Source organism: Thamnophis sirtalis, unplaced genomic scaffold, assembly GCF_051295495.1.
Source record: "Thamnophis sirtalis isolate CommonGarterSnake01/CBP01778 unplaced genomic scaffold, rThaSir2_p1.2 scaffold_3, whole genome shotgun sequence".
Taxonomy (NCBI): Eukaryota; Metazoa; Chordata; class Lepidosauria; order Squamata; family Natricidae; genus Thamnophis; species Thamnophis sirtalis.
This window is the reverse complement of record NW_028261383.1, coordinates 126912752-127047052: the sequence shown is the minus strand read 5'-3', so window position 1 is coordinate 127047052 and position 134301 is coordinate 126912752. Positions and strand designations below refer to the sequence as shown.

Genomic DNA, 134301 nt, shown 5'->3' with positions numbered 1-134301 from the left:
ACACTGTTACCTTCCCACTAAAGGTAGTCCTTATTTTTCTACTTGCATTTTTACGTGTTTTCAAACTGCTAGGTTGGCAGAAGCTGTGACAAGTAACGGGAGCTCACTCTGTTATGCAACACTAGGGATTCGAACCATTGAACTGCCAACCATTCTGATCGACAAGCTCAGTATCTTAACCACTTAGCCACCGCATCCCTGTTAAAAAGGATAGAACTATACAAAACATATATATCAGAGGTGGGTTCCTACCGGTTCAGACCAGTTCGGCCGAGTAGGTAGTAACTCGGCCGGCCATGCCCCCAAACTGGTTCTATCGGCAGCGCCATAGGCACTGCCATCTTGCTTTTTTTTACTACTGTGCATTAAGCATGAGTGTGCCCAAAGTGGGGGGGGCGGCGCCCAAAGCGCGTCCCTGAACGAACTGGCAGTGGAAGAAGCCGGAACCCACCTCTGATGTATATAGTACAAATAAAATACTATAAAAGTATAAATTATCAACTGTAACTAAAAGGGGAGGGAGAGAATAGGATGAGTGGGGGGTGAGTGGGATCTGTTATTAATATATCAACCACTTCAAGCATGAAGTTCCGGACTTCCGGGGGAGGAGGCTGTCGCCGTCGGGGGCTCAACGGAGCTCCCCTCAGAGTTCTGGTCTGTATATCTAAAAGATCTATAGATATCTCCCCTTTTAGGCAGAAAGGGGCAGGGAGGAGCTCAGTCGTTAGAATCTCTTTGAAATTCACAGCCTTTTGTTTTTCGCTGTGAACGGAGAAGAGGTTCAACACAAAGCTGAGCTTTTTTTTTTTACTCCAGCCAGATCTTCTCAGCTGGTTTTTTTTCAGCCCAAGGCAGGTCGCCCTCCCCCCCAAGAACAAATTTAAGCTATTTAAAATCTGTCCGGGCAGTGACCATTCCTGAAAATCTTTTTTGTTTATTACTATTTAAAATACCAGCTTCAATCTTACAAAAAACTCCTTTATTTTACTGTTTTTCAAAATGGCGATTTTATAGCCTTCGCAGTTGATATATTTCAGCCCTGTTTTTCTGAAGACTTCTCTTTACTAATTGCCAAAGTTTACTCAAAGTATTTTATTGCAAATCAAGGTGTGCAGAGACTTTGTTTGTTCGCTTTTGTTCTTTTATAATGGCTCCCAAGTCAAAAAATTCTAAGCGTTTTCTTAACAATACATCCCAAGTAATCGCTATAAAGCCACAGTCTTTGCCTTCTACGCCCCCTACTGGAGATCTGTTAACGAAAGAATTTCTTTTTGAAACTCTCAGAGAATTTAGAGAGGAAATAATGCAATTTATTTCAGAACTATGTGATAAACTTGATGCTAAGATTGCCCAAACAAGGAAGGATACCATCGGAGTTATAACCGTGATGACAGATTACATTGCAGGAATGGAGGATAAATTGGAACTTTTGGAACAAGACAATTTTAATCTGACATCTAAAATTGAAAAGTTGCAACAGGAAATTGAAAAGGCAGAGAGACAACTTGTTATGACAAATTATAAAAAGACTGCATTTGCAATAAGAGTTAGGGGATTGCGTGAAAACGAACAGGAGAATTTGAAGCAGACCTTTTTTGAGGCTTTCAGTCGTGTGGTGGGAGGTCCGGGACTCAACTTTGATTGGCAGATCCAAAAAATTTATCGCCATAATTCGTGGACAGCAAAACAGAGACAGCTTCCGAGAGATGTGGTTATATATTTTGCTACAAAAGAATCCAGAAACGCGATACTACAAGAGCTTTACAACAACAGGCTGCGAATTGATGGACAGGATTTGATTGCTTTTAAAGAGGTGCCTCCCCAGATGTTAAAAGCCAGGAGAGACTATGCCTTTTTAACTAAAGAACTTAGAGATAATCAGATACAGTACAGATGGGAAGCGCCATTTGGTATTACAGTCACACTTGACGATCAGAAACATCACCTCAACTCAGCTTGTGAAGCCCGAGATTTTTATCACAAGATTTTAAAGGTGGGACTTCCTGAACTACCCGGACTTGGACAAATACAAGGAGAAGTACAAGAGAAATAACCAATCACACAACTACAGGGCGGGAGCTGTCGTTTTTCCCCTTCGGAGGGGCAGCGGAGCGGAGAACGGGGATTTGGTTATGCTTTCAAAACATTTGCTTAATCTTAACTTGAATAACACTCTGTGACTATGTCTTGTAGAAAATGGCATAGCGCTATACCGATCAAGAGACATTGGGGCTGTAAGAAATGATGCTGATCACCTTGGAAATTATATTGTATGGGACTTAAAAAAAAAAAAGGACTTGATGGACAACTTGGAACTTTTACATAAACTGCTTATGTTTTGTTCTCTGGGGTGAGGAAGGCGGAGATTGTGACGCTTTTGGATTGTGGTTTAGGTTGAATTGAGTTGGGAAGGGTGGCGCAGATGGGAGGGTAGTGAAGGTTTAATTAGAGATTATTTTGAGCCAGAAAGTAAGCTGACTTTTATAGTAATTTTTATTTGAACATAAGTTTGGAAGAATATATTCAGGGAGCTTGAAGGAAGGCGGAATAAATAGGGGAGGTGTACGGATGATAATAAAATATATATATGGACACGGGTAGAGGCAGGATGAGTGGAGTTGGAACAGAAACCGAGAGAAATATTTGAGGTGTTTAAGTTGCTCTATAGAGAAAGAGGTAAAAGGGATATATTAAAGGTTTGGAAATGGATACATATTTAGATAAAGAGATAAGGTCCCTAGCTAGAGTAGAATTTTATTTGATCAACTCACTTGGTTTCAACATAGTTTGAAATCCTGCAAGTAATAAATTGATTGAGATTAGGAATGATGTATATTGTTTAAGTGTTAATATTGATGGGAAGCTGAGTTTAAGGTAGAGAGTTTATTGATTTTTCTTTTTTGGGGGGGGTTCCCCCTTTTATTTTTTAATTATTCTTTTCTTTTTTTCCTTTATTTTTTCCTTTTTATTTTTTATTATTTTTTAACTTTTAATCTATCTGGTTTCAATATACTCCAGACTTTGCTTGATAAGGAACGATGTCGGGAATGGGATCTGGGAAGTCGGAAGGGGGTCTGGGAGGGGGGTTCATGGGGGGGAGGGGGGGAGGGTGGAAATATAGATTCAATTTTTAAAACAATGAATGCACTTGGATACTGTTGCTTTTTTTTTCTTTCCTTTTTTTTCTTTCCCCAAAATTTTTTTTTCTTATAATTTTAGTGTAAATTACAAAACGAATAGACCAATGAATAGTAAAAATACACCGAAGTGAGGAGTAGAGGGAAAGAAGAGGGAGGAATTAAGAGGGAGTGAGAAGGGAATGTAAGGAGGGTGAGATGGTGGGAAGGGGAGAAAGGAATGGTTGAGGGGGAGGGGAAGTAGAAGAGGGGATTGTCGGAGGGGAGAAATGAAAGTTGGAGGGGTAGAAGAAAGGGTGTATGAAGGATAGAAGTGTTATGAGTTGTGTTTATTGCTTTTTTTTTTAACTGCACAGTATTTCAGTGATTGTATAAAGGAAAATGAAAATGAAATAAAATGTTTGAACACAAGCATGAAGTTCCCTCATTCGAGCTACAGGGCAACTGACAGAACCAGATATTCAAGCTCTTACGTAAGAGGGTAGGATGCCACACTTGTGTTGGCAAAAATGTATACATACAGGGGGCAATGACGGATTATGGTTTATGGTGTAAGTTACAAATGTAGCTAGATACAGTTAGACTGTGGCCTTAATATTAACCCTCATTCCCAAACCTATTTTACATATTAGGCATGCAATTGTGGATCACACTACTACTATTCCATTTATTTGTTTGTTTGTATCCCACCTTTACTATTTTTACAAATAGTTTAAGGTGATAAATATATCCCCCTGGTATCCCACTTCCTATTTTCTGCACAACAGCCCTGGGAGGCAAGCTGGCCTGAGAGAGAGTGATTGGCCCCAAATCACCCAGCTGGCTTTCATAGCTAAGACAGGACTAGAACCCATGGTCTCCCACTTACTAGCTTGATGCCTAAACCACTGGACAATTACTCTACCACTTTGTACCCTTGCTTGTACTTTTTATATGTTCAAACAAGCCCGCATCCTCCTCGCAAAGTGTTTACCATCCTTGATGTTTTGAAAAATAAAGGCCTACTATGTGTAGATGCTGTTTGCAGTTTGAAATAAGGAGAACTTCAAACAAAGAGAAATGTAACTTCACTCACTCAATGGGTTTTCCTCTGTCACTCTTCTTCCTACACAAGAGTGGCTCTTAAACTGATAGATCCACTTAAAGCCTTTTCTGATTAGGAATGGTGTCATTACTCCTACAAAAAACAGATTTTGTTGTCTTTTGGCAGTGGTTGTCCCAAACTGGATCCTCAACTCACAAAGAAACAATTAAAAATGACTGCATTGCTCCAGGATATGCCTAAATTATCCCCAGTTTAAGAACTATTGATTGGGAAAAACCCCTGGAGTTTATTTTGAATCTTATTCCTCAGATCTGCTCAGAAAAGCCACTTGACTAGATCAATCAAACAATGTTGGTCTTCCATAAACTACCAGAATATAATAGGAATTTCTAATGCTGCTTTCTTTCAAATATATTTATTTCTGAATGTATGTAGTTGTTGCATTGCACAATTCTCCCCACAAAGAGTCTTTCTGATCTTTTGGAATCTCTAGGGAAGACTAAAGAACCTCCTTTCATTGCTTTTTCAGAATAAAAGTAAATTTATCCGCACATATGTGCTAGTCATTCCCAACTCTAAGGGGCGGTGCTCATCTCCGTTTCAAAGCTGAAGAGCCAGCAGAGACTTCTCTATGGTCATGTGGCCGGCATGACTAAACACTAAAGACTCATGGAGCGCTGTTACCTTCCCATCAAAGGTGGTTCCTATTTTTCTACTAATCTACTTGCATTTTTACATGCTTTCAAACTGCTAAGTTGGCAGAAGCTGGGACAAATAATGGGAGCTCACTCCATTACGCGGCGCTAGGGATTCAAACCACCGAACTGCCGACCTTTCTGTTCGACAAGCTCAGCGTCTTAGCCACTGAGCCACCGCATCTTCAATTTTTCAGAATAGGAAGGGTAAACAACCAGGGAGGGAGAAGGGAGATACAAAATGAGACAGAAGGTATAAGAAAAAGCAGTGAATCCCCCACTAAGTGGCACCAATTAAGCTCAAAAACAACAACAACATTAAAGTCAAATTTATCCTAAAATGAAGATTGAAAAATGCCCTCTTTTCAAGAAATTGGAAGACATGGTTTTGCACACTAGGAATAAACAGAAAAGTGGCTGACCTTAATGATAAAATATTTGAAAATATAAAGAGGAAAAAAGATGCTATACCTTGCTAGTTCTTATGACCCCATCATTTGCTATTCCTTTAGTTGCTCCCCACCTAATGTTGTTGAATAAATGTTTGCCACGTGGCCCCTCCCTGTTTGTATCACTGTGTGCCCAATGACATTCTATAAATTTCTTTCTGCTTTTAGAGGGACAAACAATGCATTTTCCTTTGCATTGTACAGAGGAATTTGCAGCCCTTATGCACCCACTCCCCCATCAGATTATGTACTATAGTTATTAAAACCTGGGTGTGTGTTATTGCTTCAAACACAGTATGGTCAGCTGATGAGTTAGGCATACTCTACATGTACTCCAACAGACCAGGGCCTCCCTCCAGGCTTGTCTCTTATAGGTCTGTGGGAGGGAAAAAAGCCACAAAGATATCTTTCAAGTTATTTCTGTCATTTCACCCCAACTGTGAAAGGAAATGGGCAAACCTACATTATTTTCACTTTTGTTACTTGAATTATATTGATGATGAGTACTAGCTCCCAGTTTCTTATTTGTGTGAAACTTTGAAAGAGCGCACAGTCAATGAACATGCAGCCTAAACTAAATATAATGCTGCTGGCAGAATTTAGAATGAAGCCATGTATCACATACAGTATATTGGTAGGTATACTCTGCTCTTCAAGATAACAGTAATTTTTTCAGATAACATTAGCTGCTTTTGACCCCTTCAACAAGAATGGGCAATTCTAGGCAACAAAAAAATTAGAAATGAATATTCACTCTAAATTAGAACTTCTCAATCTGGCAAATTGAAGATGTGTATACTTCAACTCCTAGAACCCCCCAGCCAAGACATATTCAAATTGCCAAATTTGAACAACATTGTTTTAGGGTTGGCTGGGGAATTCTGGAAGTTGAAGTCCACACATTTCAAGTTGTCAAGTTTGAGAAACAGTGCTCTAATTCATGTGGTTAGAGTTGGTTTCAGGGGACAGTTCTTGGTGTGGTAGATTTGTCTAGCCTAACCCTAAACCTTCGCTATATGCTTTGCTTTGAGGCACTTTGGTGTAGGATTAAAGAAGACCAGAAAACCAGGAGACAGTGAGCTCTAGCCTCACACTAGGCACAAAGGCTAGCTGGGTGACCTTGGGCCGATCACTTTCAGGGTAGAAAGGAGGCAAGGGCAAAACATAAGAGCAAGCAACAAATATGATTAGGGGATTGGACACTAATACTGTAGATATGAAGAATGGTTGCAGGTACTGGGCATGGCTAGTCTAGTGAAAAGAAGGACCAGGGAAGACATGATAGCAGTGCCCCAATATTTGAGGGGATGCCAGAGAGAGGAGAGGTCCAACCTACCTTCCAAAGCACCTGAAGGCCAGAGAAGGAATAATGGATGGAAACTGAACAAGGAGAGATTCAACCTGGAAATAAGGAGAAATTTTCTGACAGAGCAATCAACCAATGGAACAGAAGTTGCCTTCAGAAGTTGTGGGAGCTTCATCACTGGAAGCTTTCAAGAAGAGACTGAACTGCCATCTGTCAGAAATGGTAGAGGGTCTCCTGCTTGAGCAGGGGGTTAGACTAGATGACCTACAAGGCCCCTTCCAACTTTGTTATTCTATTCTATTTACTTCCTAAAGCCCACGCCAAGAAAACTGCAGGAAATCATCCAGGCAGATGCCAGGGGTTAAAACTGACTCAAAGGCATGCGCACACAAAAGATATAGGCTTGGAATATATAAGCTTTATGTACTTCCTTATGTGGGAAGGCCCCCTTCCTAGAAGAATGAAATTCTATTAAAAAAGCAGAATATTATATTTCCCTAAAGGAGAAATGGGGAAACATACTCTTAAAGACAGAAATTAGTGCCCAAGTATTTCTTAATAGCCCACAGCAGATGCCAGCACTTAAGAGATAAAATGTTTATTGAAAGAGAAATACAAGCATCTAGATAGATACATTCATAAGCAAAGCATATACTGCAGGCAGAAATCCATTCAAGATCGGATATTTTGAAACTCCTTGCAGCAAAGTTTGACAGCTAACAATGGCAGAATGCTAGGGTTAGAAAGCAGCCCCTCACCCAAGATCTAACACAGGATGAAAGCCATTAGCCACAAAAGGAATTGCCTAACAACCTTTCAGAACACAAGGTCCTTCATTGCACCACCTCTAGAACAGTCCAAACTTCAAAATCATAGAAACCTGGGAGCTCAAATAAACAATAAACCAGAGGTGGACCAGATTAGCTCAGACAAGTGCCTAGAATTTGTATTTCCTCTTTTGCCTATAGACCCCGCTATGAACCCTACATGACCCCATAGGAACAGAGAATAGAATACATATTCTTGCACAGGAACAGGAAGCTCAAATACAAAGCCCAAAGAAGGTATAAAATCCAGCCACTCTCAACTCCATTTTGTCAGCTGCCCAGAATCACGTCTGATTGGTGGTTCTGCTTCATCAATAAACTATCTTTCCAATCAGCCTCCATGTTTCCAGTTTGGAACTGAACCAGATGGATATTTTCTTCCAACACTTACAAATAAAAATGAACAATTAGAGCTGTACCTACCAGGCATGAAATCCTCTTACCTTCGCTACTAGTTTGGAACTGGGAGCGTGTGCAGAGCATGTGTGATGACGTCTGGGCAGGTGGGCATAGCCTCCTGCCGCTACTTCCAGTTTGCCCGAACCGGTGCGAACCAGCAAAATACCATGCCTCACAAGGATAAAACTAAGCAATGGGAGTGGTTACTATCTTGAGGAAAGGAATGGCAAAGTAGTATTTTGGTAAAGCAGGACTTTTGAATTAATTACACCCCTAGTCCAGCCACTCTGTGAGTAGGGATCTAACTCTCTCTCCCAAGAGATTCTTTGAGAGCAATTACTGCATATTCTAAACATTACAGTTGCACTGACCCACTTAAGAAGGTTGGGAATTGCTGATTAGAAAAAAATATGGGAAATAATGGGAACAAATTTATTGTGCTAATAATCATTTACAATAGCTGACAGCAGTTATCCAGGATTTGATCCAATAGTATTTGCAATTCTATCCAAAGAAATTGACACTTTTCTTCCAGATGTCCCAATACTGAGTTAACATATTTATTTCAGAATTATTGCCAGACCTCAGACTATGTTCTGATGTATGCTTGTTAATTTTTTTAAAAAAAATCTTTTTAATCTTTTTTTGTGCATGTTATTCAGTAATAATACAAGTTCTTTGAAAATGAAGTTGCTTATTTAAAATGCATACAGGCATACATATGCATATAAAAGAACCTGTATCTGAATAATTTCTTTCAAATATTAAAAAATGAAAAGCTAAGATTAAAGTGTAAATCAAGACAATAATGCAGACAATTAAATGCTAGCATGATAAATCACACAAAGGAAATAAGGAGCTTTTTAAAATGATAACTAAAAATAACAATATCAAATTAATCTTTGGATGGTACAAAAATATTAATCAAATGTTCTACAATGTAATAGTATTAACACCATATATAACACAACAGTGAACAAAATGCTTTTAACTTGTTATAGAGAAAACAAGAAATATTTGCTTAGAAGTCCTCTGTTTCATCCTTCTAGTGAAAAACAATTATGGGCCAGAAAACAGCAAAATGCAACTGCTATAAATCAGACATATATCTATCCATCCAATGTTACATATTATTGTAGTTATACTGTTTCTTGCATAACAGATCAATAATTCTTGATGCCTTAATAGATTCCAAATAATGTCAAGCAACTAGTAGGCAGCCTTGACAAGCATCAACAGTTCTAAAAAGATTTGCATGATTTTCAGTGTAAAAGTATAACAAGTCCCAAAACAAAAAAAGAGGTGTTTATCTGCAAATCTGTTTTTCCCATCACTAACAGGATAACTGCAACCAATCTTGCTGAACATTCTATTGTGTACAACATGCAAAAGGAAGTGGCTGCAGTACAGCACTCTAACCACTGCACCACCTTGGCTCTTACATACCCCTACATATAGGCGTGTTGCATGCACACACACACACAGACAAACACACTTTAAAAGAAGATACAGCATGCAAGATAAGGCAGATTAGCATTTGAGAACAGCTAAATAAGGCATAAATAATGAAAAGTCTGGGCAAGCCTTTCTAAGTTATTTTACTCAAACTGAGATGGAAAGGCATCTAGGATCAGGGTAATCTCAGCATGTAAGAATGTAGTGACTATTGCAAAGGAGAGGAAAGGGATTCCATGGAATCCAGATGTTTTCAAGAGAAAAAGCTCTTATCTGCATCAACTTGGAGAGTCTATTCTTTAGAGCTAAGACAGCAGGCCCAACAAGTGCTGGAGCCAAACAAATGAAGCATTAAGGCAAGATGATTGAAGATAAGCAACAAAATTTTCCCTATTGATGTGTAATTTTCCAGCCTGTCGGTCTTTTGAGGTAATCCAGACAAGAAGCACTTGATTTAAAAGAGCCATCTGGAAATCAGATTAGTCCAGCCTAATGGGTAGGGAGCTTACCTTCAAGCAGGGCAAGGCAGGGCAAAGAATGTAGATTCATTATGAGTCAAGACTGCTGAATTACCAACTGGAATGGATAGCAGTAGAAAGTACCTGAAAGCACCTTCAGATCAGATGAGTGGATACCACTGACTGATGAAAGGAGACAATAACACAACAAAAGCCCATTTAAATCATTAGGGAGGATCCAAATCAAATAGCTACAAAGGAATTTCATTTCTTTCATTACAGGAAATTTCTGTGTATGGGTACAGGAGAATTACTGACCACCAAGGAGGCAGATTGTTTCGGAAAAAGGGACAACTATAGCCAGAGATTTTTCTTGCGAACTCAACCAAATGGAGATGTGCTCCCTCAGTCAACATGTCTGTTAAGGCAGACAATGCAGCGGTTTAACAACTTTCCCCACTCACAAAGTAACTAAGAGAATGAAGGTGAAACAAATTTCAAAACAAGTATGTGAAGAAAAAAAGAATGGGTTAAGAGGAAAATCAACATGTAATGAGTGGATGAGGTCCTGAAAAAAAGAAAAGTGAAGAAACGTTTAAGAAGCAAAACACAATATATGCAGCAACATGTGGACATAATGGAAGCCAGCACAATTTGCAAACATGAAAGACATGAGGAGACTTAGTGAATACTGTTAGTATACATTAAATTTCTTATTTATTTATTTATTGCTTGCTTGTTTTTGTTAAATTTAAAGCTGCCTAATCCCATTATGACTTTTAGGCATGTTTCCCATTTTTTAACTCATGTCTTTAATTTCTTTAGTTTATTATTTCCCTCTCCTCTCTCTTTCGGCATGGCTGTTCAGCTGAAAGGGAACAGTGTGGTGTTATTAATTTTCACTGTTGCACGGTTTAGTTTAATTATTTATTTATTTGTTTATTTGTTTATTTATTTATTCATTTATTCATTTATTTTGTCACCCATGTAACAGGAATAAGAATAAACATGAATAAGAACACAGGAAATGGGGACAAATAAATGGGGACAGTAGGAGAGGGATAGTAGGTACTGGTTTTTAATCTTTTTTTTCTCGTGTAAACTACTCAGGGTGGGGGAAGAGCTTTACAGAAGTAACTTTACAGAAGTAAAGTAACAGCATTCGTATCAACTTAGCTGCTTTCCAATAGAAAGATTTGCAGACTGATGTGCTAATGAGATGGAATGGATTTAAGAGGAAACACCAGGGAACCCGGCATACACTGACCTCATTTACTGCAGCATCACCTGCCAGACAGAATTGGGTAAAGAACAAAGCTCATAAACCAAGACAAGTTCACAAGTAAAACTGAAACCGTTCAGATATTTTCAAGCTCTCAGGAGTAGAACAGAATAGCAGACTTTCAAACACTTTGAGCAAGGAAGTTGAAAAACAGTGTAAGTCTGGAGCAAAAAATATGCTGTCACTCCATTGAAGTATTCCAAGGGCAAACTAAGTAGCTAAGGGAACAGACCACTACACCAGATGGAACCAAGAGAAGGGGCTGAAGTAGAAAAGCTGTGAGGAAGATGGCCAGTTTGTCTGTGTGTGTGTGTGTGTGTGAGAGAGAGAGAGAGAGAGAGAGAGGGAGGGAGGGAGGGAGGGAGGGAGGGAGGGAGAGAGAGAGACTGACTGACTGACTGACTGACTGACTGACTGACTGACTATTGTTACTTCTTCCCATGCTCCAAAACCCACAGGCCAAGAGATGGAAAGTTCTCAACTAGGGTTAGATAAATTCCCATGAATTTCTGGGCTGCAACAATTCAGAGTTCCACTAGAAGGAAACAAAGAGATAAAAAGCATCACACTCTTGACACTCAGGGATCACATTAATTATTGTGGTCCCAGTGTTCATAGCCATTACCAACTCAGCTTTCCTTTGCAGTACTGTTCAATTCTGGGTGAACAGGGAATGTCAAGTCTATGAAGGGGCCAGAGGACAGAATAGTTTCCCGGAGAGGTAAGGATTGATTTAACTGGTTCAATTTCTTTTAAACTGACTCCTGCTAGTATAGAAGGAATAACTGGTGCATGGGCTTTAGTTCAGATCTGTCAAGAATACACTGAAAGCATGGATACAGCCCAGGCTTTTTATTTCTATGATATACCAAAAAAGGGAAGGAGGTCAGAAATGAAAAGAGAGACAATCTACTGTAAACTATTGCATTATTCAGTCAATAAACACTTAATTTAGTTCCTGTCCAAGCTATTGCTATAAACCTAGTTTGGAATGCTACATGGAAAGGATTGTTCTACAATTTGTATCTTCCTATGTAATTTTACTGTTTCTTGGGAAATTAGATGATTGAGATCAACTCCTACTAATATTGCTCCTATATAATATCCTGTGACTTGAAGCAGTGAGGGTCATTGGATGACATAGCTGGCACTGAACTGTCCTCAGAGTAGGATTCAGCTGTAAGAAAAAGCCCTGCTGCAGGAAATCCTTAGACTGAGATTAAGAAGTCACAAGGTCAATCTCTGAGAAATTCCCATGAATATATGTAGGTGTTTGTCAGATTTGTGCTCTCTTTTTCTACTCTGAAGAGTGTCATGCCAAATAACAAAACTTAAAACAACCTAATAAAGTCAAAACAGGTGGATTAAAGGAGAGATGTAGCTTTACCAATTTCCTAAAGAGTGGGGATCAAACACAACTTTCAAAGGAGTGTATTTTGCAACCTGGGAAGATGACAAGGGAAAACATCTCTTAGCTTGTAAAAAAAAAAAAAAAAAGAATTAGCTCCTTTTCTACCCTAATTTCCTAATAGGAGATGCAGGCTCTTCAGAAGGCCTTACATCATTTAGCATTCAGCCAGCAAGAGGAAACTAGAAACCAAGTTCTGGGTTCCTATTGGAACTATCCATTCTTGGTCTCCAAATTATTGCCATGGAATAATAGGATTGGATAGTAAAATAAAGGGAGGTTACATGCCCAAGAGCTATTAGTTGGGGATCAGAGAGGAGAAGCTGAAGTGGACAAGCCAAACAGAAGGCAGGTAAGCTTTCTCTAATGATTTGCTCAAGAATGTAGATGAGAATATTCATTATTGATTATAGTCCATCTTCCATTCAGGATTTCTAGTGGTATACATGGGAATCCCTCTTCCAATTTTAACAAAAGCTTTTTTTTCAGCACTGCCGTAACTTTAAACAGTCACTGAACAAATGGATTGGAACACAAGGACTATCCGTATTTATTATTATACACTAAAATGTGAAGCAAGGGTCATGGTGGTTCACTGCCTTCGCTCGGTGAACACTCTGATGGGGCGCACGAGTTCATGGCTTCCATGACAGCCATGGACTTGACCCAAGTAATCCGGGGTCCGACTCACTCAGCAGGTCACACGCTTGACCTCGTATTCCTCTCGGAGCAGTGGAGATGTGATCTAGATTTGAGGGGCATCAAGACCTTGCCCTTGTCATGGTCTGATCACTTCCTACTGAGGCTTGACTTTCGGAAACCAATCCCCCACTGTAGGGAGGAGGAACCGATTAGGTGGTTCCGCCCCAGATGCCTGATGGACCCTATGGGATTTCAGACGGCGCTTGGAGAAATACCTGATGCTCTCGTCCACAGTCCGGTAGAGTCCTTAGTCGCTGCTTGGAATTCAGCGGTGGCGGGGGCTCTAAACCGGATTGCGCCTTTATGGCCTCTCCGAGGTAGTGGATCCAGGAGGGCTCCTTGGTTTACCGAGGAACTCCGGGAGATGAAGCGCCAAAAGAGACGCCTAGAGCGCTGCTGGAGGGCCAGGAACTCTGAATCTGACCAAGCACTGATGAGAGCCTATATCAGGACCTATCTTGTGGCAATGCGGGCGGCGAAATGTGCACATTTTCCCGCTCTTATTGCATCCGCTGAATCGCGCCCAGCCGCCTTGTTTAGAATACCCGCTCCCTCTTGAAAAGGAGGGATGCGGACGACCCTTTACAGGGTAGAGCTGAGGAATTTGTTCAGTTTCTAATGGATAAAGTCGCTCGGATTCGGATGGATCTGGATTCCAATTGCACGGTACCAGCCGAGGTACCAGGGGAAGGTCTTCAGCGGATTTTATGGAGTGAGTTTCAACTTGTCATTCCTGAGGAAGTGGACAAGGCCATGGGAGCGGTGAGTGCCTCCACTTGTATACTGGACCTGTGCCCCTCCTGGCTGGTCTCGACCAGCAGGGAGGTGACACGTGGCTGGCTCCAGACAATAGTTAACACCTCTCTCCGGGAGGGATCCTTCCCGCACCTCCTAAAGGATGCAGTGGTGAGACCCCTCCTGAAGAAACCTTCTCTGGACCCAGCCATTTTGAGTAACTATCGTCCAGTCTCCAACCTCCCCTTTGTAGGGAAGGTTGTTGAGAAAGTGGTGGCCTTTCAACTCCGATGGACCTTGGATGAAACCGATTATCTGGATTCCTTTCAGTCGGGTTTCAGGCCTGGTTACAGCACGGAAACTGCTTTGGTTGCGCTGATCGATGATCTCGGGCGAGCCAAGGATAGGGGTCACTCCTCTATCCTAGTGCTTCTTGACCTCTCAGTGGCCTTCGATACCATCGACCATGGTATCCTTCTGCGACGGTTGCGAGAGGTGGGAGTGGGAGGCACCATTCATCGGTGGTTCTCCTTTTACCTCTCGGACAGGTCAGTGTTGGTTGGAGGGCAGAAATCGACCCCTAGGCCCCTCAATTACGGGGTGCCGCAGGGTTTGGTCCTGTCCCCCCTCCTATTTAACATCTACATGAAGCCGCTGGGTGAGATCATACGCTGGCACGGGATTAAATACCACCAATACGCGGCCGATACACAATTGTATCTGTCCGCCCCGTGCCAACTCAGCGAAGCGGTAGAAGTGATGTGCCAGTGCCTGGAGGCTGTTAGGGTCTGGATGGGAACAAACAAGCTTGCACTCAATCCCAACAAGACTGAGTGGCTATTGATGCTCCCTCCCAAGGACGGTCCAGCTATTCCATCTCTTAGCCTGGGGGGTGAAATTATACCCCCGCAATTTGGGGGTCCTCCTGGATCCGCAGCTGATGCTAGAACATCACTTGTCGGATGTGACCAGGGGGGGCTTTGCCCAGGTTCGCCTGGTGCACCAATTGCGACCCTATCTGGACTGAGAGGCCCTTTGGATGCTCACTCACGCTCTCGTCATCTCAAGACTGGATTACTGTACCACGCTCTACATGGGGCTGCCCCTGAAGAGTGTTCAAAGACTTCAGTTAGTCCAGAATGCAGCCGCGCGAGCGATAGTGGGTGTACCTAGATACACCCACGTCACACCTATCCTCCGCGAGCTGCACTGGCTTCCCATTGGTCTCCAGATACGCTTCAAGGTGCTAGTTGTTACTTTTAAAGCCCTACATGATATCGGACCTGGCTACCTGAGAGACCGCCTCCTGCCAATCACCTCCCAAAGACCTATTAGGTCGCACAGACTAGGCCTCCTCCGGATTCCATCTGCTGGTCAATGTCGGCTGGCGACTCCCCGGGGGAGGGCCTTCTCTGTAGCTGCTCCGGCCCTATGGAACGATCTTCCCATTGAGATCCGGACCCTCACTACCCTTCCGGCCTTCCGCAAAGCGACCAAGACCTGGCTGTTCCGGCAGGCCTGGGGCTGTTGATTTTGTCCAGCCCCATCCTAAGTTATGAATGTTGTTGAACTTTTAATGTTGTTTTTTATTTTTTTTGTATTTCCCTCCCTTTTTTACCTGTAAGCCGCCCTGAGTCTCTTTGAGAGTGGGCGGCATACAAACTAATTAAATAAATAAATAAATAAATAAATAGTGGCTAAGATGCTAAGCTTGTTGATCAGAAAAACAGCAGTTCGGTGGTTTGAATCCCTAGCGCCACATATGGAGTGAGCTCCTGTTACTTGTCCCAGCTTCTGCCAACCCAGCAGTTCGAAAGCATGTAAAAATGCAAGTAGAAAAATAGGAGCCACCTTTGGTGGGAAGGTAACAATGTTCTGGCTGCCTTCAGCGTTTAGTCATGCCGGCCACATGACCACGGAGACGTCTTCAGTCAGTGCTGGCTCGTCGGCTTTGAAACGGAGATGAGCACCATCCCCTAGAGTTGGGAACAACTAGCACATATGCTCCAGGGGAACCTTTACCTTTAAAATATGAAGTAGAGACAGTTTGCTGCAGCGGTGGAGGTATTGACTAGAAACTGGGAGACTGAGTGTTAGTTCTGCCTTAGGCACAAAGCCAGCTAGGTGACCTTAGGCCAGTCACCTTCCCTTAGCTCTAGGAAGAAGGCAATGACAAACCATATCTGAAAAACTTTGCCAAGAAAACTGCAGAGATTTGCCCAGGCAATTGCAAAAATAAAAATAAAATACGGATTCTGAGGCACCCACAAAATACACATAGCACACCAATAAAATATATGAAAAGAACACTGAAGTTCCAAGCAAAACAAGAGAGAGCAAGAGTTGCTCAGGAAAGACTTGCGAGAGATCCCATAGAGATACCTTACATTTGTGACTATCTTTCAGTTTAGCTAAAATCGGCTTGTCAGTTTTGGACTGAATAAGATCCATTTTGTCTCGCAAGGCGCTATCTCCTGCACATATGGGAGTGTAATTTGAGGTATTGGAAGGTGTTTGTGGTATACAGACGTCTATTTAAGATCCATTTAGGACAAAAACAAGCTTGATTCCCCATGACGGGGCTTCAAAAATAGGTTGCAACAGACTTTTTCAGAGATGGGTGTTCGATTTGGGGTGGCCGAAAGATATTTCCGTATCCAGTTCCTTGCTCTTTTCTTTCCCAGATAAGTAGATGTACATTACGAGACCGCCCAGAGCTTAATTTGGAAAGATATTCCTGTGTCCTCAATTGACTGGAAGTTTATTTTATTTAATTAAACTTAATTAGGTTTCAATGTCATCGAAGGAGATTGTGCAATTCTGTTTTCCATGCAAAAAGAGCTGTTTTTCCATAAAAGAAAATTTATAATTACCTTGTAAGATAGTACCGACACTCTAAAACAGGGGTTCTTCAAACTTGGCAACTTTAAGACTTGTGGACTTCAACTCCCAGCTGGAGAATTCTGGGAGTTGAAGTCCAAATGTCTTAAAGTTGCCAAGTTTGAAGAACCCCTGCTCTAAAACTGCAACCCGGCTTCGTGGAAGAAAGTGAAAAAAATTGTACCACCTGAACGGCCAATAAAGAAATATAATGAAGAAAGGGGGCGGGGCTTTTATTTGCATGTTTCCGCCTCCGTTCCCGTTTCCAATTGGTCTTCGCCTTTGAGAGGCGTGCTTAGCGCGTTGCAACGCCTTTCTCCCGGATTTCATTGGTCCGACGACGTCAGTCGCAATGGTGCCCGCCCCTCTGATAAAATGTCAATGATATTCTGGAACGCTCGGACGCGTTCCATTAAAGTTGTGATTGGCGGAGTCGAGGCTTCTTAATACAATCGTAATCGGGATCCTGTTGGTCTTAAATCGTTCCGCACCCGCCCTGGAAACACCTGCTGCTGCTCCGAAACAGGACCGGCCAGATTGCTTCGGGCTAGTAGTAGTCCCTCCGAAGTTACTTGCTTCCCAAGACTTCGCATCCTTCGAGTAACTCGGAACGCTCTTGATCCCGGTAGAGATTCTTGGGACGTTTCACCCATCGAAGAAGAAACATGGACAACGGGGGAGGGAGCGAACCGCGGCTCTTGCCACGATTGTGCTGCCCAGAAAAGGGACCGAACGGTTACGGCTTCCATCTGCACGGGGAGAAGAGCAAAACAGGCCAGTTCATCCGGTTGGTGGAGCCCGATTCCCCGGCCGAGAAATCCGGTCTGAAGGCTGGAGACCGCTTGGTAGAAGTGAACGGAGACAACGTGGAGAAGGAAAGCCACCAACAAGTAGTGAACCGCATACGAAATTCGCCCGGCTCGGTCCGCTTGCTGGTCGTGGACTCGGAGACCGACCAGCATCTGCAGAAGCTGGGCCTCCAATGCCGCGAAGAATTCATCCGTGGGCTGCCTGAGACGCCCGAGGCGAGCAGCGGCGAACAGGAGGAGGAGGAGGCTGTCCAGCAGGACCTGGAGGACGAAACGAAAGCGGATGGGGAGGAAAACCATCACGCTGCCCAGCGGGTAAAAATCTAGGTCTCGTTCGTGCGGGGGGAGGGAGAGGTTAAGCAATGCAGGTCGAAAGGCTGATCTCCAAACGCGACAGGCAGAAATACAACAGGCCAGGACTTCCCATCACCGAATCGGTCGGGGCTCACCACTTCGGGGTCCCCACCCCCACCTTTGCGCCAGGTTTTCCGAACGTGGCACTGCGGTGGCCGGCGGAACTACCGGACACCCCACTGAATTTCTTGCCAATCGCTGGGCAAAAAAAAAAGCAGGACAAAATCTCTGTTGGGGGTGTGATGAAGGAAACCTAGGCTATATACAATTAAGTGGGTTGGGCGAGGATTACACACGGGAAGAACCAGGAAAGCACGTTAACAATGTTTAGTGTGTGTGTTTCCAAGCAGATCTGGTATGACAAGTAGTAGAAGGCGCCTGGAAGTAAGAGCTAATGAAAAGTTTTGGCTGTTGGTTGATAAATGGCAAAAAAACAAGCCCCAACTCCTTCTTCACCCGTTAATTCCCTTGCTGCGTTAGAGATAAGGTGGTTTCTGTTGTTATCGATGAACTGCGTTACTCTTTAGAAAGCAAAGAGTAGCCATGTTGACTAGAGAGGGTGGAGGACGCGGAGGGAGAGAGATCCAAGGGAAAGCAGCAGTTCTGTGGCGCCCCTTCTTCCCAACCGGTCCGGGTTGTTGTTGTTGTTGTTATTAAAAAACAGCAACAAACTGGTGGGAACATCAGCCTGAAAAAGTCACCTATTATTATTATTGTAGTTGTTGTTGTTATTATTATTATTATCATCATCATCATCATCATCATCATCATCATCTGTGGGTGGTTTCCGACGGGTGAGAGCCGGGCAGGAGTCCTGCTAGCAGCCACACGGTTGCGGGGCGCTGCCTTTGCCTCGAGGCTTGCGGTGAAGCTGAGGGCAGACTTCGGATGAAAAATTGAGGAGAGGCTCTGCAATGTGAGCTCTGCCAATCTCGGATGTCTGCTGCGTTCTCAGACTTACAGAGATACCCCCGTGGGAAGAGAACCGGGCATTCCTGGGATCCCGCGGCCCAAATCCAGTTCGGAGTGTTCCTTTAAAGCTCGGGGAGGGGGTGTTGTCCGTGCCTCCCTGTGTTAGATCGGCGGAGCGGAAAGAACGTTCGAAGAATTTGATCCTTGATCGCGTCGTTTTTCCTCCTGTACCTGAATTAAGAGATTATCTGGTGCCTGGTACTCTTTGTAACAACTCCGCCTCCCCTATAAAACTTCTTTTTTAAAAAAATGGTACACATCAAAGCTGAAATCCTCTTGGGCCAACTGCCTTCAATCTGCTTCATTCCAGATGTGCTAAAGTTACATTTGGGAATTGTGTTCCAAATCCAGAGTGTGCATTATTAAAGAAAAGACTATCTTTTCCAGTAGATACTAGAAAAAGTGGGGTATTGCCTTCCACTTAAATCATCCAGTGGTGTGCTTTACTGCACAAATGTAGTTAGGTCACCTTATTTTACTTCATTATGTCATCACATTCTATCAAAAGTAAAGGTGTTTTTGTGTGATAGGACTGCCACCTTATTTTCATGTGTGCTAATTTCTTTCCTCCTTTGCTACTTTGCTAAATCAAGAGATGAATTTATTAAGTTTTTTTTTAAAAGCTTTAAAAATAATTATCACCTTCCTGCACACTTCCTAAACTCTGGAAGGCATAGAATAAATCAAACCAAGTACTTACTGCTTATTGAGCTACCATAACCTGGTATTAAGCATTTGGTGAATTTTTAATTGTCTCAGTGAAACTGGCCCCATCTTGAGCCCTGAAGGGCACAGAGAACTTTGAATTTTTAAAAGCAGAGGGGTAGGAAAAAAGAAACTCAGTTATCTGAACAAGAGGCTGGAACTGTTGTTTACTGAAACTGAATCTTGTTTTCCTACCCATTTTTTAAACATAAATCTATTTAAGTTTTTTTTTTAATTATTTCCCTAGATAATTTAGTGAGCTCAGGTCTTTTCTGCTACTTTTATACCTTTTGGATTGCTTTATAGAAAAATTAAATCTGCTCCACTGATCTGAGAGGTAGATTTAATTCCAAGATATGACCAAGTACTGCTGATCACAACTTGAGGAAGAAGATGGCTTGGTCAACTTGCTGAAACTTGAAGCTAAGCTGACTTTGGGGAGAAGATTCAACAAAAGGGTGCTGTAACAAAAAAGGCCCTGTTTGGTGTATTGGCTTAGCCTCTCCTAAGGATAGGCCATAGGTTAGATCGTACTTACATGCTCATTCAGCTATTAAGACCTCACACTTTTTTTAAATTGATACCTAACATGGATTAATATAAATAACAAGATTTTCTCTATAGTCTCCAAATATATAAAATGAGCTGATGAAAAAACAGCTCCTTTACTTTAGAATCCTATTAAAATAATTTTGATTGACAAGCCTTTCCCTCTCTTGGAAATCTAACCCTCGAGGTCTTGTGATGGATATGCCTGCTTATAGATTTGTACTGGAGCATTTTTGACTTCCCCTGTTAACAATGAACTTTTGAGGGAGAGACAATGGGCTTCAGTCTTTTGTTGTATGAACCTTCCTTGAGATAGCGCCCAAAACAAATGTAGAGGCCCACTGAAACCATTAAATTGAGTTTTAAAAACTGAAGCAATCAATGAAAGGTTGCCGATAAAACCAGCAAATAGATCATTGTTAAGTCAATAGTAACTCCCTTTATATTCCAAGACATTGCTCTGGTACTGCTTTCTATTTCTGATTTTGCTTGAGAGGAGTCTTAGGAACAAGGATATGAACACTTGCTGAAAAGCTTGTTGCAACGCAGGGGAGTATGCATATGATCCTAGATGTTTGAAATCAGGATTAGGGTATTTGGAGTCCTGATTGTGGTTAGGCTGACAAAAAGACAGGCTCTTTGGAGCTCTGGCCAACATGGAGAATGTGTTTACTATTAAGGATTGATCAAACTGGATTTAGAACAATATGGCGAGCAACAACTTTCTGGGAAATAGAGAAGTAATTTTCCTTAAAAAAAATAAGGGAACGCTGTACATATAGGGAATGTAGAAGAGAGTGAAGTACAGGCTTCCCATGAACAAATCAAGTGATTGTGATAAGTGCTGTAATACAAAGCTCGATTAGATTAGTTTTAAGTCATAAATGTCTGCTATGGGACTGGGGAATTCCTGACTTTGACTGGATTCATATTTGTGGAGAAATGGTTATAGATAAAGGCTAGCAGGGATGTTTGAAATGTACAGCTGGAGTATTAGAAAGGACACAGTTTGGACTTGACCAGCTTTGGAATGTTTAATACTGGTGGGCAGTCTGGTACCTTTTAAATATTTTGGACTACAGCTGCCACAAAATCCCTACTAGACATCATCTTGCCTATATCTCCTGTCCAAAAGGTTGGGGAAAGGAACAGGATTGACATTAACTGAAGGGATCCCAGTCATACAGAACAACAGTTCTCAAGTTGCAAATTTGGACTTATCACTGAACCTCAGCATTGGCTTATAAACATTCCTGCTTCTTCATTCTTGATTTCAGTCTAATATAAATCCTTAGCTACATTCCTACCCATTCTACATTCTTGGCTGCAGCATAGATTGATTGATTATGGGCCATCAAACCAAACTCTTAGCAACAACATACCAGTAGGTATGTCCCAAAGGTGCTTTTTTCAAAAGGCAACTGGAACTTTCTGGGGTTTTTTTTGAAGACGTTTCGCTTCTCATCCAAGAAGCTTCTTAAAAGAAAAACCAAAAACCATTTGCCTCTTGAAAATAGCACCTTTGGGACAACTGTGACCTGGATGACTGAGAGTCTCCATATACTTGTCCATAGGTAGATTTTATCCAGGAGTTAGTACCAATATCAGCTGCTGTTGCAAACATATAACTGCATATGTCTGTATGTGTTCAATGTGAAGACCATATCTAAGTTGAATTGATATTTTGATATTTAAAAAGTTTAGATGCCTTCAAATCAGTTTAGATGATATTTTACTGCATTTGAGAAACGTCCCCCCCCCTTTGGAAATTCAAATAAAACTGACTTGATTTGATATCTTGATTTGAATGTCCAGATCAAATCAAACTGGTTTTCCCAAATTAGACTGATATTCAAATAGCAGATTTCCTGATTTGAATAGACACAAGAGTCCACAGTGACATGAAGCTTCAATGACATGGAAAGTTGATGAAGAATTGCAGGAAGATACAGACGCAGAATTCAGTACTTTTATCCCTCTGAATATTGTGGTAGGAATAGCCAAAGTATAGGCTGTTTAATTGGGGCACCAAATCTTACAGACTCCACTATGATCTATTAAAAAAAATCTTGAAGAAATATCCTTAATATGCCACAACCTATAATATTTCGTGACAAAGAAAGAAAATTACGGTACCTTTATTGATTTGATTCCTGTTTCTTTAGGCTTGATAGGTTAGAAATCATATGCAAATCACTGGAAGCAGATAGTCAAATCTGCCTTAGTTAATGGTTACCTCTTGAGAGGGGGGAGGAAGGGGGAGGATTCTCGCCATTACCAACAAACAAGGGTCCTTGATTGTTTGGAGCTTCAAGGCATCTGGAATTTTGAAAGTGTATTATGAGCATTCTGACAAAATGGCTGCTAGGGAGGGGATGAGCTAGCTCACAAACACCCATTTATGAGAAGGTTGCAGGAAAGCAAGTGTGGTACATTTGTTCCCTGCAACATTCTTGACCACTCCCCACAGAATAAGTCTAAATTACTGCCTCATTTTCTCTGTCTTCTGAGCATGCCAGCTTGTTTTCAATAAAGCAATGTCCTGCAGCTACTCATCATATTTATTTTCTAAGAAGGCTTCTGCCCCCCCCAGAAAGCACAGCTGGGAGCTGTCAGCTTCCCATTTTTATTCCCATTTGAAAGAGAAGATCGATGAAGCAGGCAGAAATTTACTGCTCCTTCAATGCTATTATGGGACAAAGTAAAACTAATTGCTCACATTTCCCTGTAAACAGGTAGTTCTGCTTACATGCCACAGTCCTGAGAATTTTGGCTTTCTGTTGGATGTCTCTCAAGTGTCCAGGATTAACTTTGCAAAAGAGAGCTTCACCCAGATTCAGAATCCTACATTTCCTGGGAAAGTCTGCTTCCCAAAATAGGATCAATGATAAACTCCATATTCTTAAGCTGGGTCACATTTAATTGGCTAGGTCAGTGGCATGTAAAGAAAATCCATGGATATGAAGCTTTGTTAAGAAAATTGCCTGTGTACCATGTAGGACCGTCATGGCGAACCTGTGGCATGCGGAATCATATTTGCCAGCACAGCAGCCCTTGGCAGCCCACATGCGCACTAGCCAGCTGATTTTCAGCCTTCTGGAGGCCCGGAGGAGGCCGTTTTCACCATCCCCAGGCTTCAGGAAAGCCTCTGAAGCTTGGGAAGGGTGAAAATCCCCCCCCACACGGGGGTTGCGCACGCATGCATGGGGGGGGGTTGCTTGTGCACACGCAGGTGGGGGTCGCTCACGCATGTGCAGGTGGGTGGGATGCACATGCATGATAGCGTACATGCACACAGTTTTGGCACACCTTTAGAAAAAAGTTAGTCATCACTGATATAGGGTTTTGAAAGCTGACCTATGAGAGGTAGCTAAATAGTTTACTAAATTCTTTTGGGGACTGTCTGAAAAATAGAGATACAGCAGTATGTCAATCAAGCTTTTCCTGGGATGTAAATGATTTTAGAATTATTTTTTTGCTGCTGGCAAATATAGCTGCTTGTCACTAAGTTATAAGAAGTCAATTTTTTCCTGAATTTTCCTCTTCCTCTCATGGACGCGCAATTTATACAGTATCTCTCATCTGGCTGAGCATTAATTTGCACTGTTCCAATGTCAAGGTCTCTTATAACATTGATAAGGGAAGAAAGCCTTATAAGTTGATAAGGGAAGAAAGGCATGTGAGCATTTAGCCTGTTTGTGTAGTGTGAACATATTTCCAATGTGTGTGTTATTGAGACCCACCCTGAATTTCACTGAGTATAATTAATAAATTGTTGTTGTTAGTTGTGAAGTCATGCCCGACCCATCTCGAACCCATGGAGAACATTCCTCCAGGCCTTCCTATCCTCTACCATCCTCTGGAGTCCATTTAAGCTCATGCCTACTGCTTCCATGACTCCATCCAGGCACCTCATTCGCTGTCATCCCCTTCTTCTTTTGCCCCCAATCTTTTCCAGCATCAGGCTCTTCTCCAGTGAGTCCTTCCTTCTCATTAGGTGGCCGAAGTATTTGAGTTTCATCTTTAGGTGTTCAAAAGAGCAGTCAGGATTGATCTCTTCTAGGACTAACCGGTTTGATCATCTTGAAGTCCAAGGGACTCGGAGTCTTCTCCAGCACCTCAATTCTTTGGCGCTCAGCCTTCTTTATGGTCCAACCTTCTCAGTCATACATTGCAGCTGGGAAAACCATAGCCTTGCCTATACACACTTTTGTTGGCCGGGTGATGTCTCTACTTTTTAGTATGTTGTCTAGATTTTGCCATAGCTTTTCTCCCCAGAAGCAAGTGTCTTTTAATTTCTTGGCTGCAGTGCAGTCCCCATCTGCGGTGATTTTGGAGCCCAGGAAAATAAAATCTGTCAATATCTCCATTTCTTCCCCATCTATTTGCCAGGAACTGAGAGGGCCGGATGCCATGAATTAATAAATACATAGTTTAAATAAAAATGGCACACACTGAGTAGATACATTGATCGGTGTCAGCAACAGCCTTTCTTGTACTTTCTCTAGAAAGTACTCTAGATATGTAGACCTCAATTCTTAGAATTCTTACTGATGACTTTGCTAACTGGGAATAATTGTATAAACCATGATTTCTAAACCACAAAGCTTGACTTCATACAACATGCTGAACTCAGATCAAGGAATCTACATTAAAGCATACTACAATGTATAAAGCATGCCATTGTTTATTCAGAAATGTCAATGTGAAACTGAGCATCCCTGGTAATTGGTGTATGCTATCCAATAATAGATTTCTTCAAATGCCTCAGTCATCAGTGGTCAGCTTTTGAGATGGTGAAAGTCCCAGAAGTCATTTTAATCTAGCACAGTGATTCTCAACTTCAGCAACTTTAAAATGGGTGGAGTTCAATTCCCAGACTTTCATAACCATCCAGTCCACCTATTTTAAAGTTGCTGAGGTTGAAAAACACTGAACTAGCACACCTAATTCTTACTAAGTAAGCTGAATTGTATGCCTTTCCAGCTTTCCTATTTTTGCAACACTTTAGTAAGGTTTACATAAGAATAAGCATATTGTTTGTACTTGAAGGAGTTCCATTGCCATTTTTAATTATTCATAATAATTTTCTCTTTATGAATAATTCTTATTCAAAGATTTAAAAAGCAATGGAAATGTAGAAGAGAAAAGAGCGTAAAAGAAAATTGAATAACAAAAAACTCTAAAAATAAATATCTAAGTCAATTATTTCTAATTTTCTTTGGAGTAGTTACACATACAGCAGTTATCTATATTCTTCATTATTGCGCATTTTAATTTCCTTCCTCCCATCAACAAATTTTTAAATTAATAAATCCCAAAATCAGCAGTTTGCTTTTATCCATTTTCAACAACAACAACAACAACAACAAAAACCCAACAGTAAAGTGTTTTGGTTTCTTTTTCCAGCAGCTGTAGTCCACTCCTTAATCAAACAAATCAATATAGCCATTTCTACAAACTCAGCAATCTTCACAATCCATCTCTCCATTATTGGTGCTTTTTAATTTTGCATTTTTGTGCACATAATAACCTTGCTGAATTATCATACATAAAACCAAGTGTCCATGAACCTTTTCTAGCTAAATGTCTGTAAGTCTTAATAAAAAGTTTTCTGGTTTCATCTGAATGTTAATTTTTAAAACACTCTGCATCACCAAAATGTATTAGCATCCAGTATCTTTTCACTTTTTTTACAAGTACACCATGGATGATAAAATGTTCCCTCAGTTTCACATTTCTAACAGTGATTAGAATACCATAGTACTGTCAGACAATTTCTTTGGTGTCAGATACCAATGGTATATCATTTTTTAAAATGTTTTCTTTTAAGCAGCAACACAATGTGAATTTCAGATCTTTTAACCACATTTTCTCTAAATGATTCATTTGAATGTTCCATCAATCCAAATTTTTTGAAGTTACCATGATTTCAAATTCTGGTTTAAGTTAGCCAGAAATGGGGGCTGTTTGGGGTTTTTCCGTGGTACTTGGCTTAATGAAATTACAAAGTATGGTTAAAGGGCTACATTTAATAGTGACAAGATGGTGACATAGACTTCTGTTAATGTACTGGGATGGCTGTATGTCTCATGAAATACAATCATGGTCATTTAAGGTGTCCATTAAATACTTCTAAAGTTCATGAATATATCTAATTGCTAACTAACAGAAGAATTTTAATGTTTATTTGCTTAGGAATTTTAAATATGTGACCACAAGTGACCATCTAGCTAAATATTTAAATAGGGACTTTAGCAAGATTTGCAGATTCTTCTAACTAAAGAATTTTGGAGAAGGAGATAAGGGAAAATGGGGAGGACTCCTTTTCTTCCTGTTCATAGTTGTAATCAGAGGTGGGCTTCAAATCCCTGCGCTTCCGGTTCGCTCATGCTCACACGTGCGCTCGTGCACGTGATGCTTCTGCGCATGCACAGAAGTGTCCAGGTGGCTGGGCGGAGCCCCCTGACACTGCTACTATTGGTTTGTCCGATCTGGGCCAAACCGGGAGCAACATATATCTTGTTGTAATGGGCAGATGGAATTGCCTTGAGGAACATGAGGAAGAGCCTCACCAAGACAACAGTCAGACAAAAGAAATCTGAGCCCAGGGCAGAAATGTAACTTAAGAAAGTGAAGCTTTCTTTGAGCTTCCTTGTTTTCCTGAAGATATTTCATTACCCAAAGTAGTTAACCCCAATCAAGAAACTACCAAGCAAGCCAACAGTAAACAACCCAACCAAAGAACCCCTAAGACTGCCCCCTCCAACACTGACAGTGCAAGCTGAGAGCAAACCCCACTCCTTACTAGCACTGATGATGTTACCTAGTTTGAATAATGAAATGTCTGCAAGGAAAAAAAAATCAAGCTCAGAGAGCACCAAAGACGCCTCATTTCAAGTCTGAGGTACAAATATTCTTCTTTTTTGGTACTGTAGGAAGTTAGCACCCACCATTCTCCAAGAAAATGAGATATTTTAGGAAATATTAAAAGAACAGAGTATTTTCCCTAAAAGGGAAACTTACAACCTCCCCCCCCCCCACTTTGTCAATGGGTCATTAAGACCTGAGCCAGTCTATTCTTCATAACAAAGATCTACCTCCTTCAGGTAGAGCCATAGTAGGAATTGCCCAAAGCCCTTTCATTACATCATCACTCAGCAAGAGTCAACCAAGCCTGGGACTCAAAAGAGAACCTACAAATTACTCCTGCATGGCCCCATGGGAGTCTGACAACCAATCAGAACACAAGCTCAAATTCAAAGCCCAACAGAGGGCATAAAACCCAGGCTCTCTCAGGATCTCTCCGGCATACAAATAAAGCGAAAACTAAAACTAAACTAAACTTTTTTTTGCCCAGGATCTCAAACCATGTGATCCTGTTCATCAATAAACCTTCTTTCCAAGCAACTTCTATATATCTAGTGTCTTTTTCCTCACTTGGAACTAAATTCAGAAGGACATTTCTTCCAACAGTACTTAAGAAATTGTCCCACACTTAAAGAAATTGTCCCACACTTAATCCTCCCACGTTCTTGTGAAGACAAAGGGAGGAAGGGGGTGGGGCAAGTATATGCAGACTTGAAAGATTATGTTATTGTAACTATAATAATAAAAAACAGTTTTAGCATTCATATCTTTGGTTTCCTAGTCTGATGTACCTTGAGGGACTGACAATAATAATAATAATAATAATAATAATAATAATAATAATAATAATAATAATAATAATAATATTTAAATGAATACATTTAGTGAGTCAATATGATTAAAAAAAGAGACTGCTCTGTCTGCTGCAAAATTCTCTGCGTTGACTGACAGCAGCAATGCTGGGTTTTAGGCATAACTTTTCTATTCTTGGATAACTGTACATTATGTTATAACCAATGAATTGGAACAGTAAATGACATTGCTATTTATTTATTTTTATTCATTAAGAAACAATACAGCAAAATGAAACAAAACTAATCACACATTTGATTGATATTCTAGGACAGCGATGGTGAACCTTTTTGGGCTCCCATACTAACAGCAGGGGGAGCGCAAGGGGGCCGTACGCGGGCGTGCCATACCCATAATGCTATGCGTGCGACCCTCCTTGCCCATACATGTGCGCGCACACCCTGCGCATGCACACGCAACCCCCTCCCTTTTGGCCCACGATAGACCCGTTTTTCACCCTCCCCAGGCTCAAGAGGCTTTCAAGGACCTTGGAGAAGGCAAAAACCGACTCCCCCGCCCTCCCGAGGCTCTTTGCTGTCTCCCGGACTTCACTGGGGGTGACTGAACAGCCTGCTCTTGGAAATGGAGGCTGTGGCTGATGGGCTTAGCCCTGGGCTCTTGTTCTGCCAGCCCGGGAGACGGAACCCAGGGAGGAATATAACTGACCGTTTTGGAAGGAATGGACCCAGCACCTTCCACTTACATTCACAGCAGCTGCGCCTGCCACGCCCCGCCACCTTCGGAGACAACAGAGGAAAGCGCTTCTCTTGGTGGGGTAGCCGAGCTGGCCAGCACCAGGCCCCAAGCCTCGCAATCACCCCGCCCAGCGCACAGACTTTTTCTCTATTGCGGCCTGCGAAGGCCTGCACTTTGGCCAGCCGATGCCCTGGGAGACCCATTTCCTGGCTCCATGTTCCTGACCTGAGTTATGGAGAAACCCCTGGGCATTATCCTCTGCCCCCTACAATGCTGTTGCTGCTACTGCCTCTGCCAGGCATGTTGCCTACGTCCATGCCACCTCAGGTCCCAGTAGTCGTTCTACATGTTCCATCAGATGCACCAGAAGCATTTGCAATCGGTGTCTGCCCTGCCTACTTCCCCCACAGCAGCTTCTCCTTCTTCTGGCTGCTCCAGCATCCCAGCCAGAAGAAACACTGTGACAGCCGCCGAGGGTGAGGGGGCGGCAATGGCAAGGATGGGCAAGGACTTCCCTCCCTCCCCACCCGAGCGGGCTACTTGCATGGCTTCAGCCTGCGGCTCTGATGAAGATCTGCAGTCCAGAGCGCTGCTGCTTCCAGCCGGGATATATTCTGCCAGGCCCTCTTTGCCTTTGTAGATATTTGCCATGATGTACTATTATGATCATTTGAACTCTATGTTTTACCATTCCCCCCCCCCCCAATTTTTTTGCTTGATTCTGCTGCCTTGATAATTTCCACTTCTACAAAAATGGTTCTTTTCAAGTATTGCTCTTAAGGAGTGTGTTGTAGATAGTGATCAATTTGTATGTGCAAAACTCCCATAAAATGTTAGCATGATTCCCCCCCCTCCCCAAATTTTTCAGCTTGTCTCAGTTTTTTGATTGCATCACATTCAGGAAACTTGGAAATTATAGTTTTTCCATTGATGCCAATGGAAAAATTATAGTTGGTTAGATGTTTAAACTGGATTTCATATGTTTATTATTAATATTATACTGAACTTGATTGAACCTGGCATCATTTAACTGCACAGCATATGAGCTCTGTCCCTTCATGGGTTCATGCTCTACGTGAGCTAGCCCTATTATTAGATTGGATAAAACAGGTTCTATAGGGCGGGAGCAGAAGCAAAATTGTAGGTACCACAGGGCCTTTTCCCCTTTGGGACCACTGGAGAGTAGAGCTATATTAGGATTAATTTTCCTGCCAGTCTGAATGACGTGGAGATTCTCTTGACCCATTGCCTTGAATCAATAGGCCCAACTAATGATAACTTTTGGGACTGAGTGTCTATCATCATTCAGATTTCTTTAAATGGTGCTTTAGGCCCAAAATGAGCCACAGGTGTGTGTCTGTGCATGTGGGCAGGGGGCAGAGGGGGGTCTTGCGTGCATTGTATCATGGATGTGGACACGTGCGCTTTTGGCCCGCAACACTGGTGTAAGGGATAAAGGAAACAATGTGTTTCTTCTGAATACAAATTTGTAATAATTCTCATGCTTGACAATTCTTTGTAAAAAAAAAAAGCTTGAATGATGTAGAAGTTTTGTATCCTTCTTAAATTAATTTGATTGAAAATGACTCCAATCTGGCTAAAATTGTTTACCCACCTGAGAGTGCCACACAGCCAGCTTTCCAAGTAGATCAGGGATCTTGTGTTGAAATACCTAATACTTCAGAGTATTAGGTACACTGTAATACTTCAGCTAAGGTGTAAAGTGTAATACTTCAGCTAAGGCCTTGAAACCCTTTAATAAAATACTAATTTGACTTTGAAGCTAGAGAAATAGTTTTCTTTCTCCTCCTGTCTAGCATGTAGAAAACATGTTTGCAGCAGTGATGCCTTACCAATGGAATGCGGGAGGAATTTCGATTTACAAGAATAAGAATTGGTTTGAAATATCTCCACAAAAGTTTCCTGGAATTAAAAGGGAGGACATCTACCTTCAAGCCATGCCCTTTAATACCTTCACCTTGTTAATATGCTTCTGTTAAAGGTCTCTATGACAAATTGGTAAACTATTTATCTGAAACCTGATTCCTTTCCTGATTCTGCAGCTCAGCCATTGTCCTGTCCTGTACCTTTGAGGTGCTAATCTATTGTCCTTGGTGTCAAAGGTTTGTCTTTGAAACCACTGCAAATATCTAAAACAATTTGTTCAAACACCAATTAATGAGGAACAATAGCTAGTCTGTCTGTCTCTTGATCTCCTTAAATAGCTGAATACTAGTTTTTTAACACTAGATAGAACAGGTTGGCATAAGTAGACTGTGAAAAGATAGGATTAAAAATGGAATATAATTACCTAAGTGAGTCCGAAACTGTAAAATAAATATCATACAAATATAAAATGAGAGAGAGAGAGAAAATATTGAGAAAGAGAGGTCTGTGTGTCATTCTGACTTCCTAGGAATCTATCTGGTCTTCCCCCAAACAATACATAAAGTTTAGGCTTACATTAAAAGGCCAATTAAAATATAAATCAGCTTGATCTTATGCACTTAAATTGGCATGCAAGCACCTTTGGGTGTAGTTGATATGTTTCCAAACCAGTGTGTTATCAATCATAAACCAGATATGCAAAGCTAATAAATAACTCTGCAAACTGAACTTTCATTTCTGATCTTAATACTCCTAATTCCAAAGAGGCAGATAGATCTGTCTTGTCATTCTTTTTCTCCTCCCTCTGATCCTTATAACTTTCTTACTAGATAAGCAGAGAAATAGTGTCTGGATTCAGATATTGATCTGAACCATAAAGCATGGCTTACAGGTTAAAATGACCTGGATCACTTACAGACTAACATGGAACCAAATAAGCTGTATGTCTGATGACATAGCATGAAGTTCACAGCCAGTTGCTCTAATCCAGGAGTGTCCAAACTTGGCAACTTTAAGACTTGTGGATTTCAGTTCCTAGAATTCCCCAGCCAGCCATGCTGGGGATTTCTGGGAGTTGAAGTCCACAAGTCTCAAATTTGTCGAGTTTGGAAAGCCTTGCTCTAGTCCCATCAACAGGAAAATTCAGGGATGAGTGAGCTTTTGAACCCCTGTGCCCTGTACTTGTTTGATATTTAAATTAGCATCTTGGATTTTTTTTTTCTAGAAAACTCATTCAGGTCAATTGAGTCTATCATTGAGCCTGTCTAGTTATTTAACTGGCCTTTTCTTTTAATTGAGCTGAAATTTTACAATAGCCGGATTTCATTTTTTGCAAATGTTCCAAGTTTGTCCCCATTGCTACATTCCTGTAAGTTGGAAAGTAAATTGGAATAGTAGTTTATTCACATGCAGATATGTTTGATAGCTTACTGTGTGTTGATTTTAACAGAATTTACCAAATTAAATGGGCAGCAGGATAAAGAATTGTTATATTTTGTGTGATGGTTCCCAAAGGATGCACTCTTAATTATTTCGTGAGGGAACAGCTAGTGCAATTGTATAAAAACAATAATGCAGTTATATAAAGGAATTATTTCTCAACTTCTTGTGGCAGAGAGTATGGTTTCACTTCAAAACATTGTTCACGAGGGAGGGAATTTGTGCTACTGTCCCCCAAAGCTTTCCTGTAATGGCTGCAATTATTTTATAATTCTTACAAGGCACAGATGCAGTAGAATTCCCCTCTCTTGGAGGAAACTGCCCATAAACATTTCTGTTTCAGTTCCGGTTCTTGTCAAGTAGGCCATAACAGTATCTCAAAATAGCTCATTCATACATTAAACAATTAAAGTGTGCCGAAACGTTCCCGTGGCAAAAAAGGACATAAAGCATAGAGTAAAAAGTGAGGGGGAAGAAAAAAGTTGCAATACTATAAAAATAAAAATTGAAGGCTTAAATCCTAAGTGTGCCCCACTGCAGAGGTGAAGAAAATATGCATTGATGATCTGAAGCTTTATCTAGCATAAGAATCTGTAATCAGTTTAGTTCTTACTAGCTCCTGTAGAATATATGTGTTGCGTTGCATTCAGAGTGTTTATTGGATATTGATACCTACCCCTTTACAAAGAATCCAAATGATTCTTGATGCTGGGTTGGTTGTTTGCTTGCAGACATTTCATTACCCAACTAGGCAATATTATCAGTGCAAACTAATAAATTTAGGGTCTGTTCCCTGTTTTGGCTGGTAGTTAAGGCATCAGGCTAGAAAGTGGGAAACCGGGAGACTTATCAGTCCATGTACCATCTTAGCCATGAAAGCCGGCTGAAAAATTTGGGCCAGTCACTCACTCAGCTCAATACACCCAGAGGATTGTTGTTGTGGGAAAAATAGGAGAAGGAAGGTGTGTTGAATATGTTCACTGCCTTGATTTATTTGTAAAAACACACACAAAGACACAGAGAGTAGCTTGTTTTTTGGGGGAAGGTATAGTTTTCTCCTTGGTAGTTCCTTGTGTAAAGTGTTGTTTTTCTGGTTGATTGTTTGCCTGGTGTTAATCCCTGCTTAATGGGGTGTTGGCTGCTGGAGGGGATGCGTTCTAGTCATTGTATTTCCTTCTTAGCTTTTTTTTCTGTTTTGAATTGAGTATAAATATGGTTTGTATCTCTGTCTTTTGACGGCTGATTTGTCTAAATGCCAAGCTTTCAGAGTTCCTTAATGTTTTGGGATTTAAGCTTGGTCTAGAGTCAGGTTGGTGTAGTAAATTTTAGTTCCATTTTAGGTATAAAGCCAAGGGGGGTGACCTTTGGCCAGTCACTTTCTTTCAGCTCTAGGAAGGAGGCAGTAGCGAACCACTTCTGAAAAACCTTCCCAAGAAAACTGCAGGGACTTGTTCAGACTGAGAATTGGACATGATTGAAAGAAGGGGGGGGGGATGATGTTCAGTTTCCCAGTTAAAGCTAAGGGTACCCAACTTTTGTTTGTATCTACAAAGTGATATATCGAGCTTGCAGTGGTGGGTTCTGGATCCTGTTGCAATCAGTACGGTTGCAATGGGGCCCGTCGTCCTCCACATGAACGCGCGCAGCATGCACATGTGTCCTACCCTCCAGCGACGCCTGTGAGACGCTCTAGCTGCTCAGGGGAGCATCGCGCAGGTGCTGTACGCACCATGTGCGTAAGCGCCGAAGAGTTTAAAGACAGGTAAGGACGACAGGCAGGCGGGTGGGCCCTCCGGAGCACCGTACTGGAACAATACTCGGTGCTCTGGGCAGGCACCTGTATGCCCCTACTGGGGCGTACCGCCTGCAACCCAACACTGCAAGCTTGTGTGTTTTGTGGCATCTATAGAAGTATGGGAGGACAGTTTCCACTGCTTTTGATATGCCATTGTTCTTCTTTTGTGATTTAACCTTTCTTGGTTAGGTCATTGAAGATTCTCCTGATCAGATTGTCCAGTTTCTGTATTGGGTTGGTATTTATGGGGAGGTAGGTTTCTTTGTCCACGAGTAATTATTTGGCTCTTTGTATGTCTTGTTTCTTGTCCATTGTAAATATGGTTTGACCTTTATCTGCTGGGAAGATGGTGATGGTTTAGTCCTTCTTTATGTTTTGAGGGCTTCTCTTTCCTCCACTATGAGTTGGTTCTGCTTTTGTGCTCTTCTGGTCTGTGGGATGATTGCCTGCCTTTTGTTTTCTTGCGTCTTTGTGGTGCGTCCTTATGATTTCAAATGCAGCTTCTAAGACTGCAAAATATTCTAACCGATTCATATTGTCTATATTATAATTGAGGTCTTTCTGGAGGATATGTTTTGTGGTGGATAGTGGGTGGCTGGAGTGTCAACTCCTCCTTTGGGTTCAGGTATCTCTTTGCTTCTGGGGTTTAGCTTGTGCAGTTTGGTTTGGAGTTTCATTTTCCTTTTTTCATCTTATCTTAGAGAGATAAAGTCTTGATGGTAGCTGTTAGTGTTTTTGTGTGTTCTGATTTGTTCCAATTACTCCCTGAGATTATGTGCAGTGTATTTCTCTAGCCTGAGGTCAGCTTCCATAATTATTATTCATATCATTTTTATCTGTTTTTGGTGTTTATTTAATACTTTATTTAATTTTTGACTGCTTTGGTATTTAATAAATGATTAATAAACCATTTGTGTTTAAAAAACAAATTACTTAATAAAAACAAGCTATAGCTTGGTGGGTATGTAAATTCACTTTTCGTATAGATAGCAGCCACCTTAACCCAAAATATGTTGCCTAAGGATAAGGAGGTTTTTTTAGGGCACTAATAGGAAAGGAAACAGATTTTGCTTTCATAGCTGCTGAGTCATTACTTCCTCCTTCTCCCTGCTAGTGACTGTCTCTAGGTCTGTTAATAGTTCCGAAACATTTATGGCTCCTTCCCTTTGTCTACCCTGACCTCTTCATTAGGAGTGGCAGCCACAGTTCATGGTGGAAGACCTTGATGCTTAGCAGGGCATCGAAGCTGATAGCAGAGAGAAATCAGAGTAAAAAAAGAGAAGTTCCGCTCTATATAATGGAGAGATAACAACCAGTTTCCCTTATCTTTGGTTATGGGGAGAGAGACTTCTGGGAATTATGTTGTGATATATGTGATAACTGGTCCTTCACTGAGTAGGATGTTAGAATACGGCTAGGAAAATCCAGCTTAAAATCCACTCTTAGCCATAAAGTTTGGAGAGTAATCTTAAATTATCTGGCAGTTTTCAAGCACCCATTTTATCACATTGTTTTTAGGATAATTAGCCCTATTTAATGTCTTGGAGAATTCATCACACGGGGAATGATGAGCAACAAGCCATTTTTCACTTTCAGCAGAATTCATATTCTGAAAGGAATAAAGACTGGCTTTATATCCTCTCTATTATGGCCGAGTAACACTAAGGGATGTTATTAATGACTTGAGAATGATCTAATGTCATGTCTATGAAGAGTCTCAAGCATCCAGGTCATAGTTCTCCCAAAGGTGATTTCAAAAGGCAACTGGACTGCTTTAGGTTTTTTTTTCCCCTTGAAAATGTTTCGCTTCTCATCTAAACTGAAGAAGCTTGGATGAGAAGCAAAACGTTTTCAAGGTGGGGACAAAACCAATTGTGTTTCCCCGAAAATAAGACAGGGTCTTATTTTCTTTTGACCCCCGAAATAAGCATTTGGCCTTATTTTCAGGGAGGTCTCATTATTTTTGAAGTGCAGGAGGCGGTCACCTCATGGCTGCTGCTGTGTTGTAATATTATCAGGAACAATGTTCCCTCTAATTTTTTTTCAGTGTGTGTGGAAAAGTATAGTGTTTGAGCGGCACATTTTCCTGCCTGAGCACCTGATTTTTTTTTAGCCATAATTGCCATCAGAGCAGATGTTGGGGAGGGGGGCAAGGAGGAAAAGGGTCCCCTCCCTCTCCCTCAGACCCCCAGGAAGGAAGGGAGGGAGGGAGGGGGAGGGAAAGGAAATGGGAAAGAAGGAAAGGAAAGGAAAAAGGAAATGAAATGGGAAAGAAGAAGGGAAAGGAAAAGAGAAAGGAAAGGAGAAAGGAAAGGAGAAAGGAAAGGAGAAAGGAAAGGAAAGGAGAAAGGAAAGGAGAAAGGAAAGGAAATGGAAAAGAAGGAAAGGAAAAGAGAAAGGAAAGGAAATGGAAAAGAAGGAAAGGAAAGGAGAAAGGAAAGGAAAGGAAAAAGGAAAGGAAATAGAAAAGAAGGAAAGGAAAAAGGAAATGGAAAAGAAGGAAAGGAGAAAGGAAAGGAAATGGGAAAGAAGGGAAAGGAAAAGAGAAAGGAAAGAAAATGGAAAGGAAATGGAAAAGAAGGAAAGGAAAAGAGAAAGGAAAGGAAAAGAAGATAGAAGAAGGACAGAAAGGGAATTGAAAGAGTGGAATGGCTCAAAAATCAAGTCTCAAGATCCCGTGGACCCCTTTGGCTTAGGCAGTCCAACTCCATGCTGCTTCCCTCTCTCCCCAAAGCGAAGGGATCGCAGAAAAACTGCCAAGCCCAGAACGGGGCTTCAGATGACGCAATGCCTGAGAAACCCCCAACGTGCAGGGGAACTCAGGCTACAACCAGCAAATCCCGTTTTCCCAGGAACCGACGAAGTCCCAAAGGACCAATGGGAATTCTCCCTTCTGCAGCGTCATCGGTCTCTGGGCAGAGTCTCCCTTGATTTCACCAATCACCAGATGGAGGAGAGAGTTCGGTGCAAGAGAGAGAGGGGAGGGAGGGGGGATATTTTTAGTCACATTAAAAAACACTGTGCTGCAGTTTGAAACTAGTGCATGGTGTTTTCTTGTTACCTGTGCGGCCGCGCAGGCGCGCAGCTTAGAAGGAACATTGATCAGGGAGGGCTTTTTTGGGGGTGGGGAGCTTATTTTAGCGCATGCACTCAAAAACCCGATTGGACTTATTATCCAGGGAGGTCTTATTTTCAGGGAAACAGGGTAAGAAAGTGCAGCTGCCTTTTGATTGATCATCCTTTGGGATGATCTAATGTCATGTTAGTCATGCCACTCAAGAGTGAATCGTAACCAGTACAGCATAATTGCACGCAATGGGCAGTTTTGGTTCAGACATCTGCTGGAATGCAATAGATTTCTAACCCAGGTGGGAGCATATGTGAAGGTGCTTTGCTCAGATAATTGCACCACTTCCACAATCCACTGACTGTTTTTTTGACATCACGATGTGCAACCTAAAGAGCAGAGGGACTCCTCTCTCTTCCATGCATGTCGAAATGTAAGAAATAAATTGCCCATACAGGATCATTGTGGAGATTGGGCTAATAGGAGGTGTCTTTGTCCAACACATCTAAAAGTTGGGCTCGGTTGACAGTTCAGAACTTTTCAGGGGGAAAGGCAAGATAAAAATGGAATAAAGAACAAAATGGGAAAGCCTCAGATTCAAAGTGCATTGAGAATTATTTATTGACAAAACAGGACATAATTCTTCAGTTTGTGTAATGTTGCACACCTTGTTCTGCTTACATCAGCCAACTCTTTTTTTAAAAAAATATCAGGTTTATCCTGCGTTTCATTCAGGAGATCAAGACAACATAGAGCTCCCTTCTATTATTTCTCTCATTCATAACTCTATAGGTTAGGCTGAGCTGAGCAACTGCCGCAGAGTTACCCCATGAGTTTTTGTGGCTATGGGGAGACTGGTACCTGTGTTTCCCTGCTTCTCATTCAGTATCTTTACTGTGAGCGTTTCTTTTCCATAGAATATGTTTCCTAGGTTTCAATCATATATGACTTTGTCTAATAAAGGAGAATATTTGTAGCTCAGGGTTGAAATGAGGGGTCCTTGGTGCTCTCAGCTTGCTTGTTTTCTTGCAGAGGTTTCATTACCCTAACTGGGTAACATCATCAGTGCTAGTAAGGGGTGCTTTATGCTGTCAGTTTATATTCTGTTGACTTGCCTGTCTGTGTCTAAGAGAGCAGAACAATTACAGAACCAGAAAATGTTGTTTTTCCTTTCTTGGTGATTGTATCATCAAAATCACATTTCTTGTAATTGTTGGTTTTGGTGATGCTGGGGCACTAAGCACTGTTAAGTTGCATAACATTGAACACCCATGATATTCAAACTTCTGTCATGTGGGATTTTAACACGAAAAGTATTCCTTATCTTGCTGGTAACCAACTTTGAAAGCAGTGGTGAAATTCATTTTTTTTTATTACCGGTTCTGTGGGCGTGGCTTGGTGGGCATGGCAGGGGAAGGATATTGCAAAATCTCCATTCCCACGCCACTCCGGGGCCAGCCAGAGGTGGTATTTGCCGGTTCTCTGAACTACTCAAAATTTCCACTACCGGTTCTCCAGAACCTGTCAGAACCTGCTGAATTCCATCCCTGCTTGAAAGCATGTAGCCCCTTAATCAGGGTAATCTATGGACTATGCCAAATTCCCTCAAAATCTGCCATTAGAGCGAACTAAAGATGTCAGGAGAACAGAAAAGATCTCCAATGATCTTGCTGATAAATAAACTTCAGGATGTGGCTTCTGCTGCTGGCGAAGGCAATCCTCTTTCTCTCCAGCTAGCAGCACAGCTTCCTCTGAGGACTATTAAAGGAGATAATGCTAATTAGAAGTGGCTTAAGATACAAATCCTTATCAACAGGTGGTTAATGATGTCCTTGTCCTTTGCTACACCTTTTATTGCAGCGGAGGAAGGAAGGTCCCTCCTCCACCCAAGGGGTTTGGTGCCAAAGGGTCAAGAATGGTTAGGCAGAGGGTTAAAAAATAGCAGCGGCCGTAGACAGAGAACAGTTGAATCGGCACAATGTTCTCTCAGTAACCTGGTTAATCGTTTCACTGTTAAATCATTCCCAGGGCAATTGCTGAAGATGAACTTTTCCCTGTTCGTTCCATTCCCTGCTCTCACCGCAGAAATCTTAGGAAAGTAGATGGGTTTACCTTTCAAGAAGGATGAAGGAATGTGGTTCTGGTTCTCCAGATGTTACAGTGCTGGTGCAAACCAAAGCATTTTACTCCATGTAGAATTGGATTGGATTGGATTGAATTGGATTTCTTCCATCAGGATCCAGTCAAAGCCCAGAAGGAAAGAGGGAGGCTTGATTAATAGCAGTAGCACTTAGACTTATATACCACTTCACAGTGCTTTACAGCCCTCTCTAAGAGGTTTACAAAGTCAGCCTATTGCCCCCAACAACCTGGGTCTCCATTTTACCCACCTTGGAAGGGTGGAAGGCTGAGTCAACCTTGAGCCTGGTGAGATTCGATCTTCCAAACTGCTGGCAGTTGGTGATCAGCAGAAGTAGCCTGCAGTACTGCACTCTAACCACTGCGCCACTGCAGCTTATGAAGGGAGTGATGTGCCCTGCCCTCATTGTTTCACACATTACATTGGCATTGTCCAATCTTCTATACATGTAGCATGGAGGAGGAGGTGTCTCATGAATAACTGTGCCTGCAGAAACTCATTGGTGCATGTAGAGACAGTCTGATATTTCTTGAGATTTCTGCTCAGGTGGGAATCTCTATGGGCACAGCTGAAGGCGAAATCTATCCTCTCTTCCCTAGCATTATAGGTGAAGCAGCTATGGAAGTGTATCATAGGGGAAAAAGCCAACCTAGAACTAAGGAGAAATCTCCTGACAGTGAGAACAATTGTTCAGTGGAACAGCTTGCCTCCAGAAATTGTGGATGCTCCATTACTGGAGGTTTTTAAGAAGAGATTGGACAGCCATTTGTCCAGAATGGTATAAGGCCTCCTATTTGAGCAGGGGGTTGAACTAGAAGATCTCAACTCTGTTATTCTATAATTCTATAATATGACCTCAGGGCAGAATTATGTAGAACATTTTGCTTTCATGTGAACTAACTGTTTTCCAGGGCACTGCTCAGGAGAGTCCAAGGGTTAAATACAGCCAAACTGCCCAGAGCTGAATTGAAACTGTAAGCCACGCCTCTGGTGCTGATTATCCCCAGATTTTCAATTCAGCTAGCCCAGTTCTAGACGTGCTTTAAGTTTCTCTTTATTTAGTTTATTAGCTTGGTGTCAGATGCGACTTCATTTAATAATCAGGAAAGAAACCACTCAACTCCATTTGTTTGAAATCAAGTGTACTTTTACTAATTATAAACGAACAGTAGCAAAGCTAAGCTGAATCTGGTTAATTAGGCGTGAAAGCAAAGAATATCATGTATAATTCAATCCCCTCCCCTTGGCACCCCAGTCCATAGTCCAATTATAATAACTCATCCAGAACGCAGCCGCGCAAGCGATTGTGGGTGCACCTTGGTACACCCACGTTACACTTATCCTCCGCGAGCTGCACTGGTTACCGATCAGTCTCCGGATACGCTTCAAGGTGCTAGTCGTAACTTATAAAGCCCTTCATGGTATTGGATCTGGGTACTTGAGAGACCGCCTGCTGCCAATTACCTCCCACAGACCCATTAGATCTCACAGGGTTGGCCTCCTCCGGGTGCCATCTACCAGCCAATGCCACCTGGCTATTACCCGGGGGAGGGCCTTCTCTGTGGCAGCTCCGGCCCTCTGGAATGAACTCCCCGCAGGGATTCGGACCCTCACCTCTCTCCAGGCCTTCCAAAAAGCCGTCAAAACCTGGCTTTGCCGGCAGGCCTGGGGTTGATGAGTTCCCCTCCCCTCTCGACATGTATGGTTGTGCGACTGTTGTCTACTTTTATTATTTGTATTTTGTCTTTTATGTTCCCCCTTTTTTTCCCCCTTGAATTGTTCGCTGTCCTGAGTCCTCCCGGAGAAGGGCGGCATACAAATAATACAATACAATACAATACAATACAATAGTCCAATTATAATGCACCCAACTGTCAGGTGGGAGATAACGTCAAAAGACATGCCGGACAGTTAACCTTGGCAGGAAACTCCCTTCCTCCACATGTGCAGTAAGATGGTCAGGTCAGCGTCTAGAATCTTCCTCCAGCACATCATGATTCCCCTCCCAATTACCATGCCCCCCCTCCCTGTTACAATGGCAGCCGAAGCAGCAGCAAAGCAGAGGCTGACACTTGGACTCTCTTGAGCATTTACTGTGAGTATTTTCAGTTTAGGGGTGATCAGGCTGAGTGAGTGTAATTAGATTTATTTAATTCATTTCTAACTCGCTCTTCGGTTCTCCGGCGTCCTGCTTAACTCCCAGGCGCCGCGGGGAACGCAGGCAGCTGCTGGGGCAGTTAAGACCCTCGCTGGGGAGGGGAAAAGCCCCGCTGAGGCTCCTGCAGTTGGCGTCCGTGGCTTTGGTGGCCGGCGTGCAGGTGCGGTGCCTCAGAGCTCCGGATGGTTTGGTGGCTACTTTAGAGCTCCTTTAGAGTCATTAGAGCTCCCGGGTCGCCATTTTGGGAGCTATTTGCAGTTTTGGTTTCTGATTGCAACCTTGTGGCAGCTGCCTGCAGCTTGATTCACAGCAGGTGCAGGAGCCACTCTTTGTCGGGCCTGGCTGGCAATTAGGTGTATCCTTTTCACCTGAGCGGCAAGGATTGGGGCCGATGGTCACAAGCCTCATTCCTGCAGCACTGGGAGCTGTTAACGCTCGTGCTTTATTCCACCTGCTGGATATTTCTGCTGCAACCCCCCCCCCCCACGTCTCTCCAGAGCGTCTGTTGGTTTGCACGGCTTTGCAAGGTGGTGAGTGGAGGTAGCCCCTGATTATATTTGGCCACAGTTTAATAATGGCTGAGCAGGCTCCCAAGGATTCCACCCAGGCAGGGGGTTCCTCCAGGGTTTTCTCCAGGCAGGCTGGCGTGGCTGCCAGGGAGGCCATCAGGGACTCCAAACCAGCTCCTAAGCAGGGATCAGGGCCAGATAAGGATGCATTGCATCGCCAAAAGGCCCTTGAAAAGCAATTCTCTAAGGCCCAGCAACAAACGCAGTCCTCCCAATCGGTGTCTCCTGAGGAGCCCGCCATGGAGGTTTCTCCAGTCCAGCCAAGGCCTGTTTCAGACAGTGAGAATGAAGGCCAGGAGTTTTCCCCAACAGCTTCTATGTCTAGGGCAGTATCTCCAGGGGCCTCTATGGTGGATCAAGCTGATCTTTTCTCTTACCCTTCGGATCTTTTTGTATCCCCTCCCTTTTTATTGTGAGCCGCCCTGAGTCCCTCAGGAATAGGGCGGCATACAAACTCAATAAATTCAAATTCAAATCTTGAAGAAGGCCCTGCCCTGGGCTCCTTGGCCCCTCAGCTTCTGCCTTCAAGGCCTAAACCCAGGGCGAGGCCCATGGAGGATCTTGGGCCTGACTTTTCAGTGGAAATGCAGGAAGTTATCAACAGGGCCATTTCCCAGGGCATCGAAGCGGGCATGTTGCACAAGGGCAAACGCACTCGCAAAACTAAGCACCTAGAGCCCCAGCCGGTTCCCGAGGTGGCTTCTCCTGCATGTCCCTTGCATTCCCCCCACTCCTCTTCAGGTTCTGAGGCTTCGGACTGGGATGACATTCTGCCTGTTCAGGAGGCTGAATTCTCTGGGGAGGAAGGTGCAGCAGTTCAAAAGCCCTCTTCTTTGGGACTATTTAACATTGCAAATTTCAAAACCATTTTGGACAAGGCCAAGCTGGCCACCCGTATGAGGTCCACTCCACCTGTTCAAGCTCCTGCTGAACTGGATGGTTTGTCTGGGGATTTGTTTGAGGAGCCGGTCTCGGTTCAGGAGATCATTCCTATTCCCAAGATGTTTCTTAATTTGGTTCAGAAACAATGGGCTCAGCCTGCTACCATGGCTATCCCCTCTAGTAATGATAAGAGGCTGTATACTGTGGATGCCAGCCTGAAGGATTTACTTAAGCTACCACCTATCAATCCTCTGATTGCGGCCCTCACCTCAACATCTGTGCTTCCGCCTGATCTGTTGGAGGGCCTTAAAGCTGATGTTAAGAAATCGGAGAATGTTTGTCATAAAACGCACCTGGCGGCCGCATGGGCAATTAAAACGTCTGCCTCGGCTTCCTTTCTTTCCAGGGCAGCTCTCCTTTGGTTGAGGAAGCTGATGGCGAGGGTTCCAGTTAAGGATACCAAGTTGAGGCAGGAAATTAACAAAATCATGGCGGCCACCGAGTACACTGCCACCCTCAGTGCGGCTAAGTTCGCTTCTCGGGCCCTGGCTTCGAATGTTACCACCAGGCGTCTCTTGTGGCTGAGGCATTGGAACGTTGATATGCACTCCAAGTGGAAGTTGGTGTCTGCCCCTTTCAAAGGGGTCAAGCTTTTTGGGGAGGTCTTAGACCCTGTCCTAGTGGAAAATAAGGACAAAAAGAAGGTGATGCCGTCGGTTTCTAAGAAATCCAATAAGAAGGGCTTTTATTCCTATAGGAGGCAGTCCTTTCGGAACTTGGAACCTTCTTCGAGTTCTGCGCAGTCGCATCGCCAGTTCCACCAGCAGACAGACAGGTTCCAGGACTGCCAGTCCTTTCTGGACAGGGGTCGCCAGCCGTATTACTTCAGACGCCCCTTTTGGGGGGGATCTGGCTCCCGTCCCTTCAGGAAGTATAAGTGACTGTCGGGAGTCAACTCCCATAGGAGGGCGGCTCCAATTGTTTCACGCCCAGTGGGAGCAGGTCACGTCGGACCAGTGGGTGTTGCAAACGATCCAGCTGGGTCTCACCCTATAATTTCTCTCGCTTCCTCCCTGTCATTTCATCAGGTGCCCCGTCCCCTCGTGCCCAGTCAAAAGATCCCTCATGGAACAGGAAATAACACATCTCAGGGAGATCAGGGCCATAGAGCCGGTACCTCCAGGTCAGGAGGGAACAGGGTTCTATTCCATCCTGTTTCTGGTTCCCAAAAACTCCGGAGGGTGGAGGGGGATCCTAGATTTAAAGAGGCTAAATTATCATGTCACCTATTGGAGGTTCAAGATACAGTCTCTCCAGTCAATCCTGGGCTGCATCAGGCAGGGAGACATTTTAACCTCCATAGACCTGAAAGAGGCCTACCTCCACGTACCCATCCGCAAAGCTCACCACAGATACCTGAGGTTCACCTACGCCAGTCAACACTACCAGTACCGGGCCATGCCGTTCGGCCTGTCATCAGCCCCAAGGACGTTCACCAAGGTCCTCACAGCAGTGGTGGCGTTCCTCAGGTCGCGACCAGTAAGACTGCACTACTATTTAGACGATGTGCTCATCCAGTCGTCATCCCCCCAGCAGGCGGTTGAGGATCTGCAGTACACTATGCAGGTTCTCCGGGGTCACGGCTTTTCCATCAACTTGGAAAAGAGCCAACTTCATCCAACGACCAGGCTTCAGCATCTGGGGGCCGTCATCGACACTGTCACCTGCCAGGTCTTCCTGTCACCAGAGAGGATGGAGAGTCTCAGGGAGATGGCCATGCAGGTTCGGCGGTCTCCTCGTGCCAAGGTAGTTCTGCTGTCACAGCTCCTGGGCAAGATGATATCGTGCCTGTCCATCGTTCCATGGGCACGTCTTCACTCTCATCCCCTCCAGTGGCTCCTGCTGCCCTATCAAAGGGCCAATGAGAGCAGCTCATCGTGGCTCGTTCCCGTCTCCGCGAAGGTGCGTCGCTCCCTCAGTTGGTGGGTGTCTCCGGCCCTGAAGAAGGGGTCTCCGTTCAAGGAGCCGACCCGGCTCACCATCATGACGGATGCCAGTCTGTACGGTTGGGGGGCTCACTTCCGTAACCAGATTGCTCAGGGCAGGTGGTCCTCGGCCGAGGCAGCGCACAGCATCAACTGGTTGGAGCTGAGGACGGTCCGGTTGGCCCTGCTTCAGTTTCAGATGGGCATTCAGGGTCATCATGTGAGGATACTGACGGACAACGTCACAACGAAGGCGCACATCAACCGCCAGCGGGGCACGCGGTCCAGGTCCCTGATGTCGGAAGCTGACGACATAGGTCAGTGGACGCAGCTCCATCTGCTGTCCATTCAGGCAGAGCACATCTCCGGCACGGTGAACACCCAGGCGGACTGGCTGAGCAGGGTGACTGTCGATCACTCGGAGTGGTGCCTGCCCCCGCAGCTGTTCCAGCGCATAGTTCAGAGGTTCAGTTGCCCCCAGGTGGATCTGTTCGTGACAGCGGCCAACTCTCATCTTCCCAGGTTCTTCTCCAGGTTCCATGACCCAAGGGCCAAGGCAGTAAACGCTCTTCACTGCCCTTGGCCAAAAGGTCTGCTCTATGCCTTTCCCCGTTGCCTCTTCTTCCCAGAGTCATCAGGAAGAGCCTGGCGGAGGCAGCGCAGATCCTTCTGGTGGCCCCCTTTTGGCCCAGGAGGACCTGGTTTGCTGATCTGGTGAGTCTGTCCGTCCGAGACCCGTGGCAGATTTCTCCACATGAGATTTCTCTCTGCCAGGGGGCCCTTCTTCATCCAGAGCCCCAGTGGCTGCAACTAGCCGTTTGGCACTTGAGAGGGATCTCTTAAGCAAGAACAACCTTTCCACCAAGGTAATCCGCACCATTCAGTTGTCACGTCGTCTTTCCATGACTCGGATTTCTGACGCCACCTGGAGGTCCTTTGTTACCTGGTGTTCTTCCAGAGGTGCTTCAGCTTCTTCAACTTCGATTCCTGTCATTCTGGACTTTCTGCAAGACGGCCTTGATAAGGGGTTGGTGCCTAACACCCTTCATCGTCAGGTCGCCGCGCTCTCCACCATCCTGGCCCCTGAGGGGCAGCCTTCTCTTGGCCGTCACCCCACCATTCGCAGCTTTCTCAGGGGGGCGACTAACTTGAGTCCCCCGATGGTTCACAGATACCCGACTTCGGACCTTAATGTGGTTTTACAGGCTCTGCTCGAACCGTCGTTCGAACCGCTCTGTTCAGCCAGCTTGAAACATCTTATCTTTAAGACCTTGTTTCTCATTGCCATCACCTCAGCTAGACGTATCTCTGAGCTGGCTGCCTTGTCTGTCCGTGAGGACTTGTGCTTGTTTCACCAGGACAGGGTGGTCCTTCGGCTGGATCCTTCTTTCGTGCCTAAAATTAATTCCTGGTTCCACTGGGCCCAGGAGGTCATCCTCCCTGACTTCTGTCCGCACCCAAGGCATCCTCGCGAGGAGCGCTGGCACAAGCTGGATATTCGCAGGGCGCTACGCCGTTACATCAAGCGTACGGCCAGTTTTCGCTGTTCGGAGTCGTTATTTGCTTCCTTTCAGCCATTGTCTCAGGGCAGGAAGGTTTCCTCGTCTACGATTGGCGGATGGCTTAGGGCCTGCATCGCTCTCGCTTTACTTACTGTGGGAATGTGGCTGTGTTTGGTTTTTGAAAAGCGTGTGTGTGTGTGTGTGTGTGTGTGTGTGTGTGTGTGTGTTTGTTTGTCAAGTTTATGGGAAGCTTTTCTTTTCTTGAAACTGAACATAGGCAACACTTCACAAGGCTTCAGTGCCAAAGGGTAATAATCTCCAGTTGAGATTCCGACTTCCTGTATGTCCAAGAAGCCAGAAGCCGCCTCTCTCAGGGTGGGAGGTGAGGTCCATTACCATTTTGTGACAGTTTTCAGAGACAGCATTCCTAAGCAGTTTTCCCATCTTGGCATGAGAGTTCGAATAGTAAATACTGTCCTGTGAGTGACTTGCTTTGCACTTTTGCTGCATCAGCTCGGTACATGTCAGTTCAGTTTCACTTTTTCTATTTTGGAAAGCTTCTGCTATTCAGAATACTCCTAGGCCACTCAGTTTCCTGTGGGACCTCTGTTACATACTGTACTGAAAAATCCCAGTTTCAGAGGAAGCTTCCAGGAATAACCTATTGCATTTGTTCACACAATGAGGAAGTGCAGAACCTGGGTGTGGTAAGGGTGGGGATCAGATTATTGTAGGTGACGGAGTTCTGAATTTTTGATTAATGAGTGTTTGTAATATGCCTCAGCTTTTCCCAGGCTAAACTCTCTGTCGATTCCACAAGAAGCATTTTTGCTCTGTGTTTCTGGGAGCCACTGAGTTGGAGAAAGAAGTACTCAGTTGCTGGTTGCTATATCCCAGACCTTGCCTCTCTGTGTTCTGGGCTTTTTGAATCTTGAAATCCCTTCTGCTGGATTGTCATCAGTCCATGCACTGAAAAGGTGCATTTGCAGTTCCTTTCTTTGTCCTGTTTTAGAAGCTGTCCTTCTTGAGGCTAGTTGTAAAGCTAGGGTGCAGCACACGTGAAGTTGGGATGAACAGCTGTGTATATCCTCTGAGGAGCATGCCACATTCCTCTGGCTTGAAAGTCTAATATCCTTTTGAACTCCTGCTCACTAGCTGCAGTATTTGCATGCATTAGAGTCCTGTTTACTTTATAGGCATAGCCTTGGCTTTTGTTTGCTTAACAAGCTTGAAGCACTACCCCCACCCCTTCCTGCTAGAATGTAGTGTAGTGGGTGATTCACACTCTGTTGATGAAGGAACTCAAGCCATGGACAACTTTTGCATTCGGGGTTTGGAAGCTCTGCAGGCTTCTCTTTCCAGTTTTCCCAAGACTGATATGCTTGGGACTACTACTCCATGTTTGCCAAACATCTCGTTGCAAAGCATGTTTAGTGCTGAATTTGAAATGGGGGAGTAAGTAAATTTTGGAGGGATTTTCTTTCTTTGGAGGCATCCATCTCAGCTGTCTCTGTGGATCATGTTGTGCTTTGGGATGGGGTCTTAGGAGGGTAGGTAATAGCACTACTACATTTCTGCATCATTGCTCTATTTGAATTGCGTGAGATGGAAACTCTTGGAGAGGTCCATGAAATTATTAGCAGGGCTAATTGGAAGAAGGAGTGTGGATTCTATCAAGGCACAACAAGCAGCTGGCTCCGTAGGCACACTCATAATTTATGGAAATTTGAGCCCATCACCCTGTTTCATGAAGAATTGTCCTGACTTGCACACATTTGAAAAGATCAGGGGTTTTGGAGTGTTTTTTTGTGATAGCAAGAGAGATGGAATGAGGTGTCTAAAATTCAGCTTTAAATATCATCGGCATATTGAGATGGGAGATGAAGAAGGATATTGGTGGTCTTTATAAGTGCCACCGATTCCTGTGCTAAATTTGTTTTTCTACCAATGATGGATGAATATCTGCGCCCTCTTCAAAGCCAGATTTGACTTGCTATCCTGTCACTGTTTGGCAAATTGTCTGGCCACAGCCCTTGACGAGAACAGGATAAAAATGTAAAAGAAAATCACCAAGAGCTCTAAGGAGTTTTGGTAAATAACCGTGGTGGTTATGAGTCTGAAAAACTTGTATTATTACTTTGACAGTTGCTTCCAAAAGAAAATCAGAGAGCTGAGTTTGTATGCAGGAGGCAAGTGAAGACTGAAAGTTGTATTCAATTCCCAGGCTGATGGTGCCTGAATGAAATAGAAGGGGAGGGGCTGTGTTAACAAATATATATCTTAAAGTGAAGAGAGACAGCCTCAACATTTCTGAGTATTTAAATTTCTCAGCAGAATGTCAGGATACACTGACAATTAGAAAGCAATAAGAATACAACTTGATGAGCAGGTAAATGGGATACCATGACTTCCTGCCACACACCTCCTGTTAAAAGAACTAAAATAAAAATAAAGGGGAATTTATGAAGAGAGAAGGAGAGATTTGATATGAAAGCCTGTCTTGACATTTAGAGCATCAATTATCTCTTAAGCAGCTCTTCATTTTCCTCTTTGTGGAAGTAACAGTGTTTTTATGTGGTCACAATTTCCGTTGAATCTTTCCTGACTTTGAAAGTCACTGAAATATAGAGTTATATTTTGAATTTGGGTATATTTACTTTCTCAAGAAAGGGAAGGCAGTCATTATCCAAATATAGCAAATATGTGTACAGTACTTATATTTCAGTCAAGCTTCTGAACATTTGCTCAGCTGGCCAGCAATGGTCTTGTATACACAATTTGACATCCAAAACTAAACAAGGCTATTGTGTTCAGTTCACCTGCACATCTCAATGAGATGAGCCCTGGTGGTGCAGTGGTTAGAATGCAGTATTGCAGGCTAATTCTGCCACAGCCAGGAGTTCGATCCTGACCGGTTCAAGGTTGACTCAGCCTCCCATCCTTTTGAGGACGGTAAAATGAGGATACAGATTGTTGGGGGCAATATGCTGACATTTGTATATTGCCTGTCAGACAGTGTTGTAAAGCATTATGGAATGGCACACGAGTCTAAGCGCTATTGCTACTTCTAGCAGCCTTTCTTCTTGTACTGCACTTAACTGAAAAGAGGCAAAAATATAACTTTACTACAGTATTTCTGTGAGATATTTTGGAGCATCATATCAAATGTGGAGATTTCATTACTCTTCAGTAGGTCATATGTTTTTATTCCCCCCTCATGACCTATATCTGGTCTGGAGATGAAGAGATAGCTATTAGCTATTTGTCCCAAATGTCCCAAAACCAAAATGTAAGAATTAGTGCTACGGTGATTGAATGGTTTACCATCTGTCAAAACTGTAAATAAAATCTTGATTTGTCATGACTAAAAGAAAACCACAAATAGTCCCACTCTATCTTTGTGTAGGGTGGGTTAATCTTTAAAATCCCCAATGGAATTTTAATCTTTGGCACTCCAACAATGTATAAACAGTTCTTAAGTAGAAGCGGAAATACTTTTAGTTCTTATACTGCATTTTCTGCATTGGTTGATAGCATTTACAGAATCAGTTTAGATCAACTTGGTGGCTTTTAAGATGCAAATAGGGAAGAAACTGGAAAAAAAAACCAGCCCAATTTAAATCCATTCCCATTTAGTAGAATCCTTGATTAGCGTGCTTACTAATTGGTAAAATTGAATTTATTTGGCTGCAATTAAATAAAATCTTTATATCTAGGAGCAGAATCTGAAATATCAAGTCATACAGTCCACATACCTTTTTATAGTTTCAATTGATTTTAACTCTTATGTATTTTTCCTTCTAAATAGAATAACCAGGGGCGGGCTGCTACAGGTTCGCCCAGGTTTGGGACAACCTGTAGCTAACATTATGGCCGGTTTGGAGAACCTCCAAATCTCACCCCTGGCTGGCCCCACTCATCCCACCCACCCCTCCCCTCCCCTGGCCTGTTTTGGATGTGAGGTAAGCTTTCAAAGCTGACACAGGGCCCATCAGTTTTATTAAAATAAGCCAGTTTGGAATACTGTAGTGGTTTAAAGACTCTGGATTTGAAACTGGGAGGCTATTACTCCTAGTCCTGATTTAGGTATGAAAGCCATCTAGGAGATTTTGGGCCAGCCATTCTCTCTTAGTCCTGTTTGTCTCCCAGGGATGTTGTAGTGACGGAAATAGGAAGCAGGAGCATTATGCATACAGCCTTCAATTGTACGAAATAAAGGTAAGATATAAAGCTAATCATCATCATTAAAATCATATATCTTATCTATTGTACCTCTTTATGAATTATTGACATAGGAGCAGTGGTGGGATTCAGCTGGTTCGCACCCCTTCAGGAGAACCGCTTGTTAACTTTCTGAGCAGTTTGGTGACCTGGTTGTTGGAAGAAATCACTAGGGCAGAAACCCGTTGTTAAATTATCTGAATCCCACGGACTTCCTGGGAGGAGCCTGCTGGTGGTGGCAGCAAAAAATCAGCTGCCTCCAAATTCCTGGCTACGTACCTGTTTAGAGGATCTTCCATCTGACGTCTTATCAGGTTTTCTTATCCTTCAGGCAAGAAGGAAAGAAGAAACTGTTTTGCTGGCAAATGCTCTTCGATTTTTGCAGCTTTTGTGCTTGCAAGGAAAGGGGGGCTAGCCCAAGGCAGAACGGCTGTCCGTGCTGGGAACTTCAAACTGCCTTGTGCAGGACAAAGTAAGTCTCCCCCACTCTGTTCAAAGTTTTGTTTGATTTAATCTTATCACGAGCTGAATCCGTTTGCGTGGACAATAATTGTTTATCAACATTTTAGCTTCTTTTCTTTTTCTCCTCCGAAAAATTATTTACTTAGAGGCTTTTAAAATGGCGCCGAGCAGGCTGGTTTCTCCGGTAATAACGAACACTTTTTGTTAATCCTCACAAGAATTCAAAACAAAAGAGATTGCTTATCATATGTTTTGGTTTCACAATAGAAGAATTTTACTCCTTCATTAACCTTGCTTATCTGGAAGTTAAATGGTGATGAATCTGCTGAACGGTCTTGTTACAATGTTTACTCACTGAAAGTTTTGCCAAGCCTTAAACTTCAAAATAAAAGCCTCTTTACTTAAAGCTGCATATTCAGGCAATAGAGTTTTATTAACTGCAGGCAGATAAATTTTGAAATGGCCTCAAAACCAAATATTAACTTGAAGTCGTCACCCTCTACTTCCAGGGGCACATCCTCAGTGCCTGGCACAAAGCTGCAGCCTCCGCTTCCTACGCCCCCTGCTGGGGATGTGTTAACGAAAGAATTTTTCCTGAGTAATCTAAGCGAGGCTCTTAATGAACAGACAATTAAAATGGAAGATAAGTTTAGAGATAATAGAGAGGTGGTAAAGCAGGAGAGAAAAGAGGAAATAAAAGAAATGAAAGAAGAAATTAAAAGTGAAATAAAAGGACTTAAACAGGAGCTGTATGAGAAATTTGATGCTAAGGTTGATAAAATTAGAGACGACATGCTGAGTCTTGTAACTGTATTAACAGAACATATTTCTGGAATGGAAGATACTCTAGAGGTTCTTAATGATGCCAATGCTAACTTGACATTGAAAACAGAGGTGGTGGAACAAAAAGTGGAAAATGCTGAAAAAGAAATTATTATGATACAGTACCGACAAATGGAGTTCGCATTAAGAGTAAGGGGGCTGCGTGAGGAGAAACAGGAGAACCTGAAACAGATCCTATCGGAAGCTTTTGACCGCCTGATGGGAAGACCAGGGACCAACCAAGACTGGCAAATTGACAAAGCTTACCGCGTTAACTCCTGGCTGGCAAAGCAGAAGCAGCTTCCTCGAGACATAGTTATATATTTTACTACAAGAGAGCTTAGAAATATGGTACTGCAAGCGTCTTATAACACTAAGCTTCAAATTGGCGGTCAAGACCTGGCTGTTTTGAAAGAGATACCACCTCAAATGTTAAGAGCCAGGAGAGACTACGCTTTTTTGGTCGAAGAACTCAGAAATCGTCAGATACAGTATAGATGGGATGCACCATTTGGCATCATATTTACATTTGATAAGCAAAGGTACCGCCTCAACTCTGTATGGAAAGCCCGAGATTTTTATTATAATATATTGAAGGCCGGACACCCTGCACCATCTGGACCTAGAGAAAGACCACAAGAAGGACAGGATAGACAGCAAACTACACAACTACCAGACAAGATGGAGCATCTCTCTTCTCTAGAAGTGCAAGGTGCTATGGAACCAAGACCTAGCCGCATGACTACTAGACGTATGGAGAAACAAGCTAAAAAGCAACAGCATCAACAATCATCGGCCATCGATCAAGGAACTACAATAACAAATCTGGAAGCAGTGGGAGGAGCTAGACCTAAGGTTAAACAGGCCGTGCAGGAAGCTCTAAAAATGCTTCAACCAACCAAAGATGACAACTAAGATTTTAACATGGAATGTCAACGGACTGAATTCTCCACAGAAGAGGAAGAAAATATTTCATTATCTCAAACAGTTTAAGAACGATGTAATTTGTTTGCAAGAAACTCATATCAAGTCAACTGATCAAAAATATTTGATCAACTCAAAACTTGGTCAACATTTTGCAGCTTCTGCTATGGAAAAGAAGAATGGTATAGTTGTATACTTAAGAAAAGATATGAAAGCTGAATTAATAGAAGCAGATCCCTTCGGAAGATATATTGCTTTAGACTTAATCTTAGAAGGGAAAAAGACATTTTGGGAATTTATGCTCCCAATCAACAGCAAGATAGATTCTATAGAAATCTTCATGCTAAATTAGTACAGTGGGACTATAGTTCCTGTATACTATTGGGTGACTGGAATGGAGTGATAGACACTAAGAGAGATAAGAAGATTTCCCGCCTAAATACCAAGATGCGAGCAAAGTTACCCAAATCTTTCTTTGACATTATGGATGATTTTGAATTGAGAGATATTTGGCGAGAAAGAAATGCAGAGGAATATGACTTCACTTTCTTCTCGGACAGGCATCAATCCCTTTCAAGGATTGATTTTATTCTAACCACTAATTATTTGCTTTCTAGGGTCAAGAAAACAAAGATTGCACCTAGGGTCCTTTCGGACCATAACCCAGTTTGGATGGAGTTGGGAAGGGTAGTGCAGGCAAGAAGGTCTTGGAGATTAATGAAAACTTATTTAGATATGAAAAGTATATTAATGATTGTAAAAAATTACTATCTGAATATTTTGTTTTGAATATGAATAAGGGTACATCTATGGAATTTGTATGGGACGCAAGCAAAGCGTATATGAGAGGAGTTTTGATGAATATAAATAAAACACATAGAAATAAGCAAGGGTTAAAACGAACAGAACTGGAAGAGGAAATTAAGAGAAAAGAGCTGGAGTTAACAATGAACTCAGACGATACAAAGGTTAAGGAAGCTATTAACATATTAAAATCTCAATTTGACATGTTGATCTCTGACCAGGTAGCTACTAATTTATTATATGCAAAACACAATACTTTTTGTAATGCAAACAAACCTGGCAGATGGTTAGCTTATCAGATTAGGAAAAAAAGGAAAACTCGAAATATATCTAAACTGATTTACAGAGGGAAGGAGGTGTTTCAACAGGAAGAGATTCAAAAGGCTTTCTGGGAATTTTTTACAGAACTGTATAAAGGGGATAAAATTAATGGTTTAGACATAGACAAATATTTAGACAAAGAGAAAATACCTTCAGTTAGAGAAGAACACAGGCAAAAATTGAATCAACCAATAACCTCGGGGGAAATCCTGCAGGTAATTAAGCAATTCAAGTCAGGGAAAGCACCAGGTACAGATGGCTTGACAGCGGTTTACTATAAAAACTTACAGTTAGAAATGGTAGAACCTCTTAGAGAATTATTTAATATGATTCAAACAGAAGGTAAAGTCCCTCCATCTTGGAAGACAGCGTTTATATCTTTGATACCCAAAGAAGATCAAGATACTACTCAACCCAAAAAATATAGACCTATTTCATTACTGAATGTAGATTATAAAATTTTTACTAAAATATTAGCAAATAGGTTAATGTTGGTCATTCAACAATTGATACATACGGACCAAACAGGTTTTATACAAGGGAGACAGATGAAAAGTAATGTCAGATTAATTATTAATGCATTAGAATATTTGGGAAAGAACAACCAGATCCCTGCTGCGTTTATATTTTTGGATGCTGAGAAGGCCTTTGATCGAGTTAACTGGCAATTTCTGCTGAAGATACTGCAAAAAATGCAGATAGGAGATAATTTTTTACAGTCAATTAAAGCAATATACCAACAGCAAACAGCACAAATCATAGTCAATGGAAGTTTAACAGACTCTTTTCAAATTGGAAAAGGTACAAGACAGGGCTGTCCTTTGTCCCCATTATTGTTTATTATAACTTTGGAAGTATTGTTGAATAAAATACGGGGCTTGGATGGTTTAAAAGGGATCAAGATTAGGCAGCAAGAATATAGAGTCCGCGCTTTTGCGGATGATTTGGTCATAATATTGGAACAACCGCAGGAATCCAGTATGGTTTTAATGAATACGATTAATCAATATGGTCAAGTGTCTGGCTTTAAAATAAACTTAGGAAAAACCAAAATATTAGCTATAAATATGAATATTAAACAAAAGGAAGAATTAGGAGTGATGCTAGGATGTGAGGTAGTTAAAAAAGTCAAATATCTTGGAGTTAACATTTTAACTTCAAATGGGAAATTATATAAGCATAATTATGAACCACTTTGGCATAGCATACAGACAGAGATGAAAAAATGGGAGAAATTGCACCTATCTTTGCTGGGTAGGATAGCGGCAGTGAAAATGAACATTTTACCAAAATTTTTATTTCTTTTCCAAATGTTACCTATACTTAAAAAAGATGCGAACCTTTTAGAATGGCAGAAGGGTATCAACAAATTTGTGTGGGCAGGAAAGAAGCCGAGGGTAAAGATGAAAATAATGCAAGATGTACGTGAGAGAGGAGGATTGAAACTACCTAATTTAAAACTATATTATGATGCAGTGGCATTATCTGTAATTAGTGATTGGACTCATTTAACCAATGATAGAATATTGAATATCGAGGGACACGATCTGGTATTTGGTTGGCATGCTTACCTGTTATTCAACAAAAAATTGGATAAGAATTTTAAAAGTCATATTTTAAGAAATGCTTTATTGCGGGTTTGGAAGAAATACCAATATAAATTAAATGATAAGATACCCATGTGGGCAATTCCTAGACACGCAATTGAAAATATGAATACAGCACAAAAACAGGACAGAATTACTTACAGACAGCTTCTTACCTCGGAAAGGGGGGTATTACAATTAAAATCTTTAGAGGTATTAAAAGAGGAGAAGGTAGTTCAAACATGGTTCCAGTATGGGCAATTACAGGCTAGGTGGAAAATAGATCAAAAAATTGGTTTTATCCAAGTTGAGGATAATCTGTTTAAACAAATAAGAGATCAAAGCTTAATGCATATAAAGAGGATATATAATGTATTAATACAGATGGATTCGGAAACAGAATTAGTTAAAGATTGTATGATAAAATGGGCTCAAAATATTGAGGAACCAATAATGTTGGATACATGGGAAAGAATCTGGGTAAGAAATGTGAAATTTACACAAGCTCAAAATCTGAGAGAAAATTTTTACAAGATGTTCTATAGATGGCATTTAGATCCTAAAAAGTTGGCTTCTATGTATCCGAATGTACAGCCTAAATGTTGGAGGTGTGGTTCTCTCGATGCTACATATTATCATATATGGTGGACCTGCCAAAAGGTTAAGGCATTTTGGATAAAAATATGGTGGGTCATGCAAAATGTTTTTAAAAGAAGGATAAAGTTTATTCCTCAGTTATTTTTACTAGGTATATGTACTGACTTTACAGTGGTAGAGACTAATTTGATTCTGCACCTGATAACTGCAGCAAGACTGTTGGTGGCGCAATATTGGAAGAAGGAAGACTTGCCTACAATCCAAGAATGGACATTGAAAGTAACAAACTTAGCCGAGATGGCTAAAATATCGGCATATCTCAAAGATCATTCAAATGAGATATATAAACGAGACTGGAAAAAATGGATTGACTATATACAAAATAAATACGGGACTAAGAAATTCCAGTTAGCCTATACTTAAGATCAGAAATGATTTAAACTGTTAAAAGTTAGTTCAGTAAGAAGAAGCTAAGGTCAATCTAGAATGTCATTAATTTCTTTATTTCTTTTTTCTCAATAGATTTTAGACTGTGTTAGTTAAAAATCCATACCGTGTACGGGTTCTGGGAAGTCGGGGGGGGGGGGAAGGAGGAGGGGGGGTGGGGGGGTGGAGGGAGGGAGGGGCACACACACACAAAAAATTGTACTTCAATGTCTTAATGATTGACAAATGATGACATATTTGTGGGTTTTTTTTAAAGAAAAATAAAAAAGTTCTGTTAAAAAAAAAAATTATCTGAATCCCACCACTGCATAGGAGCCATGTTTTAAAAGCAGTTTAAAATCCCAAAGAGCCCCATTCAGATGGGGCCTTTGAAACGATGGGTCTTTCCCCTTTTTCATGCCTAATATCTTTGCTGCTTTTCTGGGAGATCTTCAATATAGGTAGTTCTCGACTTACAACAGTTCATTTAGTGACTGTTCAAAGTTAACAATAGCACTGAAAAATGTGAATTATGCTCTCTTTTCACAGTCACGGCCTTTGCAGCATCCCTACGATCCTGGGATTAAAATTCAGGTGCTTGGAAACTGTCTCAAATTGATGGCCATTCGCAGTGTCCCAGTGTCATTTGATCCCCTTTTGCAACCTCCTGACAAGCAAAGTCACTGGGGAAGCCAGATTCACTTAACAGCCAGGTTACTAATTTATCAACTCCAGTGATTCACTTAACAACCGTGGCAAGAAAGGTCATAAAATGGGGCAAAACTCACTTAGCAAAATGTCCCACTTAACAGCAGAAATTTTGGGCTCAATTGTGATCGTAAGCAGAAGACTACCTGTAAATTGAAAACAAAGGAAAACTGGAATGTATATTCTTCCTGCTAATGGCTGCGTGGCATTTGCACTGCTGGTCTAGGTTAGAATGTTCTGACTTCCTGGACAGGTTTCAGAGATCTTGAGGACTTCCAAGTGAGAATTGCATGCGCTTTTGGCAAACCCATCTTGGAAAAGACAAGCTAACAAAGCACTGTAAGCAATTAAAACAGCACAGTTTGTTCTTAGGTGGCAGCTCTCTCCCTCTCTCCCTGCTCCCCAATAATTGACTGACTTGCTTATAATTGTGGTGAAACAGCAAAGAGAGGAGGGCAGCTTTCTTTCAGTGTTGCTAGTTGCCCCTTTCCCATTTGGAATGGGCCTTTGAAAGGACGGATCATTTGGTACCTACCTGCCTCTTTTTTCATGCAAATTAACGGGGGACCAAAAGCTTTTTCTTGCTCTCTCTGCTTGAAGAGTTGGGGGGGGGGATTTATGGGGAGATTTTGGTGGCTACGGGTCAGGTTTACGGTGATCTCTGCTCTTGTGAATTTCTTTTTTTTTTAAAGTTTCATTTTTCCCTTTCCATATACATTCACAAATATACATTCTCATAGATACTATTAACATTTATCTGTTGACTTTTAGCATTTATCACAATCTGCTTAAAAATTAAAAAAACACCATTGGGATTGCTTTCCTGCCACCCCGCATCTCCATCTTATTTTGCAACAATCCTACTCCTTCCTTCTTCCCAACCTCCATTCTCTACCTTCTTCTTTCCTCCTCGCCTTCCTCTTTTCTTCTTCCCATCGCTCTTCCCTCCTCCTCCTCCTCCTCCTCCTCTCTTCTTCTCTTTCTTGCCCTCTCTCCTACTCATTTCCCTTCCCTTGCTTCATCTCCTTTACCCTTTCTTCTTTTCCCTCTTCCTTCTTCCTTCCGTTGTTGCCCTTGCTTATTTTCTTTCTCTGATGGATTTTCAGGGTGGCATTCCAGCAATCCCAGCTTTATATTTACATAAAAACAAATGTCCACTTTCACATTTTATTTCCCTATCATAAATCCACGTATCATTTTTAAAGTTCTGTATTTGTATCTTAATAAGTACTTAATACTTTTCTATTTTTCCTTTCCTTTTTGTTCCTTTTCTCTTGTGAATTTCTTAAGCACATCTTTTTCAGCTCTTATATTGCTTTCCGAGCTCAGGTGCCATGATGAGAACACAGCTTGATTGCCCTTGTCATCTCAGCCAACTTCCTGAGTACCTTGATCTCTGCTCCGAATACTTAAATTGTGTCTTTGTCTGGTTGGCAGTTGATGGGTTTCCATTGTGGAGGAATAGCTTGCAAGATGGATAGAAATAAGAATACATCTACTATCAATTTCCTCCAAGCCTTTGAAAACTAGATCAGAGAGAACTGAAGAAGCTGAAGTCTTTATTTAGAATGTCTGAACTTTGCCCTTTCCTTCTGGGATTAAAAGCAGAGGCCCAGAACTGGAGAGCACTTGCAAGCAGATGTAAATGAAGACTCTTCAGTCAGCTTAAGGAAATGTTGATCTGACCAAAAATCAACACAAAAGCTGGCCTGAGTGTTTCTCGCACATCCACCCACCTCACTTCTAACAATGTTTATAGAATGAGTAGATTTTCAAATGCTCTTTGCTGAAAAGCTACCTTGTGTGCATTAGCACCTGGGACTGTTATAACTCATCAGCATTGTTTTTACCTTGGTGTGCTTTACATGAATCATATAAACCATTATTTCAGGCTTAAAGGTAAAGGATTCCCCTGGCAGTCAAGTCTGACTCTAGGAGGCGGTGCTCATCTCTGTTTCTTGGCCAAGGGGAGCCAGCGTTGTCCAAAGACACTTCCATGAACATGTGGCCAGCATATTTCAAGGTGCATGGAATGCTCTGAAGGGGTACCTATTTTTCTACTCGCATTTGCATCAGGTTGTTGCCGGTTTTACTACTGGTTTGCAACCTCCACGTGTGCGCTGTTCAATGTAAATAGTTCTTTGCTCATGCACAGAACAATTTACAGTGCACTGCGCACGTGCAGTCACTAAAATAAAAAATGGTGGTGGCCCAGAGGCACCGAGGGAACCTGTTCGGGGGTGTAGCAGGCCTGGATTGCTGCCAGCTCTGCAACCTAGGCCTGAATTGTACTACCGGTTCGGCTGAACTGGGCCATACCAAGAGCCTAATTTGCATGCTTTCAAATTTCTAGGTGGGCAAAAGCTGAGGCAAGTAATGGGAGCTCATCCCATCACTGTCAGATTTCTGGCTGACAAATTCAACATCTTTAACCGCTAAGCCATAGTGCCATTTATTTCACACTTAGCATGATATTTCAGATATAGCATGATGTAAAAATTCAGCCAGTTGGTTGGATTATATAGCACAAAGCTAAATAAAATACCCATTGAATTTTATTGGAGCAAACTATAGTTAAATAAGCATGTGCATTCTGTCCGTGACTGTTTCCTACTACTGCTTGCCTTCAAGTTCTCAAGCAGAACTGTCAATGAGGAGCCATAGAGTACATCTTAACAATCCTTCCTTTACATTGATGAAGATTCTCTGTGATCCAGGTAGAGTTGACTGGTAGTTGAGTCATGGCAAGAAAAGAAGTCCAGTTGCATGACTCAACTTCCAGACAATTCTCCCTTACTTAACAAAAGTAGCATTCTCCCATTTGATGTTTGTAGAAATTGGCATGGATCCCTCTATTAACTGAATAAATTCAGTAGCCTGAAAGCTGAAAGCAGTTTAGTTTGATTTTTACTTTCTGACCAAGTACGCACAATGAAATGGATGTTTGATTTACATTCTCACTGTCAAAGTCCTCCATGAAAATAACCTCCTTGAAACTTTTTTTTACGAGATGCTTTTGCAGGTCCTGAGTTAACCGCACACACTTCCCCTTTATTAGCAATTAATCTGGTACTGTAGTTGATTTGCATTTAAAAGCCTTATGAGGGCATCGTGGAAGGATCTGTCCGAATGTATGAGAGTTCCATTCTGCCTTTTTCATCTGCAACCTGGAATGGAAGCATGATAAGACTGCAAATTTTAATATTTTTTTTTGCTAAAGGTGTAGAGCTAAACACTGGTCCTCAACTTTCTTCTGTGTGAATAGTTGCACAGGTCTAGAACAAATTAGAATCTTAGCAAACCATCTTATAGGTAGAATGCACCTCAGCCTGGAAGTAAAGACTGTGGTTTTACAGCTCTTGTGAGTGGACACCATAGGTGGGTTGCTCCCGGTTCAGCTCTGATCGGGCAAACTGGTAGTGACAGCAGCGGGAGGCTCTGCCTGCCCACCCAGACACTTCTACGCATGTGCAGAAGTGTCGTGCGGGTTTCCATTTTTTTACTCGCACGACACTTCTGCACATGTGCAGAAGCGTCCGGGTGGGTGGGCAGAGCCTCCCGCTGCTGCCACTACCGGTTTGCCCTGGTGGAGACAATATGCAGCAGTGGTGCCAGCCAGCCAACTCCTGGCATATTCTGGGAATCGGCCTGTTCACATGCTATCTTTTCCCATTTCTATTGCAGGCAGCGAGACTATTACCAAACTAACACATAACTAGCACAGAGAGCAAACAAAGATGGTACTTTTTGAACTCAAGTCTGTTACTGTAGACTAGATCGTATCTCATAATTAGTCAGGTTATAAAGTAATCTTCAGATCAGAGCTCAACGAGCCTAAATTGTGTAATGGGGAAATTATTATTCCCATTGTTACTCCCACTTTCAGTTTGGATAATGGGGTTGCGCTCCTTTGTTCCTATACTGCCATGAACCTCGGCAAGCTAAAATAATTGTTTCTGCCTTGACTGCCCAAAATCAGCAAGACCTTGGTTTTTGTGAACATTTTAAATTGCATGGAATAATCCAGCTAAGCCACCATCAGCCCTTATGCCCTAGCATTGGGCTTCAGTGGTTTAGCAACTGTAGGGTGTTCCCCCCCCGCCCAATGTGGACAGCAGTGGTGGGATTCTTTTTTTTTTTTACTACTGGTTCTGTGGGCGTGGCTTGGTGGGCGTGGCAGGGGAAGGATACTGCAAAATCTCCATTCCCTCCCAATTAGTTGGGAGGCAGAGAATAAATGGGGGTGGGGTCAGTCAGAGTGGTCTTTACTGGTTCTCCGAACAACTTAAAATTTTCACTACCGGTTCTCCAGAACTGATCAGAACCTTCTGAATACTACCTCTGGTGGACAGCCATATGGGAAGACATGGCTCAGAGGGTAACTGGCCACCATTTGTCGTTCCTTCATTGTTTCGAGGGAAAAGCTCTGATTGGATCATGCTCAGTTGTCAGGAAAGTGATATGGAAATGCCTGAAAATTGGTCTGAGGCTTCTGAGGATAAGAGGAGGGTTAAAATACAGGCAGGATGGATATGCCTCTTGTTTTTCACTGGAATCCAATCCTCAGATAGTATCTGAGGGGACAATTCATCTCTTTCATCGCCAACTTTCAACTTGAGGCTTCTCCGACCTGAATGCAGTCCAGACGTCTGGGTCCCAACTTCCAGATTTCCCAACAAGTGCATTCTACCTATAAGATGGTGAGGCTGGGAGGCACACTTGCTGGGGGCGGAACAGGCACTCGAGCAACCTCCCTTTCCAGCCGGGCAGAGCACCATGCACTGACCTAAGGGTATCCCGAATGCACCCAGCCACGGGAGCTGGGGGGGAGGGCAGAGCACCACACAGCTTAGCGCCTTTGGGATTTCACTGGGTCGGTGAGTGGCGCTCTGCCCTGCTGGAAAGGGGGGTTGCTGGGTGGCTGCTTGTGAGCGTGGTCACCTCATGGCTGGTGTAATGTGCTGCTGCGACAGCGCAACACAGCTGTTTGCCCCTGAGGCTGTGCCTGGTTCTTCGGGCACCCGCTCGCAAGAAAGCAGCCACCCGGTAACCCCAAAACAATAAGTCCCAATCAATATTTTGGGGGGGGGAGTGGAAACACAGTAGCCATAAAAAGAAAATACCTTCCCTCTTAAATTATACTATTAAAATTAAAATGTGGGATTTGTGGTAAGGGCTTGGGGCCTTTATTTACTCTGAACAAATTCCTCAGTTTGGGATTTATTTTCTTCTAGGTGTTGTGTGGCTTTTTGTGTTAACCTCCAATTGCTGGGTCTATTCTACCAGAATAGAACAAAACCATAACCACCAAGAAACAACAAAGTAGATCCTACGAGTCTGATATCTGCCCACTCCTATTCTACAAAATCTTTTTTTTTTTTTTAAATAAGCCAGTCTGAAAGAATAGCACCTCTTGAAATCCCTGGACAGACCTGATGAAGGACAGATTACAGAGGAAGCACTAGCATCTTGAAAGCAGGAACATCTGGCTTGGCAATGTGGTTGACTTTTCAAATGCTGAGCTTCCCTTTAAATTTGTGGCAGCAGTTAGAAATCAGAGTATAGGCAGAAGTGCAGATGTTGCTCATAGTGCATAGAAACTCACTCAGAAACAGATGTGTGTATATGGTTCAGAGAAAAACTACTCCTTGTGTTGGAAGGGAGATGGAGTTCTCCTACCTAGCTTGTTCTATGTCCTTGCGCAATTGTTGGCACTGCTCAGATATTCCAAAGGGTATATTAGGTTTGCTTGGTCCATAAGGTTGGCCACGGTGATATCCGATGGTTTGGATGTCTTCTGCTCCTGTATTTTCAAGTTAACATTCAAATAAAAAGAATTATCTAGAAGCAAAAATGCCTTAAATAGTGGGAGTAGAGTTGATCAATCCACGCTGTTAATTTAATTTGAGTTTAACTCTGTATGTAGTCCAGATGTATAGAGAAACTGAGGAGGGGGAGGGCTATGTCTACAAAGGAACATGGATGAAAAATGCATACATGCTTCATATGATCCACACTTTTCATGTCTATCAAAACTTCCATCAACTCAAAGTTTTCGTAAATTTTGCAGGGCACTTTGAGGATTTCACTTTAGAAGAGGTTAAAGCCAAAGTCTGAGCACATCCAGTTTTGAGAATGTTTAAGATACTTTCCCAACCAAAACAGTTATCTTAAACTCCAGCAAATTTTAAGGAAATCATTCTGTACTTCATAATTCTGGCAGATGCACTCCTTCCCCCTCAGCCCTCCCCTGCAGAGTAAAGGGAATATTTGAATAGGGCCAAGTGCTCTTTCTAAAATTGGAATTATTTAAGTTTCTGCCTCTAATTATTGGCTTTAAACCAAGTCTAACTGGTAATAGTGTTGTCTCTTTGAGTAGTATTGTATTAATTTATTAGTAACGATTATGTACTTTTTTAACTAAAAGGTTTGGCTAAATGAACTATTAACATTCAAAAATAAACTAAAGGATAAAAATGTTGTATGAATCAGAAAATGATCAGCTGACATTAAATGTCTGGACACAGGGAAGATATTCAATTAAAAAGTCTGAACAAAAGTGCATTACAGGAATCAATTCTTATCAGACGTCTTCAAATGGTTATCTTCTAGATGTTTTACAATACAGGTACTAAATCTATAGATATATCAAAACAAGTCAACATATTGCAGCGTAGGGGAGTTGCAGTCTAGCACTTAGTTGGGAAGTTTTGTCTCTAGGATTTGATTCAAGTCAAGTATGAATGCATGGAATGGCCAAGGAATTTTCCAAGGAATGGCACTTTTTGCAAAAATCTGCCTGGACCATTCTGTGTCAACAAAGCCTTTCTTTTAAAATTAACATTACTATCAAAAGTCAATACACATCAAGATTTAAGAAAGGAAGAAAAGAGGAGGAAGTGTGCTTGCAGCCACACAAGATTGACAGACAATGGAGGTTCCACTTTACATGTTGAAAACCTGTTAGCAGTGGAAGAAGTTACCAGTGCCAAATTGAAGGGTTGGCCAAATGAAGCAAAATCCAGATGAATGGGCCTTGTCTGTTATGAGATCACTGAAGAGATTTTTTTCCCATGCTCCTGAATGGGGTTGCATTGCCATTCAAGGAGCAGTAGCGTAGCTTGAGAGTACTCTCTCAACCCAATACTCCTCTGAAAGCTCCAGTGGTGGAGTTATCTATAGGCCTTTTATCTGCTTGCTTTTATTTACTAGCTGCAGGCAGCATCTCTTGCTATCATCTATGTGTTGGTTGCTGTTATGCTCCCTTGCAATGCTCTCATGCTTATGTGGCTGTCTTTTTAGAACTAGCCAGAATCTTCAGCTGGGCAGAAATATGAAAGGCGGTCTTTTATCTGGTGCCAACCATTCAAACATGTTTTTCTAGCTCTGTTTTAGCATCATTTGATTATCTTCTTCCAGATTTAAAGCCTGAACTGTCAGCACCAGGCTTCCCCCATCTGGCATCTGCTAAATTGTCAAACCGTGAAGATTATGCGATCTGAAGTCTCAGCAGTATATGAAGAACACCTGTTGGGGAGAAGGATTGCTCTTGAGACGACAACCACAAAGATCCTTATCTCCTTATCAGCTTTTTTGGGGGGGTTGGACCTGCGTTGGAGGTTTATACCTTATGTCATCACCTTTCAAAATCAAGCAAGAAAGTGAATATGAAATGTTAGACTTACTTGGTGGTGGCAGTAACAAAGTTTAGGGAAGCTGTAAAAATTCATTAGACTCGCTTCCTAAGTCCAAACTGCTACGTTTTATACAGGCTTTTTTTTTTAAGTTGAAATTATTTCAGTATTTCGTTCTACCAGTTTGATTTTTAAAATATTTTTTGAACCAAGAAGCTATCCCTTGACTTAATTGTAGTGTGAAAAGGGTATTTTCAAACAAGTAAATAAGAGTGTGTAATTCTTGGATATATGCAACAGAATTATAACACAATAACAAAGTTGGAAGGAACCTTGGAGGTCTTCTAATCCAACCCCCTACTCAGGCAGGAAATGCTATACCATTTTAAATAAGAGGTTGTCTAATCTTTTCTTAAAAACTTCCAGTGTTGGTGCATCCACAACTTCTGAAGGAAATCATTCCACTAATTGTTTTCACTGTCAAGAAATTTCTCCTTAGTTCTAGGCTGCTTTCATTATTTAGGTTTTTGTTTTTTTAACAAAAATGTCTGAACGTCAAAGGAAAATAGAAAGATCTTCATCTGGTGCCAAAATGATAAGCACTTTGAATGGGTCTGGAAACAGACTGCTAGTCAAAGTCGATGTTGAAGGACTGGAATAATACGTTTGTATCAGCCAAGCCTGACGAGCAGTTTAGCTGATCTATTTTGAAATAACTGGCGTTTCAAGACCATTTTGAAGGCAGTTCCTTGTACAAATACATTGTAATAATCTGATTGGGAAGTTACCAGAACATGAATAACTGTTGTGAAATTTTATCTGTCTAGGTAGAGGTGTGGCTGGTGACAAAAGGCACTCCATTCCACCTAGGCCATAGACTTGTAGTGTCAATGAAGGGTCTAGGAGCATCCCCAGAACTTGTGTATTTGTTCCCTTCAATGAATGTATATCCCCACCCCCCAGCACCCAACTGGACACCCTCCACAAAAAGTTTCTCCATCTTGGATGGATTAATTTCAGGTTTTGGCCCTCATCCAATACATGACTGGTTCAGAATGCCAACTGTGACCCCTTTGTTGATCAGAAGAAGCAGAGCTAATGTCATCTGCATATTGATGGCATTTTAGTTGACGTCTGTGGATTACCTCACCCTGTAGTTTCAGGGGTGGGGGGGTGCACAAAAACTGAGGCGAAGGGAGAAGGTAAAAGGCTAACAAGTTTATTCTAACAAGGCTAACAACAAACAGGCTCGGTGACAGGCAACTGCTGAGGATTCCATCTGACAGCTCCCTTTTATACTCAGCTGTCTGACGGCCAACCAATCAGCTGCAAGCTTGGCTCCCGCCGTAACGGCGGACCAGAGGGAAGACTTAGAACATGGCAGCTCCCATTCTGGTATTGCAGTATATAAAAACTATTCACTCTTTATATTCAGAATTATGCTGCTTGTGATCCCAAAGATAATATATACTGTTGTTGTTGTTAGTTGTGAGGTCATGTCCAACTCATCGCGGCCCCAAGGACAACTTTCCTCCAGGCCTTCCCGTCCTCTACCATCCTCTGGAGTCCATTTAAGCTCATGCCTACTGCTTCGGTGACTCCATCCAGCCACCTCATTCTCTGTCGTCCCCTTCTTTTGCCCTCAATCTTTCCCAGCATTAGGCTCTTCTCCAGTGAGTCTTTTCTTCTCATTACGTGGCCAAAGTACTTGAGTTTCATCTTCAGGATCTGTCCTTCTAAAGAGCAGTCAGGGTTGATCTCCTTTAGGACTGACTGGTTTGATCGCCTTGCAGTCCAAGGGACTCGCAAGAGTCTTCTCCAACACCATAGTTCAAAGGCCTCAATATATACTGTAGCCATCATATGGGTGAATACATCTTTAGCTGAAGGGCTTTATTCTCAGAAGATTTGTATAAACATCTCTTGTGAAAGCGATACGTTTGTGGATATTCATAACAAATTCCAGAATGATATATGATCTGAAGAAATATTTCCTGTCTTTAATGAATCTCCTATTCCCTGAAGGGGAAAGAAAACAAATTTATCCTCTACTTACATACGTACAACATCTATATAGTTCTACAGTGTAGCGTGTAATTTGTAGAGTACTATTGGATTACAAGATCAAGATAATACAGGTTTTTATTTTCAAAATCTTCCAATGAAAATTCGTGTTTGTGCAGCTAAATTAGTCAAGGAAGCAAATACATTGGTAGTGGTTTTCCATGCATATTTGTTGCCTTTCAGAAGAAAACCCATCCAGGAAGGCCTGTTGTGAGATGGGCAGCAATATAAATGTAATTAATACATATATACAAAAAATAAAAATATATAAATAATCATGGAACATCCTTGCAGTAAAATTATGTTGAATCCAGTTTGGATTGTTGGAGCCAAGGAGTTGTACATTGTATATGTACATGTTGTACATGTATTTTTTTGTACATTGCATGCTTTTGTCATTCTAACTAGTGTGACAGGGATGTTTACTGACTTCATTCAGTTTGGGACACTGTGACTCTTCTATATTAAGATTTTATTAAGCTTTGAAGCAGATGCTGGTATCCTTAGTTTTTCAAAAGAGATATATCCATTAATGCTGTTGACACTGGGTCACACAGTTTGAAAGTTCCTGAGTCTACATGTTCCTCGGCCCTAGCTAGCCTTTTTGAGGCCACCATGGGCATTTAAGACCACTGTGTACCACTTCAGGTCATTCTGAAAGCTGGAATTTGCAGTAGGAAGCATATCAAACATGTTGATATGCGCAGCAGTGGTTTCATGTCATTAGTTATGGAAAGAGTGCAGATGTGCACACTTATACCTGGCAAGTACAGGGAGCCCAGCCAGGTGTGACAAATTGATATTTTATTTTATTTTTGCGCTGAGTGGCAGGCATGAAAGTAAGTGGTTTGGTACAATCATTATGGTCTCCTGTCTTTCAAGACGACTAATAGTAAATTTGTCAACTGGCGGAAATGGTTTTAGAACCTTTATCATTAACATATGGCCACAACACAGGATGGTAGCTCTTCCTTCTTTATCATTAAACTTTTGTATGAATACATTTCTCCCTCAAATTGTATTGTGGGCATATTCTAAAGATATCATGTCTTGTGATGTCGAGGACCTTGACGCCAGAGGGGACTGAATCTAAGGCATTGTGGGAACTACAGAAAGTGGAAGATGACTTTATTTCTCCCATGGAAATGCCAGGGGTTAAAGTAGGATATATTGTAGAATAGATGCCTTCGGGTATCTGCAGGTACTTGACAGGGAATTTAGCAACTTCAGTTTCCGAAACCTAACGATACACATTATTTTGAAATTACATTTAATTGAGAATTTTTAGATGTAAAATGTTTTAGTTTAAATAGGCTAGAATTTAGGATGTCTTCTGAGATCAAAGGTTAAGGTAACAAGAATTTTGCTGAAATTACTGCTTCTGGCTATACTTCTTGATTCATGCTGGTTATTTATATAATCATAAGTAAATTGCATGAAAACAAATGTAAACAGTATTATGATCATTGCTCTACTTACAACTTTATGCAACCAAAAAGACTAAGGCACAAACCTGTAATGAAGATCTAAAAGCCATGCACAAAATGGCATGTTATTAAATTGGAATTATTTTAATAACCCCAGTTTAAAATCATTAAAGGTTTATTGGACTTGCTGCCTCTGGAAGGGTTTGGCTTGGATACTCAATTCCAGATGTAACACGCTTGCAAAATGCTGATGAAGCAACAATCTGATTTCATAATAAACAAGAGCTATAAGCCAGTTTCTCCCAACTTAGTATCTTGCACAGCTGTTGGACTATAGCTTGCATCCTCCATACGTTGATTGAGAGTGATGGCATTTGTGTTTTTTTTGTGTTTTTTTTTTAAATTTTATTAATTTCATATATACATTCACAATTATATGATCTCATAACTGTTATTAATAATATGTATTTATAACAATTTTTCCCCTACAGTTGACAATATACTTGAAATTGTTTTCTTACCATCCCATAACTCCATCTTATCTTACAACATTCCTACTTCTTCCTTCCTTCCCTCCTTCCTTCCCTCCTTTCTTCTCTCCTACTCTCCTTCCTTCCCTCCTTCCTTCCCTCCTTCCCTCCCCCTTTCTTCTTTCCTTCTCTCCTTCCCTCCTCCTTCCCTGCTTCCTTCCCTCCTTCCTTCCCTCCCTCCTTCCTTCCCTTCCTCTTTCCTTCCCTCCTTCCTTCCCCCCTTTCTTCTCTTTCTTCTCTCCTTCCTTCCTTCCTCCTCTCCTTTCCCTTCTCTCCTTCCCCAGAGTGATGGTACAACATTCCTACTTCTTCTTCCTTCCTTCCCTCCTTCCTTCCCTCCTTTCTTCTCTCCTACTCTCCTTCCTTCCCTCCTTCCTTCCCTCCCTCCTTCCCCCTTCCCTCCTTCCCTCCCCCTTTCTTCTTTCCTTCCCTCCTCCTTCCCTGCTTCCTTCCCTGCTTCCTTCCCTCCCTCCTTCCTTCCCTCCTTTCTGCTCTCCTCCTCTCCTTCCTTTCCCCCTTCCTTTCCTCCTACCTTCCCCCTTCCTTCTCTCCTACATTCCCTCCTTCCTTCCCTCCTTTCTTCTCTCCTTCTCTCCTTCCTTCCTTCCCTCCTTCCTTCCCTCCCTGCTTCCCTCCCTCCTTCCTTCCCTCCTTCCTTCCCCCCTTTCTTCTCTTTCTTCTCTCCTTCCTTCCTTCCTCCTCTCCTTTCCCTTCTCTCCTTCCCCAGAGTGATCGCATTTGTAATGCAAGTTACCCTAAAGGCACCATTGCTAGCTGCAAATGTTCTTGCTCACTCTCAATTTTGTAGATTTTCCTTCCTTGCTGGTCTGTTGTTGCAGTATTAAGATGGAGAGAGAGGGGAGGGAGGGGGAGAGAGAGAAAAAAACAGAGACTAATGTAAAGTTGATACCAACTAGACTCGTGATGGTGAACCTATGGCATGCATGCCAGAGGTGGCACTCAGAGCCCTCTCTGTGGGCACATGCACCATCGCCAGTTGCTCTTCTGGTTTCACATGCATGCTAGCCAATTGGCCTTCGTGGGCACCAGAGCACCCAGAAACGGCCTGAAAACGGCCCAGAAAACAGCCAAAAATGCACATGCACACCAGCCAGCTGGTCTTTGGGTTTCTTACATTCTGACATGCGCACATATGCGTACATTCCGATTTGGGCACTCGGTGCCGAAAAGATTCGCCATCACTGAATTAAACCATTCATGGCACTTGCATAGGAGCAGAGATTGGGGCGATTTCTGCCTCTGCCTTTTCCTCTCTCATCCCAAATACTATATATGTGGCCTCTTCTATGTGGGACTCTTGGGGCTCAACTAGGAAACTTACAGTAGAATGGCTGTACTGAATTATTCTTGAACTATTCATCGACCATTCTTTTGCAGAATGTCCCTTCCCTTTCTGACTTGTATTTCCAAAGCTATTTTTTTTTATTTCTTGAATACTTTGCGTTTTTTTTTTTCATTTAATGCCTGGAATTTGCTTAAGGAGCTCAAGGTTTATAACTTTTTGCCAGTGTAACATCCCTATGGGATAAACTAGGCCGAGGCTTTAAGAGTGTATCAGGGCCAGTGAGTACTGTAAACTTCATAGGGATCTGAAGACCGGGATCTGAACTTCAAACTGAGTATGCCCATTTACACTAGCATCTATTTATTTTTTTTGTCTAGGTGAGGGGTCTCCAAACTTGACAAATTTAAGACTTGTAGACTTTAATTCCCAGAATTCCTTAGTCAGAATGCACAGCTGGCTGAGGAATTCTGGGAGATGAAGTCCACAAGTCTTAAAGTTGCCAAGGTTGGAGACCCCTGGTCTAAGGCTGTGAAGCCAAACAAGATTAACCTTTAGTACTTGAAAGGGATATTGACCTATTCTGGAATACCCCCCCCCCACTTTTACACTGCAGAAAAAGATAACGCAAAACCTAGAAAACTGCATGAAATGTGTCTACAGGATCATCAGAAGTGATTCAAAAACATTTTTTCCCTTTCATTCCCATTTATTTTCCAAAATTCTGGGTCTGACATGTTGGCTACATTAAGCCTATTGCTATAGAACAGCCATAGACCTTATTTTTATGGTTTCCATGTAGTTCTTTTTAGAAATCTAGTTTAGAAATACCAGGCTGGACAGAAAGAGAACAATGAGCCAGTCACTCATATCAAGTAACCAGAACTCTGATTTAGCAGGAGCAAGTGAGCCTCAACTGGTATTTGCTGTATAATTATTCTGCTTGGTTCCTCTTGACAGCCAGAGCAGATAAATCATCTCTTGCTCCATCAGTGGTTGGCTTAGCATTGCATGCAAACTGGTCCCTCTGTCTCATTGCTTTCCTTACAGGCCAGTTATGTAAGTAGCCTTAGTCGGAACAGCCGAGCGTACCAGTATGTTTTTTTCAACCACAAGACATCAGACCTGATCAGGGCGTATGAGAATTGCGTGGTAGAGTTCGGGATTGTTCTGTTTCAAAAGGTTGTTGGAGGTCAGCACAATATTTTCCCTGCCTTCTAGCCAGTCACAGTTTCCAGACTTTCACTTTGGCATTAAAAGTTCATCAGACTCCATTCTAAGTAAATTTGGAATCAAAGAAGCCAAATTTCAAGTGCTGGAGCTTTTTTGTTTGTTTGTTTGTTTGTTTTTGGACTTTACTTGCCTCTGCCATTTGAAAGCCACTAAAAATGTACTTCAAAGAAATGATTTGCCACATTAAAAAAAATGGGTTTCAATATTAAAATCTGACTACATAACTGATCAACATAGAAGCAAGATAGAGCAAGATGTTTTCTTTAGAATACCAATAGTTTCTCCTCCTCCACCACTACCACTCATTTTTTTCCTTCAAAAAATTTGGGTGATAAAACAGAAATTGGATGCTTTTTTTTTCTGGAACAAAAAAGGGTTTTGCAATCTTTGGAATTATTTGAAACACAAAGGCGCCCAGAGAGTGGGTGAGCAGGTGAACTGTTGGAGCAGAGCTGAAGAAACCAGTCCAATCTCAACTATGGTTCTGCAGAAAGAGAGAGAAAAAAGCAAAGCCATTTATTTATTTGCTAAAGTTATGCTGGGATGCCAATGGTTGGGAACATGGTATACATTGCATGATGGATGGCTTGGCCATCCATATACATTCTACTGAAGATTATAAAACGAAAGTGTCTTTCAATTTGTGGATTAAAAGGATTTAAAAAGGCATCCTTAGTGAATTTGGCTATTGAAATGAAACTGGTATGTTTAAATGCAATTTAAAAATAATAATAATGTGGGGTGATAAATGCTCAAATTGTTTTTAATCTGATCCAAGCAAAATTGTTATTGCTTGACAAAATGAGTAACGGGCATGTTGTGTGTTTGTGGTAGTTGCCGCTTTTCTTTGGTGTACAGGTAGTCCTCGACTTACAACAGTTCATTTAATGACCGTTCAAAGTTACAACAGTACTGATCACATGATCAGAACCGAGATACTTGGCAAGGGGTTCATATTTATAACGGTTTCAGCATCCTGGGGGTCATGTGATCACCTTTTGCGACTTTCTGATAAGCAAAGTCAATAGGGAAACCAGATTCGCTTAACAAGAAAAGTCGTAAAACAGAGCAAAGTTCGCTTAACAAATGTCTCGCTTAGCAACAGAAACGTTGGGCTGAATTGTGGTCATAAGTCAAGGATTACCTGTACAAGTGGTGGGTGCATTTTAGAAGGAATGGCTGTCAGCTGCTACCGTAACTATTATCAGAACAGAGGCCTATTCTCTTACCATTAGTGTCAACAAAAAACCTAAACAGCATTTTTTAAAACTTTAATGCTGTTTTGAAAAAAAAAAAAGACTTTTCTTGTATGTGCCTAACAAGGAAACAAACAAAAAATAATATTCACCCACGTACATTGACCTTTGACAACATAAAGCTTTTTTGTTTCTGAGAGTCAAAGCGTGCCTGCTCTGAGAAGTTTGGGTGGTGAAGACCAATTGTCTTATGTCGATGTCTTCGTTCCCAGCAATCATTCTAGAGAGATGGAAGCAATCCAAATATATCCCCCAAGACAGTTTTCTTGGTGGATATTTCTTCCCTTTTCATCTTGTGGAGTTAAAACAAAAAGTAATGCCTGATACATGGAAAATTAAGCAGAAACCCTATATTGCTAGTCCTTCGATTCCTACATTTAAAAAGCTGTGGGAAGAGCTGGAATCTCAGAGAAAGCCCTTTCTGTCGTTGAGTTTTCTTTGGTTGGTGTAAAAATGTGGCTATTATGTGCGTTGTTTTCTTGTATCTACCAGCATATTTTAGAAGGTGCATCTGATTTTTGTTTTTAAAAAAGGATTCCAGATTACTGGGTAATTAAAACAGATGTCTGTTGAAAGGGCAAAGAAGGCATAGTGTGCCCCTTAATATTGTTGTTGTTTAGTCGCTATGTCTGTCTCTTTGTGACACCATGGAGTGCAGCACGCCAGGCTTCCCTATCCTCCACCGTCTCCCTGAGTCTGTCCAGGGCCTGGAAACCATCTTTGTCATTCAGCTTACATACATCTTTGAGGACACTCAAGCCTCGGAGTGTTCCTTCGTTGGGGGTGTTACTTGGAACCCTGACATCCAAACTTATGCCACTGTGTGGATGACACAATCTAACCATCATCATCCTCTGCTGTCCCCTTCTCTGTTTGCCTTCAATCTTTCCCAGCATCAGGGTCTTTTCCAATGAGTCCTCTCTTCTCATTTGAGTTTCTCAGTATTTGAGTTTCGGCCCGTATTATAATGTGGGACAAAAGCCTCTATAAAGATTTTACTTCTCCCCTATGTATCGGAGTTCCCAGTATAACTTTTCCTTTTCTTATGGGATGTTCGGGATTCTTAATATTCAGCTCACATCCTGTGATTATGTATGCTTTCAGCAGTGGTCTTCCTGTTGCATATTTTTCCATCGGGCTCTTCTGAACATTTGTCTGTATCCCTTAGTAATAACTAAGGTGATGACTATCACGTTGCTGCTTTTCTTAAATATTTGGTTTTGCTTGAAGTCATAATTAACTACCGAATGTTAAATAGGTCGTTCCTCATGGTGGGAAGGACGTGCTTAGCAAATCAGAACAAAGTTTCTAATAAAAGAACATACAGATTGCCTTGTGTAATAACTGCGTAAGAAGAGCATTTAGGGCAAGCAGGAGGTTACACTGAAGAGATGTGTCATAACTGTAGACTTCTTGAATGCAGAAGAGGCTGTTATGGAAAAGAGCACAGTCCATGCATAAGAATAAGAGTTAGAGAGCAAGAATCAAACCAGGCAGTGGTGGGCTGCTGCAGGTTCGGACCAGTTCAGGTGAACAGGTAGTTGCAATCTGTGGATGGCCGCCCCCGCCCTTGGTGCTATGCTGTCCTATTTAGCCTTGTTTGTCATGTGAAGGCCAGGCACATGCATGGATGGCATGCACGCTCACATTTTCGGTGCTGAACGAATCGGTTCTTAATTCATGTGCCGCCCTCCTCTGAATCCAGGTCTCTGACATGGCAGGCTGATTCCCACCCGGCAGACAGAGAAGACAACATGGGTAATCCCAGAACCTTTCGACAGTGGCTTAGACTGAGGCTACATTCGTCTGTCTCTTCTACTGGCATACAACTCTTAAAACAGATTGATTCCAAATGTATTCAGCCCTCAACAGAGGGAATTAAATATTTCCCAAATATCTGTGGGCATGTAACTGTGATCTGTCGTCCATGAGAAGATATCATGAATGGTCTGTCCCAGCCTGCCTTAGATGAAGTTGTCTGATTTGCTGAGAGTTTTTCGAGGTATGGCACTTGAGGATTCCATAGGCTGGAAAACATGGCTATATGAGCCATGGTGGTGCAGTGGTTAGAATGCAGTGCTGCAGCCTACCTATACAATACAATACAATAGCAGAGTTGGAAGGGACCTTGGAGGTCTTCTAGTCCAACCCCCTGCCTAGGCAGGAAACCCTATACCGTTTCAGACAAATGGCTATCCAACATCTTCTTAAAGACTTCCAGTGTTGGGGCATTCACAACTTCTGGAAGCAAGCTATTCCACTGGTTAATTGTTCCAACTGTCAGGAAATGTCTCCTCAGTTCTAAGTTGCTTCTCTCCTTGATTAGTTTCTACCCATTGCTTCTTGTTCTACCCTCAGGTGCCTTGGAGAATAGTTTGACTCTCTCTTCTTTGTGGCAACCCCTGAGATATTGGAACACTGCTATCATGTCTCCCCTAGTCCTTCTTTTCATTAAACTAGACATACCCAGTTCCTGCAACCGTCCTTCATATGTTTTAGTCTCTGGTCCCCTAATCATCTTTGTTGCTCTTCTCTGCACTCTTTCTAGAGTCTCAACATCTTTTCTACATCGTGACAATCAAAATCTTACTCTTTTCACTATTGAATTTCATTTTTTTAGATAGTGCCCAATGTTCAAGTTTATCAAGATCCTTCTGTATCTTAAGCCTATCTTCTGGAGTGTTGGCTATTCCTGCCAGCTTGGTGTCATCTGCAAATTTGAAGAGTTCCCCATTTATTCCCTCATCCAAATCATTGATGAAGATGTTGAAGAGTACTGGGCCCAAAACAGAGCCTTGGGGTACTCCACTGCATACTTCCCTCCATGTAGATGCAGTTCCATTGAGGACTACACGTTGAATGTGATTGGTCAGCCAGTTACGAATCCATCTGGTGGTGATGCTGTCTAACCCACATTCTTCTACTTTTATCTAGTAGTAGGTTATGGTCTACCTTATCAAATGCCTTACTGAAGTCCAAGTAAACTATATCGACGGCATTCCTCTGGTCCACTAATTTGTCACTTTGTCAAAGAATGCAATAAGATTAGTCTGGCATCATCTGTTTTTGACAAACCCATGATGGCTTTTGGCTATTACTGTATTACCTCTCCTGGCTGCCGGCTGACTGCAATTTGGCAGTTCAAATCTCACCAGGCTCAAGGCTGTCTCAGCCTTCCATCCTTCCAAGGTGGGTAAAATGGGGACCTAGATTGTTTGGAGGCAATATGCTGACTCTGTAAACTGCTTAGCGAGGGCTGTAAAGCACTGTGAAGCGATATGTAAGTCTAAGTGGTATTGTTATATGAACTGGAGATAACAGAAGTTGTAGCTAACACAATTTTATTTGTTTGTTTCTAGACTTCTATGCCGCCTATCTCACAAGGCAGCTCTGGAAGGAACCAAATTCCTCAGACTTTCATACCTTGTTTTATATGTGTAATTCATGTCCTCCTTTCTCCAGTATAAAACACCAAATCTACCCGTGGGAAAAATCCCAGACCTGGCATTTTCCTGGAAACTTCTTTCCTTCCTCCCCAACAATGAGGTTGTGCAGCCTTTGCTTTCTCTTCCCTTTTTAGGAAGATCCATTAACAGTTAAGATTGCTAGGCAATATGCTTATATCATCGAGCTCAAATAACCGCTGGTGGTTTATGCTATTTTTGAGAGAAAGTGCTTCATTTTTTTTCCTTAACAGTTCTATAATTAAGATAAGGTAAGCTGATTGGAAGCTAAGCAGGGTCAGACCTGGTTAGTGAATCTCCAGAGAATAATTGGGTTGTAGGCTAAATTGGGCATTTTAATGCATAAAAACATTTGCATTGCTGCTAAGAAATCCATGTGGCTGTTTCCATGAAATCACTAGAAGTTGAACACCTGAAAGAGATTATTTTATCTTTGCAAACCACAGAGTAACAGAACTAGGTAAATAAATCTGATCACATAAGCATGGGGGGGATTCATTGTTACATGACATCTGATACACATTGGCTTTATTCTTCTCTGGGAGACACTTTGTGGGATGCAAAATTTGATGTAAATAAGCCACACGATGTTGATGCATGAGATAGCCCTGGCAGGATCTGGGCACAATCTTGTTGCTGGTGGAGTTTTCTGAGTGTTTGCTTCTCCAGAAACCTCACCTATTCCATCATATGGGCTTGGCTTCAGTATCTGATGAGGTTGAAATTGCTGTGTGGGAGATTGGGTGTGCCAGCTTCTTTTTCCTTCTGGATACCTTTAGTGTGTGGTAAGAGCTCCTACTGCCATGTTCTATCTTCCACTCTCCTGCTTGTGATCAGGAAAGAAAGCTGGAATAGAGTAACATCTGGAAGTGGCCCAGTCAAATAGAGGAATGCTATAAGGGGAAGGCTGCCTATAATATGTGTTCCTGCAAATGTCATTGGAACTGTTAGTAAATATTCAACTGGGGCTGACCTTGAGAAGTCTAATTAGTCCCAAAGACCAAATTGTGTCCCCTTCTAAACATTCCAAGGCACAGTCACTTTTCAATGACCTTCTACTGACTTCTGATGCTCACCTGCCTGAATTGTTCTTCTTTGTTCCTGTTGGCATGTTTGCTGTACTTTTTCAGAAAGGCCTTGCTGAAAAATGAATGCTTTCTCTGGTTTGTGTTATGTGCCTATGTTATGTAAACGGACATAAGCATTTTATGTAATGCAATTCTGTACAAATGCAGCTTTTGTTAGATAGAACTCTTAGGTACTTCCATGAAATAAATAAATACATACATACATACATACATACATACATACATACATACATACATACATACATGCTGGTCTTGTTGTATTCGGGTCTTTTCCCGTGTAAGAATCTTACATGGGAAAAGATCCGAATACAACAAGACCAGCATACCTACACCCATGAAAATCTACATACATACATACATACATACATACATACATACATACATACATACATACATACATACATACATACATGCTGGTCTTGTTGTATTCGGGTCTTTTCCCGTGTAAGAATCTTACATGGGAAAAGATCCGAATACAACAAGACCAGCATACCTACACCCGTGAAAATCTACATACATACATACATACATACATACATACATACATACATACATACATACATACATATCTCAGAACTTTCAGTTCCAGGAGCACCCATGGAATAGGTACAGAGAAGGTTAAGAGACAAAAATGCCCTCAGCCTTGAGGAAAGAATTTGAGAAGTAATTGAACAGCCCTGGTCTTTGGCTGGTTTTTTCCCCTTCCTTCATAAATATCACTTGCAGGCAATGAGAATGGTATAATAAACTAGAAGGACATATCAATCCATAGTACCCTGTTTCCCCGAAAATAAGATCTCCCCCCAATAATAAGCCCAATTGGGCTTTTGAGTGCATGTGCTAAAATAATCCCTCCTCTCAAAATAAGCCCTCCCCGAAAATATTGCAACTCAGCAGCAGCCATGAGGTGACCATGCTAGTCTCCTTCTGCACCTCGAAAATAATAAGACCTCCCCAAAAATAAGGCCAAGTGCTTATTTTGGGGGTCAAAAGAAAATAAGACCCTGTCTTATTTTCGGGAAAACACGGTAGCAGATAATTCTTTCCTCCTTCTCTACTGTTTTTGATGTTGGCTTATTAAGCAGACTTCATAAGTGGTTGTATTGTTAATATTTCTGGGAGCGTCCACCAAGCTGTGAAAGCCAGCCTACCAAGAACATAGCCCACTCCTCTAGAGAGCCTACATTTGCATTATTGGATATTAGGACTGCTGATGGCAAGACTCAGATCTCAACAGATGCTGATCAAAAAGAAATTGATCCGTGGCAATAACTGAAAACTGATGTCCCAAATACCTCTTATTGTTTCTCTGCTTTAGAAAGAGTTGAGACCTCGTGTGTGCCAGATGAAGAAGGGCCCCAATGGATACGGGTTCAACCTCCACAGTGATAAGACAAAACCAGGCCAATACGTTCGGGCTGTGGATCCAGATTCTCCTGCGGAAGCTTCAGGGCTGCGGCCTCAAGACCGTATCATTGAGGTATGTATTGGGTGGTGGTGGTGGGTGCACTGTTAGTTGCACATTAATTAACGTTTGGTTAACCTAGACGCTGTCTTCTCAAAGAGAATTGATTAAAGGGGAGTTGTGATCCAAGAGTTGTGCCAGCTTAGCCATTTCTTGGCTTTTCGAAATCACCTCGTACAACTCGCTTGTTTTTAAGCCAAATAAAATTTGCCAGTGAACTTGGGGAATCAAAATACCCATTGTCTGATTTGAGAGTAGTTATTATTATACAGTATTTCTATACCCTGCCATAAAGGTAAAGGCATTTGTCTTTCCCAAATGCCTTTACCTTGCAAATAAGTAGAATTCTCTTTCTTGTCTGAGACCATTTCCTCAAAGATCTTTGTAGACTATTTTAACATATTTTAACATAAATTAAAACCTTTCTTCTTGGGCCCCTCTCATGATTGCAATCTCACCTGGCAGCAAGGTTCACCTGGATACTTTTGGCATAGGAGCTCAGTGGATCCACCTATGTGATGCTTGTTTAGAATCTTCAAATTGTCATCACTAATTACAGCTCTATCCAGCAAGGCATGTCCCTGCCCTGAGGAATTTGCCAATTAAATTGGAGTATGGAAAAGCAATAAAAAGAAAATGTTGGGGGCAAAGGTAGCAAGGGAAGAATAGGCTTATGATTTAAAAGAATATCCTTGATTCTTAACATTGGTTTCAGCATGAGCTTAAGCCTGAAAGTCCTGATGGACAGTGTCATAAGCACAATAGGATAGATTGGATGTTGATGACCCAAGCTCAGTTTCATGCCAAATAGTCTCTTTTAAAGATCAGAGGGGAAATGCCAATGGTAGGGAAGATATGACCAAGTCTGGGAGCCAAAGACAAATAGATCTTCGCACTGGATCATTTCACAGAAGGGCTTTGGAAGGGCTAAGTTAAACAAAGATAATTTCCCCGCACTGTCCAGGGATTCATAAAGGAGTGAGATTTTTCTGAAGCAGTCACCATTGGATTGCACAATCAAAGCTGTCAGGCGTGCATGGCTAGAGATGAGGCTACACAACACTGTAGATATGTGACATTTTATACAGACTCGCAACTACCCACTTGCATAGATGCCTTCTCAGCATGAAATTCTGTTCCAGTCTTTAGGGAGAAACAAGTATGAATAGCACTTTTTGGAGAATATGACTTTAGCCAAACTGAGTGGAAGGTGAAGACTGAGAAGGCAATTCTCTATATTGTGCCAATGTATAAGCTAGGAAAGGGAGAGAGACAAACATATGCAGCTCCTACTGTGTGTAAATTTACAGACCCATCAGTATTTCAAGCCTAAGGCCAAAGGTTCTATAGTTCATTATTTTAATGCATATTATTTTTTGCCCTAAAGTGTGCTTAGTTTAGGCTTCTATAGCTCAACTACACAGAAAGGAGATCTAGCAACTAGGTTATTTGTTACTTCAGTATGTCACGAAACCAGGGTTGGGCAGTCTTGATTGGTCAGTGTTGTGGGAGCCCTGGGTGTGTCTTTTGTGTTACACGCGTTGTTTTGCATGTGTCCAGTCATAAAGCCTTTGGGGCCCTAGAGGCATTCTGGTAAATAAAGATGATGATAGTTGGTACTTGCTGTGCAGCATGCCATTCTATTATGCTTCTATTATGTTTTAATTAAAAAGATCCTTTAAAGCAAAATAAGAAGTTTGCCAACACGGAAGGAGGTGTCAGAAAGATGCTGGTGTTCTCAAGCTCTATATTGCTGACCCTGCATTGAATTATCAAGCTAGCTTTGCAAATGAGGAGTGGGGAGGAGGGCAAGGGAGGCCACAGCAGTGCTGCAGCATCATGATGTGAGCCCCATCCCTTTTCTACATGCATTGCAATGTTGCATGTACTGTATGCTCCCAAAGGGGAAGTTGGAGGTCATCTTCATTCTGATAAAAGCAGAGGGTTGCTATACATCAGGGGTCCCAAATCCACAGGCCACATCCCAGTACCGGGCCACGTCCCATTTCAAACCGAGCCACAGAAGTGATGTGGAAGCGTGCACACATTGTTCTGCTTGCGCCAGCAGCAGGTGAGTATGTGCATGCAGCTCCATTTGCACAAGTGGTAGGCATGTGTGCTCGCCACTATGTGAATAGAGCTGCTGCATGCACGTTTGCCATGTGGAAAACCATCTCTTCTCTCCCCCCCCCCTCCTTTGCCAGTCTGCAACACCAGAAAGATTGGGAACTGCTGCTCTAAATGCCTATTTTGTGAAAAACAAAACAAGAAACCTTTTAGCTCAAAATGAAATTAATGTAAGGGTTATAATATGCAAATAATATATATACATATACCCTCTGTGGGTGGGTTTTGTACTTTCTTTTAAAACTACCTTGAGTGTAAAATTATTTATAAAGATGATAAAGGTGGGATAAAAGTAAAAATGAATAAATAAATATAGCTGATGTTCTTATTCCCTGCTGTTAAGTCATACTGACTAATAAGAATGACTTAAGAATAGTGAGCAAGAGTAATGGCATCAACTAAAGGTCAGAGCTGGGAGTATCCACTTTCAGTCTAATTAAAATGCTGATACATGTTGTAATTTATTTTTTATGATTTATAGATTGCCTTTCAGCACATAGGTGCTCATTAAGTTCTGAGTACAGCCAGGTTTATATTGCTGTTGCTGCAATCTAGCTATGTCCATCCCTGGCCTGTTTGCTGTGTTACACAAGGCACTTCTCTTTTAAGATAACAACCACAACTTGCCCTTATATTCTTGATTAAAATAATGCCTGTCCATATTTGTTAAGAAATTCAGAAGCCACAAAACATGGTGTTTTTAAATGATAATATAATCTTCAGCAAAATTTAATGGCCATCTTTCCTTCCTTCTTGAACCTTCAGATAGGGCAAAATTGGGCTTGTCTAAATACTGAGCAGTGTTATGTTCTCGCTAGGCTGACTCTAAGCCATAGCTTACTTGAAATTTAAAGTCATCCAGTGACCATTTTTAGTTTTGTTGACATGGTGAGGAATCATTGATGGTTCCTACTGAAAGGCCTACCGCTAGAGGTAATAGCCCTTATAAAGATAGATATCCTAAGATCGTAGAGCTGCTTTTGAATGATACTACATGGGCACTGCTTTGATAGGGTTAGGGTTTGATAGACTGCATCTGCTCTTCTGAAGCTCTCACCCTCTTGTGTGGACCAGTCGTGGGGTGCTACCAGTTTGGCCCGGTTCGGCCGAACCAGTGGTGGTATGGCGGCCTGGGTCGCTGGAACTGGCAACGACCCAGGCCTGCCACACCTCTGAACCAGTTCCCCAGTCACCACCATTGTCATCTTCTTTTTGAGTTCTGCACATGGGCAGAACAATTTTAACTGAATTGTGCATGCGCGCGCACGAGTGAACCAGCAGTAAAGCCCACCCCTGGTGTGGACCCTTAGACTTCCTTGGATACCTATGGGATAATTTTCATTAGGAAGGCTTGTGTTATTGGACAATTTTTGGTAGAAATCTATTTTTCCAACAGAAGTAACCTGGTCTTCAAGAATTATGCTCCATGACCTTTTGCAGTATATGTGAGGGATTAATGTCAGGTATTAGGAACTGGGTTTTAATAGAAATGCAGTCCCTTGAAGATGGAGCAGAGCCATGATTTAGGCCCATCTACTTCTTGTTCACATGGAGTGTGAAATTTGGAAAAGCAGCCTTTCAGCTTGGCATTATTTTGCTCAAAAGGCAGTGTCATAACCCAAATATCCTTGTTCACAGAAAGTGTTAAACACAAAAACATGCTGGTGAAGGATATTGAGAATTATAGCTTGATACAAGATTGAAGAAGATTGTTTGAGGTACATTTATGTCACCAAAGAAAGGCCTTTACTATATGTAATTTAGATAGTTAAACAAAGTTTCAAATGATAGTATGTGGCAGTTTTAAATATCCTATCACATTGGCAAAAGCTGTGGTGATTCCTATTGCTTTTGTGGGAGACATATCATAAGATACCATATAGTCAGGAGTGGGCTGCTGGGGGTTCGCACGGGTTCGGGCAGTCCTCTAGCTAGGATTCTGCCCAGTTCTGCCACCCCAGACTGGTTGTGACCACCCCACCCCTCCCAGGAGTCTCTGCGCAGCCCTCTCATCATGCAGGGCCCGCACAGTGTCTTGGGGAGAGCTAAAATTAGGCCTATTGGAGGGTCCGGAAGTCTGGAAACAGGACTCTTTCCAGCCTCTGGAGGACCTCTGGAGCCCAGAGGAAACAGTTTTCTCCCTCCCAGAGGCTTCAGGAAAGCCTCCGGAGCCGGGGAAAGGCAAAAAATTGTTGAAGACTCGGAAAGTCCTTGACTTACGACCTGGCAGCTGGCAACAGGCCAGGCAATGCCCTGATTGGCTAGGGTGCGGCATTGTCTGTTGCTAGCCTCTAGAGGCGCCCTGATTGGTTAGGGCGCAGCATCATTCGTTGCTAGCCGCAGAAGGTGCGCTCATTGGTTATCCCTGCTTGACAGCCCGTTTAAATAGCTGTCAAGCAGGGATGGTGCTGAATCGCCTGTAAATAGTTTCTTTGAAATAAACTTCTTGTTCTGGCAGTCCTGGCTCTCGTCTCGTCTTTCTGTCGATCCTCAAAAAAAATGCAACCTCTCCCACTGTGTTGCAGGAGGATGACTAGGCCACACCCACCATGGCCTACCCAGCAACTGGACAGCGAACCCGTTGCTGGAAGTTTTGAAGCCCACCCCTGCATATAGTCCTGTACTTGCTATTGCTGTGGAATGCTACTGATTTCTGTGGGATGGACGCCAACATTTGTAAAGTCTCAATATTGTTTGGGTGTCTGCCTGAATATGTGGGTTTTTTTTTCTTTGGGCTCAGAAACATGTTTCTTTCCTGGCAGGTGAATGGGCAATGTATGGAAGGCAAGCAACACTCAGATGTTGTTTCAGCCATAAAGTCTGGTGGAGATGAGACCAAGCTGCTGGTAGTGGATAATTTAACAGATGAATTCTTCAAGAAGTGCAAAGTCATCCCCTCTGAAGCACATCTGAAAGGTATGGCATCCGTTTGCTAAAGAAGATATTGTTGTGGTTTGGGTGAGATTTAAAGAACCAACTCCTTCCTAGACAGAGATGCTATGAGTGTATTGGAATGCAAGTATGAAGCGAGCATGGGCCCACTGGATAGGCTAGCAAAGAGCCCCTGACACTTCTCATTTTCTGCCTTAGAGTCCTGTACCTTCTGTGGGAGGAGAATGGTGTGGTGTAGCTATGTCTCAGTCTTGAGTGGAAATAGCAATAGCACTTAGACTTACATAGCACTTCACAGTGCTTTACAGCCCTCTCTAAGCGGTTTACAGAGTCAGCCTATTGCCCACAACAATTTGGCTCCTCATTTTACCCAACTCGGAAGGATGGGAGGCTGAGTCAACCTTGAGCCTGGTGGGATTTGAACTGCCAAATTGCAGGTAGCTGGCAGTCAGCAGAAATAGCCTGCAGTACTACTGCATTCTAACCACTGCACCACTGATCTCACCAGAAACAAGACAGGAACTAGCAGTCCCTTTAAACATTAAATAAATCCCAGTAATGTAGAATGGCCAGGAACAACGAGCTATGTGAACATCCTCAATAGTTGGGGTATTTGGCATAAAATAACTAAAAAGAAGTAGGAGCAGGTGGTTGGCTCATTCAGAAAGACAGAGTTCATTGTTAAATGAGTTACAAGATGTTCTTCCATCTTTAGGAATGTAAGAAGCTGCTTAGTTTTGAATCACTCTCTTGGTTTATTGAACCCAGAATGATGGGTACAGACTGGTAGCTGCTGTCCACGGTTCAGGACAGTTTGCCCAGCCCTTCCTCAGGACAGTCCTGAAGGGACTGAAGTTAGATTTTTTTTCTGCATTCAAAGCATGTGTTGTACTGTTTAGGGGTGAATTTTCCCTCAATAGTAGAACAAAGACACCCACCCCACAAAAAATCTGGTTAATGTTTTCAAATGCTGACCTGGTTCTACAGATAAATGAATGCTAAATTTCATATACAGTATTTTTTGGAGTATAAGACACACCAAGATTTTGAAGAAGCAGATTAAAAAAAAAAGTATTTGCACTCTGCAGACCTCCCCAAAACGGCCCGTTTTTTGTCAAAAACAGAGCATGCATAAACTTTAGAAGGCTTATAGAGTGCTCCTGGTGGCTGCGGGGGGGGGGGGGCGGGCAAGCAAAAAATGGCCCGTTTTTCAGTCATTTTTGCCCTCCCCAACCCCCAGGAGCATTCTGGAAGCCTTTTAAAGGCTATGCATGACCATTTTGGTGAAGGGGGCATTGTTTTAGGAGGCCAAAAAAGCTGTATTCAGTGTATAAGACGCACCCAGATTTTCACCTTGCTTTTTGAGGTGCATCTTATACTCTGAAACATATGGTAAATGAAATTAAATGTTGGATATATAAGCCAGTAGGCCTGTCCTTGAAAAGCATGTATTGGTAACTGGGAGCTAATCTTGGGAATGCATGGCTGCTTACCACACAAATAAGAGTCTTTCTCTAGCCTCCTCGTTCTCTACATTCAAACACAAAATAGAATTTTCCTAAAAACCAGAAAGACATTTAAGCCATGCTGGTTTAAATGAATGTGATGAACGAGCACAAAGCACATTTGAGGCACATTAAGCTCTATACCTTTGCATGGGGTCCCCAGCATCCCAACCATGGAAGGATAAAAAAAAAAAAAAGCAAGAAGGCGAGAGATACGTGCCAGCCCACCCTTTTCACATGCTCTTGGTGCTCAGATGTCAAACTACAACTTTTATTGTTGTTGAGATCTGCAGACAACAGGTTCGGAGCCAGGGCTGCTGTAATTTGCAGTCTTACTCTTTGAATGTTGATAAAAACTAGGAGGCTCAAGGAATGTTGCTGCCAGGATTTTTGATTTGTGGTGTTTTTTTGGGGTGTGTCAACCATTTCTGGATTAAGCTGGCAGAGTCGTCGTACCCCTGTTTTAATCTTTATTTCATCAAAACAGCAATGGCAAATATCACACTGTCAACATTAACACTGCATGCATTGGCATGGCGGGCGGGGGGAGTACATATGACCTGCAGGTTGTCCATCCCTGCTGTAGATTCTGGCCTTTAAATTTGGCCTTAGAGTTCATGCCTGACATTCAGTGAGGGCTTCCCAAATCATCTACGTCCTGGAAGGGGAATTCCCTTTATCTCCTGAACAGGATTAAGATTAGTGGATAACTGTGGTGGAAACTGCACCTTTAAAAGATGTCCAAGGCATCATGGGTGTAATTCAGACAGATTTACAGATGGGGATCATAGATGGATACAGTGATGGAACTTTGATTCTGGCAATTGCTTGCTTAGACCTTTGTCCAGAATATCTGGACAGTCTCTGTATTTCTCTACACAGTGTAATTCTTGGATTAAAAACCTGTGGAAAGAAGGAAGGGGGGAGGGAGGGAGGAAGGAAGGAAGGAAGGAAGGAAGGAAGGAAGGAAGGAAGGAAGGAAGGAAGGAAGGAAGGAAGGAAGGAAGGAAGGAAAGGAGTTTTTCTAAGGGAGGATCCTTGTATGAAAATCTCTTATAGATAGTCCTCAATTTACGACAACAATTGAGCTCAAAATCCCTGTTGTTAAGCGAGCATTTATTAAGTGAGTTTTGCTCCATTTTATGATCTTTGTTGTCAAAGTTGTTAAGTGAATCTGGTTTCCCCATTGACTTTGCTTACCAGAAAGTTGCAACACACACACACACATGCCCCTGGGACCCTGCAACCATCATCAATATGAGTCAGTTGCCAAGTGTCTGAATTTTGATCACCGGGATGCTGTGACAGTCGTAAGTGTGAAAAATGGTCCTAAGTCACTTTTGTCAGTAAGTACTTTTTTCAGTGGCATTGTACATTTGAACGGTCCCCAAAGGAACTGTTGTAAATTGAGGACTACCTTATGCAAATGGATCAATTTGACCTTAGGAAGGATTTTGGTTCTTGTGTGAACACATTGGGGCCTATATGTGTGTGCGGAGGCAGAAGAGATTGCTGTCTGTTTTAACTGCACCATGAGTTCTGGCCCTTATTCCTCCTGTGTGAGGGTGCTTTTCTAGCAAGACCACATTCTTCCTCTTATCATCCCACATAGATGGTTTTGTGTTTTTGCCTGCAGGAAGGAGCAATAGAAATAGTTTGTTGTTTTTGTCAGTTGCAAAGTCGTGTCCCACCCATCGCAACCCCATGGACAACATTCCTCCAGGCCTTCTTGTCCTCTACCATAGTTCTGTAATGCAAAAAGAATCCCTATAGCCCTTATGTTCTATATAGTCATTGTATATTCTACTTCAAAGTTAATTGGGCAGGAAGAAGTAATTCAGGAGATGAGATTTTTTAATGATGATTAAATAATGCCATAATAGAGGGCCTTACCATTAACTAAATAGTAACAGCTACCACAATGCATAATAAGGGAGATGCTTGGATCTTGAAGAGTGTCTTGGAATGGCTTATTTTAACACATCGCCCAATCCATTTTCTTACATGACATTATTAGAAACAATTAAATCCTTCATAAGTATGTTGCTGGGGTCAAATAAGTTTGGTATCCATATACAGTATAAGTGGAAACTATTTTCTGGTACTTGGAAAAAGTAGGTTTCTAGGTTAAACATAATTTTTATGATTGCGGTAATCTAGTTTTTCAAGAAAGGAACATCCGGGGGAAAGCATTTGACCTGGGCTTGATAGAAGAGTCTCTTGTGCATGCTCTGTATTGGGAAGAAAGGAACTGGATCAGCAATCCAATCACCTTGGAAATGTCAGGATTAAGAACTATCTCTAGTAGAGCATGTATAAGACGCCATCATTCATGAGTCCACTTCACAAGACTGAAGGGAAGGACCATCCCAAGTCTCCTTGCTCCATAGAAAGAGGAATACAGAGTAGTTTTGTAAGAAGGAAGAGACCAAAGAGAAGAGGCCTCTGATGCCGGATCATTGAATCAGATGAGTGAGGAATGGGGAAAGAAAAAACTGTGGATTACGGTATTGACATCTGACTTTCAGGGACCTTCCAACAAGCAGCCTTTTGCCAAATAGGAAGCTCTTTTTTCTTGGACTATTTCTGCTTTATGAACCTTCCCTAATCTGGATTCTCAATGAGAACTTTCCTGCCAAGAGACAATGTTTAATGTGATGATTGGCCATTAATTAGATCCTAGTACGAATCGGAAGTGAAATATATGCCTACATGTCCCATATGTTAAATTGAAAGATAGTTCTACATACTGACTCAGTGCTAGACAGCCATGCAAACTAAGAGGTGTAGAACTGCTCAGGTTCTTAAAAACTAATAATTAGCCTTTGAAAGTTGTTTAAATAATTTAGTAATTAGATGACTCAGTGCTGTTGTGCCTTTTCATCTCAGAGCTATTGAGCAAAACATAACATTTTATTTTATGATTCCCTGGACCAAAGCTGACCTTTATTACACCATTCATTCACTTACTTTTAGTGCACTACAAGCTGGAGATGTTGTTGCAGTGTATTGAATTAAGTTTTCAAGAGCTTAATCTCTCTCCATGCGATGCATCCTCAAACTGACATCTCTTGTACAGCATTTTTTTGAATTTGGATTGCCTGCTTTGGGATCCCATGAAGGAATATTTTTGGGTGGCAGGTGGAGGGAAACATTTCTGGAGCATCAATGGGACAGGGTCAGTTACCTAAGAAAGAGGAACAGTGCTCTTTGGAATCTCTTAATCCAGCGATGGCGAACCTTTTTTGGCCCGCGTGCCATAAGTGGGGGGAACGCAGGAGGGTCGTGTGCGGGTGTGCCGCACCCATAATGCAATGCATGACACACACACCGCAGTGTGCATACACGCACTACAGGCGCCCCCCCTCATTTTTTGCATGCTTTTTTCGCCCTCCCCAGGCTCCAGAGGCTTTATAGGAGCCTGGGGAGGGCGAAAACAGCCTCCCCCGCCCCCTGGATGCCCTCCAGAGGCTTCAGGGACCTTCAGGAGACTTCCCTGAAGCCTCTGGAGCAGTCAAAACGACCCTCCAAGCAAAGCCTCTGGAGTGCCTCCGGGGGGGGGGGCAGGGGAGGTTCTTTTCACCCTCCCCAGGCTCCTATAAAGCCTCTGGAGCCTGGGGAGAGTGAAAAATGGCTTTAAAAAGGGTGAACTCAGCTGGCCAGCGTGCACATGCGCGCTAGCCAGCTGACAGGGCAGCGCCTTGCACGCCCTGACAAATGGCTCCGCGTGCCACAGGTTCACCATCACTGTCTTAATCCATTTAAACATTCCTCTTCTAAATAGAATTTAGGCAGCACCTAGTTGAGTTTGATTGTTCTAACAAGGTAAGCAAAGTTTGGTCATCCTTGGTTAGTCCTTGGCTAAGAAACCACCACGAAATCTCCAGGCCAAGAAGTTGAAGATTCATCCTAGAAAAAGGCAACCCATAAGATTGCCAAGACAACTGCTTGGATGTTGTCCCTAAGTGTCTTCCTTGACTTCCTAAATCAGCCATCAGTAGACCATACAAATAAACCATATTTACACCAAAGGTAGGTTGCCAATTTTTTTGCTACCGGTTTGGAGGAGTGATGCTTTTGTGAAAGCCCAGAAGCATCTGGGTGGGCGGGCGGAGCCTCCCACCGCCGCTACTATCAGGCCGAACCGGCAGCAACCCACCTGTGATTTACACACATTCAAAAGAGACAACAAAAAGCTTAGAAGGAAGCAAGTCTACAATACAATCCTTCCAGCAACCAACACTCAGATGAAGAGCGAATTGACAAACCGTCAAGCAGTAAACAACAGTCTAATCAAGAAACTACCAGGGAGAAACACACACACCCAGTAACACTGGCAGGGTATATATATATATACCGGTGTATGTATGTATGTATGTATGTATGTATGTATGTATGTATGTATGTATGTATGTATGTATGTATGTATGTATGTATTAGATTTCTTTTACAACCCCCGGTATGCCCAAATATGGGAGGAATGTCACACTTCCACTCTCTGTCCTTCGGCTCGTCACAAGAGACCATCCAGGCAGAAACCCAATATTTTTACTGTTGCCTTTTTGCTACATTTGTTATATTTATGCTGATAAATAAATAAAGGGAGACTAGTATAGATCTATTTCAAGCTATTTAGCTCTCATCAGCTAGCCATACCCTTGCTGGGAATCGAACCTGTGCTCTATTGCCTCTTAGGCAGATGTGTTAACCATTGAGCTACAGGGCTCGACTCCTTATCAGCCAGGCCAGGGTGAAAGGTATATATTTAAAGTCACAACCCCTGGTATGCCCAAATATGGAAGGAAGGTCACACTTCCATTCTCTGTCCTTCGGCTCGTCACAAGAGACCATCCAGACAGAAACCCAATATTTTTTACTGTTGCCTTTTTGCTACATTTGTTATACTTATGCTGATAAATAAATAAAGGGAGACTAGTATAGATCTATTTCAAGCTATTTAGCTCTCATCAGCTAGCCATACCCTTACTGGGATTTGAACCTGGGCTATATTACATGTTAGGCAGACATCTTAGCCATTAGGCCACAGGCTCTTATCCGTTATCAGCTCAGCCAGGGTAAAAGGTATCTATTAGTTGTTTTTTTTTTTAATGTAACAAAAAGGCAACAGTAAAAATATTGGGTTTCTGCCTGGATGGTCTCTTGTGACAAGCCGAAGGACAGAGAATGGAAGTAGTGATCTTCCTCCCATATTTGGGCATACCGGGGGTTGTAAAAAAAAAAAAAATCTAATAGATACCTTTCACCCTGGCTGAGCTGATAACAGATAAGAGCCTGTGGCCTAATGGCTAAGATGTTTGTCCTCCCCCCCACGGGCCAGGAGCCTCAGCCCTATCCCCGGGAGTGCGGGGGTGCCAGCTCCAGCTTCAGCTGCTTGAGAAGCAGCTCTCATTGCAGGCAGCGGCGGCAGAAGTGGCTTCGGTGCCTCGTGGAGCGCGCGAGCCGCCCGCTGAACAGCTAATTGCCGCGCCGCCGTATTCATTTTAATTGCTGTGGGGGCCGAGCGGGGGTGAGGAGAGCGTGCCTGGGGGCCGTGTGGCTCTCCCCGACTCTTCTCAGTGCAGCGCCGGCTCCTGGAAGCCCAGATTTGTTGCCGGCCTTTTTGCCCGCACACGGAGTTCCGGCGGCCATTTTGAAGGTCGCCACGTGCGCGGGGCCTTGTTTCGGCCTACCTCGTGGGTGAGGCCTAGCACGAGGCTTTGGGCCTAGCTTTCCCCACAGGCCCTTAGGTCCTGGTTCCGGTGGGACTTTCGGAGGCCTGTGTTCCTGCTCCCTTCGTCGGACACGTGAGTTGGGTATGGACGAGGGATTGGAGATTCCCCAGGGCCAGGTGGTGGGCCCAGCTGGGGGTGAGGAGGCCCTGGATCAGGAAGTGGGGCGGGGGGCTCCCCCCCAGGGATCCTTGGTCGCCAGGCGCCCTTCTAGGTCCTCCACTAGGGAGGAAGCCAGGCGGCATAGGGTGCTGGGGAAGTCTTTTGCGAGAGCAGAGAGGCAGGCCCAGTCGGCCAGGCCTTCATCCCGGGACAGATCCAGGTCCCCCCTCGGGCCTGTTTCCAGCAGATCTTCCCCTAGGGGATTTAGCCCTGCTTCTTCCTCAAGCTCCCCTGGCAGGCCTCGGGCCTTCTCCAGGAGAGGGCATTCCCCTTCCCCTGCAGGTGATCCTCTGGAGGGTACGTCCAGGGGCCCCTGCTCCTCTCACATGTTGGCAGCCCAGGGTCCTGGTTCTGTTTATGGGGATGTGAAGGATCTGGATAATCTTCCTGAAGGAATTAAACAACTTATTTCTGCAGCCATCTCACGGGGCATTGCCCAACGGGACAAGGGCTCCATTTCTTCTAGGCATGGGGAGCTAGGCAGGGCCTAGTATCGAGCTTCCTCTCCTTCCATGGTCAGCGAGGCGTCTTTCTTGGGGGGGGGAGAACCTCCAGGAAATGGGCTTCTTAGATGATGAGAATGCGGCCCTTTCTGACGAGCCTTCTTCTAAGGGCCTCTTTGTTCCTGCCATGTTTAAGATTCTCTTGGACAAGGCACGGCAGACCACTAAAGTTGGGACGGGGGATCCGTCAGTGCCCCCCCCCTAGGGATCCTGACATGGCTATGTTTTCTGCTACGGCCACCAACAAGGAGGAGATTCCTGCTCCTCCCCTGTTTTTGGAGGTCTTGACCAACCAGTGGGCTCGCCCCTCCAATTTCTCGGCTCCTGGCAGTAATGACTGCCGGCACTATAACGTGGAGCAGACCTTTGCTCAGGCCATTCAGCTGCCAACCATTGACAACCCGGTGGCCACCCTTGTCTCCTCCTCTCCGGTGGTGTCGGGCGACGCCGCGGATAAGATGAAGCCGGAGGATAAGCGTGCAGAGCTTACCTTGCGGAAGAATTTTAACGCCACGGCGTGGGCTATTAAGTCCGCGGCCTCGGCTTCCTACTTTAACCGCGCCACAGTCATGTGGCTTAAGAAGCTTCAGAAGCGCATTCCTATCCAGGATGACCGAATCCACCAGGATCTGTTTAAGATCATGGTGGCCTGCCAGTTCTCGGCTGATGCGACCCTGGATACGGTCAAGTTTGCCTCCAGTGCCTTGGCCACCTCTATCACCTCTCGTAGGCTTCTTTGGTTGCGTCACTGGCAGATGGATAACAAGGCAAAATGGGATTTGGCGGCCGCCCCCTTCAAGGGGCCCAATCTTTTCGGGGAGGCCCTCGTTCCCATCCTAGTAGAGGATAAGGACAAGAAGAAGGTCCTTCCTTCTAAGGCTAAGAAGCCCGAGACTAAGTCACGCCCTTTCTGTAGGCAAAGGTATAGGGCTGCAGATTATGGCTATAACCAGCGTTTTTCTTCCTTCCCAGCTGATAGACAGTTCTCCGGGCAGTCCTTTCAGGACAGGAATTGATTCCAGGGCCAGGCTAGGCGGCCCTTTCATGGAGGAGGCGGCCGTCCCTACTGCAGGGGGAAGTGACTCGAACCCGAGTCGTCCCATTGGCGGCCGCCTCTCCCTCTATGCGGATCAATGGGACAAGATCACGTCAGACGCTTGGGTCCGAGCCACGGTTCGTCACGGTCTCAGGTTAGAATTTCTCTCCACTCCTCCAAACCTCTTCCGGTCATTCCCTCTGTCTCTGAGTCGGGAGCGCCGCCGCCTGATGGGTCAGGCGATTGCCCACCTTCTCGACATTCGGGCGGTGGAGGCAGTTTCTCTGGGGGAACGAGGCCTGGGCCACTACTCCAATCTCTTCGTGGTTCCGAAGAGCATGGGGGGCTGGAGGGCGATTCTAGACCTCAAGCGCCTGAACAGGTTTCTGGTGTACAGGCGCTTCAAAATGTCATCCCTCAGATCTATCCTTCAGGGCATCAGGAAAGGGGACTTCCTGGCCTCCATGGACCTCACGGAGATCTATCTTCACATTCCCATCCTGCCCGCTCATCGCCGGTTCTTGAGGTTCTCTCGCGGGTCCCGCCACTACCAGTACAGGGCTCTTCCCTTCGGCCTAGCCTCGGCCCCACGGACCTTCACGAAGGTTCTAGCGGCTCTGGCGGCTCATCTGCGGTCTGTGCCGGTTCGGCTCCAATGTTATTTAGACGATGTCTTGGTTCAGGCGGGGTCTCTTCCTCAGGCCGTCTTGGATCTTGGGCTCACCATTCGGAGCCTTCAAAGCCTGGGCTTTTCGGTGAACGCCAAGAGCCATCTTTCCCCCTCCACTCGCATTCTTCACCTGGGGATAGTCATAGATTCCGAGTCGGGGGTGGTGAGTCTGTCTCAGGAACGGCAGGACAGCCTCCGTCGGCTGGCGAAAAGCGTTCGCGCAAGGTGGTTCACTTCCATCCTCTCTCTGTCACAGTTATTGGGCAAGATGGTCTCTTGCATCGGGATTGTTCCGTGGGCCAGACTTCATCTCAGGCCTCTCCAGTGGGAATTCATCCCCTTTCAGAGGGGACGATTGAGCAATTCTCTTCGGACTCTCCGTCTCCCGGCGGGGGTCCGGGTCTCTCTGGCGTGGTGGCTCTCCCTGGCCATTCAGCGGGGCTGCTGCTTCTGGGAGCCGGACAGGGTGACCGTCACCACGGACGCGAGTCTGTTTGGGTGGGGGGCCCTGGTGGGCTCTCGGATGGCGCAGGGCAGGTGGTTGGCCTCGGACCTCCGCCACAACATAAATTGGCTGGAGCTGAAGGCGGCGCGACTAGCTCTGCGTCACTTCCAGTCCTTGGTGGAGGGGCGTCATGTGCTCCTCCTGACGGACAATGTGGCCACCAAGGCACACATCAATCGTCAAGGTGGGACCCACTCGCGGGCCCTCTGGTTGGAGGCTCTGCGGCTGGGCTCCTGGGCAGAGAGGCACCTGCTGTCCTTGGTGTCAGAGCACATCTCGGGACTCTCCAATGTCCAGGCAGATTGGCTCAGTCGAGCGACTCTGGACAACGGCAAGTGGCAACTCCACCCGTCACTGTTCGGAGGATCTGCCAAAGGTTCGGATCTCCTCTGGTAGACCTGTTTGCGTCGCCCGCGAACTCCCAGCTTCCACAGTTTTTCACCCGTTTCCAGTCCAGATCGGTGGAGGGCACGGATGCCCTCCGGAGCCAGTGGCCCCCGGGCCTTCTTTATGCTTTCCCTCCCATTCCCCTCATCCCGGGGACCATCAGGAAGGTGGTGGTGGAGGGGGCCCTGGTCATTCTAGTGGCCCTGTATTGGCCCAGGAGGCCCTGGTTCGCGGATCTGGTACAGCTGTCGGTGGCCCCTCCGTGGAGGATTCTGCAGGGGGAGGTAGTCTTGCTGCAGGGGGCTCTGGTACACCCGGAACCCCAGTGGCTTCATCTGACCGCCTGGCTCTTGAACGGCAGCTTCTGAGGGAGGCTCATCTGTCCTCCGGGATCATTCATACCATCGAGGCGGCTCGGCGGCCGTCGACGACCCGCATTTATAACTCCACCTGGGCGGCCTTCGTCCGATGGTGCTCGCCTAGGGGCATTTCTCCCGATAGGGCCACCATTCCCAACATCTTGGATTTCCTTCAGAAGGGTCTGGAGGACGGGCTTTCGCAGAATACTTTGCATCGCCAAGTGGCAGCTCTGTCTTCGGTCCTGGGGGGGTGGGGTCTTCTTCCCTTTCCCAGTTTCCCCTGATCACGCTTTTCCTGAAGGGGGCAGCTAATCTCAGGCCTTCCCCCATCCACAAGTTCCCCTGGTCCTCAGGGCCTTGACGGGGGGCCCGTTTGAGCCCCTCCGCTCAGTTCACTTACGTTTCTTGTTGCTGAAAGTGGGCTTCCTGGTGGCGATCACATCCGCCCGACGTATTTCTGAGCTAGGCACCCTGTCTTCCAGGGATGACCTTTGTCACTTTCACCAGGACAGGGTGGTTCTTCGCCTTGACCCAGCCTTCGTCCCGAAGGTTTAACTCCCCCTTTCATAGGGCTCAGGAGATCGTCCTGCCCGACTTTTTCCCAGGCCCATCCAATGACAGGGAACGTCTCTGGCATCGGTTGGATGTCCGCCGCGCTTTGCAAATCTACCTCCGGCGGACCGGGGAGGTCCGTAGGTCGGAGGCCTTGTTTGTCTCCTTCCAGCCGGGGTCGCTGGGATCGAGAGTGTCTTTGGCTACCATTGGCCGTTGGCTGCGTCAGGCCATTGTGGAGGCTTACGGGGCTTTGGGTCGGCCGACCCCATCGGGGATCACGGCCCATTCTACTAGGAGTGCCGCGACCACGGCGGCGTGAGCCACGAGGGCCCTGTTTTAGGACATCTGTTGAGCGGCCACTTGGGCTTTTCCGACATCTTTCATCCGACATTATCGTCTGGATGCTTTCGCGTCTGCGGATGCGTCCTTCGGTTGGAGAGTCTTGCAGGGGGTGGCGGCTGAGGCTCCCTTTGGACCCTAGTGGTTCTTGTTCTCCGGCCCTGGGACCTTAGCTTGGGTATGTCCCACACGTGACCACTCCCTCCCCCTCCTCTGGAAAAAGGACGTTGGTCTTACCTGAATGTCTATTTTCAGAGTGGGGGAGGGAGTGGTCACGACCCGCACTGAGTTTTGTTCATTGGGGCCAAGGGGAGGGCCCGGGTGTTCCCGGGGTTTGTTGTGGTTGTTTTTTTGTTGTTTCAGTTATACCGTTCAACTTCGAGAATCTGGGCCAGGATTGGAAGGCACCAGTATTTAAAGCTTCGCTCTCAGTCTTTGGACCAATCAGGCTAAGATAAAACCCACACGTGACCACTCCCTCCTCCCACTCTGAAAATAGACGTTCAGGTAAGACCAACGTCCTTTCACTGTAAATTGTTCTGCGCATGTGTGAAGAACAGTTTACATTGAACTGCACGCGCGCGCATAGCACACATCTGGCGCACAAGGGCAGCGAACCAGTAGTAAAACCGGGAGCAACCCACCTCTGGACGGGATGGGCTGCAAGGAGAATGTCTGTAGCCTTAGGCTGTGCTTGCCAATTGCCCAGAGCTCAGGCAACAGATTGCTAAGGAGCAAGCTGAATGAGCTTCTGAAAGTTCTGGATTCTTCCCAAAGGTTTTTTGTTTCCCCTTTTTCCAGGGGCACAGAATGTTTAAGCTCTGTGTCTACTGCAAAGCTTGTTCCTAATGTCTCAAAGATGCTTCTTCCAAAAGGCCACTAGACTTTCTTGGGTTTTTTTTTTCTTTTTAAAATGTTTCACTTCTCATCCAAGAAGGTTCTTCAGTTCTAACAGTTCTCCATTCAAAACTGAAGAAGCTACTTGGATAAGAAGTGAAACATTTTCAAAGAAAACACACCCCGCCCCGAAAGTCCAGTTGGTTTCTGGAAAAAGCTTCCTTGGGACAACCATGACCTAAATAATTAAGAATCTTCATAGACAATTTGTTCCTAATCTTAGTGCTTTGTTCCTCTCAGTGTAAGGAGCCCAATTCTCAAGTTATCCATATTTGAATCACATTCCAGGTTCACACATTCATGCCTTCTGGTGTAGGACCTCTGCATTTTCAGCAGCTTATCTTGACCTACCTACCTACCTACCTTCTTTCCTGCTTCTTTCTTTCCTTCTCTCTCCCTCTCCATCTCTCCCTCCTTTCAAACATCTATGCTGCCCATCTCACTGAGGCGACTCTATGTGGCTTGACATCTGGGGAATGAACCTACAGAGGTGGCGATATTATTGCTGCTGTTTCTCTCGCTTGTGCCACAATGACTCTTGATGATGTTGCAGATGATATTGCAGTGCGACATGCAAGACCCAAGGAGGTGGGAAGAAATCACATTCTCTCTTAGCTGATAGCCACCCTGTGTCCAGCTGACCTTCTCTTTGTTCCTGAGAACTTGCCTATTCTGGATGGAGACTGTCTGCCCTTCTAGTTTGGCTCTGAGCTTTGTCTCACCTAAACCAGAGCCAAACCTATACTTGGGTTATGAAAGATGGTCATTTGTTTTACTTAAAGGTGTCCTAATATTTTGCAATTATGTGCAACATGCTATAATTGGAAGAGGATCCAGGGTCTGAAGAGTTAGGCAGGCTTCCAGCTCGGTCTAGTTTTTTGTTTAAGGCAACATGGGGACATGTTTTTTCTCTCCTTCCCTATAAACAAAAGATTCATTGTTGTGGCACCAGCCACCAACTGCCATTTCCTTCAGTCCTTGTGCATTGTTTGTGTCTTTGGCAAGTACACCTCAGAATTATCTCTGTGATTGTTGCTAAACCACAACTCCAACGCCAGCTAACTGCCTTTTCTTTTTCTTTGACGACAAAAGCAAAGTGTCCAATCCCAGAAAGAAATGGATTCTTCCCACTGCTCAGCAAACATGGTTGGGACTTAGAGCTGGCCTTGAGTGAAAGTTATTGCATTGGGGGAGCGGAGATGAATTTTTAGAAAGGGAGAGGAAGTAGATCAGGAAGCAGATATTTGGATGATCCAAAGTAGATGATCACAAACAAGAGACTTTCTTCAGTTCTTGGACTGAGGGCATAATTTCCACTGTGTCACTGGTGAGGATTTATTGACAGAATCTGGAGACTTGTGGAAACCAGTTGAACAACTGGGGCACCTTGGCTGAACTCTCACATGATGCCAAATGAGGATTGCTGCAGAAGCCCTAATGGCCTGGTTCATACTTTACTTTTAAACCAAACGAAATGCAGCTCATTGCAACTTTCCCCACTGCTGAGCTAACATTTTTTCTCTTCCTCTCCTGACTTGTGGTAACTGATGGTCACGTACAATGGTGGTTCCCCTTCCGCTCTGAGTCCTGGCTTTGAATCTGATGATTCCCCTGCCAGATGTCGGTCAAGGGGAGGAGTTAAATGACATGCATTATTACGCTGTTGCCATACAAGTGCCATCCCTTTCGTGTATCTGTTGTGACAGCACGCACACGAAAAGGGACTAGGTTAATATCGTGATTCTGGATCAGGTCCTGTGTATTCCTCTGTTTGTGCCCTAGTTAAATATAGGGGGGGGGGGCAGCCTGTAGTGTAATATATAAATCTGGCCACTGTGTTGGTATCATAGCAACCAGGTCTTAACAGGCTTCTTTGAATATATATCACAAATGTAATTCAACAACTTGCTTTTGCAGTTTTCAACCCTTTCATTAAGGCATCATTCTGAATTTTGCAGGTTGTTTTGCAGATTATTGGGTTTGTGTGTTCTTACTCCCACTTACCCAGTTAGCATTCAAGAATGCACAGAAAAGTTGCTTTAAACCATATCAAGCCTTAGTTTGATGGAGAGTAATTGTCCTGCTTAGCAGTGGCTCTCCATGCAGAATTCCCCATCCTTTGCTACTTCACTGTTTTCTTGGCAATGCCAGGAACAGTACCTGGAATCCCCCAGCATGCAAAGCGGCTGTTGCACCAAAGACTTGCAGTTCTAGACCCTGAGTCACTTCCTCTAATGACTTTCCAAGAGTTGAACTCAATTCAACATTTGTGAAACAGCTAATTATTCAGCCACGGTTTTTCTTTTGATTTAATGCCATAAAACAATAAGGCCAGCGATTGAAAAGTGTCAAATGTTAGATCTCAAAAATTTAAATCTGATGCAAAAAGAAGAGAAAAATATTAATACTGTAAAGGAGTACTAACTCTGTGAGTGCATAAAGGATGTTCAGAGGAAGATTTAGGTTACAACAGCATTTCTGATAAAAGACTAGATGGAGTTAAGCAAGAAAAATCTTGGGGCAGGCACAGGATTTGGCATCAGCAGTTACTTAGAAGAAGTGAAAAGATGATCTCAAGGTTTATGGTGTATGTAAATAGTTCCTATTCTTACATAAGGTTGGCTTATATTCATGAACCTTTTGAAGTTTATGGAGCGGGGAACCAAAGCGAAACACAACTTGCAGAAATAAAATAATCTGCAATAGAAGGTTCTGTTTCATCGTTGCATTATTAAAGTGTCCTAACAACTACACGGTTGAGTTTTAGAACTGCTGGCAGACAGTCATTTCTGGTCAAAATAGCATTGGTAATAAAGCTGAAATCCAAATCTTCGGGCATGCAGGTCTTGTGAAAGGTTTGGCAGGTATGAACACCTGCCCATCCCAAATCATTGCCCTACACATTAGATGGCTGCTATCAACCCCAAGAAAGCTTGGGGAAATGGATGGAAATTAATATCTTGCTGCTGTTGCTCCACAGCAGAATGCTGTTCACTCACCTGTCACTGCATTAAAGCAGCTCTTCCTATTCTCACTTTTGGGGTACCCCATGAGGTGTGCAGTAAACAAAAGCAGTGTCAGCAAGGTGAGATTGTGCTAGGGAGAATTGTGCTTGGTCTACAGTCCATGGCTCATGATATACCTTTTCAGTTTGTGCCTTGCGGCCCCTGCCCCAGATATTTTCTATAAAATTATAGAAAAGATTCTGCATAAAATCCATGAAATTCCATGCATTTATTTGTTACAGTTGGTTAAAATTGCAGTGTACAAAATTTGAGTGTGTTGGACACATGAAATGGGAGCGTCCATGTTAGGTTGGGGGGGGGATATGGATTTGCTACAATATTCACTGGGTGATCTCCATGATCTCTCTCTGCTTTCCAGAGTTTCTATGAAAATAACATGAAGGCAGGAATAAAACCACACTTGTTCCCAGTTCTCCTTGAAGGCAGCTGTGCTATAATTGAAAATGTAGCAAATCTCTGTATGTAGGCAGCAATAATTGCATCGGTGTTTCAATCTGATCACCTGCCTACTGGGCGACAGAGAAGGGAAAATACCAGTACCTGTGGTTGATACTGCCTAGATGGTTTTGCAATTCACACGTACCTGTATGGTATGTAGGCCAGAGGCGGTGCTGGTACTATTTGCCTCACACAAAATTGTGAGAGATTGTAATGGTGCAAGGCACTCACTGAAAACCATAATACTGGGCCAGTTTTGGAGGGATCTAAGGACCAAATGGATATTTTAAGCAACTGGAAGGTACTAATTTGACCCCTTAATCCCTAATGGTCTCCATGTAAGGTTTCTTGGGTCCCTGGATAAAAGTGTGCAGAGAAATATATCCACCCACTCATCCATCCATCCATCCATCCAATACATACACACACACACACACACACACACACACACACACACATACATGTAAAGTTTCCCCTCGCACATATGTGTTAGTCGTTCCCAGCTCTAGGGGATGATGCTCCTCCGTTTCAAAGCCAAAGAGCCAACGCTGTCTGAAGACATCTCTGTGTCATGTGGCCAGCATGACTAAACGCCGAAGGAGCATGGAACTCTGTCACCTTCCCACCAAAGGTGGTTCCTATTTTTTCTACTTGCATTTTTACATGCTTTCGAACTGCTAGATTGGCAGAAGCTGGGACAAGAAACAGGAGCTCACTCTGTTACGCAGCACTAGGGATTCAAAACGCTGAACTGCTGAACTTACTGATTGACAAGCTCAGTGTCTTAGGCACTGAGCCCCTCACATATTATCTGTCCTGCTCCTTAACCAATTCCAAAGACAAAGAAGTTGTCAATTTTTGCCCCATATTGGATCTGCTCTGTGGAAGTGACTGCAGAGAATGGTGTGTTTCTTTATGTACGTGTGTGTGTGTGTGTGTGTGTGTGTGTGTGTGTGTGTGTGCATGTGAGAGAGAGGGGGTGGGGTTCTGATGATGGGATATATTTCTGTAGCAAAATTGGGAGATCCCAGAGGAAGCAATGATCCTTGAGTCAACCTGTTAGTGGTTACGGGATATGCTAAGTAGTATTGCAATGGGTTGTAGAAATCCTGCTAGAAGAATAAAATGAATTCACTTCCTTTTTGTTTGTTTGTTCTGTTCTTTCTCCCTCTTAGGTCTTTTACCAGAACCAGTTGCCAATGGTGAGGTGGAGAAGGTAAAAATTACTGCCAATCACATGGTTCCTTGATAGATGTGTTAGAATCAACATTCAACATTGCAGATTTCTCTGTTCTATATGTGTTGTTATTGGTGGTGGTGGAGCATCAACAGATTACTGAACTACTCTCATGCCTTCTGAGTCTACATTGTTGGCCCTAGTTTTCCAATACATTCACATTGGAGATAATACAGAAGCATTGCACATGCCAAGATTGTGTTCTCATAGTTGTAAAATATTTTCTTTCTCCTTTTTTTAAAAAAAAAACCTTCCCTGTGCAAACTGCTCAGAGCAGCCCTTGGCTGGCTGCCAGATCAAAAGGGTGAACTCTTCCTAAATTGGTAAAGGAAGGTGGGCTGTGAAATCATTGCTCTTGATGATCCTGTAGAGAAAAGCAGTCTGAGGAGGGGGATGGCCGATGCCTTGGAAGGCCTGTCACTCATTTCAGAGCCTGCCTCTTGTCACTGAATAGAATGGCCCATTCTTCACCCCATGGGTGGAATCTCACATCTTTTAAAAGGCCAAGTTACTTCCAGTCTGCTTTGAAAAAACAAAGCCTAATTAAAGTCGGAGAAGAAGGAAAACCTCATTAGAAACGTGTTTTTTTAAAAAGGGCTGGGCTTTTTTAAAAAAAATGAATATACATTCAGAGACAGAATGAGGATGTTGCCAGACTATGGGTAAACAGGATAGTTATGTCATTCAATGTCATTTCCCCCCTAGTTGGTCTGAATGTTAATTGCAAGCCAATAGTTGCTGTTCTGCACCACAGATGAATATGCCATATGATATAATGCAATAATCACTTTCAGAATCATTTCATATACATCTATAGAACAAATATAGAAGTATATTTATTTATATTTATATATTCATTTATTTATATCTCACATTTTTGAACCACCCATGTGGTTCAGAGGGAGAATCTCTTGTTTTAAAAGACTCTGGAATGCAAATATTCCTTGGGGCAACATTTCAACAGAATTAAAGATCTTTCAGTCTTTCAATTTTCCTTTTTCCCAGAAATCCATCTCCTAATTTGTCCAGCTTAGCTCTTTCCCAGAAATTTCAAAGTTTAATAAAATCTCAATACATGCATAGCATTTTACCAAAAATAGACTGCTTAAATTGTGTACATCAGCTGAAAGTTTGGTGCTATGAGAACAACAGAAGGCTGCTGCAAGGAGATTTTAATGAACTATTTGCTTATCATTCAAATCTGAACAAATTGTGGTTAGTCTTAACTATATTTGGTGGAAACAAGCAAGACTTTAGCCAGAATTGATCAAACTGTCTTGCTTTTTCTAATCATGAATCATAGTTTAGAGTTTATGGTGGCATGATAAACTCTAATGAATAGGGGAAGCAGAAGAACTGAATAGGGAGTGGCTCATTGTAATAGTACTTGGTCGTGTGCAGCATCTGAATACACTCACTGGTGTAAGAACAAGTGAAGAAAATGCTCTCCCATGTGGATAACAAATTTATTGGTCCTAAGGCAAGCAACACGAAAGGGGAATTTGCTCTAACTTAGCTTGAGGAATTGTGCTGCTGGTGGTTTATTCACTTCTTTCCAAAAAGCTGAACTGGCCAGTTGGTTTAAAAAAGAGAGATGAAGTTAGCAGATGAGTGAAAGAATAGCTGCTGGGCATGGACTCATGGGATTGTCACCCTTTTTCCAGATTGATTTATGCGGCATTCATTCTGTTTCACTTTCTAATTCTATATTAGATGGCATCCATTCTGTTTCACTTTCTAATTCTATAATGCCCTCCAAGTGATTGGTCAAAACAGAATCGATAGCCCACACAGCTTCCTTGTTAAATACAGAAACATTCCCCCTCATTGTGAGCCGCCCGGAGTCCTTCGGAAGTGTGTGGCATACAAAACCAATAAACGAAACGAAACGAACGAAAAGTTCCCAGGGAAAGTGAGGAATTGCTACTGCACCCACAGCTCAGAATTGTACAAGAAAAATTCTTTTGAATCAACTTCTTATCCTTGTATTGTATGTTAACAAGATTTTTTCTGACCTTGTTGCCAGCAGCTCAGGGGAGAATTTAAATGAACCTTGATACAGAGAACAATGGTCTTGAGAAGAATGGACACAGTGTATTTACACAGACAGAACTGACCAGTCCCTTATGAGAAGCTATGGTGGGATAGCAGTTAACAATTCAGTTGGGAAATAGGACTATGAGATCATCATGACTGGCTAAAAAGAAAGCATTACAATAAAATGTGTTCCGTTCCACTGCCTTTAATTTGAAATAATGCTGTGCCTATTACTTAAAGAGCCCTCTCCTGCCACTACAAGTTTTTTTTCTTTCTTATTTCTAGGGGAACCTTAGAGATGAACAAACGGAGATTAATCCTGAAAGCCCTTCTAGCCCTATGACCCTGTCTCCTTCTTCAACTCTAAGTGAACCTTCCATTGAGGTATGAACACAGTCTGGGTGTAGTAGGCAAATGGGAGTGATGAGTGATGTGGGTCATCCAATGAGAGGTGTAGGTAAATATTCCTTTGACTGTCTCAAAAGACCAGAAGGATACATGTGGTACTATTTTGCAGTGATGGAGAAGCTAGGTCCCAGTTTGTTTGGTAGAAGAAACATTTTTCTCTTAATTTGTCAGCAATAGCACTTAGACTAATATCCCATTTTGCAGTGCTTTTACGGCCCTCTCTAAGCAGTTTACAGAGTCAGCATATCGACCCCAACAATCTGGCTCCTCATTTTACCAATCTTGGAAAGATAGAAGGCTAAGTCAAACCTTGAATCGGTCAGGATGAAACTCCTGGCTGTGGGCAGAGTCAGCCTGCAATCCTGCATTCTAACCGCTGCACCACCATGACTCAATGATAAGTAAAACTTCTGCAGTTTCTTTTTGCGACTGCTTGGAAAGATTACATTATCCTTTTTTTTAAAAAAAAAAAAGAGGTTTGTTAAATACTTCTACTTTTTATTTGGTGAGAAATAGCTATTGGAGATTTAGTAACAGATTAGGAACTGTCAGATGTTCCTGCTGAAAACAGTTGAAGGGAGGTGATTTGCTATTTGTACCACAGGTGGGTTGCTGCCGGTTTGGCCGAACCAGGCCAAACTGGCAGTGGAAGTCAGACCTGGGTTGCACAACCGGCAGCGACTCAGGCCTGCCACGCTCCTGAATTGGTTCCCTTGCCGCCACTGGACCGCTGCCATTTTGGATTTTAGTGTTTAGAACAATTTACATTGAACAGTGCACGGGGTTGTGAACCCGTAGTAAAACTGTCAGCAATACCCCTGATTTGTACCCAACACTAATCTAAGGATCTAGTTGTGTCCAGGGAGAGTTATTAAAAAAAGAGGGACTAATATCCCCTTTGGTCATAAAGCTAATTTGATCTTAGGGAGAGTCACCCAACCCATTTCTGCATATATCCAGTGGAAAACCCCAAATGTGGCATATTTTAATACTGCGTGGGTGTGGCTTTTGTGATCCCGAAAGTGGATGAGGCTGAATTCTGTGAATGCTTAAAAGAGAGTTATTTAGACTAGCCTTTTTCTGCAGGCTCCCAAAGTGGATTAGATCCTTTTTGCAAATTATGTTGCCGTTGTGATCTTGCAGAACAACTTGGCATTGCTGTGTGGCTTAAACACTAAGACTAAACTGACTTTTACCTTGATTTCCTTTGATCAGCCTAAAGCTACCTGTCTTTAAAGTAATTTTTTTAAAAATGACAGTTTAAATCTAGAATCATGGCTTATAGTCCTGGCTGTGTGAGTTCCTGAACCCAGACAGGAAATTAAAGAACAGTGACCCACCTCACTGCTCTCTTACCCTCCAGCCTGTGGTCCCAGAGCAGGACAACAGAAAGAGACCACAAGCACAACTGCTTCCGCTGCAGTATTTCCATTGTCACTTGGCTGCTCCTTTTATTCATAAATTCACAATAAGTTCTGTACAATAAAAATTTAAAAAGTAACATTTTTAAGGTTAATCTTTTCCCATCCTGCAGCAAACCAAAATATTCCAGGCCCTTTAATATCAGGAGATGAAAATAATCTTCCTGCTAGGTGCCTTCATAGGCTTCATACTCATTGCTACTCCAAACTATAGAGAGTTGTGTCATGTAAATGCACACAGGAATAAGTGTGTGGGCTTTGGGTCACCCATAAGACAGAGGTTGTTTCAGCAGAATAGCTGATAGCTGTTGGCTATATTGTCTGTTTTTGCACCCTTTTGTTCTTACAGCTGTACTCTCATGAGAAGGAGGACAAACTTAGCACCACATCCGATCCCATTCTTGACTTGGACATCCCACTGGCAGTAGCCAAAGAGCGCGCCCATCAGAAACGCACCAGCAAACGGGCACCACAAATGGACTGGAGCAAGAAAAACGAACTCTTTAGCAATCTGTGAAGCACCCCAAACCCTCGAGCAGGGAGGTGATGTAAGGGCAATATTGGAAAAGCTGGCCAGATCATGCCTCCCCTTCCCCTTCCCCTACGCATTCCTGTTCCCTAGATACATTTCCTTGCCCTTCTTCTCTTCCCCTCCCTTTGCTTGGAAATGTAGATGCAAGATCTCGTCTTGCCCTGGGTCACCTGAAAGGGCAAACACATGGCCTGATAATTCTGCCTGCACTGTTTTGGAGAAGCAATTGTATTTAAAGAGGAGGATGAGACATTTTCATATACCCTCTATAAATAGCTAAAGCTAGTTTGTTGGCTTCAAGATGTGAATCCAAAATGAATTTGGTGTCTCAGTTGGATCTGTAGTAGGAGACACGTACACATATCTATATATAAAGAGAATGTATGCACAGGACAAGGATGTAATACGTCAGATGCCACACTGAAAAGGGGGACTGTGATGCGTAGCTGTATTGTAGGTCCATTAACTTTTAAAATTGCTGGTTAAACATCTAAAACCATTAATCCCTATAGATCTCAACTGGCTCTCTTCAGAGAGAAATCATGTTGGATGCTGATTGAACTATTCCAGACTATGTCCTGTTAGGACCATAGTTTAAGCTTACTTTAATTCCTAATTTGATTACAAATGAACATCCTTTTGTGGGGCAGTTCCTCTGTCCTCTTTTCAAGGAACTGCTTTGCTACGAGTGGAGAGAAGCATTTCTGATGCTCCACCATCTTCTCTCTTTTTGGGTAAAGACATTCCTGGATTGCCACTGCAAGAAAGGGCTTAGTAGGCAAGACCCAATACTTCTTGCTTAATGCTTTGGAGGTTTCAAAGTATGGGAAGTAGAATAATTGAAAGCTGTTGTAGCAGCCAGCCTGTGAGGTTCACTTTCTTTTGGCCAGGGGGATATGGTAAGGAGTCGTACCTAATGCAGCAATCAAAAGCACACAAGGATAATATCCTATGCTCAATTTACTCCAGAAATGGAGCCAATCAGGGTTTTCAATAATCATGATGAATTAACAACTTACTAATAATAGTGTTTTCATTTCTGGAATTGTTTTCTAATTATGGCTCATTTCCCTGTATCTGTGTATAGTATAAAAATCATTCCTCTTCCATAAATATTTCTTTTGTTTTTGTTTTCCTTGATTAATGTTTGATGTCAAATATAAGAATCTGTTTACTGGAGCAAAATGCTGCCTTGATTTTGTGTGCTTATTTAAAATTAAGGATTATTTTTTTTGAAAGCCACATACACAGATCACATTGTATGCAAAAGTTGAAGTCTGCATGAGATTAGCCAAACTCTCTAGTCATATAATTTAACTTATAACCTTAACCGGGGTAAGTGAGAGCTGTAAATTCAAGGCCGGCAGCTGGCTGATGTAATACAAATAACACACACACACACACACATACTTTTTCCACTCTCCAAATAAGAATAGACGAGCTTTTGTCTCTGCCTGTTGGGCTGGATAATATATCGGACTTACAGGATCTGCTTCTGCTTGAAATTAGAACCACAAGCCAGCATATTCTGTAAATTCCAAGGGTTGTGTTTGTAGAATGAACTCTTGTTAAAACAAGCTATGCATTTAAGGCCAATATGCGCTCTTAGTCAGAAAATCCAAGTAAGAGATTACAATTTTGCATTCATATTCATCAGGTGATGCCAGTAAGAGAAGAGAAACAATTTGTCCACAAGACTGTACTGCCTTTCATTTTCGATGTATTGTTTGCTGTCAAGTGTGATATAATGTGATTATCTCAAATCAATGTTCTGGGCCTTGTACTTGGGAACCATTTTACAACAGGCAATCAGGCAAAGGCCAAAGAAGATTAGGAAAGCAAAGGCTTTATTAAATGGCTCTCCCATTCTTCATTAAAGCCCACAAGGATCTTGCTTGATAAAGAGTTGACTAATCTGATTTTTGTGTGTGTGTGAAAATTATTAAAAATGACTGAATGAGTTAGAGTGGGGGAGACTAAGTATCCAGGTTTAGGGTAGGTAGAAGTAAAGGCAGTTTACACGTGAATCCAAGATGGCTCCCAATTTAGGCAGTGATCAGCTTTAGGGTCGCTTGGTTTCAAAGATGTTTTGAAGTAGGCCGTAAGGTTTGGAGAGTGCTTGGGGTTTGTGAACATAATTATAAATCAGCTGATTGTATCATCCCATTAGCCCCAAAGGACTTTCCAGTGAGATTGTTGCCAGAGAAGCCATGGTAATATGTTGCTGCAAAAATAGCCAAGAGCAGTGGTGAAATTCACATTTTTTTACTACCGGTTCTGTGGACGTGGTTTGGTGGGCGTGGCAGGGGAAGGATACTGCAAAATCCCCATTCCCTCCCCACTCCTGGGGGAAGAATATTGCAAAATCTCCATTCCCACCCCACTCTGGAGCCAGCCAGAGATGGTATTTGCCGGTTCTCCGGACTTCTCAAAATTTCCCCTACCAGTTCTCCAGAACCTGTCAGAACCTGCTGAATTTCACCCCTGGCCAAGAGCCTTATGTTCCCTTAAAAGCCAACCTTTTTAATGCTTCTGTGACTTATTACTCACTTAATCAAATGCACAGTAATAAACCCATCATTTTTCTGATGAAGTGGACTTGGATTCCTTGGAAGTTTACAACATAATCAGTTGATTACATTAATCTACCAGTGGGGCCTGCAATAAAATGCAAAGTGCTTCTGGGCACAGCTACTTCACTTAGCTTCCTTCCTGAACTCTTCATTTCAAAATATTTCCCTTTCAATTCCTGCTACTCAAGATCATGAACGGTAAACAGGATCCATCCTAGAGAGACTGTTTGAAGTATGTTTGCTTTTAGACCTCTGGTTTTTCCTCCTCCTGATGAAAAACGGTTTGTGCTTTGCAATTATTTTCTTTCGGAGAGCCTTGAAAATCCACCATTCTTATCAGTGGTGGGATTCAAAAATTTTTACTACCGGTTCTGTGGGCCTGGCTTGGTGGCCGTGGCAGGGGAAGGTTACTGCAAAATCCCCATTTCCTCCCGATCAGCTGGGACTCAGGAGAGAGAAAATAGATGGGGGCAGGGCCAGTCAGAGGTGGCATTTACCGATTCTCCGAATTACTCAAAATTTCCGCTACTGGTTCTCCAGAACTGGTCAGAACCTGCTGAATACCACCTTTGATCCTTATGTATTCACATAACATTAATATTGGCCTGAAAGAGAAGCCAGCAGATCCAGTTTTTCATGACATTGGGAATAGCTTGAGATGAGGCTTCTTATTACAAGTCAAACTGCTTTCGAAGGACAAAGGGCAGGTGAGGATGAGGGTAGATCATGAAGTAACACCACGTTCAAATCTTTGAAGAATTTCCCATGATGCCTTAATAGTTTTAAGCCAATAAGATCTTAGAAAGAGTCACCCTATAATAGTTAAAATCTCCAAACTCTTTCCTTTTAACTAGGCCAGGCCTGATTATCCAGCTTTCACTGCCTGCTTGCCAGAAGGGTACAAGTCATTTGCTGGACATCAGTTTCCATTTTATTGCAGGGCCAGAGCTGCCACAGAAATCTTAAGCCCAGTAATCATATAAAGAGTTTGGCCCATGTCAAATCGGCATTAGCATTTACTAGGCTGAAACCTGCTTTATAATTCTCCTCAGTGTACCAGGTTGCTCAGCTAATTCATGTGTTCCCTGAAAATGGTGTAATTTGCAGCACAATCCTAGGCAAATGTAATGACTGAATAAATCCCATTGTGTACAGTACAGCTTATTCCCAGATAAGTAGATATTATTAAACTTTCTGCCTTTGTTTAACAAATTCTGCCAGGCTTCTAAGTGCAATGTCCAATGTAGTGGGAACTGATAACAACTTACCTGCCATTTTTCTGTCAGTAAACTCCAGAGCATCAGGACTTCATTCATGCATCAACAATATATAAACAGCAGTGCAAACAAGAACTACATCCAGAAAGAGCTTTAGAAATGCTAGCCAGAGTCTGTTGGTTGTTTTTTTTTTGGGGGGGGGGGGACAAACAGGTTTTGGCTTTTCATTCAAGGCCCGCATATGGACGTTGATTGTTTCTCTCAGAAAGGTCCTCATTCCATCATGGTAGGTTGCATCAAAGTGTTATTGTCAGGGTCACATCAATGTTTACTCCTCCTCCTCTCTGTCAGCATATGTCAATGTGTTTTATGCTGCCCTGATGACAAAACTAACCTACCTCAGTAAAGAAGCAAGTAATCCTGTCTGCATAACTTAAATTAGGTAAAGATAAAGGTTCCCCACACATTTATATGCTAGTGGTTCCTGACTCTAGGGGCCGGTGTTCCTCTCTGTTTCAAAGTCAAAGAGCCAGCACTGTCCAAAGACATCTCCGTGGTCATGTAGCCGGCATGACTAAACACCGAAGACGCATGGAACGCTGTTACCTTCCCACCAAAGGTGGTTCCCATTTTTCTATTTGCATTTTTACATGCTTTCGAACTGCTAGGTTGGCAGAAGCTGGGACAAGTAACAGGAGCTCACTCCGTTACGTGGCACTAAGGATTTGAACCACCAAACTGCTGACTTTTCCGATCGACCGGCTCAGCATCTTAGCCACTGAGCCACCATGTCCCATAATTTAATTATATGGCCATTTTTAAGGGCAGCACTCCTATCCAGTGTATGGGAGGATAGGGGTGGGGAACAGGTGTCCATGAATTGGAAGCATTAGTTTCTGAGGTGCTTCACCTTTGTAAGTTCTCACTTAGTTTTTTTTCTGAAGAAAGAAGAATAAACCGGTCTACCAGTCTTCTGAAAGACTGGTAAATCTCTGTCTAAATGTAGTCCAGCTGATAGATTGGAGGTGGGGTGAAGGATGAAGTGGGAGGCATTTCACATTCCATTTTAAGAGAGTTCCTTCCACTTTGTCCTGTCAGGTGGGCAAAGTTTTACCAGTCCTCTAACAGACATGTTCTTTCTTCCTATCATTGGAGCTGGAATAACTTCGTCAATTTTATCCTAGCTTCCAAATATTCAAAAGCGATACATGCCCCAATGTAACAAAACAAGGAAGAAAATCAGCAGGTTTCTCAATAGAAATCAAGTCTCTCTTACAACTAATGCTAAAATGATCATGGTGAGTCATGTTCACTGGAGAGACAAGAGTTATGCTGGCAGCAATCTCAACTAACAAATAGGAGTTTACACAATCCAATCTCTGATTATGTCATTACCAAGATTATGATTGAGAAGTTACACATCATTTGCGCACTGAGCCTTGTGTAGGGAGAAGAAGGAAATGCTACTGTTTTGTAATAGAAATGGCTGTATCCATGGTGAACTGGGGATGATATGGAGGCTACATCCTCTAAATTTCATTAGTGAGTCCAATCATTGTTGGAAACATGGAAAACATCAAGGATCATTTAACTGTGCATGGTGTGCAAGAAATGAATTACTGGATATAAACACACACAATGATAGAATGTTAAAAATAATTATTAACTGGAACTTTTTTTATTGAGACTTATGGGTAGTAAGTTAAAAAAACTATGGAAGGTTGGTTTTGTATATAATAAATGCAACAAGATTGCTGCATACACAAAATGGAAAAACACTGAAATACCTACAATAGTGGTATGGCGGCAGCAGCGGCGGCGGCCTCTTCACGGTGAGGTCGGAGGCGGCGAAAGTGGTTGGGCGAGAGGTGAGGGGAGAAAATACATGGCAAGAAAGCACCATCCGGTAGGAGAGCTGCCCCACCAATCCCTGCTGAAGCCATGGCCGCCGTGGTGGCCAAACGCGAAGGCCCCCAATTCATCAGCGAAACAGCATTCCGGGGAAACGTAACCATCCTGGATTATTGCAGGACGTCCGTCTCCGCGCTCTCGGGAGCCACCGCCTGCATCCTCGGCCTCAACAGCCTCTACGGCTTCATTTTCTACTTCCTGGCCTCCGTCTTACTCTCAGTGCTTTTTGTGCTAAAAGCCGGATGGTGATGGAACAACTATTTTAAATCCCGATGGCCTCTCTTTACCGGAGGACTGATTGGAGGACGGGGAGCCTGCCCCCCCAACTATCGCCAGCTGCCCTAGCTGCCTCAGATTTCCTGCACCGCTTCCAGGTCCCGCAGAGGAGGAGAACAAGGAGAACGAGGAACTCCCCCCGCCAACTACCACCGGCTCCAGCTGCTTCGGACTCGCGCTGAGCGCCTTCCCTGTGGGACTCGGACGAAGGTCCTCCCTTGCGGGGCTTGGACAAGGGCCCGGTTTCAGGCCAGGCTGCGGGAAACAGCAGAGGAGAACCCCGTGCCGGAGCTGGAGACCCGGAGGACGCCGACCCGAGATCTCCCCCAAGCAGTTGATAACACCCCCTGCTTGGGGGTTCCCCTGCTACAGTTAAGTGACTTTCTGGGGACAAGACCGTTTAGAACCGCTGATCGGGACTTTCAATTTTTTTACTGTTCCTAAATTATTTTAATTGCCATCGATTTAGGAACAGCATTTTTTAGTTGGTTTGTTGGGTGTATGAGTGTATGAATGTGAGAGAAAAGGTCCCCACTTTTAATTTAATTATTGTATTATTGTATTTTAATAACTATTGTGGGGTGTGTCTGAAGAGAGTGTTTGATTGGTGAGTATGATAGGACCGGGAGTGCGACCTGGAGTCCCTTCCACTGAGTGCAGAAGCAGAAGTGGATGGGGGCCCAGACTCGCCTCCCACCCTGGAGTGAATGGTACATGTGGCCTGCCGGGAAGAATGGGGGCCATGGGGGAGGGAGGTCTACGGGGATGGGGGGATGTCAGAGCATTTCGGTTATGACTGGGAGGGGCAGATATGACAGGAGCTGTAGGGCTAGCCATTACCGGGGAAGAAGGACTCACTACATTACAGCGATTCCTTGTTCCGGCCCCTCAGACTCAACTCAAGGACCTGGTGGCAGAGGAGTACAGGGCCCTCGTCTCAGGTTGTTGCTGCTAAATGCCAGGTCGGTTGTGAACAAAGCTCCCCTCGTCCGGGATTTAATATTAGACGAGGAGGTAGACCTGGCATGTATAACCGAAACCTGGCTGGGCCAAGAGGGAGGAGTCCCCCTCTCAGAAATGTGCCCAGATGGGTTTCAGGTGCTCCACCAACCACGACACCAAAGAAGGGGTGGGGGAGTAGCAGTTATCGTCCGAAGGTCGTTAGTTCCTTGCAGGATCCCTGCCCCAGAGATCCCTTCCCCAGGGGTTCAATTAGGCTTGCTGTTGACGTACCTCCCTCCCAGCTGCGTCACGACAGCCCTGCCTGTGCTGCTAGAGGCAGTAGCTGGGTTGGCGGTGGAGTTCCCCAGACTAATAGTACTGGGGGACTTTAATCTGCTGTCTCTTGGTGAACACTCAGATAGGGCACAGGAGTTCATGGCTTCCATGACAACCATGGACTTGACCCAGGTAGTTCAGGGTCTGACTCATAGAGCAGGACACACGCTTGACCTTGTATTTCTCTTGGGGCAGTGGAGACATGATCTTGAGTTAAGGGGAATAGAGACCTCGCCCTTGTCATGGTCAGATCACTCCTTGCTGAGGCTTGACTTCAGGACGCTACTCCCCCATTGCAGGGAGGTGGAGCCGACTAAGTGGTTCCGCCCCAGGCGCCTGATGGACCTGGAGGGATTTCAGAGGGAGCTTGGAGAGATACCTGACTCCCTTGTCCGCAATCCAGCCGAGTCTTTGGTCGCTGCCTGGAACGTTGTGGCGGCTGGAGCATTGGATCGGATTGTGCCTTTGATGCCTCTCCGCGGCAGTGGATCCAGGAGGGCACCTTGGCTTACCGAGGAACTCCAGGAGATGAAGCGCCAAAAGAGACACCTAGAGCGACGTTGGAGGGCTAGTAACTCTGAATCTGATCGATCACTATTAAGAGCCTTTATTAGGACTTATCTAGTGGCGATACGGGTGGCAAAATGTACGCATTTTTCCGCTCTTATTGCGTCTGCGGAATCTCACCCAGCCGCCCTGTTTAGGGTGACCCGCTCCCTCCTGAAAGGTGAGGAGGCGGGGGAACCCCTGCAGGGAAGAGCTGAGGAGTTATTTCAGTTTCTGTCAAATAAAATCACTCAGATTCCGACAGACCTGGACTTTGCTTGGGCAGTACCAGCCGAGATGCCGAGTGTTAGTCTTAATCGGATTTTCTGGGATGAGTTTGAATTTGTCACCCCTGAGGAAGTGGACAAGGCCATGGGAGCGATGAGTGCCTCCACCTGTTTATTGGACCCGTGCCCCTCCTGGCTGGTTTCGACCAGCAGAGAGATGACACGAGGCTGGCTCCAGACGATTACTAACGCATCTTTGCAGGAGGGGTCTTTCCCGCAACCATTAAAGGAAGCAGTGGTAAGACTCCTCCTCAAGAAGCCTTCCCTGGACCCAGCTATTTTGAAAAACTATCGTCCTGTCTCCAACCTTCCTTTTTTAGGGAAGGTTGTTGAGAAGGTGGTGGCGCTTCAACTCCGATGGACCTTGAATGAAATGGATTATCTAGACTCCTTTCAGTCCGGTTTCAGGCCTGGGTACAGCACGGAAACCGCTTTGGTCGCCCTGACCGATGATCTCTGGCGGGCCAGGGATAGAGGACATTCCTCTATCCTGGTGCTTCTTGACCTCTCAGCGGCCTTTGATACCATCGACCATGGTATCCTTCTGCGACGCCTAGGGGAGGTGGGAGTGTGAGGCACCGTTTTACGTTGGTTCTCCTCCTACCTCTCTGACAGGTCGCAGTTGGTGTTGGTCGGGGGGGCAAAGGTCGACCCCTAGGCCCCTCAAATGTGGTATGCCACAGGGTTCGGTCTTGTCCCCCCTCCTATTTAACATCTACATGAAGCCGCTGGGTGAGATCATGCGACAGCATGGGGTAAAGTACCATCAATATGCGGATGATACTCAACTGTATCTTTCTGCCCCGTGCCAGCTCAGTGTAGCGGCAGACGTGATGTGCCGATGCCTGGAGGCTGTTAGGATCTGGATGGGGGTGAACAAACTTGTGCTCAATCCCGATAAGACTGAGTGGCTTTGGATGCTGCCCCTGAAGGACTGCTTAGACAGTCCATCCTTAACCTTGGGGGGGGTGAAAATTTACGCCCCTCAGAGATGGTCCGCAATTTGGGAGTCCTCCTGGATTCACAGCTGAAACTGGAACATCATCTATTGGCTGTGACCAGGGGGGCCTTTACCCAAGTACGTCTAGTGCACCAATTGCGGCCCTATTTGGATCGGGAGGCACTTCAAATGGTCACTCACGCCCTTGTCACCTCGAGGCTGGATTATTGCAATGCGCTCTACATGGGGCTACCCTTGAAAAGCGTTTGGAGACTGCAGTTAGTCCAGAATGCGGCCACGCGAGCGATATTGGGTGCACCGAGGTACACCCACGCTACACCTGTCCTCCGCGAGCTGCACTGGCTACCAATTGGTCTCCCGACGCAATTCAAGGTGTTGGTTATCACCTTTAAAGCCCTACATGACTTAGGGCCAGAGTACCTTCAAGACCGCCTACTGCCACATACCTCCCAGCGGCCAGTAAAATCCCACAGATTGGGCCTCCTTCAGATGCCATCAGCCAGACAGTGTCGGCTAGTGGGCCCTCGGAGGAGAGCCTTCTCTGTGGCTGCTCCAACTCTTTGGAACCAGCTACCCCCAGAGATCCGGACCATACCCACTCTCATGGCCTTCAGGAAAGCTGTAAAAACTTCGCTGTTCCGGCAGGCCTGGGGCTGTTGACCTCACTGTTGAGGTCCAGCCCCAATTAGAATGAATGTATGAGATGTTGCTGTTTTAAACTGTTTCTTTCGTTATGTGTTTCGTTATGTGTTTTTTTTTCTCTTTATTTTTGTAAGCCGCCCGGAGTCCTTGGGGATTGGGCGGCATATAAATGTGGTAAATAATAATAAATAAATAAATAAATAAATAAATAAATAAATAAATAAATAAATAAATAATAAATAATAAATAAATAAATAAATAAATAAATAATAAATAAATAAATAAGGAAAGGACCTGTGGAGATAATGGAATGGAATGAGTAGAAATGGCAAAATGGAACTGATCGGGAACAAGATAATGTTATTCTCTGTTATTAAAGATTTGAACTTTTTACTGAGAATTGGGGGGGAAATGAAGCGATTTGGTGATTTATGTTTTTCTGATTAAAAGGGCTGAATAATGGGAAGAAGATGTATAAATATATAATTTTAAAGAGGGAGGCATGAAGATTGATTCTAACTGCTGTAAAGGAGATCAGGAATTGCTCTTTGAGTACTTTTCTTGTTTCTATCATACTTTTTTCGCTGAATTGTTTTCTTCTTTAAAGTTCATCTTATCTTTTATATCTGAAAAAAACATTTTAATAAAACTATTATAAATGTGATTAGAGGGGTGTCTCCATGCCATGATTAGCAGGATATATGGAGATCCTGAATATGAATGTAGTGAGCTTTGGGTTACAACCTGGGGCTCTGCTTTGATAGTGTTCAGAGACAAGCAAGCATAAGTAAAATCAGAGCTGCCACTTGGAAGGTTGGAAAGAGCTGCACTTACCAAGCCCAATTGGAGCTCTCCAAACACTCAGCCGAGTGGTGATGAATATGAAACAGCCATAACTATAGCCACAACTGTTGCCTCCCCCCCCCCCCATCCTTCATAGATGATTGCTAAATAATTCCTGTCTGCTTGTACCTCTGAAATTATGCATGGACTAATCAGGAATTAGAAACACAAATCTCCATATTATTAAAAGATCCCTCTTAAGGTAAGGCTTGGTCTTCTTGCTATGTTGGATTCAGCATTTGTTGCAATCAGCATAAATTTTTCATCATGGCAAGGGTCAAATTGAAGGTCAAAACCTATGTTAAGTACATCTGATTTTCTAGTCTAGAATCAAACCTTTTCTGACAACTTGATATTTATTTACAGAATAACAGAGTTGGAAGGGAACTTGGAAGTCTTCTAGTCCAATCCCCTGCTCAAGCAGGAGACCATATATGATTTCAGACAAGTGACTGTCCAGTCTTTTCTTAAAAACCTCCAGTGATGAAGCACCCACAACCTCTGAAGGCAAGCTGTTCCACTTGCTAATTCTTCTGTCAGGAAATTTCTTCTTAGTTCTAGGTTTGCTTCTCTCATTGATTACTTTCCACCCATTGTTTCTTGTTTTGCTTTCTAGTGCTTTGGAAAATAGATTGACCCCCTCTTTGAACTAAATTACATAATGCATGGGTGAGAGGTTTGAAGCTATCTCCACTGAGTTCTGCTTTTCCCTTCCTCATTTGCCTCTTCAGCAAGTGTAGATCCTGAACCCACCAGCACCTAAAATGTTGATTTGATGAAGGAAAATGTTTTTGGGTCCCCAGCAAGTTACAGAGATTCCATCACAAGACTGAGGCTGGATCTACGAAGGGATCTTTGCTTATGAGACACCGAGGACGACAGTTATCCAAATGTAGTCATGGTTTCAGTGAACATGTGCTGCATCTCCTGGTTTATGTCCTCATGTGAAGCTCAGGAGTATAATTTAAAAGGAAGTAGATTGTGTTAGAAAAATCACATGTGCTTTCTTTCTTCAAATGTACTGAAGGACTCTCATTACTGCCAATGTCCTTTATTTCCCTGTTCCTTCCATCTTTTAATTATATGTCCTACTTTTGACACATGGCAGCATCGAACGGACCTTGTTGGAGCTCAGAAACTAAACAAATTTTGGCCTAATTGCTGATTGGATGTGAGAAACTCAGGAAATACCTAGCGCTATAGACTACACTAGGAAATTGACAGATTATCCTCCAAAGAAAACAATGACAAACCATTTCTGCACTGTCGCCAATAAACTTATAATGATACAGCCATGTATTCAGACTTGACTCAAACAAGCCTTTACCTTCGCAATTTTTGCAGAGGAATGAAGTCAGAACAACCTTTGATTATTTGCCTCTGAGCACTAGAAATGAAATTAATTTTAAAATATTCATGTCCAGTTGATAGTTCCTCTCTATCTCCCACACTTCTTAACCAAACTAGCTTCTGACCAACAAATAACCCTGTTTTGAGCATCAGTATTTCTCTGCTTGTATGTCCTTTTCCACAGTGCAGTCTTCCTTTCATTTCACAATAACAAAATGAGGATGTTTATCTAGAGTCTGTGGTTCAAACAATTAAATTTTTCTACTTTCCATAGGCTAGTGTTACAATAGCACATTTTTTTGTAAACTGCAAATCAACCTTCAAGTGAGAAGAGAGGGTTAACAACTTTAGTGAAGTTTTCAAATATTCTACAGACAGGAATGGCATCTCGCTCCATGGCTGCCCTCTTGCGGTCAGTCCTTGGCACGGGCCAGTGGATACAATTTGCTGCTCTACTGACTTAAAGCAGAGGCCACCCAGCTAGATCCTAAAAAGCATGCTATTAGGAATCACAGGTGAGCCTTGGTAACACTCAGCAAACTTAACTTGCAAATTCATTCTTTCTTGATTAGATCCTTCAATTTGGAAGATTTGGGTGATTGTTTTCCTCACCCTTGCTGTCAAGTATGGAGCTAAGGCAGGGGTGTCAAACTCGCATTGTCATGTGACATAGCAACTTTCCTAAAATGGGGGTAGGCATGGCCAGCGCGTGATGCATTTGGGCCATGGGCCACGAGTTTGACACCCCTGAGCTAAAGAATAATGTGATTTAAAACTACAGATTGCAAAATCACCAGGAGATTGCTAGTTCATCAGTACTGCTGGAAGATTATAGAAGTACTATGCATCTGATGAGCACAAAATTATCATTTTAACAAAATTTAGTTGGAAAAAGTACAATTCCTCCTGAATTTTGGAAATAACAGAAAGTATAAGTAGGTCAAGGAGAAGCAAGATAGCATTGCATTTTTTTCCTGCAAGAAAGTATTCTTTGGGGAAATCTCTTGGGGACTATGCAGGAGGTAAAGCTAAAAGAAAGGGAGTTAGCTAGAGCCAAGAATAGGTGCAAGTAATTATTTTTATTTTGATTAATGCATTTTATTGAGTTCTAAATTTACATGCCATTTCTTGCAATGGCTCTAGGTGGCTTATTTTAAAACCAATTTTAAAATGACTGAAAGCAGCAGTGAAACTAAAAGCTTAAAAAAACCCTCATAACTCTAATGAGCCTAGCAAAAAAAGGTAGATGTTAAACTCCACCCCCTTCTGAACCGCAGAAAAGAGGGGGGACTGGCTCAATTACAAAAGCAATTTATTCCATTTTTTTTCTGTCTGTTTTCCAGACTGCAGGGAAAGGAAGCCAACTCTTTTCAGAAGCTTCACAGTTCTCTCGCATAAGTATGTCACCCTTACTTATAGGGAACCAGTAGTGGTATTCAGCCAGTTTGGACTGGTTCAGGTGAACCGGCAGTGATGACCTGCAGGTGGGCAACCCACCCTGCCCCCGCCCATCCCACCCCTGCTCACCCGCCTTGGCTCTATGCCGTCCTATTTAGCCACAATTTCTAAGCTGCGTTCATGCGTGCAAGCTGCGGGCATGAGCAAAGTGCATACACAGAGGGATGCGCTCAGAGTTTTGGTGCACGGCGAACTGGTGGTAAAATGATGTGAAACCCACCTCTGTAGGGAAGGGATTCTTCATGATATATACTTTTATCCAATTAGCTAGTAGCTGGACATTTCATCTTGGTGGAAAACTACTTTATGAGACTTAAAAGTAGCTCTTCTTGTCTGGGAAGAACAGGCAGAGATTTGCTACTGATGTGCAATGTCATTGACTCAGCTGAGAAAAGACAATACCCCTTCAGCAAGTTCTGGGATGAAAGGAGTCACCTCTTGAAAGTTGGCAAACACCTCACTTTTATAGCCCTTTGCAGCATCTTATTATCACGTGACCATGATTTGTGACTTTTTTTTTTGCTGGTTTCCAGCATTTATTTTCAGTTTACGACAAAAAAACCTCCACCAATTGGCGGGAAATGGATTCAATTAACAATTGCATCATTCACTTAATGACAATGGCATTTGCTGACTGACCACTGCAAAAATTGTCAAAAAATTGGGTCTGGTCTTGTGATATCTTGACTGCAATGGCTTATGGCCGTAACTCTGAGCTCATTTACAACCTTAAGTCGAGGACTATCTGTATTATTGCTACCCAATAGTACATTTTATGTGTGTTACCTTGGTAACCCTCCAGAATAGCAGAAAACAAAAAGAAAACAAAAGGGAGCCACAATTTGCATATGTTTTGCAAATGGAAATCAATCTGCTTAAAGGGACATTTAGAAGTACTAATATTAAAATAGCAACATATCTCCCTCTGGGAAGGATAAGATCAGATGACCTCTATGTTAACTTATCCAGATGTTCTGGACCAGGTCCAGATGCTAAATGTTGCCAGGCAACGTCAGCACCTGTGTCCTTCCTTCTTGCCCTTCTTTATGTTTTAACTGGATCTGACTCAGACTGCTGTTCCAACACAATAGGGCAAGGTGCCATTTTCCTGCCCTTTGAATGGCACACTGGAAGCCCCATCCTGTTAAGAAGATGAGGTTACTTCAAAGTGAGGCCTCTGCTGGAGAGTATAAAATATTGCTGAGAGTCAGATGAAAATAGCCTTCTGGACTTCAGGAGAACTGCATGAGGCCTTTTGGTGAAGTAGTGATGTCGCTGGAAAGAAAGTGGCCAAACATTTTCAGCCTTAGGTACAAAGCCAGGAGGGTGACCTTGGGCCAGTCACTTTATTTCAGCCCTCAGAAGGATGCAATGGCAAACCACCTCTGACAAACCTGGCCAAGAAAACTGCAGGGACTTGTTCAGGAGGTTTTGGAGAATCAGACACAGTTGAGCGAAAGGGAAAAGGAGAAACTAGATGGCAGCAACCAGCCAACTTTGGCTGATTTCCACCTGATTAGTATTTGGATACCCTAAGAAAACATCACAAGTGTAGCTAGATTGGAGAATTGAAGAAAAATGATACCCCAGAAGAAGGCATATTATATTTTCCCTGTGACAATTTAATGGGCAGTTCTAATTGAAATGGAGTTGTCTGTACCACAATCCTTCTAAAACACTTTAAAGCTATTGTCTTCTTTCCTGCCAACCTCCAAAGCATCCTCTGGGTTCTCCCAAGCCCTTCTCCTTCTATCCATCTTTAGCTTCAGCACCAAAGCAATTGTGCTCAGTATATGTGAGGGCTAAATTCCAAGGGCTCAGTAACGTATTATGCAAAATGGTTTCTTCTTGTGTAACTAATTTTGTCAACTTCATAGATGTCGCATTTTACCTATGATTAAGTTGCATGGATGAGAGAAGATACAGTATCTGAGTAGCCAGGGAAGGAAGGAAGGAAGGAAGGAAGGAAGGAAGGAAGGAAGGAAGGAAGGAAGGAAGGAAGGAAGGAAGGAAGGAAGGAAGGAAGGAAGGAAGGAAGGAAGGAAGGAAGGAAGGATCCTAGGGCCCTTTATGGTTATAGTGGTGTGACCTAATTCAGAATAGCAACCAAAGACTTGACTGCTTTCATTGATCAGTGGTTTTGCTAATTTTCTGTCCTTTTCTCAGGAAGGGTAGAGTTGTGTGCCATTGATTAAATAAGCAGTGTGGCAAAGCAAACACTATATAGCTTAGTTTTCCTCTCTTTTCTTAGAAATGTCTATGGGGAATCTCTTTAGATTTGCAATAGCAAAAGAACTTCGTTGGCCCTGGGCTTAAATACTTTGCTGCATCCTTATTTGCAAAGGTTTGCCAATTAGTTTTGCCACTGTACAAATAAGCATAATCAATAAGAATCACACCCTCAACTTTGAAGAATTTGGAATAGCTTTGAATAGAAATAGAAAGCATAGAGCATGAACCTGTGTAAGGTGCAAGGAATTAAACATAAATCTCATATGCTGCATTTCTAACACAGTGACTACCCAAATGTGTTTGTCATTGTTGTTGCTTATCCATTATTCTATTTCCTACTTTTTCATGGATGCTGGGGGAAAAGGGGGGGAAATGCTAGTTTAAGAAGATCAGGAAGAGAGAAATTCTAGAATCATTTATAATATTTCCAGTCAGCTGAAGTGGAATGGTTTCACCCCACGTCAGTTACTGGTGGACTTATTACTTTTAAAAGACCAATGAATACTTAGGTAGACTAGGGAAGGAAAAATTGTAATATATATAAAATTTCTGCTGGGTTTCAAACCAGTGACATCCTACATGTCAATAAAGTATTATACCCCTATGCTATTTAGAACCATGTTTTTGAACAGTAGGTGAAGCAGAAATTAGGGAGCTTCTGGGAGGCAACCAGTGGCATAAGTGAAAGGATGTTTCTGCCTCTGCCCAGGGTGCAAAGGGTTGCCTGGAAGAAAGCAAAGCATAGTAGCAAGCCTTACTGGGAATAGCTTACATCCTGTGATGATACCTTTAACATTATGAAGCCACAATATCTGTCTATCCACGCACCGAGCCCACCTTGCTCAATGTGTGGATAAAATGCATCTGGCTTACTATGCAACCAATCATAATAATAATACCTAAAACATCAACTCCATTTCTTGGAAATTAAATCCATGAAGAATCCGTTATGTGCAAGGCAGTAAAATTTATATGTAGCAATGATTCTGTTATGCAGCTTTCCCAACACAGTTTAAGAGTTGTATTTAAGCCCGATATAACTGAAGGGTAACAGCCGACTGAGAACAACTACAGTATTTTGTACTTGTAGATAATCTGCAAAAGTTACACTCTTTCCAACTGCATGCAGCTGTAAGAGACATGTGCCTACCATCTTGTAGGCACCGTCTTGTAACTTACAAAAGATTCAGTGTCTGATTGCCCTTGAGGTGATCTTTAGCTACCACACTGAATCAAAACGAATCAAACAGTGCTAGGATCTGCTCATCATTAAAACTGGCTAGCCATACCATTCAAACGGTGAAGTGGCTGCCACAGGACACTGTTCCTGGCTAACATGGAAAAAATAGCAAATTGATGAACTAGGTTAGCTTATGATTGCAAGTGTCAGGTGCTGCTTCATTTAATAATCAGGAAAGAAACCACTCAACTCCATTTGTTAGAAATTAAGTGTACTTTTACTAATTACAAACGAATAGTAGTGAAGCTAAGCTGAATCTGGTTAATTAGGCGCGAAAGCAAAGAATATCATGTATAGGTCAATCCCCTCCCCTTGGCACCCCAGTCCATAGTCCAATTATAATTCACCCAACTGTCAGGTGGGAGACATCTTCAAAAAATATCATCAGGGTGGAATGCTGGACAGTTAGCCTTGGCGGGAAATTTCCTTCCTCCACATGCTCAATGAGATGGTCAGGACAGCGTCTAGAATCTTCCTCCAGCACATAATGATTCCCCTCCCAAATACCATGCTCCCCCTCCCCGTTTCAATGGCAGCCGAAGCAGTAGCAAAGCAGAGGCTGACAGCAAGTTTACTCAGGGGGTTGGGAAAGGAGAGGGGCCAATGCACAAATAATTTGGTGGGTGTGGCATACTTTGACATGCATGAGGCAGTGAATCCTCTATTGCTGCTATGTCTTATAGCCTGCAAGTTGATCAAGAATAACTTCTGAGTGGAAAATGGATTTCCATTTTTCACGAGTGTAGGATGACATAAATCTGGAAAAGTTCTCCAAATGGTGTATGCACTTCTATCTCTCTATCAGGGGTGCAATTCAGCCGGTTTGCACCGGTTCGGGTGAACCGGGTGTTAATTTTGCATCTGATTCGCCAAACCGGTAATTCCCCGCTCTGACCCTCCCAGGAGTCTCTATGTAGTCCCTTCATCATGCCAGTTAAGTGCAGGGTCCACATGGAAGGCAAAAACCAGGCCTACTGGAAATACCGGAAGTCTGAAAATGGGCCTGTTTCTGGCCTCCAGAGGGCCTCTGGAGCCTGGGGAGGGTGAAAATGCCTCTACACCATGGTGGAGGAGGCCGAGTAGGCCACACTCTCCCAGCAACCAGGGAGAGAACCAGTTGCTCACATTTTCCAACCCCACCCCTGTTCTCTATCCATTGGTGAACCTGTTTATATTCATACCCAGGCACCGAGTGGGAGAAATTGCAGGCAATCTTTCCAATACGTTTGGTTTTATTGAAGACATTTGCGATTAATTACTAAACCCGGAAAATGGGCCTCCTTCCATGTGCAGGAGGCCAACTAGGCCACGCAACCATGGCCATGCCCACCGGGCAGAGAACCCATTGCTAAAAAAAATTAAGCCTACTCCTGCCTGGGATGTTGCTCGTTTAATATGGGCCTTTGCAGAACTTGAAGGGGTACTTTGTGTCAGCATTCTGAGTAATGCACCCATTGAAGCAGAACTCTGAGGCAGGTAGATTCCTCTAAGAACAGGTTTATTGGCTATATCATATCGGCACAGCCAGTAAAAACCAACTCTGAAAGTTCCCATGGTTTTCATCTAATTAAAGATTAATGCTTCCCCCCTCCCCAGTGTCATCATCAGTCACATTGTCCAATGAATCCTTGGTTCCCACAAGAAAACTTTTTATTTTGACTGTAAACTTGGCTATCAACTCCCTCCTACCCTCCTTTCTCAAGGTTTGTGACAACTGTGAGGCAGCTTCGGCCAGGTTCGCTTCAGAGTTGACCCTTTGATTCAAAGAAATGTCAAACTATCTTGATGAAAGCTAGCATCAAAACACCAGTCTGGCATAACCATACTATTTTGTTTAGATGAGGCATGAATAATTTGTCAAGAGCAAAGTAGCTAGTTGGAGAAAATCAATCTGGTTCAAATGGAGTAACTCACCATGCACTACTTTGAATGAAATCGCATTGATGATCTGAATAAACTGCAGCCAACCTGCATATTTTCAGTCCATACTAGGGGGGGGGGGGGGGCAGGGCGACAAGTTCAGAGGTGGTATTCAGCTGGTTCAGACCGGTTGAATAGGGTTGGATTGAGAGCAACATGCAGGCATCAAATTGGTTATGCTCCAAAGAAAATAGGTGAATCCAAGAGAGAAACTAAAATAGATTTAAGTTAATTAAAATAAAATATCATAGGATTATTGTGAGAACAAAGAAGGTTTTCTTTTCTTTGTATACAGACATCAAATATTGTAAAATACTGTCCAGGCTCCTTGAAGTTCTGCCCAGTTGCGCTAATTCAGATTGACTGCTGTGCACCCAAGTGAATTCATTTATTCAAAACTCAACGTTTGCAGCCAGTTTTGTTTACAGATTTGTCTATGAGGTCTTCAGAGCTGTGCCTTCTCTGGGTAAATGGTTGGGTTTTTTTTTGCTAAATTTCACTGCAAAACTAAAAGAGTATTCTGAGATTGACCCCTTGTGGATTAGATTCTTGGCCATCTTGACTATTTCAACCTGCCTGGAAGTTAATTTGTCCACTTTTGGGGACCGTAGTGAACCCTTCCATTAAGGAACACAGACAATACACGTACACTATCACCCCCACTGCTTCATTTTTTTAAAAAAAATAAAAGTTTGCAGTACCTACTCAAGAAATTTTCTCTTAAGTCATCTGTTTCCTCAAATTATTACCAGCCAGTTTCTAGCCTGTTGGTTTTAGCTAACTTAAAAAACAGCCTGCTGCTTAAGGGGCTTTGGGATCATCAGGCTAGATTTAAGTTTAAGTACCATTCTCTGTGATGATCTCCATATGGCAGGGGACAAAACCCATCTGTTATACTTGCTGTACTTAAGTCTATTGGCAGCATTAAATAAGATGCTGGTCAGGAAACTCCAAGCTCTGGTTAGTGAGATGGCCAGGTTTATTTATATATATAAGCAATATATATAAGGTTGGCAGTTCGCTGTTTCGAATCCCTAGTGCCATGTAAGTGAGTGAGCTCCCGTTACTTGTCCCAGCTTCTGCTAACCTAGCAGTTCGAAAACACATAAAAAATACAAGTAGAAAAATAGGAACCACATTTGGTGGGAAGGTAACAGCGTTCCGTGTGCCTTCAGTATTTAGTCATGCCGGCCCCATCACCATGGAGACTTCTTTGGACAGCGCTGGCTCTTCGGCTTTGAAATGGAAATGAGCAACACCCCCTAGAGTCGGGAACAACTAGCACATATGTGCGAGGGGAACCTCTACATACACACACACAGACACACAAACACACACACACATATCAAAGTTACAATTCTATGTATAATTATCTACCACAATTAGTGTGTGTATGTGTATATATACATATACAAACAATAATTGTGTTAGATTATTACAGGAGGGATCTTTCCCGCAGCCTTTAAAGGATGCAGTGGTGAGACCACTCCTTAAGAAATCTTCTCTGGATCCAGCTATTCTTAAAAACTATCGTCCAGTCTCCAACCTCCCCTTTGTCGGGAAGGTTGTTGAGAAGGTGGTGGTCTTTCAACTCCGACGGTCCTTGAATGAAGCAGACTATCTAGATCCCTTTCAGTCGGGTTTCAGGCCTGGTTACTCCACTGAAACTGCTTTGGTCGCGCTGACCGATGATTTCTGGCGGGCCAAAGATAGAGGACATTCCTCTATCCTGGTACTTCTTGACGTCTAAGTGGCCTTTGATACCATCGACCATGATATCCTTCTGCAACGTCTGGGAGAGGTGGGAGTGGGAGGCACCGTTTTGCGGTGGTTCTCCTCTTACCTCTCAGACAGGTCACAGTCGGTGTTGGTTGAAGGACAGAGGTCGACCCCTAGGCCCCTTACATATGGGGTGCCGCAGGGCTCGATCCTGTCCCCCCCTCCTATTTAACATCTACATGAAGCCACTGGGCGAGATCATTCGCCAGCATGGGATAAAATACCACCAATATGCGGACGATACCCAGCTGTATCTGTCCGCCCCATGACAACTCAGCGAAGCAGTGGAAGTGATGTGCCAGTGCCTGGAGGCTGTTAGGGTCTGGATGGGAGTAAACAAGCTGGCACTCAATCCAGACAAGACCGAGTGGCTATTGATGTTCCCTCCCAAGGATAGTCCAGACTTTCCATCTATTAGCCAGCGGGGTGAAAGTCTACACCCCTCAGAGAGGGCCCGCAACTTGGGTGTCCTCCTGGATCCGCAGCTGACATTAGAACACCACTTGTCGGCTGTGACCAGGGGGGCTTTTGCCCAGGTTCGCCTGGTGCACCAGTTGCGGCCCTATCTGGACCGGGAGGCACTTCAAAGGGTCACTCATGCCCTCGTCACCTCAAGGCTCGATTACTGTAATGCGCTCTACATGGGACTGCACTTGAAGAGTGTTCGGAGACTACAGTTGGTCCAGAATGCAGCCGCGCGAGCGATATTGGGTGTACCTCGATACACCCATGTTACACCTATCCTCCGCGAGCTGCACTGGCTCCCTATTGGTCTCTGGACGCGCTTCAAGGTGCTGGTTATTACCTTTAAAGCCCTACATGGCCTTGTATCTGGATATCTGCGAGACCACCTCCTGCTACATACCTCCCAACGGCCAATAAGAACTCACAAGCTAGACCTCCTCCAGGTGCCATCGACCGGACAATGCCGGCTGGCGGCCCCTCGGGGGAGAGCCTTTTCTGTAGCTGCTCCGGCCCTGTGGAACGATCTTCCCGCAGAGATCCGGACCCTTCCCACTCTCGCGGCCTTCCAAAAAGCCACAAAAACCTGGCTGTTCTGGCAGGCCTGAGGCTGCTGACCCATGAATGAGGTCCAGCCCCCAGCTAAGTCGAGTGTATGGTGTGTTCCTTTTAAATTGTTCTCGTCGTTCCCCCATTTTCTTTATTTTTGTTTTATCTTTGTATTTGTAAGCCGCCCGGAGTCCTACAGGATTGGGCAGCATATAAGTTTATTAAATTACAAAATTACAAAATTAGATAATTATACACAGAATTGCATCTAGGAAATATTATACCCTTTTCCTTTTGTTGCATTTTTTCACTTAAAAATATTTACTTTGACAATGCGTGGATTTTTCCCCCCTCCTGTTTGTATCCCCCCCCTTACTTGGTTTGTGAGCCGCCCTGAGTCCTTCTGGGAATAGGGCGGCATAGAAATGCAATAAATCAAATCAAATCAAATTTTTATCTTTGTGTTTTTTTCCTATTCTCTGTCATTACTTTAAAATAATAAATTACAAAAAAAGAGAGAAGGCCTTTGCTTTTGGGTCTTTGGGGTGTTGCCAAGCTAATGATCTAAGTCATTAATAGAGAAACAGATCAAGGATACAAGTCAACTTTTGCCGCCAACAGCACCTTGGCAATCTTTGGTAGATATTCACATGGGCAAAAAAAAAATCCCATTTGCAGCGGAAGTAGCTGATCAATACACTTGATAAGCTGGAACCTGATAAGCTGATGCATATCTTTCAGATATTTCTCTATCCCTTTCCTCTTATTAGAACTACTGGGAAAAGCTGAAGAAATTGTCTGGCACCCAGTTATTACAGGGCGTTTTCTACCTGGTTTAAATTAATCTGCGAGAATTGTTATTTATGTTTTCATAAATACTACTAAGCTAACACCTCACATTTTTCTTGCTTTGCAGGTAGAGTTGGTAGAAAAGTCCACAGCATATCTGGAAAGGATTGGGTTTCCACGCACAGGCAGAGACCAGCCTCAGACAGGGGTCTGAGACTTTTGACTTGTCCAAGCAAAGCATGAAAAATGTGAAGTTTTGGCTGACCTATAATAATACAGGGACTTAAGCAACTAATAAAGAATTTAACTTCAATTGATTCCTCCTTAATAAAGAATGAGCTATTCAATTATGTTTTATGGATGAAAATTTCAGGAGGAGGAGAAGGAGGAGGAGAAGGAGGAAGACAAACTTAATTCAGTAGGACTTTGGGTATAAGACAGCTTTTTTTAAAATCTTTGTAGAATTGATTGAGCTTTTTAAAATATGCATTGTAATTAGGGACCACCTTTGGTAGGAAGGTAACAGCGTTCTGTGCACCTTCGGCGTTTAGTCATGCCGCCCACATGACCACAGAGGCGTCTTTGGACAGCGCTGGCTCTTTGACTTTGAAAGAGAGGTGAGCACCGCCCCCTAGAGTCAGGAAGAAATAGCACATATGTGCGAGGGGAACCTTTACCTTTACCTTTACGCTTGCTGGAAGGTTTCAGGTTGTGGAATAAAACAATAATATACAAGAGACAACTAAAATATATATACTGGTGCTCACAAAATAACAGGGTCAGCTATTTTATAACTCAATATGCAGGGAGGTCAGCATAATGTAAAACTCAGGGTGGGGGCAATTGCCATAAAATCTGATATAGAAAAAGAGGTTTCTTTATTTCAAACTGGTATTTTGAAATCTCGATGGGAAAAAGTGCCCTGGTGCAATTTATTTCTTTCAGAAGAGCCCCAAATGACATGCATAATATATATCATCCAAGAAATTGAAGAGGAAAAGACTATATCTTTTCCAATAAATGTTAGTAAGGAATGCCTGCAACTGTTTCTTTCTCTATTTTCTCTTTTCATTCGTGCAACTAAAAGCAAGAGAATCAATGACTATTATCATTAGCAGCTGCAAGGATTGATTCCAAAAAGACACATAGCTAAGCTGCATTATCACATTGCATAGCAACGATAGACAATGGACAATGCACAAATGCCAAGCGGCGTTCTTACCACAGAGGCGCATAGATTTCTGGAAATGGATTGAGGGAAATTGGCTTTTTCTTTACACATAATCTTGTGCCCAGATTATAAATCAAAACTTATTCTTGGCAGACAGATTAGAGAATGGAACCACCCCGTCAGCTGGTGTGTTTGTGGATCATTTACCGGAAATAACGGCATTAAATGAAAATAGATATGGAGCATGAAACTAAAATCAAGGCTAGCCCTACTATTAGATGGAATGAATCATCTGCCTTAGAAAGCAGACCCTGGAGAAAGATGGAGAACAGTGGAAACATATTGAAAAACGAAGCTTGGTGCATCCTGCACCCTGTGAGAGCTAATCTATTGCCTTGACCAGTGGAAGACACTGCCTTGATTCAAATTACAATCTGTTCTTTTTTATGTGGCGGGGAAAAGAGCATGTTGTCCCTTGACAGTATTATAGTTTAGTTGGCCCTGGCTACAAATCATCTTCATCTGATGACCCTTGATGGTGCAGTGGTTAGAGTGCAGTACTGCAGGCTACTTTTGCTGCGTGCCGGCTGACTGCAATTTAGCAGTTCAAATGTTACCAGGCTCAAGGTTAACTCAGCCTTCCGAGGTGGGTAAAATGAGGACCCCAATTGTTGGGGGCAATATGCTGACTCTGTAAACTGCTTAGAAAGGGCTATAAAGCACTGTGAAGTGGTATATAAGTCTAAGTCCTTATTACTATCTTACAACTACAACTGGGATGAGAATTTCCATTTCTAAGCAAAGCAGTTGTTAAGTGAGTAGCATTTGATTTTTACAATCTTCTTTGCCACGGTTGTTGAGTGAATCACTGCAGTTGTTAAGAGGCTCATGTAATTGTTAAGCAAACCGGGCTTCCCCCACTAATTTTGCTTGTCAGAAGCCATCAGGAAAAGTTGCAAATGGTGATCACATGATCCCACACATCAAATACTACAACTGCTGTAAATACATGTCGGTTGCCAATTGCCTAAATTTTGCTCACGTGACTGTGAGAGTGCTGCAACAATTGTACGTGAGATGACTGATTGTAAGTCCCCTCTTTTTTTAGTGCAGTTGTAACTTTGAGCAGTTGCTAAATGAATGGTTGTAGGTGGAGGATTATCTGTATATGTCTGTGTCTTCTAAAGGCAATATTGAATTGAATTGAATTTGAATTTATTATATTTCTATGCCGCCCTTTTCCCAGAAGGGACTCAGGGCGGCTCACAACCTGAGTCGGGGGGGGGGGGGATAGGGGATACAAATAGGGGAAAAAAGACATAGACAAACAATACCACAATTTTAAAAACAACTCAACAGACACACCATTCGAGCGGGGACAGGAACTCATCAGTCCCAGGCCTGTTGGAACAGCCAGGTTTTAAGGGCTATGCGGAAAGCCTGGAGGGTGGTGAGGGTCCGAATCTCCATGGGGAGCTCGTTCCAGAGGGCCGGAGCAGCCACAGAGAAGGCTCTCCTCCGGGTGGTCGCCAGTCGGCATTGGCCAGTGGATGGAATTCGGAGGAGGCCTAATCTGTGGGATCTACCGGTAATCGGTCTATTGGAGGTAATTGGCAGCAGGCGGTCTCTCAAGTACCCAGGTCCAATACCATGAAGAGCTTTATAAGTGATGACTAGCACCTTGAAGCGTATCCAGAGACCAATAGGTAGCCAGTGCAGCTTGCGGAGGATAGGTGTAACGTGGGTGTACCGAGGTGCACCCATAATCGCTCGCACGGCTGCATTCTGGACAAGCTGAAGTCTCCGAATGCTCTTCAAGGGCTGCCCCATGTAGAGCACATTGCAGTAGTCCAGTCTTGAGGTCACAAGGGCACGAGTGACTGCTGTGAGGGCCTCCGGGTTCAGGTAGGGACGCAACTGGTGCACCAGGCGAACTTGGGCAAATGCCCCCCTGGTCACAGCCGACAAGTGGTGTTCAAAAGTCAGCTGTGGGTCCAGGAGGACACCCAAATTGCGAACCCTGTCTGAGGGGCTTACTGTTTGACCCCCCCCCCCGAGCCTGAGAGATGGAAAACTTGGCCAATTAGTGGGAGGGAAACACACCAGCCACTCGGTCTTATCCGGATTGAGTGCAAGCTTGTTAACCCCCATCCAGACCCTAACAGCCTCGAGGCACTGACACATCACGTCAACCGTTTCACTGAGTTGGCACGGGGCGGACAGATACAGCTGTGTATCATCCGCATACTGATGGTATTTTATCCCGTGCCATCGAATGATCTCACCCAGCGGCTTCATGTAGATATTAAACAGGAGGGGGGACAGGACCGAACCCTGCGGCACCCCATAATTCAGGGGCCTAGGAGTCGATCTCTGTCCTCCGACCAACACCGACTGCGACCTGTCCGAGAGGTAGGAGGAGAACCACCGTAGAACGGTGCCTCCCACCCCCACCTCCCGCAGTCGTCGCAGAAGGATACCATGGTCGATGGTATCGAAGGCCACTGAGAGGTCAAGGAGCAGTAGGACGGAGGCATAACCCCCATCCCTGGCTCTCCAGAGATCATTGGTCAGTGCGACCAAGGCGGTTTCCGTGCTGTAGCCAGGTCTAAATCCTGACTGAAAGGGATCTAGATAATCGGTTTCCTCCAAGGACCGCCGGAGCTGAGAGGCCACCACTTTCTCAACAACCTTCCCCACAAAGGGGAGGTTGGAGACTGGACGATAGTTATTTAAAACGGCTGGATCCAAAGATGGCTTCTTCAGGAAGGGTCTCACCACCGCCACCTTTAAAGCGGGGGGGAAGAACCCCTCCCGAAGGGAGGCAATAACAACCGCCTGGATCCAGCCCCGTGTCACCTCCCTGCTGTTAGCAACCAGCCAGGAGGGGCACGGGTCCAGCACACATGTGGAGGCACTCACAGCTCCCATGGCCTTGTCCACTTCCTCAGGGGTAACAAGTTGAAAATCAATCCAGAGATGTTGCTCCAGATTCTCCCCTGGTGCCTCGGCTGGCTCTGCGCAATTGGAGTCCAGGTCCGCCCGAAGCCGAGCAACTTTATCCGCAAGGAATTGGACATATTCCTCAGCTCTACCTCGCAAAGGATCACCCGTATCCCTCCTATTCAGGAGGGAATGGGTTATCCTAAACAAGGCGGCTGGGCGCGACTCAGAGGAAGCTATCAGAGTGGCAATATGTGTTCTTTTTGACGTCCTAATTGCCCGAAGGTAAACTCTGATGCAAGATTTTAATAGTGCCCGGACTGACTCGGACTTACTGGATCTCCAGTGGTGCTCTAGGCGTCTCTTTTGGTGCTTCATCTCCCGGAGTTCCTCAGTAAACCAAGGAGCCCTCCTGGATCCACTGCCTCGGCTCGGCCGTAAAGGCGCAATCCGGTTGAGTGCCTCTGACGCTGCTGAGTTCCAAGCAGCAACCAGGGTCTCCGCCGGACTGCGGGCGAGGGTATCAGGAACAACACCAAGCGCCGTCTGAAAGCCCAAAGGGTCCATAAGGCGCCTGGGGTGGAACCACCTAATCGGTTCCTCCTCCCTACAGTGAGGGTTTGGCCTCCGAAAGTCAAGCCTCAGTAGGTAGTGGTCCGACCATGACAGGGGTAAGATCTCACTACCCCTCAAACCAAGATCACAACTCCACTGCTCCGAAAGGAATACGAGGTCGAGCGTGTGACCCGCCGAGTGAGTCGGGCCCCGGATTACTTGGGCCAAGCCCATGGCTGTCATGGAAGCCATGAACTCCTGCGCTCTATCAGAGTGCTCGCCGAGCAAAGGCAAATTGAAGTAGACCAATTAGATCCCACAGATTAGGCCTCCTCCGAATTCCATCCGCCGGCCAGTGTTGACTGGCGACTACTCGGAGGAGAGCCTTCTCTGTGGCTGCTCCGACCCTCTGGAACGAACTCCCCATGGAGATTCAAACCCTCACCACCCTCCAGGCCTTCCGCAAAGCCCTTAAAACCTGGCTGTTCCGACAGGCCTGGGGCTAAAGAATTGTTGCCCCCATCTCGAATGGTATGACTGTCGCGTGTTTTAAATTATGTATTGTTTTGTGTCGTTTTAATTTTTTGTTTGTATCCCCCTTCCCTGGTTTGAGTTGTGAGCCGCCCTGAGTCCCCTTCGGGGGAAAAGGGCAGCATATAAATAAAATAAACATTCAAACATTCAAGTCCCCCAGAACCATAAGCCTGGGGAATTCAATTGCCAGCTCGGCTACTGACTCGAGGAGCAAGGGGAGGGCTGTTGCAACGCTGTTGGGAGGCAGGTACGTTAACAACAAGCCCACTTGACCCGCGAGGTCCAACTTCACCAGCAAGGACTCACACCTGACAAGCTCCGGAGCAGGAATCCTATGAGGAGCTAGAGACTCTCGGATAACAATAGCCACACCCCCACCCCTTTTTGGGGTTGCGGTTGATGAAGCACCTGAAAACCCTCTGGGCACATCTCAGTGAGGGGGACTCCTCCCTCTGGGCCCAGCCAGGTTTCAGTAATACATGCCAGGTCTGCCCCCTCATCTAATATTAGGTCCCGGACGAGGGGAGCCTTGTGAACTACAGACCTGGCATTTAGCGACAGCAGCCTGAGACCAGGGTCCTGATTACTCACGCCATCTGGCCTTGGAGTGGGACAAATAGGGCCGGAAGGAGGGATCTCTGTGACGTAGCGAACCCTCCTTCCCCGGTAATGGCTAGCCCTAAAGTCCCCGCCATATCTGCCCCTCCCTGTTAAGACCGAAATGTTCCAGCCCACTCCCGTGTCCGTGGTCCCTCCACCCACCCCCATAGCCCCCGCATTCCCCGGCAGGTCCTTCGAATCAATCATCCTGAGATTGGGAATGGCCCAGAGCCCCCCAACACTTCTGCAGAGCACTCAGTGTGGGGGAACCCGGTTCCAATCACAATCCTCACATACACACCCAAGCGCTCGCTCACTCAAACCCCACAAGAAATTTAAAAAGTTACAACAATATAATATGAACAAAGGGATTACATTAAGTTTAAAAGGTGGGATCATTCACTCACAGTCACACACATTCACACTACATACAAGAGAAATTGCGCAGATGTTAAAAAGATGTTAAAGCTAGGCGAGTAGATCCTTACGTAGAAACGTAAGTACATGGAACGAGGCACAATAGGCCGGTCAAGGGAGATAGAATAACCTCTTTCTCTGGTAGTCTAATATAAGAGGAGCAATAGTTCAGGTGGCTAAATAAAGTTCCTGAGATGGTAATGGTAATGGCCGGTGATGGTCGTAATAGTGGTCATAGTCTGGAAACGAAGATATAAAACTAGGAGTCCAACAGGCCAGGTCCATAAAAATGAACTGGGGGAGCCAGCTAACTTAGGTAATAAAGGTGGAATACCGCAAATACCTCCAAGTGACCACAGTCCACAGTCCATAGTAAAGAGGCTTAGATGGAATAAACAGGCACTCTCCCCGTTGGTAGTCCAGGGGTCGCAATAGGAGGGTAGTCCAGGGGTCACAATAGGAGGTAATAAAGCTGTCAATGCTGGTAGTCCACAAGCTGTGAAAGATAGTAATACTGGCAGCAGTTGGAGCCAAGATAACCAATCCAAAAGTCCTAGAAATATGCTTGAGGGCAGTCAAATGGTTAAAGCCCAAGATGATAAGGGACCAATATTGATAGAGGGGACAGTGTTGATGGAAGTGTTGACGGAGAAGGCAG

At 43.5% G+C, this 134301-nt stretch overlaps 1 protein-coding gene and 1 pseudogene across 1 annotated transcript; both read left to right on the top strand.

The window, feature by feature from the left end:
* The first annotated feature begins 17181 nt into the window (after window positions 1-17181).
* On the top strand, window positions 17182-107013 carry NHERF1 (NHERF family PDZ scaffold protein 1). Its single transcript, XM_014071582.2, has 6 exons — window positions 17182-17902; window positions 78199-78360; window positions 83235-83388; window positions 100651-100691; window positions 103035-103133; window positions 104928-107013. The coding sequence occupies exons 1-6, from the start codon at window positions 17444-17446 to the stop codon at window positions 105093-105095; spliced, it is 1083 nt and encodes a 360-aa protein (XP_013927057.2). The 5' UTR covers window positions 17182-17443; the 3' UTR covers window positions 105096-107013.
* A 3828-nt stretch (window positions 107014-110841) lies between these two features.
* On the top strand, window positions 110842-127473 carry LOC148048171 (ER membrane protein complex subunit 6-like; annotated as a pseudogene).
* The last annotated feature ends 6828 nt before the right edge of the window (window positions 127474-134301 follow it).

Coding starts and splice junctions, on each gene's coding strand:
- NHERF1 (XM_014071582.2), top strand. CDS start 17,444: ATGGACAACGGGGGAGGGAGCGAACCGCGGCTCTTGCCACGATTGTGC. Junction 17,903..78,198: donor ACCATCACGCTGCCCAGCGG/GTAAAAATCTAG, acceptor TCTCTGCTTTAG/AAAGAGTTGAGACCTCGTGT. Junction 103,134..104,927: donor TAAGTGAACCTTCCATTGAG/GTATGAACACAG, acceptor TTGTTCTTACAG/CTGTACTCTCATGAGAAGGA.